Source organism: Sarcophilus harrisii, chromosome 2 (genome assembly GCF_902635505.1).
Source record: "Sarcophilus harrisii chromosome 2, mSarHar1.11, whole genome shotgun sequence".
Taxonomy (NCBI): Eukaryota; Metazoa; Chordata; class Mammalia; order Dasyuromorphia; family Dasyuridae; genus Sarcophilus; species Sarcophilus harrisii.
This window is the reverse complement of record NC_045427.1, coordinates 594,495,865-594,640,043: the sequence shown is the minus strand read 5'-3', so window position 1 is coordinate 594,640,043 and position 144,179 is coordinate 594,495,865. Positions and strand designations below refer to the sequence as shown.

The 144,179-nt window shown below is 34.4% G+C and overlaps 1 protein-coding gene across 3 annotated transcripts; it reads right to left on the bottom strand.

Annotated features, from left to right (window-relative positions):
* Positions 1–36,439: 36,439 nt before the first annotated feature.
* Positions 36,440–137,485, bottom strand: ERCC6 (ERCC excision repair 6, chromatin remodeling factor). Of its 3 annotated transcripts, none has more exons than XM_031956272.1 (21): positions 137,428–137,485; positions 135,154–135,590; positions 125,025–125,145; positions 122,303–122,411; positions 114,391–115,096; positions 92,097–92,225; positions 87,774–87,932; positions 82,012–82,147; positions 70,552–70,722; positions 68,362–68,538; positions 65,739–65,855; positions 62,829–62,924; positions 56,668–56,886; positions 56,075–56,185; positions 55,794–55,913; positions 55,173–55,267; positions 49,608–49,753; positions 48,853–49,518; positions 46,606–46,810; positions 44,702–44,780; positions 36,440–43,527 (listed from the first exon to the last, which is right to left on the bottom strand). In XM_031956272.1, the coding sequence occupies exons 2-21, from the start codon at positions 135,576–135,578 to the stop codon at positions 43,117–43,119; spliced, it is 4,398 nt and encodes a 1,465-aa protein (XP_031812132.1). In that variant the 5' UTR covers positions 135,579–135,590; positions 137,428–137,485; the 3' UTR covers positions 36,440–43,116. The 3 variants fall into 3 exon arrangements, with proteins under 3 accessions (XP_031812132.1, XP_031812134.1, XP_031812133.1); XM_031956274.1 differs by having other exon boundaries at positions 46,606–46,807; XM_031956273.1 differs by lacking the exon at positions 137,428–137,485 and adding an exon at positions 137,126–137,198.
* Between the last annotated feature and the right edge of the window lie 6,694 nt (positions 137,486–144,179).

Sequence of the window (144,179 nt, the reverse complement as noted above, 5' to 3'; positions counted from 1 at the left end):
TGCAAAATGCGTAAAGAATCAGCAGGGCTCCAAAAAAGAAACAAGAAGATTCCTTAACTTTACTACAGAGACTGAAGATTCATGAGTGTGATGCATTGTATATATTTGCAGACTTTTTTTGATGTATTAAATAATTATGCTTATTTTTTCTTCTTCTTTTTCCTTTTTTTATCTTTTTAAAAACATTTGTTTTTTTTAATAGTTTTTAAAAACTATTTGTTATTGGGATGGTTCTCTATGAATGCTGAGAGAAATCAAAGTAATATTTTTTTAAATGACAACTTTCTCTTTTTAAAGAAAGAGAAAGTAATTTGTGAAATATATAATCTACTTAAAAGTAGTATGAAATGAAAACTCCTGTTTAATATATAACTCTATTTGTATTTCTTTATGTATTTATGTTATGCTTTTATTTATTTGGGGAAGGGGTTTCAGTTGAGGTGTTTTTTTTTTTTAATTTAATGGAATAAGAGACAGTATTATAGGAATCTCTTTGGGGTAAGAGTTGAACTAAATGGCCTCTGAGATATTTCATAATTCTACATTTCTATAATTCTGTAAGTAGAATTTAGTCAAGAAGGTATAAGAAAGGTTTTGTGATAATTAAATTGAAGGAAAGTTCAGCAGCTCAATAGCTCACACAAAGAGAAATAATGAAAACAAGCCTTGCACCAGAAGAATAATTTGTATTATTACAAATCTCTTAAAGACTTCAAAACTCTGACAAACATGAACAACCATGATTCCAGAGAACTGAAAATGAAGCATTCTACTCATCTTCCAACAGAGAGATGATAGATTAATACACTAGCTAGGTGGCACAGTGGATGGAGCACTAGATTTAAAGACAAAAACTTGAGTTTAAATCCACTTTGGGCATTGTGTGACAAAGGGCAACTCACTTAATCTCTGTCTGCCTCAGTTTCCTCACATACAAAATAAGGTAATAATACTATTCATCTTACAGTGTTCTTGTGATATAAGATAATATTTGTAAAGCAAAGATCTTTCCATGCTATGGAAATTCTAGCCATTATTATATGCAAAATGAGATATATATATTTTGAATGTGATAACTAGAATTTTTTATGCTTAAGTGTATATATATTACAAGTGTTTTTTTCTTCTTTAATAAAGGTGGGGAGATGAGCGGGAAACAAAACAAATGTTTTTAATTTTAAAAAATATTTATTAAAAAAATTCTTGTTCCTAAGAATATATGGAAACTGTATGGAATGCTGGGAAGAACCACTGGGAAAGAGTTTCTTGAAGAACATTCACTGAGAAGTGATAAAAGATAAGGAGACCAGAGGAAGCCCCTTCTTGGACACACTTCCCCAATGACATCCACTACCCCTGGTGAGCATTAGGCCCATTGGATACAGCAGTCCAAATGCAAGCATTTTACAGTTATTGAAAGAACACAGTGATCACTAAGACAAATAAATACAGATAACATAAGACATAAGAGCTGTCAGGGAAAATATAACTTCAGAGAAATCATCTTACAACTGGAGTTTATTAAACTTTCCATCTCTTGTTCTCTCCAAGGTCGGAACTAAGGTAGGTGAGACAGAGGGTCTTTGTGCTGGAGGTGAAAGGGTCGAGAGAGATTTCTTAGGTCTCCAAGTTCTAAATCAGATGTGACAGGAACAGTCTCAATATCCAAGCTGTGGCTTATACAGAAAAATGGCATTACTAGAATGGAAAGTGAATAAACTAAGGCTTTCAGCAAAGTCTTAATTAAGCAGGATCCTCAAGAATTGTGTTTTCATTAGAATTTTCTGAGTAACTGATACCTAAGCCAAAAAAAAACCCTCTTTTTATTTCAGCCCTCATTACTGAAAACTTTTCTAAAGCTTATCAGTTCATTTCCTTTTGCTAACTTTAAAAAGTGTTTATTGAGCACCTATTATTGAGCATCCAATACAGAGCACAATGTTAGGCATTGGAGGATGCAAAAATTAATTAAATTACTCTCGAATATAAGCTAATAGAGGTATATGACTCATATACTAATAATTACACAACCAAAATGTTATATGATCATTGCATGAGAAATGCAAAGTAAATGCTATAAGAGGTCTCACAGGGGAAGGATCTTAACAGATCCTGGAGATCAGAGAAGTCTTCTTGGAGGAGAAGGGAGATTTTAACAGGTGAAGGTGGGAGAGTATTTCAAGAGTAGAAAGGGAGTAGAAGGGAAGGTAGAAAGTAGAAAGTAGAAAGGGAGTAGAAAGGGAAGTTTAGAGGGAAAACCACACAGAGTACGTATGAGGTATGGCAAGTGGTCCAGTTTGGCTGAAATGTGGAGAGAGTGGGTCCAAGTATAAGCTTGAAAGATTAGAAAGATAGAGTGTTGACACATTATGAAGAACCTTGAATACTAGATGGAGTCTGAAGTCTATTTAACAGATAATAGGGAACCATGAAAGGCTCTTGAACAGAAGAATAACATGATCAGATCTTTGCATAAGAAAAATTTAACTGCATATAGATATATACAAATGCAAGTGCTGTTTGTCCCATGGAATATTACCTTCTTAAGAGCAGGTATCAATTTATTTTTGTGTGTGTTTGCATCCTCAGGGCCTAGCACAGCAATTTATACATAATAGGTGCTTATTAAGTGTTTGTTGCTTGATTGATAGATCTAAGGATACATAATTTTATCACTGGGGAAGCTCAGTAGGCAATGGATAGAGCAGAGCCAGGAAGCCTCATCTTCCTGAGTTCAAATCTGGCTTCAGACACTTCCTAGCTGTATAAGCCTGGGCAAGTAACTAAACCATATTTCTTTTAATTTCCTCATCTGTAAAAATGAGCCAGAGAAGGAAATGGCAAAGCACTTCAATATTCTTGCCAAGGATACCCCAAATGGGGTACACACTGAAACAGCTAAACAAAAATAATTTTATCAGTGTGAGCACTTCCTCCATTAGGAAAAATCAAAAGGATTCCAATTCCTCTAAACCCTAGTAGAGCATTTTCCTGAGTTGATTGAATAATCATAGAATTTAAAGCTTTAACAGACAGCTTCCTCATTTTTCAGCTCCAGAAGGACTGACTTTCCCAAGATTACGTAAGAGCAAATAAAAGTCAGATTTGAACTTTGGTTCTCTTATGCCCAATCTAATATTCTCCATTGCAACACTGTGCTTTTTATTGCTTTCTTCTGTGTTTGTTTGGGGGTTTTTTATGGGGGGAGGTTGTTTTTAAACTGATTTGTTTTATTTACTATGGCAGAGTGATTAAAGAGTCGACTTTGCTATCTAAAAGACCTGACTTTAAGTCTTGTCTCTGACACCCACTGGACATATAGCCCCAAACCATTGTATAAGCACTACTCCAAACCCTTCTCTAAGACTCTAAGTTTCAAATAAAATGCCATCTTACATTGGGGGAGGAATTTCCTACCTGAATCTTCCCTACACATATCACTGTGGGTCTAGTTCACTTTCACTATAAAAACTTTTCACAGTTAGCTATTTTACCTTTCATTTTGCTTGTCTAGATTTCTGTTCTACATAACTATTTAACTTTTATGGCACCAATATCAACCTTATTCCCAATAACTTCTTCTATTTCAGAGATAAAAATGTTTCTTTTATCTGCAATTGAATTGCCGTAACTATGATGGATATGTATTTTATATGGCTTTTTTCCAGTTTGGTTGGTTGGTTGGTTGGTTGTTTTTTTACATCTAAATATATAATTCAGTTGAAATTGAAAATGGTATATTGTTCAAGATATGGATTTAAATTTATTTTTGCCAGATGGTTAACAATTTTTCATTACTCTATTTATTAAATAATGAATCCTTTAAAAATCCAAGTCACTTTTTCAAATGAAAACTATTCCCCTTCTAGCATTAAAGCATGCATTTTCCCCTCTTAATTTGAATGAACTTAATCAAATAAATAGAAGCTTTTCTCCAAAAAAAACCTAACTCAAAGAATTGGACTTTTGATTAAGAGGTAAGAAGGAGATATCATTTTGAAACATGATGATAACTGGGAAAGGTCAGGTTGGGTTGGAAGCAAATCTTGGGTGGCATTAGATAAATTATACTCTGAACTCCTATTAGAATTGGGTGCAACATATGTGATGGATTGCATATTACTTGCTTTTTCAATGGGTGGGAGAAGAGTGAAAGAAGGGAGAGAATTCAGAACTGAAAATTTTAAAATTAATGTTAAAAAATAGAATCGTGTGAGCCCCTTGATTAAAGGGGCTGAGTTTTGCCCCCCTTTTATATCCCTATATAAAAGCTCTAACTAAATGTTTGCCAATAAATTTAGGAGGTAAAGAGAGAGTGCAGAACCCTAAAATAAAGGAGCCTAAGAGGACAAACAGGGAACATTCTGACACTGAAGATAACTTTCCTGCTGCCCCTAGGTTTCTATCAAACCCTGCTCTAAATTATTTCTTTTTGTCTAACTAGCTCCTCCAACCAATTCCCCTAGGCCCTCTTACTTTCTACTCTTTCTTCTTGTTCATGCTGACATCTGTTGCTTTGGAGTCTTAAAGTTCATTTCTCATTTGACATAGAATCCCAAAGCACAGAAAAAACCACAGTTGGTGATATTTAAGGTTTAGGAACGACCAAGAACAGACTCCCTTCACTACTATGCATCTGGAAGTTTGTATACCAGGCTGCTGGATTGAGCTTTCAGAGACTTGGACTTGAGGCTATTGATGACATCACTTGAGGGGAAGTTTACAGCAAAAGAATAGATGAAGTGTCAAGACTATGAGCTACTTAAAGAAATATAAAAAATACTAATGGTTCCACAGGCTCCTCGCAATCTGAAAGCACTTTTTAACCATTGTGGGGAAAACAGAGATTGCTGGTGGGGAATGGTCCAAATCCCACAGATAATTTTTAAAAACGTTGAATGTAAATGTAAAATGTAAAAAAACCACGTACTCTGTTCTTTTAAAATCTGTATTTTCTACACTTGACTTGCTGTTTTACACATACAAAACATTTACTAAGCACCTATTTGGTGAAAGATAAGAGGTGGCCATGGGACAATGGAGAGAGGTTTAGCTTTGGAGTTAAGAAAGTCTGAGTTCAAATCCTGCCTCTGAAGAAATAGCACTAGGAAAAAAAATCAACCAAGAGTTTAGTGTCCCTAGGCACTAAGTTGTTTGTCCTTCATTCTAGTTAGGGAGGAATGCCATAACATATAAATGAGTTGGAATTGAGTGAGGGAGGACTGTGCAAAGTCACCAGGTTAACTTTCTCCTCCAGAGCCATGTGGGCCAGATATAGATCAGCATGACTAGAGATGGCTCTGGGTGAAGCAGGAGACTTTGGTCTTGTTAAGCTAAGGTGTATCCTTAGGGTCTCAGTTTGCCTGAGACAATACCAATTCAGAGTTTAAGGCTAAGTAATAAATGAGGCAAAGATAGAGAGAATCCCCTTCCACTGATGAAATCACAGATGCCAATTAAATACAAAACTAAGAGGATACTTGCTTTTAAAGAGGTTTTATTCTTCCCAAAAGTATCTAATCAGGAGTTGTAGAAACAAAATTTGCAGAATTTCACTTTCTTTTCTTCCTTATTTCTAATGGGAAAATGAACCCCTCCTTCCCTCAAGATGCCATCTGGATCAAGTCTCTCATTTCATACTTGAGGAAATTAGGACCTTGAGAAATAAAGTGACTTGCCCTGGAGGGCAAAAATGGCATTTGAACTCAAATCATCCAGTTTCAAATCCAGCATTCTTTTTTTCTGGGCTAATCTATCTTCTTACTCTATATTCCCAAAAGGAGAAAATGGAGAAACCAAGGAATAAACAGTGAATTTCTGGTTTCTTCCTTTTACCTTTCCCCTTAAATTCAAATCTAAGGTCAATATTTGGAAGTGGTTTTTGTCTGACCTCAGTTATCTGTAAAGATCCTGGGTCAGAACCACAAGAAATTTTTATCAATTATCATTGGCACTCATCTCCTTTCCATTGGAAGGTGTTTGTTTTCATGGCATCTATTTTCATCTTCCAGGGAGGGATCGATCTGTATATTTTATTATGTCAATTGCTTTCCCAGCAGTTCTACTTTGGTAGCCATTTTATCCATTCTATTTATTGGCTATGCCCATCATTTCTCAACCTCCTGGGCATTTGTAATTATAACAGAAAAGTTTTGCCCCCTTAGGACTGACAGTGAATCAAAAAGGATATAAAAACAAGAACCAGCCATCCACACATACCTACATTACTCTCCATATAAGCCAATAATGAATGCTAATAGTTTGCAGGTAGGTGCCACTATAGTGGATAGAGAATAGGATCTGGAGTCAGAAAAGCAAATACAAAGTATTTGTACAAATGAGTATAAATAGGGCCTCAGATACTTACTAGCTGTATCTTTCAGCCCTATTTGTCTCAGTTTCCTCATCTATAAAATGAGCTAGAGAAGGAAATGGCAAATCACTCCAATATCTTTGCCAAGAAAACCCCAAAAGCCAGAAGAGATTGAAAACGACCAAACAATAACAGTTTACAAATGGGAGTTTCATATTTTGTGTCAAAGGCAGAAAGATTTGTGAACTGTTGAAAGTAAGAAAAGATCTATTCTCTCTATTAATAAAATAAAATTTTAATGATTTTATTAATCCTCACATGTATGGCAAATTAGAATAGCTGATTGTCCTTGGAAGAATGAAATATTTTTATATGTGCATTTGTTGGGTTTGTTCCCTTTTTAAATAGTATTTTATTTTCCAAATACGTGCAAAGATAGTTTTCAATATTCATCTCTACAGAAATATCATTTTCAAGAATTTAGTTGAATCCATGGATATTTCTTCCTGTTTTTTCTGATAAGAGGGATCCTTGTATCCCCGGAGGCCATTAAAAGTTGATACAATTACCATAGTAAAGAAAGAAATACAACTCTTATCAAAACCCTTATCTGTGTATGACCAATCAATTCCAGAAAACAGATGGTTATTGTCTTTGTTCATGAAAAGGACCAAAAAGACATCATTATGTTAGAGTCAATTTAGTGTATCTAACTGTGACTGATCAGACCAATATGCTCTGTCACAAATTGTACACAAATAGTCCCTATGAACAATTGGGGTAGATTCTCTTACTTTGTACATCTTACAATTCTTCTGAACTAATTCAATTCTATTTTGCTCATAGAGCCCAGCCCCTTCTCTGATGAGGGCACGCCATGCTGGGTGGTCCTGTGCCAGTATCTCCCATGTCATACAATCAATTCTAAAGGTCTTAAGAGAGTGTCCCTTTATCACTTTTTATAATCACCTTGTGAGTGAACTCCCTGTGGGAATTCTCCATAAAATAGTCTTTTTGGCAAGTATTCCTTTGTAATTGGAACAATGCGATCAGCCCAAAGGAATTGTCTGCAATAGATCTTGAATGCTTACTGGTTTAGATTGAGAAAGGACCTCAGTGTCTGGTGCCTTATCCTGCCAGGTGATCTTCAGAATTTTCCTAAGGCAATCCAAATGGAAGTGATTCAGTTTCCTGGAATGGGCTGGGAGATCGTCCAGGTTTCAGAGGTATACAACTAGGAAGCACAGCACCTCCTGTGTTCTGTGACCTCCAGGTTAGTAGTCAACTACCTCTCCTCTCACACTTCCTTTTGGAGCCTCCTAAATATTGAGCTAACTGGGGCAATGCATGTGTCAGCCTCATTATTAATATGTGCAACCCTGGAAAGTTACTTCCAAGGAAAGTGAATGTATCAGGGCATTGAAAACCTCTTCATTTGCTGTAACCAATGGATCTGCGTATGGATGGTGTGTTAGCGGCCGATGAAGGACCTTTGTTTTCTTGGTGTTAATTGTTAGACCCAATTGAGCACAAGCAGCAGAGAAGCAATCCATAATTTGTTGCATCTCAGCTTCGGAGGCTGCACTGAGTGCACAATCATCTGCAACAAATTCATGTACAATACTCCCTCTTCTTTAGTTTTGGCTTGCAGCCTTTTCAAGTGGAAGAATTTACCACCAGTAGCTGACTTTGTTTTTCCTCATGGAAAGTATTTGACAATATGGCTGAAAACATCATGCTAGAAAGCACGGGAGCAAACACATAGCCTTGTTTTCATTCCATTGGTGACTGGGAAAACTCAAGAGCATTGTCCATTGCCCAGAAGCTGAGCAAGCAGGCCATGATGAAATTGATAAATACCCTCATGTAAGGAGAAATTGACACATACCCTCATCTGCAAGTAGAAAATGAGATTTATTTTATCAAACATGAATCATCTGCAAAAAAATTTAAAGTGTAATACTAGCTTTCTTGGTTACCTAATGCAGCACACAGCACGTATTTTATGGTATGCATTTAAAAACATTGTTCTGAGAATGGGCCATAATCTTTATCAGACTACTAAAGGTTGAAAATTTAGGCTTGATATCAGAGAATACTTTTTGTATTTTTTCTTTTAAAAATTTATTTTATTTTATTTCACACAAAAAGGTTAAGATTTCCTGAACTAGTTTGTCTCCTAAAGCACACAATATTTTATATCCTCAGTTTTTCCCAAATTTTCCCAAATTTCTCCTCTCTAGATCCTTAGATCTACTTCATTAGTTAAAAGCTCTGCAAAACAATTATGCAATTTTCCTTTGAGGGCTTGTTTTCTTTTCTTTCATATCATCTCAAAAACTTGGAAGGGAGGAAGGAAGGAAGGAAGGAAGGAAGGAAGGAAGGAAGGAAGGAAGGAAGGAAGGAAGGAATAAAAGAAAGAAGGAAAAAGAGAGGAAAAAAGGGAGGAAGGAAAGAGAGGAAAACAAATGAATGAACAAAACAGATTTATAATGAGAATTATATATAATGGCTATAATCGGCATATATAATGGGCATTCATATTATTTATTAGTTGAACTAAATAAGGAAAAGGAATAAGCATTTGTATAGTGCCTATCATGTTTCAGGTACAGTGCTAATAGGCATACAAATATTATCTTATTTAATAAATGGACACTGAGGTCTCTTCTAACTTTTAGAAGTCTGTGATTACCTTTTAAACATTTGCAAGTCCATTACTGCCGATGATTTGAAAAACATGTATCCACAAAGGTGTATCAATAACATCAATAAGATGCTGCCTTCTGAAGGCATAGGTATATAGGTACTCAGTGAACACTTGGTTAGTGGGTATCATCCATTCTCGAAGAGGACCAAAAGGACATTACTATGTTAGAGTTGAATTACAGTGTCCAACTGTCGCTGATCAGACCAAAACAAGCTCAGAATGCTCTGCCACAGGTTGGACACAAATAATCCCTATGAACATTTGGGATGGATTCTCTAACTTTGCACATCTTACATTTCTTCTAAGCTATTTCAATTCTGTTTAGCTCATAGAGCCCAGAAACTTCTCCAATGAGAGCACTTCATGCTGGGTGGTCCTGTGCCGGTTATCTCCCATGTCTTAAATCAATTCTAATGTTCTTAAGGGAGACCATGAGGGTGTCCTTTTGAAGCAGGAATGTCAGTAAGACCAAAAAACCCTCACCAGGCCTTTCCTCAAGATGTTCTTAAGAAGGAATAAACACTTTCTAAGACAGAGACTTCACACCAGCTTCAGAAAAACAGAACATATGTTGACAAACTAGAGCTTTGGGGCCAAGTCTCTTTGGAAAATGAGATTTGACATGAAAATGATTTTTTCATAGCCCTGCACCACATCTAGATCTATGGACCTCGATTTGGAGCAGATTGATAAGGGAATAAGCATTTATTAAGTGCCTACTATATACCAGGCATTCTGCAAATATTTTCTTATTTGAGGTCATCTCAAATATCTTATCTGATCCTCACAACAACCCATTCAGGTAGGTGATATTATTGTCCTCATTTTATAGTAGAAGGAAACTAAAGCAGGCAGAGGTTGAATGATTTGCCCAGGATTATACAGCTAGTATATATCTGAAGCTGCATTTAAACTCAGGTCTTCTCAACTCCAAGTCTATCATTTTATCCACTGTACTACCTATCTGCTTCTATCATATATGTATCTATACATATATGTGTGTGTGTTGTGTTTATGAATGCATATGTTCATATTGTAGAAATATATTAATAAGCAAATATGTATATATATATCCAATCATATGTCATATGTTTGTAATGTATATGATATATAAATTTATAAATATAATTGTATTTATATCAAATAAATATACTATATTCATGTATATATAAACTAATGTATGTTTATAATATATATAGAAATATATGTAGGTAGATAAACATGGTCCATTTATTAAATGACTATTATAAACCAGTGTACCAGACATCAAGTTAAGTACTGGGAATACAAATACAAGTAAGCAAATTAGCCCTTAGAAACTTTTAAGTTCCTCCAAAATTCTACAGGCTGGGAAGCAGCCAGCACCTGGCTCCTCAGAAAACCCCAAAGAGACCTCTACAGGTTGAGGAAATACCTTTTGCCCTTCCTTGTTCCAGTTGTCCAGCACTGGACAGAGTCAAAGCAACTCAGAGGACAAGAATTAGATTTAATCTTCATTTTGCATATTACCCCTGACCTGTTTTAGCAAAAACATTCACTTATTTAGTATTTAAGTCCTCTTATTCTCTCTAGTAAACTCAGGTCTCAGGAAAATTAACTCAGGACCTTTTTTCAGGCATTTAAAATAAAAGGCGTTCACTCATAATGAGGCATCAGAGCAATGAAGAAATTTGAAAATCCATGAAAATAAGACAGGATTTCACTCATGTCTAGCCTCCCCTGCTCATCCTTTCTCTTTTCCTTTCTAAAAATCCCTGTAGGGTTATAAGGTTTAAGGACAAGGAAGTCGCTTAACTTTTCATCAAATATAAAATCCTCTGGCTTGGTCCTCCCCACCCTTTCAGCCTTCTTACACTTTGTGTTCTTCCACATACTCTACAATCCAGCCAACACTAACCTTTTGACGCTGTGACCTTTTGCTGACTCTCTCCCATTCCTGGAATGATCTGTCTCCTCATCTCTACTTCTGGCTTGTGACTTCCTTTCTTCAAAATTGACCTCAAATTCCACCTTTTACAAGAAGATTTTCTCAATCCTCCTGCAGGCACCTATTCACAATCCCTTCCCTCTGAGATTTCCTTCTATTTACACAGCGTATATCTCATAGATACATAGTTGTTTGAATATTTTCTCCTCCATCAGATTGTAAACTCCTTGAAGGCAACTTTGTATTTCTTGTGCTTAACACATAATAATCACTTAACAAGAACAGCTACACAGTGCTATAGGACATAGAGTATTGTCATCCTCATCTTCCTGAGTTCAAATCTACCCTCAGACATTTACTAGCAGAGTGATCCTGGGTAGGTCACTTAACTCTATTTGTCTCATTTGTAAAATGAGTTGGAAAAGGAAATAGCAAACCCCTCCATGTCTTTACCAAGAAAATCCCAAATGGGAGTGAGAAGAGTGGGACACAATTGAAAACAATCACACACCAACAAAAGCAAAAATGATAACACAATAACAGACTCTCTACGAATTATAGAAGAATATAATAACTATATTTTCCATTCAGATCACCATTTGCAATTTCCAAAATACTTTCCTGTGCATTTTGTCACTTGATCCCCACAATCTTGTGATGCAGAGAATCACAATGTTCCTTTTATAGTGGAGAAAAATGAGATTTAGAAGTAGTAGAAATGTAAACTTTGTGTCTTCTGGTAAAGAACTCCCAGTAGTATTGCCATTGTCCATATGGATTCTCCCATTTTCCTTCTGAGTCATTAGCTGGAATGACTCAAAAAGTTGACTTTCATTATTGGCAGCTGCAGCTATCAGCCACCATATCTTTATACTGTTTGAGGACTACATTGTTAAAATCATCATAATACAAGAGATTGATGGAATTGAGTTTTCTAGGGACACAAGAGGGCCTAGAGACATTTGGATCTAGCTTGAAGCGAACTACAAAGGACAAGAAACATGCATGATTGGAGGCCTCTGCCCCATGGCCCAAGGGAAATAAGCATTTTCCCCTGCAGTAGTTGGCTTGGTATCCTTTAGGTGAAATGACCCATTTTGACCATCCTATTTTCTCAAAATCAACATAGAGAGGAGCCTTCTGGCAGCCTTTTGGAATAGATTCATTTTTAGCGATGCTTCTGGTCTTCCGGATACCATGACTAACATTGAGGTTCGGAGGGAACTCAGGAAGTCCAAGAGACTCCAAATAGCTGGAATTCATCTGTCCATCCAACCGAAACACTGCCAAAAAGACCACAAGGAATTACTTAGCTTCTTGAAACTGAAGAGGCAAAAGACAAAGAGAGCTTTTCATGATAACTATGGTCTTCTGCTCATACATTTTCTTAGCTCCCATGGACTATCCCCATTTTTCTGGACTCAGTTTTAGCCTTGACACTTCCATCTTAAATCTCTTAGTCCATTTCCACTCCCCTCACTGCATCCTACTTTCTTTCTGAAGATTCCTTGGGAAATAGGGTTAGTTCTAAAAGCTTACAATGAAGACATGTTGGAAAAGAAGAAATTGGTTTGTAACTGTCTACTCCAGTCATTGTTCAGATACTGTCAGTTTCTTCAAAAACCTTGACTAGAGGGTAAAATAACAAAATCAGCTAGACCAACAGTTTTTAACATGGGATCTATGAACTTGTTTTATTAATATTTTAATGACTATATTTAAATATTATTGACTTTTTTGTAATTCTATATATTTCATTTTGCTAATTTTAAAATGCTGTCTTGAGAAAGGGCGTTAGGTTTTATCAGAACTACAAAAGAGATCCATGATTTCGAATAATGTTCTTTTTCTTTTTCTCACCAATCTTTTTCCTGTACCATCTCAAAACACGATGCACTGTGCCTCCCCAATAAGCATTTCAGGGAAAGTGTTCTCATGAAAATTATAACATTTGTTTTCTTGCTAAGCTTTGTGCCAATGTGAACCCAGGCATAAATTCTGCACCAAATATAATTTGTTATTTAAATAAACCAATCATTCAATAAGTATTGTTAAGTGCCAACTGTGCATTAAGTACCTTAGTAGGCACTGCAAATTCCAATATAAAGGATATGACAATATCCACTTTTAAGAAGTGTATATACTAATAAAGTCTTAGAAGTTGTTATAGGAGTTCACAGAATATTTTCTGAATTTTTTCTCCCTAGCTAAGATGCTGCTCCTGACCTAAGATCAAACACACAGGAACTTTTGTGTTATTTTTCCACAAATATGGATGAATTTGTGTTCTTCCCTCCATATATCCTTGCACAGATTCTCTTATGGTCAGTGACCTATAATTTTTTAAATGGCTGATTAAGGTTTAGGGTGTGGATTTTGACAATGGAGCACAACAGTTAACTTAGAAATACAGCTCCCAGGCTTGGCTCAGAGTTGTCCAACAGGATGGAACCTAGCTAACTCAGCACATCTACTACAAGATACTATTGTCATTCTAGCTCTCCCACTTTTATTTTTCAGTCTCTTTTCCACATCCAACTTCCCTGACTTCTCCAATTTAAGTTTCTCTAACATCTCCTCCATTGAGGATGGGCAAGAAGTATTGTTTCACCATCCCCAGAAAATGGTAAGATTTGACATGGTAAGACAATGTGTCTGGTATAAGAATGGGTTGAGGGACTAGTGTTACTGACTGACGGACAGTACATGGGTTTCATGAGTACTTGGTGGGGGTCAAATGGCAAACACTACTGAGAAAGCCAACAAAAAGACCTTCAAGGGAATCCTTACTCATTGGGGGCGCCATGTATCCATTTCTGAGAGGTCCCTGGTCTTCATTTTGAGTGAAAAGAACAAGTAAAGAATTTCTGTTCTCATTGTTCTTCCACTTCCGGTCAGTTCTATGGTAATTATAATTCAAGGGCGGGCCGACATTCTGCGTGGTGAGTACCAAAAAGCTTCTGTGAGACAGATTCCCACGAATCCAATCATTTACCTAACGACAAAGCAAATACAGCACATTGTTCACATACTGTCAGTTTCTTCAAAAAGCTTGACTAGAGGGTAAAGTAACAAAATCAGCTAGACCAACAGTTTTTAACATGGGATCTATGAACTTATTTTGTTAATATTTTGATGACTATATTTCAATATTATTGATTTTTTTGTAATTCTATATATTTCATTTTGTTGATTTTAAAATATTGTCTTGAGAAAGGGTTTTAGGTTTTATCAGAACTACAAAAGAGATCCATGATTTCGAATAATGTTCTTTTTCTTTTTCTCACCAATCTTTTTCCTGTACCATCTCAAAACATGATGCACGAGAGGCATAACTGGAGAAGTAGACAGCAATTTACTGGGTTCAAATCTTGTCTGTGACCTATGAGTGAACATGGGCAACTCACTGAACCCATCAGCTCACCAGGGAACTTTTAAGATTACAAGCGGCAAGTGACTTGCATTCCTACATAAGTGGAAGGGGATTGTGCATCAGAAATTCTCTCATGCTAATGAAATCAAAGGTCTAGCACCATCACAGAATAAATAAATGAATATATCCATAAAGATACTCAGAGTGCTCTATCATTCAATAACCCAATGCTAACCTGAGAAGTGACAATATTCTGTTTTTCCCTTGTATTTATGAATCCTAGACATTCTTATTCCATTGTTTTAGAATAGCCTTATTTCTGAGCTCCTAACTATAATTTAAAAGTTTATTCTTTTTCTGCTTACCGTCTGGGTGACATCAAACACCAACCAGCCTTCTGATCTCAGAGACAGATTCCTGGATTTAAGGAGACTACCTCGCTCAGCCTCTGGTGTGGAACCTAAAAGCTCATGGACTTCCACCTGGGAACACAAAAAGTAGACCAATAACTATGTGATAATTATCACCACTCTGTACTCAGAAATGACATGTGTATGTACATGCATGCACGGGCACAGAAATGCTCTCAAAGATTCTTGTTAGAATTTTGAATTAAAATAATCCTGTCATTCTAGGACTTTTTCCTATTATAACTTTAAGACACCAAGAAATTATCTAATTGGTTTGAAGGACTAGGGTTCTTTTTCTTCTTTGAAGCAGATTACTTTTCCTTTAGTAACTTATAACTATAATTAGTCATCTAAATTCTGACAAACCCCAATCTAATATCTGTCTCTTGGCTCCAAGTTCTATTTACATGACACTACCTATCTTTCTCTAATGCTAAGCAACAATACACTGAACAAGTCAGAAAAGTTCTATAGAATAGCACATAAACTTCTTTTTAAAATATCTTCATACTATGAAAATCCAAAAAAGAGGATGCAAGATGTAAAAAGCTGGCCATGGAGTCAGGAATACCAGTGTTCAAGGCCTACATCAGGCACATATACTGACCATTGACAAATCACTTAATCTCAGCACACCAAGTATTCATTAAGATGTGTGCGTCACTCTAATCAGGAAATGTTTTCCATGACTACACATGTATAGCCTATATCAAATTGCTTGCCTTCTCAATGAGAGAGAGTAGGGAAGGAAGAAGGGAGAAAATTTGGAAGTCAAAGTTTTAAAAACAAATGCTAAAATTTTTTTTACATGCAATGGGGGAAAATCAATACTAAATAAGTTGTAAAAGAAAAAAATTAAGTTACAAATTGTCCTATATTAGGGGAAGGAATTTCTATCCTGATTAAATTCTATCCTGGATTAAATCCAATTTTCCTCCTGACACCCTTCCCAGAATCCCTTCTCCCAATTATATTCATTGTAGTTATGACCATCATCAACCAATAGTCTACTTGTTTGTAGATTCTACAGATACACTTATGAGCATTTGACATAATTGAACTTTTTATCAGATCAAAAAATTAGTTCTATCTCTATGATTTGGGTGTTGCTAGTAATGTTTTCTGATGAGCTAAAATGAGACTAACAATTTCAAATACTTGTAACATCAATCATCATATCACATAACTGATAGTAGACATAATAGAAGGAAGGTTGAATTTGGAATCCAAGAACTTGGCTCCCCTATTTATTATTCATGTTAACTTGGGTAAGTGGCTTGGTCCCTCCCACCAGAATCTCAATTTCTTCATCCATAAAATAAATCTATGTTTGACTAGAAACTTTAAGACCCTTTCCAATTCTAGTTTTAATCTAATAATTAGATACTAGTACTTACTCTATTATAATGAAGAGACTTGTCTTCATTCAGGAACTTTTGTGATTGTCTGAATTTAAATACATGGAGTTCAGCTCTTAATATCTTTTCATATTTGCCAACAGAAGAGAGGTTGAAGAAAAAATGAGAATGATTGATATGCACTGCAAAAGATCAGTGAAGGAAAGCCATATTAATGAGTATCCCCTGAACAGTGATCAACTTGTTTATGGAATTTCCAGCAGTCATTGGTGTGTTGAGGGGCATCACGCCAATGAATGTCAAGATTCCAGTACAGGAAAAAGAAATATACAGGCCACCATGTTCAAAGAACCATGAGTAAAGTAATAGTGGATTGTCAACAGAAACAGTGACATGGTTAAAGTGGGGTGAAAGAAATTGATTTTGAGTACCTTGGTGATATCTATTATTCCCTGAGATTTTATTTATTTACTTGTCAGATACTTAAAACCTCGATTTTCCTCAATCTCCCACATCTCCCCTCCCCCCAGCTAAGAATCTCTAACCTTATAAAGAAGATGAAGGCTGCTAGTTATAAGCATGCTTTTCCCCTTCCTTTTGATCTCAAAACTCCTAGACATCCTCAACTCTCTCCTCCTTTTTCCAGTTTCTGACAGTGTGGCAACACTTTCTGAAAAGCTAGCTCCTTTTACTTATGCCCTTAAATCCTTCCCTTCCCCAGTTCTCCAGAAAATTGATTTTTCAGCTGGCCCCACCCTGTATAAAATGTTCAGCCTCTCCTTATCTATTAATTCCTTTCCTACTACCATCAAACCTGCCTAGGTCTATTTCTTCCTTTAAAAAAAAAAAAAAAAAAAAAAAAACTTCACTTTCTCCTATTGTCTTTTTTTTTTAAGTTATTAGTTTTCAGCATTTACCTTTAAAGATTTTGGTTTCTATTTTTTCTCCATCCCTCTCTCCCCTCCCAAGATGGCAATCAATCTGATATAGATTATACATACACAATTATATCAAACATAAACAGATTTCCATATTAGTCATGTTGTGAAAGAAGAATCAGAACAAAAGGGGAAAAGAGAAAGGAAAAAAAAAACAATAAAAAAATGAAAATAGCATGCTTCAATCTGTATTCAGATTTCATAGTTCTTTCTCGGGATATGGATAGCATTTTCCATCACGGGTCTTTTGGAATTGTCTTGGATCACTGTATTGCTGAGAAGAGCTAAATCCATCGTAGCCGATCATCACACAATCTTGTTACTGTGTACAATGTTCTCTTGGTTCTGCTCACTCCACTCAGCATCAGTTCATCTAAGACTTTCCAGGATTTTCTGAAATCAACTTCCTCATCATTTCTTATAGAACAATAATATTCCATTACTTTCATATACCTTAACTTAGCCATTTCCCAACTGATGAACAATCCACCAATTTCTAGGTCCTTGCCATTACAAAAAGGACTGCTATAAATATTTTTGCACTCATGGGTCCTTTTCCATTTTTTTAATCATTTCTTTGGGATACAGACCTTTGCTGGATCAAAGGATATAAACAGTTTCATAGCCCTTTGGGCAGAATTCCAAATTGCTCTCCAGAATGATTGACTCAATTCACAGCTTCACTAACAATGCATTAGTAGTTTTTCCACATCCTCTCTGATCCTATCATTATCTAAAGCAAGTGACCTAGAGCTTTGCTCCCTTTCTTATATCCCCACTATCCTTCCAAATGGACATATAAATGCACTTGTCTCCCAATCATTTCATGACCTAAGTGGCAAAGGGCACAGAGGATAGGGCCTGTAATCAGGCTTAAATTCCAAACTAGCCTCAGCCACTTTGCAGCTCTATAGTCCTAACCATCACTTAATCCCTGTCACCTTGGTTTCCCCAACTAAAAAATGGGTAGAACAATAACACCTTTGTTTAATGTTGAGGATAAAGAAGATAATGCTTGTAAAGTACTTAGCAACCAGGTACAAAGTTGTTCGGTCTTCAATCACATCTAACTCTTCGTGATTGCATGGACCACAGGACATCAATACTGTCCATGGGGTTTTCTTAACAAAGATACTGGAGCAGTTTGCCATTTTCTTCTCTAATGGATTAAGGCAACAGAGAAATTTGTAGAGTCACATAGCTAATAGTCACATAGTGTCACTAATAAATGCTTGGGTTTTTTTTTTTTTTTCTTTTCTTCCTTCCTTCCTCTTCTTTTCCTCATCCCATTTTTTCTTTCTTCCCCTGCTCTTTTCTCCCTTTTTCTTCTTCTTCTTCTCTCTTTCTCTCGCTCTCTCTCTCACTCTCTCTCTCTCTTCCTCTCTCCTTCCCCTGTTCAAGGCTTTCCAGAGTAAATGTTTTTTTAAATACTATCACTTAATAAATGCTTATTTTTTCTTTTTTTCCTTCCTTTCTTTCCTTCCTCCCCTGTTTTTCCCTTCTTCCCCTGCTCCTTCCTCACTTCCTTCCTCCTTCCCGCATTCCTCCCTCCCTAGAATTCAATTATATAATCTAACAGTAACAATGGCTAGTATTTATATAATGCTTTAAGATTTGCAAAGTATTTTATAAGTATTGTCTCATTTTATTCTCACAATAATTCTGGGAGGGAGATAAGAAAACTGAGTGAGAGAGTAGTTTGCCCCAAATCCCACAGTAGTCAGTGTTTGAGACTGCAGGTCCCTGCAGTTGATTTGATTTATATCGAGGTCTTCCTGCCTTTCGGTGGAGTTCTATTCCAATGAACCCTCTGGTTTGCCTAGCAAGATGGTAGATCCTTTTAAATGAGCCAAGGAGAAAGAGCTAGGAAAATGTGAAATCGAATCCCATTTAATACCCCCAAGTCTAAATCAGATTCTGCACACTCACCTTTCTCCTCAAAACTTCTCACCATGTTTCCTATCAAGATGCCTTCGGTCTTGCTAATACCACTGGGGTAAGCCACCCGACGGAATAAATTGGTCATGAATGTGGGGGGTCTCCGGGGAGTTCCAGATTTGTGGTCCAATTCTTCCATATTAAAGAGACGCTCCATCTCATCGATTAACATTTTCATCTTCCAACTCCTATGTGGTGTGGAGAGGATCCCTGAGCAGCAAAGGAGGAACAGGAGGCTCTTCCAAAGCAAGGCTACCCCCATTGTGCCCGGAGGGCAGAGCCCACATAGAGGAGAAAGCCAGAGAGGCTTGTGCAGGCAACTGAATGCCTCCAGTAGGGTTTTATTAAGCCCCCGAGCAGCCCCAGGGCAAGGAGTGGATGTTTGTGGCTGTTAAATGCCTCCAATCGGGCATTTCCCATTACATTCACATTACAAGGGCCAGATTAGATTCCCCCCAGATTAAGGATCTGGACAAACTGCAAACTGATCACAATCACGTATTTCTCAAAAGGCCAAAGAAAAGAATTCTTGGATCCTGGCCAGTCTGAGAAGGGAGAGTGCACATTTTGCTTTCATTTCCTGAACCAAGATGCTCTAGGGGAAGATGACACTCTGCTGTCTGAGAGCCAGAACCCCAAGAGTTTGTACTGTTATTTCATGGATTCTTATAGGAAATGGAAAAAGGAGAGCTCTAGGAACTATGAAGTGACTAAGATCTTAGTTAGTGGCGAATGGTTGATGGGACTGCATTCAGATCATTTTTAGATAGAAAAGACAAAAAGTCTTTTCTGTTGGCTGATAGATGGCCAGCAGTAGTCTAGTAAAACGGGCTGGATTTGGAGTCAGAAGAAGCTCCTATTTGCTGCTTTACTCCCTCTTGCTTGGGGGCTCTTCAAAGTTTTTTCTTTCTCTATGTCAGTGGACTTGATTGATCCCATTATGAGCTTTCCATTTACTGAAATAATTCATATATTACGCCAAATCTAGATGCTTCCACCTTAGTGACTCTCAGCACCAAGTACGAGACATTGACTCTACTTTATGAAAGTATCATCATATCCTTGGCCCAGAGATTATACTCCTAGGACTATACACATTTGGTTCATATGTACAAATATCTTAGTAGTTTCAGCATTATTTGTGAGAACAAAAAAATAGAGGACAAATGTCCGAACAGTGAGGGAAAGATGAACAAATTCTGATATAGGATATATTGGAATCTTTTGCACTATGCTATTAAGATTTAGAGAAAATAGAAGACTTGTATAAAGTAGAGAAGAGGGAAGAAAGCATGAACAAAAGAATAATATACATTGCCAAACCATAAAAATTCAGTTAACTTGAATGGATATGAAAATTCTAACCAAATATTTCCTGGCATGTAGTTTCTTGATGGGGAAGGATTTTATAGAGTTACAAGGGAAGGAGTGGGAGAAAGATGAGGGAAGAAATGATATTGTAACAAAACAAAAAATATCAATCAATTAAAAAGAAAAAAGTACATAAAAGGGTTTTCTTCTTCTTCTTCGTTTTAATAATTATAACTTTTTATTGACAGAACCCATGCCTGGGTAATTTTTTTTACAACATTATTCTTTGTATTCACTTCCGTTTCGACTTTTCCCCTCCCTCCCTTCCTCCACCCCCTCCCCCAGATGGCAAGCAGTCCTATACATGTTAAATATGTCACAGTATATCCTAGATACAATATATGTGTGCAGAACCAAACAGTTCTCTTGTTGCACAAGAAGAATTGGATTCAGAAGGTAAAAATAACCCGGGGGGAAAAAATGCAAGCAGTTTACATCCATTTCCCAGTATTCTTTCTTTGGGTGTAGCTGCTTCTGTTCATCATTGATCAAATGAAACTGAATTAGGTCTCTTTTTCAAAGAAATCCACTTCCATCAGATTACATCTTCATACAGTATCGTTGTTGAAGTATATAATGATCTCTTGGTTCTGCTCATTTCACTTAGCATCAGTTCATGTAATTCTCTCCAAGCTTCTCTGTATTCATCCTGCTGGTCATTTCTTACAGAACAATAATATTCCATAACATTCATATACTACAATTTACCCAACCATTCTCCAATTGATGGGCATCCATTCATTTTCCAGTTTCTGGCCACTATAAACAGGGCTGCCACAAACATTTTGGCACATACAGGTCCCTTTCCCTTCTTCAGTATCTCTTTGGGGTATAAGCCCAGTAGAGACACTGCTGGATCAAAGGTTATGCACAGTTTGAGAACTTTTGGGGCATAATTCCAGATTGCTCTCCAGAATGGTTGGATTCATTCACAACTCCACCAACAATGAATGCATCAGTGTCCCAGTTTTCCCACATCCCCTCCAACGTTCATCCTTATTTTTTCCTGTCATCTTAGCCAATCTGACAGGTGTGTAGTGGTCTCCGAGTTGTCTTAATTTGTATTTCTCTGATCAGTAGTGATCAACACTCTTTCATATGAGTGGAATAGTTTCAATTTCATCATCTGAAAATTGTCTGTTCATATCCTTTGACCATTTATCAATTGGAGAATGGCTTGATTTCTTATAAATTAGAGTCAATTCTCTATATATTTTGGAAATGAGGCCTTTATCAGAACCTTTAACTGTGAAAATGTTTTCCCAGTTTGTTGCTTCCCTTCTAATCTTGTTTGCATTAGTTTTATTTGTACAAAAGCTTTTTAATTCGATATAATCAAAATTTCTATTTTGTGATCAATAAGGATTTCTAGTTCATCTTTGGTTACAAATTCCTTCCTTCTCCACAAGTCTGAGAGGTAAACTATCCTATGTTCCTCTAATTTATTTATAATCTCATTCTCACAAAAGGGTTTTTTAACCCTTTTTGTTTGTATTATGAACTTCTTTGGCAGTTTGGTGATACCTACAGGTCCCTTCTCAAAATAATACTTTTAAGTGCATAAAATAAAATAGGATTGAAAAAAATTATACTGAAAATAAGTTATAAAAAAATCTAATCAAAATTTTGGACCCTAGGTTGAAAGAGCCTACTTAGAATTTGGAAAATAGGGAGAGAAAAAAGGAATAATCCATTTTTAAACTTATACTATATGACAGGCACTGTGCAAAATGCTTTACAAATATCTCATATGATCCTTGCAACTTCAAGGAGATATTATTCTCATTTTACTGTTAAAGAAACTGAGGCAAGCAGAATAACCCCTATGATAGGGTCTGAAGTGGAAATGTCTTCTGGGGCAGATCTTTTTGACACTAGACTCAGCTCTCTGTCCACTACGCCACCAGTATATAAGCACCCATATAATTAAATCATCCTCCAAGGTCTTGTTTTCTAACTGCCATGACTTTTTCCACTGCAATTCTACATAGCTAGAAAGTTCTTCCCTCCTTCTTCACCTGCTAAATCACTGCCCATTCTTTCAGATCCAGCCCAACATCCATGAATCTTCTCTGATCTCCCCATCAGTAATGAGCTGTTGGCCCTCAGACTAAATTTAGCAATTTGTTTGCATCAATCTGATGCACTGAACACATTTTATTTTGCAACAAGCATTGGATAGGAAATTAGTAAACCTTGAAGATGTAACACAGACTAATTAGGCTAAAGGAAAACCTTCAGTTCACTGAAACTATGAAAACAGGGACAGATTTGATTACCAGGGTCTAATGGAATGTAATGGAAAAGGAAGAGGAAGAGACAGGGCCATTAACTGGGTTTCAAGAAATGACCATCTCAAATGCAGTTCTAGCTTCCAGGATTTCATGGGATTTAGTGAAGGCCATGTGCAGAAAAGTGGTGAGAAACGAGTCACAGATTTGGAAGAACCAAAGCAGAGAGCATTCAGTACCTTATCACAGCAGAGACAAAATAAATCTCTATTAGTTTAATGAGCAAAATTGATTTGAGGAAGGGTGAGATTGGGGAAAAGAACTGTAGGAAGAAAGCAGGGGCCATAATCAAGTGCTATTTCTGTAGCTTCTTATATTGAAAGTTGAAAGGAACTTTAAAATTATCTAATCTAATCCTCTGATTTTAGCTACTCTATAGGGACATTTATTATCTAGTTCATCCCAGGAGGAAAAGAAGCCGAGAGAACTTCAGTGAATTTCTGAAGATTAGAGTTGGGAAGTTGTCTCCCTAGAATTCAAACCCAATTCTTCTGACTCCATACCTAATGCTATTGTTATCATACTATTTCCAGAAAAAAATGATCTGTCTCTCCTTTCCTCTTCCTCCCTGTCTCTCTTCCTCCCCCCTACCTCCCTCTCTCTCCTTTTTTCTCCCTCTTTCTCTTTCCTTTTCCCTCTCCCTTGCTTCTCTTCTCTCATCCTCCCTCCATTTTTCTCTTTCTTACTTATTTAGGGAAGGGCGAGAGATACAGAATGAATACAAATGGAAGAAGTTGATGCCAAAGGGAAATCTGATATTTTTCCCTTCACCTAGGAAGCCCAAGGGAAGAGTACCATCTGATAAGAATGCATGGTTCCTGGGTGAGGCCTAGAAGCAGCTTTTAGGATAAAATGATTGTAATGTTTTACAATCTAAACCTGGATTGGGAACTGAGATCTTCCTGCCTAAATCAAAGGACACTCAAAAAGTGTGTGAAGTGAAGTGAAAGATAGATTCTGAGAACAGGTATGATAGACTGGGAAGAACACTGCTTTTAGAATAAAAAGGCCCAAATTTAAATTCTGGGTCTGCTACATGCAGCTAGGTGGTGCTGTAGATAGAGCATAAAGTCTAGAATCAGGAAGACCTGAATTCAAATCTGGTGTCAAATATTTACTAGCTGGGTGATCCTGGTCAAGTCATTTAGCCCTGTCTGCCTCAGTTTCCACATCTATAAAATGAGCTGATGAAGAAAATGGCCAACCACTCCAGTATCTTTACCAATAAAACCACAAACAGGGTCACAAAGAGTCAGACACAATTGAACAATAACAACTTATTACCTTCCTGACTTTGGACAAACATAACAATAGTTACATATATATGTATATATATACATATTTATACATATATGTGTTATATAGATATACATGTATATATATTTATACAGATATATGTTATATAAATATATATGTATATGTATTTATACATATATGTGTGTGTATATAGATACATATAATGCATGTAAAGCACTTTCATATTTATGAAGAGTTTTATAAACATTATCTCCTTTAATCCTTGAAACATTCCAGTGTGGTAAGTACTTTTGATATTCTTAAATTCAATTAACAGATGAGGAAATTGAGACACCAAACAGTTAAGGGACTTACCTTACAAAGTTATTAAGCGCTAGAAGCAAGACTTCAGTATTCGAGTCTGTAATCTTGAAGCTGTACCACAATGCTTCTCATATTAATTTCTTTGGGTCTCAGTTTTCTCTTGTTTGAATAGAGGTGATTAGAATAAATGATGTCTAATTCCTTTCTAGAACTTGTGATCCAATAATCCTTGGACTTCTCAAATGTAACCCAATAATTTGCAGGTGGGTTGGGTTTAATGAATATATAATGAATGAATATTTTTTGGAGTCATCCTAGGCAACTTTCAAAAGAGGAGGCAAGGGTCAGTTTCTGAATAACTTACTCTTGGCCATCAGCAAAAGCAGCTTTTCTGAGTGCCTTTTTATGCCTTTTCAAGGGTAAAGAGAAGACATGTACTCAATTTCTTTCAAAGCAGTAGTACAGGAAAAGTTCTGTTCCCTTTGTACAAAAGATATCTAGATAAGGATTTCCTGATCTGAGATGGAGGAGATGGGCATAAGGTCAGTTGTCCATGTGCCCAAAAGTACACAGATCTCTCTGAAAATGGTTTCATGCTTAAGAAGGGCTATAGTCACTTGTCACAAAAATCTCAGGGCTGGAAGGGAGCTCACAGGTCACTGAGGCTTAAGCTTTCCATAGACACTAATTCTGTCATATCACACTTGACAAGTGAGGGTCCAGCACTTGATTGAAGGTCATCAGTGAGGAAGAACTGACAAGCGCATTCCACTTTGGAATATTTAGAATTGCTAGGATGGTGTTTCTTACCTTAAGTCTAGATCTGCTCTTTCAAACAACTTACACCCAATTCTTTTGGATGTGCCCTTTGAAGCTAAGTAAGATAAGGGTGATCCTTTTTCCTTATGATAGGAATCATGTTCTTCCCATGGCCTTGTTTTATTCAATCATTATCAGTGAATAACAAAGCATTTAAGTGATCACTAGGAGCCAGGCATTGTGCTAAATACTAAAATTGCAAAGAAAGGCAATATTAGGTACCTGTTCTCAAGGACCTTAATGTTCTTTTTTTAATTTTTAATAATAGCTTTTATATTTTCAAAATACATGCAAAGATAGTTTTCAACATTCACCCTTGCAAAATCTTGTGTACAAATTTTTCTTCTCCCTTCCCCTACCCTCTTCCTCTAGCTAGTAAGTAATCCCATATGGGTTAGACATGTGCAATTCTTCTATACATATTTCTACAATTATGCTGAACAGAAAAAATCAGATCAAAAAGGGGGAAAAAAAAGAAAACAAAGGAAGCAAATAACAATAACAAAAAGATGAAAATACTATGTTGGAAAATACTATGTTGTGATCCACACTCAGTCCCTACAGTTCCTTGCCACTACAAAAAGGGCTGCCACAAACATTTCTGCACATGTGGGTCCTTTTCCCTTTTTTATGATTTCTTTGAGATACAAGCCCAGTAGAAACACTGCTAGATCAAAAAGGTATGCACAGTTTGTAGCCCTTTGGGCATAGTTCCAAATTGCTCTCCAGAATGGTTGGATCAGTTCACAATTTCACCAACAATGTATTAGTGTCCCAGTTCTCCCCTCCAACATTTAAGGAACTCATGTTCCAATAAAGGAAGACAACATGCAAAAAAACTATTTATATGCAAAATATATTCAGTATAAAGTAGTCCCAGAGGAAAGATAGGGAGTAGGGTGAGAGGGTGTGGAGAACTAGAAAAGCCTCTTACATTAACTGGAATTTGATTTGAGTCTTGAAGGAAATCAGGAAAGTCTAGAGGCAGAGATAAGGACAGAGAGTATGTCCCATGACAAGGGACAGTTAGTGCAAATGCAAGGAAAAGGAAAAAAAGATCAGTAAAACAGTCAAAAGATAATTGGATCACAGGACTTAGTAGAGACTTGAAGACATTGATGGTTAATGTCCATGACCCGGGTAAGATAGCAAAGGAGGTGAAAAAGAAGTAACCAGAAGGGGAGGAAAAGAATCAGGGGAATCCAGGAGAGGGTCAACATCAAAGCATCAAAGGTCAAAGAGAGGTTGAGGAGAATGAGAATTGAGAAAAGATCACAGTGATAACTCTCTGAAAGAGTTGTAATCAAATGATGATATCAAAAGTCAGATGGTCAAGGATTTAGAAAATGACTTTCTTTGAGGCATTTAACCAAGAAAGGGAGGAGGCTGTCCCCTCACTTCTGCCTTTTAGCAGCTTTATCTAGTAGAAATGAATCCATTCCAGGGTGGAAAAGTGGGAAAAGGTTCTGAAAGACCGTTAAGTTGTAAGTCTGTCGAGTCATCCTTTCTAATCAAGCTCACATCTGTTAGGTAAGAATGTCATTGAAGGGATTCTTGTCTTGATTACGAGATTAGACTAGAAGGGATTCTTAATATTTTTGTGTCATGAACACACTGTAGGTTGGATGTAACCTGTGGATCTTCTTGGAATAATATTTTTAAACCAAACTGTATTGTAAAGGAAAGTGATTACATTGAAAGATAGTTACCAAAATATAATTCACCATTGTGTAATGCCTTCATTTTCTCATTAAAATTTTCTGTCTTGAAAAAAATATCAACAAGATTTGTTAATTAATTGATTATAAGGATAAGGAACAATGAGAATATAATAAGAATAAGAAGAGAATATAATAAGAATATAATATAAATATAAGAACTCCGAATGAGTTCTGGGAGATCAAAACTCTTAGTCTCTCTAAGATCAACCTGGATTATGGAACTTAGGTTGAGAATTCCAAAAGTAGATGAACCATAATGTCCCTTTCAATGCTAAAATTCTGTGCATTTCAGTTTTATAAAAATCCAGATTCCAATGAAGCCAACCTCATTTCCTCAGGTGACTCAGGTGATTTTGACCTTTCTCCAATAATTCCTGTCTTTAATTAAATATTAATTTCTCCCTGGAAAGGGAGGCAGAGAACTATTAAAGAAGATCTGTATATACATTTATATATGTGTGAATATATATATAGTCAGATCACTCACATATTCAGGCATTTTTACATTTTTGTTTTTCTTTCTCAGAAAATGTTAAATGCATTTGCTTTTGGGTGTATTTTTGAGACAGTGAGGTAGTTCATGGTAAGAGTGCTGGGCCCAGAATCAGGAATGTCTGAGTTCAAGTTCAACCTCAAGACACTTGCTGTGTGGACTCTGCTCGATTCATTTTCTCTCTGCCTTCCTTTGATTTCCTCATTTATCAAATAAGGATATTAAGAGCCTCACATTTAAGAGGATCAAATGAGATAATTTTTGTAAAAGCATTTGCAAATCTTAAAGTATTGTTATTATTATTCATTACTAAGTGCAAAGTAAACTCAGTCTGGGGTGAGTAGAGGGAGTATTTTTTTCCCCAAAATGACTGATACAAAACCAAAAGCAACCTTGTAAAATTTATTTTTATTTGAAAAAAAAAAAAAAAGAAGTGGTATGGGACCAAACTTAGTTGTGTGAAAAAGAGATGTATCTGATATATGCTATAAAGGGAAAATTGACAAGACTTGTTAATTAATTGGTTATAAGGATAAGGAAAAATAATAATATTATAATAATAAATATAAGAAGAATTATAAGAACTCCTAATGAGTTCTGGGACCAAAACTCTTAAGAGTCTCTCTAAGGTCAATTATTAAACAATTTAAAAATAATTAAAATAGCTCACATTTATCAAGCCCTATAATCAATGATTTATTAACACTTCCCTTTCAACAATCTGTATGACCATGACCAAATTCCTTAATGTCCCTGAGCCTTGATTTCCTTAGCTATAAAATGACCTGAAAAAAAACAGAACAAAAATAAGTAGTAGAGATTTGCTATCCAGTATATAAGAAGATAATAAGAAAGCCTCCAGCTACTCAACAAACAAGTCACCTGGCCCAGATGAATGTATGTTTATTTTTTTTAAACTTTATTTTCAATAAACAAGCACTTACTTTTCTTCCCCACTAGTGCCATCACTATCAATGGAAAATGATAAAAAAAAAAAAAAGTAAAATAAAATTCTCATTGACTTATTCTGGATCATTATCATCAGTTCTCTGGAATCATGCATGGTTGATACTTGCATTGACTGGTATTCTCAAGGTTTTCAAGGCTGTTTTCTTTTTTAATTTTGATGTCATTTTATTTTTCTTGGTCCTGCTTGCTACACTCCACATCAGTTCATACAGATCTTCCCAGGTTTCTCTTAACCCATCAATTTCATCATTTCTTATTGGAAAACAATATTCCATACCATTCATATGTCAGTCAGGGGTCCTCAAACTTTTTAAATAGGGGGCCAGTTCACTGTCCCTCAGACTGTTGGAGAGCCGGACTATAGTAAAAACAAAAACTTTGTTTTGTGGGCCTTTAAATAAAGAAACTTCATAGCCCTGGGTGAGGGGGATAAATGTCCTCAGCTGCTGCATCTGGCCCACGGCCGTAGTTTGAGGACCCCTGCCATAACTTATTCAGACATTCTCCAACTGCTGGATACCTCTTTGGTTTCCGGTTGCTCTAAATCTTTTTGTATAGATGAGTGCTTTTCTACCTTCTTTGCTCCTTTTTTGGGGGAAAGAGGAAGAGATAAAGGCCCAGTAGCAATATGACTAAATCAAGAGGTATGTAGAATTTAATAACGCTTGGATCAAAGCTTCAAACTGTTTAACAGCATGGCTGGACCAATACTGTGTGATCCTAGGCAAGACACTTAACCTCTGTTTGTCTCAGTTGAGAACTGAAAAATGAGGACAGTAACAATACCAGGTTGTTGTGAAAATAATATTTGTAAAGTGCTTAGCATAATGTCTGGCATATAGTAGGTACTATATACATGTTTATTCCTTTCCCCTTACATAAATTAGGGTTACAGAACTGGCCCAAGAATGCTCAGAACAATATTCAGGAGCTAAGATTTCTAAAATTCTAAATTCAGAGTTAATTCCATAATATCATTAGCTGTAGAAGATTTCAGATTTCACAAAAGGGTTCCAGCCATTATATAGCAAGAGGGCATATAAACCTCCTGTGGGGTCCTGGGATCTTATATCAGGATTTGTTATTTCTATTTTATGCATGTTCCAATGCTTAAACACAATGACTGGCACAAAGAACGAGCTTAACAAATGTGTGCTGACTGACTGACTCATCCCCAAGTATTATTAACAATCCCTATGCTCTGAACAGAGGTAAGATTTGATTGGGAGTCAGAGAAAATGAGAGGTGTTTTCAATTCTATTTCTACTTCATTCCCCAATCCAACTCCAATTCTTTAAAAAAAAAAAAAAAAACATTTTATCAAATTTATAGCTTAGAACTTTGGATGACACAATAGTAAGATAGATGAGACTGGATATGGAGATATTTTGGAGATAAAATTTTAAGTTTTAGTCCCAGCTAAAAAGCCAGCTTCTCCAAGAACTTTTTCCCAAGTCCCATTAATGCCAGTGCCATCCTTTTGTAGATTACTTCCACTTTATCCAGACATAGCTTGTTTGTACATAGATTATATATTGTTTTTCTCATTAGATGCTGAGCTTCTTCAGTGGAGAGCCTGTTTTGTTTTAATTTGCTGTAGTTTTTGCCTTTGCATCCTTAATTAGTTACCATGGTGACTATTATTTTTCAATCACTTCAGGTTTTAGTTCTGTCCAAATCTTCATGAATCCATTTGGGGTTTTCTAGACAGAGACAATGGACTGATTTCCCATTTCCATTTTCAGCTCATTTTACAGATGAGGAAACTGAGGTAAACAGGGTGAAATGTGTCAAGGGTCACACAACTGGTAAGTATCTGAGGCCAGATTTACTTTCATGATTGTGATGGAATACTATTGTGCTATAAAAAATGATGAGCAGGATAGTTTAAAAAAAACCTGGGAAGACTTAGAGTGAAATAAGCAGAACATTATGCTCGATGACAGAGTACAATGAACAACTGTGGGAGATTTAATCAAGACAAGGATCCAAGACAATCAAGAAAGACAATCAAGGAACCCACGATTAAAAAATAAATGTTATCCACCACCAGAGAAAGAACTGATGAACTGATTATGAATTGAGGCATACTTTATTATTCACTTTTTTTTTTGCAATATGGTTTATGTGGAAATAAGTTTTACATGACTCCACATATACAATTGATATCATGTTGCTTATCCCCTCAACGAGTGGGAAAAGGGCTAGAAAAAGGGACAGAATTTCACTCAAAAATTTTAGTGAATTTTAATAATAAATATATTTTTAAAGGATGTTTTTCATGCCCTATATCACCACTTAAAATATCCCTCGTACTCACATACTCACATATTCAAAATACTGCTTCACTTCACCCCTACATCTCTCATTAGTAGAACAGAAAATGGAATATAGCTTCCAGGTGAGAATCTGCCCAATGTGAATGAAGGAAAATGATTGTCTTTGAAGAGGGGAAAAGCTAGAGATTTTCTGAATCTTTGGTTTTGAATTAAACTTGCTTTATATCCCTAGTTTTTAAATTAACAGGCTAACCTATCCACACCCTGGAGGCTAATGCAGAACTACTTAAGTATTCATCTTAATGAACTTAATGAAGTAATTTTCCCTACTACCTTTTCCCAAAACCACTAAGCCAATTTGAACTATGATTCTTGAATGACTACACTAGCATCCCAAATTCAGGTTATGTAAGATAGATATATACTTAAATGGGTAATAAATAGGAAAGGAATCAGAGGAGGAACAGAACAATTCTTTTCTTCTTTTTAGGAGAACTGCCAGCTACTGAATAAATTGGGAGAAGAATTTTTTATTAAACACATTCTATGTGCCGAACATTTTAAACATAATATTTAATTTGATCCTGATGACAACTTTGTGAGCTAGTGTTGTTACCATCCCTATTTTACAGATGAGAAGCTGAGACACACATTAAGTTAAGTGACTTGCCCAAGATCTCATAAGTAGAAAGTACCTGATGTTGGTAAACTTAGGTCTATCCTGACACAAAGTCTAGAACTTTAGCCAGTTCTCCAGTGGAGGGAAACAGTGGTTAAAAGACTGGGTTTGGGGAGATTTCTCTAACTGCTCACTTAGCATCTAGGCCCATCTTTCCACAGGATCTCCTTCTTATATTCTGCCTGGTTTTGTCCTCTGGAGCCAAAAAGAATTCTAATTCTTTTCCCATATGACTGTTTTCAGATATATTAAGAAAGCTACAATTCTCTCTTGAAAGTGAACATCCTGAATTTTGTCAAACAATCTTCATATGCCACAGACTAGAGGCCCTTGACCATCTTACCTGGCCTGTTGCAGATGCTCCCCAGGTTATCTAGATCCTTTCTAAAATGGAGACCCCAGCACTGAGTCCACTCTGCCCACTCTTGTCTGACTGGGGCAGGAAGAGGACTCCTATCCCATGACCCTCTTCAAGAACAAAGGGCAAACAACAACAACCAACTTCTAGTCATGCTCATTTCTTTTGATTACTATTGAACTCTTGGCACTGCTACTTTGTTATTTCTCCTTTTTATGAATTTCATAAATTCCCAATCAGATTAAAATCCCCTCAAAGTCAAGGATAAATAAATATACATATTTATATGTATATTTATACATATGTATGTGTGTATATATTTATATGTATGTTTATATATATGTTGTATATTTGTATATAGGTGTGTGTGTGTATATATATGTGTGTGTGTATGTGTATATATAGAGTGTGTATGTGTGTGTAAGTGTATCTACAGAGACCCCCGGAACAAGGTCTAGGGGTTAGGAATATAGGCAATTGCTTACATAAAAAATAGGGCATGAAATGAACACTTTTTATATAACCCTTTATTATAGCAGTGGATGAAGTTCTAAACTTTGCCATGTCATACAGAGTTTTACACACAGTGTCTAACACAGAGTAGATGCTGAATAAATATTTGTGATCCTGATGTCATTAGTGAGATCTCACTTAGAATCCTTCCTCAGGCACTTATAGCTGTCACTTAATCTCTCTAAGTCTCTCTTTCTGTATCTGCAAATGAGGGTAATAAATAGCCTCACAAAGCTGTTATCAAACAGATGATATTTAAAATGTTTAGCAAACTTTACAGCATTATATAAATATTATTTATGCCACAAAATCTTTTTTTTTTTTTTTGAGACTTTCATTTAGTGGTATATGGTTTGGTCCATTCTCAGAAGAATAAATAATGAGAGCTTCTACAAAGTTATAGAAATAACTTTTCTTTCTGAGGAAAGGAAGGCATCCTTGATTTTATCTAAAATGGCACAAAGTTGCTTTTAACTGGCCTCAGGCTGGTATGGCTATGCCATTGTTTTAATTTAATACTGGACAACTTGGATGGTAGAGACAGCTGGTTGACTTAAGTTTCCCCAGCAGGGAGTACAGTTCTCTTATCTTCCCTTCCTCTCCCCACAAAACAAACCAAAATAAGACAAAAAGAAGATGGCAGCCCTTCTAACTCCAGATTGAGTACACACTTTGGCCACTTGCTAAATGAAAAATGATTGAGTGGCCATCCCTTCTTGTTTTGGTTATCAACCATTTTTGGATTGACTCTTGAATCATAAGGGATCAGCCAGGAGGTGCTGGTTCTGAGTTCTCAGTTCTTTGAGAAGTGCTCCAAATCAGTCTTTTGTACACAATACTTGGTCCATTATAGCACTTAATAAATGTTTATCCACTGACTGACACTATTAGAATTGTAGAATGTTAGAGATAGAAGGACCTTATTGAACTATCTAGTACCCTTCTCATTTATATATGAGAAGGTTGAAACTCAGAGAAGTAAAGATACTTGAAAGAAGCCAGACAGGTTATAAATGATGAAGCTAAGTTTTAAATTCAAACACTGATTCTAAATGCAACATTCTATTAATCACTAAGTGAAATGAATTGAATTGGAATAGAGAAAATTGATTCCTCTATTATAAGCAAAACTAGAGCATGAATTTCTAATTCAATATTTTATATGCTTTAAAAAGAAAGAGAAAGCCCCAAAGTGATACCTGAATTTCATATTAAAACACGTTCTAATTACCTTTACTTGTAATATTTGCCTGACTGCAGTGAGGGATCACTCCAGTTAAAAAGAGCTAAAATGTTTTCCTGGATTGAATAAAGGCTGCTTAAGGCAGAAAGAGGGTTAGGAAAGCTGTCTTGCTCCTACTTGAAATGCTGTGACTTGGACAAGATTCTCATGCCCATTAAATAAGCAACTGGGTAATGGAGTTCTACTTAAAATCAGCAGGAGACAGTTATATCTTCAGCCTCTAGAGCTTTAATGGAAGTTTATCTTAAATCCACTGATTTAACACAAAATGAGACTCAAGCCAAGGAATTCAGTTTCACCAAGAATATCATGTCCATAGAGCCTTGGTTTCTATAAGAATAGGAGGTCTATGAAAAAAGAAACACCAACAAATGTTGATGCTGGTGATATTTTCCCTATAAATATTCAATATGAAATTATAGATATCAAATGATTTTATATGCAACCCTTGTATAGTCTTAATTTCCTTATTTTGCCAATATAATTTGAGACAGTGACAGATACCTTTGTGGGAAATTAGGGAAATAAAGTAAGAAGAGATACAAGAGAAGATGATTAATAAGAGGAGAGTTAACTGCTACTCAGGTCATTTGAGGGATATGATGGTGAGCCTGGGGGGAGAAAAGATAATAGCTATCTTCAAGTATATAATATAAAAGAGGTATTCAACTTCTGCTACTTGGACCTAGAGGATTCAAGCTAGCGATGTGAGGAAGGGAAAGGGAAAGAGGAGGTTGGAGGTAAGAGAAGGGAAGATGCATTTATGTAGCACTTAATATGTGCCAGTCACAATGCTAAGTGCTTTACAAATATTATCCCACTTGATCCTTACAATAATCCTGCAAGTTAAATTGCAATTCTCCCTATTTTACAGTTGAGGAAACTGAGACAAACAGGGTTGATTGACTTGCTTAGGGTCACAGAGCTAGAAAGTATTTGTCTGTATTTGAACTCAGGTGTTCTTGACTGCAGAGGGGGCCCTCTCTCCATGCACCACTTACCTGCCAAGATGGAAAGAGGCAGTTTTAAATTTGAGCTAATAAGGAAAAACTTTCCAACCATTGTAACTATACTAAAGTAGAATGGCCTCCTTTCAGAAGGCTAGTCTAAGATTACTCATATTTATATGTTGCTATAAGGTTTGCAAAGTAGTTTCCCTGTTCTCTCATTTTATTCTTACAACAACCTGTGCTGTGATCATCCCCGTTTCACATGTGAGAAGATAAATGATAAATGAGGCAGGTAGAACTCAAGTCTTCCTGACTCCACGCTCAGACTTTACCCCAGTGGTCAGAGGTGTTGGGACAGCGGCTGCTCTCTGGGGAACACGGAGCCAGACGACACAAAACCACAGAGAAAGGCCCCATGCAAGCGTTCTTACAGTTTGGAGTTTGACACCACCAGGAGGCACTGCCTTAAAAAAAAGCTCTTATTGCCATGGAGAATCAACAGCTTCTGAGCTGCCCTATTGTTTTTTGGGGGTAGCAGGGGGTGCCATACGGTATATAGCACCAAGTCTGGAGTTAGGAAGACTCATCAACCCGGATTCAAATCTGGCCTCAGGCACTTCCAGGCTGTGTGACCCTGGTCAAGTCATTTCACCCTGTAATCAAGCTAAAGAAGGGAATGGCAAACCCCTCCAGTATCATTGCCAAGACAACTCCAAATGGAGTCATGAATAGTTGAACATGACTGAAAAATTAATGACCACCACCATATTGTTTCTGTTCTAGACCCATGTGGGAGTCTGAGTAAGATCCAGTTTCTCACTTTGTGGTCATTTCTGCATACCTCCACCAATATTCTATTCCACTCCAATCCACATTGTACTGATGTGCCTATCTGAGCACAAATGCTTGCAATGGGGATTAAAAAACAATGGAAAAAGAGTTTCTACCCTCAAGGTAAACACATACATACTAGGAGATTGCTCTGTTATTTCCTGAGTGTAATCTTGGGCTTTCAAAGGTCACATCTAAGTACAAATTCTGGCAGGTGCTAATAAGCCAGAGATCTGAATGTTGGCTGAGAAAGGGATTCTGGGTCTGTTTTCTGAAAACCACCCCAAGTTCAGAACATGTACAGCTTGAAAACTATCTACTAGACATAATTTTTGTTTTTTCTATGTGAAGATCACCTGTGAAGAATTGGGGATTGTGCCAGCGATATAGCTCTCAAACATATGAAATTGTGGATTCTTGATTTATTATTAAATCTAATTACTAATTTTCTAATTATTAAGTAATAATTAGAACAAAAACTAGTTTTCTTTGAAGGAATTCAAGAAGGTATCTTTAGCTTGTTACCTGAATAGCTGATTTAAGACCCCTCACTTCCTATGATTCTTCTTTCCTTCGAAAATAACAAAAAAATTATTGTCAACATAGACAGCCTGCTTTCAAAGATATTATAACACATAGAGAAAAGTTTCTTTTATAGTAATTTTCTACTTATCACAGAGTCAAACCATCTCAGATCATATATTCTGATTTGATTGGGTCAACCAAAATATATGAGGAAGGACTTTCTAAATTTTGTTAAGTTTTCAAGACCTAAGCATAACAACTGTTAGGGAAGTTTTTATAATACTAACCATTCCTTAAACTTTCCTCCAATGCATTTTATTGAAAAATTATCATCTTTCTTATTCTCTAAATTAACATCAATTTTCATTAAAGCACAACTCTCTTTTAAAAAGATACAAACATACCTCAAAAGAGAATGTAGATAATGCTATTTTGGCCTTAAAAGTTTTTTTATTTAAAAAATAATTATTAATTCAATAACTGTTGGAGGGGAGGAAGGGACCTAATTCCCAAATTATAGTGGAAGTTTTGATAAATCCACCACTTTGGTAATAGACTTCTTGACTTTTATCCTGAATCTAGTAATACTTCTATTTAGGATACCAGGCTTGTGTAGAGATTAGGACTTCTTTTATTATTCTGTTGGGTGTTTAGACTAAAGAAAATATTGATACAAATAAATTTGAGTTTGTTGTATTACATTTCTCCTCTCCTCCAGAGCTGATGATTAAAACATTTACTAGTAGCTTGTAGATATTACCCATTAGAGTTGGGAATATCACCAATTTGTTACTTGACATTTGAAACATAGCAGAAGTCTACCTAAACTTATTTACTGGGTTGTATTGGGTGGGGTTTTTTTTGTTTTTGTTTTTTTTTTATTAAACCTGTGTCGAATAGCTCAATTGATTAGATCAGTAGTTTCACATCTTCTCTCCATAATACACCTACATTGTTCCTGGGATACACCAGCTATCTTTAGGTCTAGATCCCCAAACATACATATTTCTATACACACTGCAAAGATGCCAATATTTTCTCCATCAGAATCCCAGTTTTTCCCAACTCCTTACCTCCATGATGTACCTAAATTCCTCCATGTTGTCTTTGGGAAACAATCTGGAGTAGAGCAACCAAAGTCATAAGTTTGCCCAAAAAAAAAAAGGTAACCCTACCTCTAATCAACTAATGTAATCAATGTGTACCATTGATTATAAGAGGGAAAGGAATGGAGTGTGAACAGCTCAACATAAACTATCAACACTAGTGAGCTAGTGGAAGAACTGAAAACCATTGATGGTTACTAGTATCATCTCTTGATAAAGGAGATTCTCGCCCCCAATTCATTGCTTTAAGGGGGAAAAATCCTATTGGGCATGAAGCCAATAAACTGATTCATCTTGAGATAGAATAGTTCTGCAACATTATCTGAAAACTAATCAACCGTACTTTTCAGGATCATGATAAGCACAAGTCTATAGATGAAGGTCAGTTAAAGCTGTATATGTTTAAAAAAAATTGGTTTATCTTAATTATACTGACCAGTAATGAATGTACAGAGGATCAATTGAAATAAACTACACACAGATGTGTATATCTATACCTATGCATATCAGAGAAGTTTGTAAAAAAAAAAAAAAAAAAAAAGTTGTGATTAATTTACATGGATCTACAGCAAAATGTGTGACTCAGGAAAAAACTCAGTCAAAAACAGGCAATCCAATGAGATTCAGAAGTACAAAAACCAAAAAGAGGAAATTGCCCTTAAAAATTGGAAGTTAAATCATGAGATAAGTAGAGAAGGAAAATTTTTTTTTAATTCTAAGACAACAATTAGGTTAAAACATATACACTAATATAAGCTAGGAGAATCAAAACAGGATAAATTGAAAGTTGAAGTGTACCTTTTTCCTTTTACCATTTTAAAACAAATCTTTTTGTTCTTTGGTCTTAGAATCTTTCCTTCCTTGGATATGCTTTTGCTTCACGGTTTTCTAATCTAAGACCTCCCCATGCACTGAAAATTTGGTTTAGAAAACAAAACAAATATTTCAAGTGCTAATTTTCAAGACCAAAGAACTAAACAAACATAGCCTCAGTTAAGAGGTCAGATCAGACTTTATCCAAGGATTGCACAGCCTGCCCATAAAGGTATCTATCATTTTCTACTCTGGCAGATCATCAAGTTTTTTAAAGTAGGGCAAGATAAACCTACAATTCTCAAGTGGTTTTCTTGACAAACAAAATACTTCATTTTTATATTTTTATGCAATTATTTCAAGATTACTTTTAAAGTATGTGATGCCACTTTTGTATAGGAATTGAGAAATAATGTTAAGAAATGGTAATGGCAATGCAATCTTGTGTTTATACTAACATGTGAAATACATATTTTTTATTATAGGCTGCACTTTGCAGACTAAGGGGCACAAGGTTTCAAAATTAATAGGAAAAACAAAATGATGATAGCCAAAGTTCAAAGTTATTATTAAATCTAATTACTAATTTTCTAATTATGAAGTAATAATTAGAACAAAAACTAGTTTTCTTTGAAGGAATTCAAGAAGGTATCTTTAGCTTGTTACCTGAATAGCTGATTTAAGACCCCTCACTTCCTATGATTCTTCTTTCCTTCGAAAATAACAAAATTTTTTCCTAAAATATTTCCTAAAGACTTGATAAAAATACTATAGTATCTCTTTTCTCTTTCAAACAAACCATAATAAACTTAAATATTCTACACTGAAAGAATGAGGAGAGGAAATTGTGAATTTTTTTCCTTCATTTGCCTCAAGACTAAATTAGAGTTAAGAATTTACTAAAATAAATATTCAAATCTGCAAATAAAGACTTTTATTCTCTCTTGAAATCAGCAGCATATACAAAAAGGCAATCTGCAAAATTAATGGGTTTAGAGTTCAGTTATAAAACATGCATACCAACATATTTTCTACAGTGAAGTTTGAATTTAATGTGTAAGTAATTGGCACCATAGAATATGGCTGCTTGTGTGAATCACAAAGATGTAGTGATTTCTGTCTGTCCTGTTTTGTGAGAGATTTTATCTGTTATAGCAAAGTTGCCTAGCTAATCTTAATGTTAGAATAATCTTTTTATATATCATTCCTTTGTGTGAATGCTGTCACATTTTAAGCTCTCTGAGCACACCAACTTTGTCTTATCTTTGTATTTTCAGCACATAGGATACAATAGGTACTCAATATACATTAAGTGAATCAATTCGAGAGCTTGTGATGTCTCTTCTGGCTTGTTTTGGGTAGGAACTGCTCTATGAAAACCCTCTACTCTCCCCCTTAACAGAACAGAAAAGTTCAATAACCAGAAACCAGTAGTTTTTAACAGATCATTTATATTATTGTCCCTCAAAAAAAAAACAAAAAAAAAAACCACACGGAAAAAAAGTTCTTTAGCAAACAGGCATCAATTTAGAAACTGGTGGCTATTTATGTCTGGTCAGTAAGGATTATCCTGAATAAATACAATTTTAAGATCAAATCCTATTAGCATTCATTAGCAAAAAGTACATCCTAGTCTTCTGTATACATTACATCTGAACTCTTTTTTTTAGACTTAAAACACATATTCCTATACTTCTGGACCAACTTTGCAGCTATTTGTAAATATTCAGCTCCCATCAGTTTATTCAGTCACAATACTGAATGTACGATATTCTTGATTTGTATTTTTCCTTCTCCTCTTAAATTTTTATTGATTTCAAAGGAAAAGCTGCATAGTAGGAGATGGCATGGAAAAGTTAGAGAGGGTAAAGCTACAAAGACTAAAAAGCACAATGTCTGAAAAACTGAAAAAGACAATGACATAAATAGAAAATAAGTTTCTACTTAAGTAAAATATAATATATTCTTAAAAGAACTGTTTTGCATCTAAAAATGGAAAATATGTATTAATGGCTTTAAACTATTACAAAATAAAGGAATAATTTTATAGGTTATTTTCCCAAGAAATCAATAAGCATTTATTAAGTACCTATTATGTACTAGATACCATGCTAGGTCCTCTTAGAGCACAAAGAAAAAATGAAATAGTATCTGTCCTCAAGGAATTTACATTCTAAGGGTGAAATAACATGCACAGTGATAAGCAAATACAAAATATATGTAACATAAATACAAACTAATTTCAGGCAAGGAAATAATAAGCAATAGAGAGGCTTAAGAAAGGTCTTCTTTAGGAAAGGGGCAGTGTTAAGTTCTTCATCTGAGAAAGAAATTAGGGATTCTAAGAGGCTGAGATGAAAGGGGAATGCATTCAAGGAACAGATGTCAGCCTGGGGAAAAGCAGAAGAGATGGCATGTCTTGGGTAAGGAATAGCAAAGAAGTGTTAAGCTGGACTATAATAGACTGTATAAAGGTAAATAATGTGTGGAAAGTACAGAAAAGAGCTGTAAGTTAGATTGTAAAGAGTTTGAATTCCAAAAAAGGACTCTATATTTGATCATCAAGGCAATAGGAAGCCACTGTAGCTTTTTGATGGGGGAATGGTCCTGATCAGACCAGTGTTGTAGGGTTATCACTTTGGTAGCTATAAAGAGATTGGATTAGATTTGAGGCAAGGAGAGCAACTAGGAGACTACTGCAGTAAGACTAGGCAGGAAGTGAGAAAGGTCCAAATTAATGTTCTGACCCCATGAGGAAAAAGAAGAGGATGGATGTGAAAGATATTACAGAGAATAATCAACAAAACTCAGCAACTGACTGGCTATATTAGGTGAAGGACAGTGAAGGGCCAAGAATGACTCCAATAATGGCTAGAATCTTATCCCTCCATAGAAATAAGGAAGTTAGAGAGAAAAGTTGGTTTTAGCAGAAAAATAATGAATGTTGTTGAACACATTAAGATCACAAAAAGATAAAATATGTCCAGGACAGCTGCAGGATGTACTCTAATTGAAAGGGTGGAATAGGGATGATGATGAACTCACAAACAGGACTAAGAAAGATCAGACAAGTACAAAGAGAGAAAAGAGGATCTGGGTGGAATAACATTCAATAGATCCAAAAGCTGAATAGTACTAAGAAAAAGGGCCATCCAATTTGGTAATTAAGAAAGCATTAGAAACCCAGGAGAGAACAATTTCAGTTGAGAAATGAAGTCCAAAGGCAGACTGCAAAGAGTCTACAAAGAGTGAGAATGGGAGTAGAAGCAAGAAGAGGAAAAGGGGTCATGGGACAATGGTGTAAGGGCTGTATAAGGGCTGCATGAGATATGAGAAGGCCTTGATGCGTCCACAGGTCACACAAGAGGAGCCAGTAGATGAGGAGAGACAATGGAGTATCTCTTACTCATGTGTGTGACTGACCTTTGGGTTCCTGTAAAATGAAAAGGTTGACTTCAATGGCGTAATCTACTAAGTTGGCAAAAGGGGATGCCTATGAGGGCATCTGTGGAGAAGCTGAGCGAGGAGATCCAGGTCCCAAGAGGAGGGGCTGGCCTTGGTGAGGCAAAGGACAGCAGTGTCTTCATCAGAATGTAAAAAAATGGAGAGGAAGAAGATGTGTCAAAGACTATTAAGAGGAAAGTAAAAGGAGCTCAAATAAACAGCTCTTTTGTCAGCAAGGTAGGAGGTACAGTCCTTGTGTAAGGTTTCAGAAGGAAAGGAGATGATGTGAAAGACTTGAGGAAAAAAAGAGGTTTGAAACAGCTGCCACAAAGAAAGCGACAGTGAGTCAATTAAGGAAGAGTAAAAGGGATGTTCTGGATCAGTGAGAGCCAAACTGAGATGGATAATACAAATAAATCTGCATTGGAGCGGGTTGACATAAGTTGCAAGATTTCCTCCAGCCCGTGAACAGAAGTCAAAAAAGAGACAGTAGTGGTAAACCCAAGGTTTGAGTCTGACAAATCATGAGTGGCAACAGGGCAAGGGATCTGAGAATAAAAGACAATGTCAAGTTTAAATTATTTGCTACACACAGGGTCAAGGTTGAGAAAGGAGAAAATGAAGCATTTGAATACCATTAGTAAACATGCTTAGTACAATAAGTGAATAAAAATATACAATAATAAAATATGTAGCAAAATCTATATACATTTCATTGCTGGATTTTCAGAAGAAAACAAAAATCAAGAGATTTCACCAAAGTACAAACTTTCTATTATGAAATACTACCAAATATACATTCAGCACCTTTCATCTTTATTAAGCCCTTTAATTTTTGAGGCATTGTTGCCATGTTTATAGATAGCTAAACTGACAATTTAGTGACTTGCACAAAGTCAAAGTAGATCAGTAGAAGAAGAGAAATGAGAATTTTACCTCTCAGTTAATGATAAAGAATTGACAACATTTTTAATTAGAAGAAAAGGCTATGGTTTTACTCGGGTTTACTGTAAAAAACAGGAAAGCAATGAGCTTAAGAAGACAATTTGCATGTTTGGGGAAGGAAAAAAAAACATTCACAGCTATTATATTTGCCCTGAATATTTTTGTTTTACAGAAATATTCCAAGTATCAGGAAGATAAGGCTTATAAACTTTATTAGGTTCGCCTAAACCCTAGTTTAACTACTTAAGGTTTTAGGACTTTCCAACCCTAGTTCAAAGAGTCACTTGGCAATGTTTTTGTCTGAAGCAAATGCATTATAAATGTAGTTTCTGATAACTTTCTTCTAGCTCTTTGTAGGAACTATAATGTGTTATCTATAGTTTTCATTCTATAGTACTAAAAATACTTCATAATTTAAGGGGAAAACAATAATAGCAATTCACAAAACTAGTAATAAAATGGTTTGGGGAGAAAATTACTTTTCTTGATGATAAATTTAAAAAATACTTTAAAACTAAATATCAAAATAATTATTACTATAACATATTAGTAATCTAATTTGTGAAATAAGACTCATCAAATGTGACAAAAGGTTTTTGGACCAATAAAAATAACATAATATTCTTGTCACCATACTTCATGAATTTTATAAATAATAAACTATGATGTTTTCCCTGATATTCTTTCATGAAAGCTCACAAAACATACAGAACAAAGGAACTTCAAAATATAAGTGTTAGATCCCTGAAGGCAAACATGGATCTTACAAATATGCAAAGGATATATATCAGATCCTAGTGTGAGAACTTCCTACACCAATTTACTTCAGTAAAGCTCAATTTCACTTAGTAGAAAAGTTCCTGGAAGTGGTCACCTGAGGAACATGGAAGTGAAGTGATTGATCCTGGGGCTCTGACAGTAAATAAAGGCCAGAGGCAGGATGAAACCACAATTTTTCCTGATTTCAATTATACCATGCTGCCTCTCTGCGTCACAATTCTTATTGCAATTTTCAAAAAATATTTTTTAATCAGCATCATAACTCTTAGCCAGCATCATAACAATAGTTTCAAAAATTGGATAAGAAGTTCTTTCTTAAAGCTGCAGTTATGAGGTAGATTCAATATAAAATAAATATAAAGCGGTTTGTGTTTATATCATTTTCTCAAATTCTATACAACATATATGTTAAATAAGACTCATCCACAAATTTCAATGATAAAAGATTCTTGGGCTTGGTCAGCAGAACTCGGGCTTCAGCTTCCACACACCTTCACCATTCACACCTCGATGAAACGTGCAAAGATTTCTCAGAAGTTCTCGAAACACACACGATTGTGATGTAGATAACTTGGATTCAAATTCCCGCAGAATCTCTTGTGTGCTTGCCTGTCCATCAACGCGGGCCTGGAAAGCTATGAAGTTCCTCATTTCTACCAAAAGGTCATCATGCTCTGTTACAGTGGATAATGGAACAGAAGCCTGCTGAAGGTTCACATTTTCATTTTCTGTTCTCTGTGATAAAGTAAGATGGTTTCTAGTTCTCATGCTAGCTAATAGCGATGATGAAGCTAAAGCACCAGATGAAGATTCTCCATCTTCTGTTTTCCCACTAAAATGAGTTCGAGTGGCATTTTTTAAACCAGTATCCTAAAGAGATTTTTAAATAAAGTTAAAATCTGAAAGCAACTAAACCAGTTAAACCAGAACATTTTAAATTTAATTCAAAATCCAAAAGAGAGGCCAGAAGAAAAATAAAATTACTCTTTAAACCAAAGTCTACCTACATTCCTAAGCATTATTATGAAATTGGAGTCAAATCCAGATGATAGTAGAATTTTTAAATTTAGTTTAACAGAACGACCATGTGCCCAAACTATATCTTAAGTACTAAATTTTGGAATCCTGGAGTGTCTGTACATTAAGCCTGAAAATTATCACTACTAATAAAGTTAGAATGGTCAAAACACATTAGGTGCTATAGCAACAAAGAAAAACCTTCTGGGAAGCCTTTGACCAACTTCTCACTGTTAATTATATTCAATACATCACCTGTTTTTTCCCCTTGAGGCAGTTGGGGTTAAGTGACTTGCCCAGGGTCACACAGCTAGGAAGTGTTAAGTGTCTGAGATCACATTTGAACTCAGGTCTTCCTGACTTCAGGGCTGGTGCTCTATCCACTGCACTACCTAGCTGCCCCTTCAATATATCACTTTTAATAACTTTGGGGGGTTCTATCATCTTGTATGAAGTTGGGGAACAACCAATATTTTACAATGATACATTGTTCTGGCAAAATAATTAAGTTCTCTTATCAGTATTGTTCTAAAAATAGGCCATATACCTAAAATGAGATCTCACTTAAGTGGAAAAAAATACATATCCACTCAGTGAAAAAAAAACAAAACAATTAAGTTTACTTGGTGATTTTATGCAAATAAAAGACTAGAAAAAAGGGAGGTCTACATGTAGATAATTCCTCATTTGAGGTGATTGAGGACAGAGAGGAAAAACAAAAATTGAATATAAATCTCTATTTTCTAAGCTATCTTTGGGGTTTGGGAACTTCAATTTTTAAATTATGAGGATGCTTGCTCAACTTATCTTTCACAGAACTGACAGAAGTACTTGAGTGAATAGCACTCTAGGAACAGTAACAAATTTAATAATTTAAAGATCAAGTGATTTCTGACGCTCACATGAAAAAGTTCTGTAAACTGCAAAGATCACACATTTGAAGGATGTACCAGCCCCCCAAATAACCACGTGAAACATGTTCACTCATACCCCATCAAGCCCCACAGAGGTACATAGGGTTCATTACCTGACCCTTCTCTTTTGTAGGCTTTGAAGAAGGCTGAGGAGCAGGCAAACTAGGATTCCTTTTCTGCCCAAATCTACTCCTAAACAAGAGAAACATTTGCATTTAGTGTACTGGAGCCAAAATATCCAAACACCCCCCTCTCAAGATTTCTTTTGGGGAATTTTCAGTTTCCTGTGGAGTTGAGGAAGGGTGGGGAAAAATCCCATGCCTTGTTTCTCAGGTGGCCTTCCTTAGAGAGCCATCTTCTGCTTTACAGTGATATAAAATGTCCACAATCAAATAGGGGTTACTAAAATAAATCTAAATCCTGATGGCATCTACCTTCGACACCTGCTCTGACATTTTAGCTTGGGTATGCTCCTCTCACAGAGCACACTATCTCATCAAAGAACCAACCAGCATTTATTAAAGGCTTACAATGTGCATGTGGGGCACTGCCAAGTGACACAAAAAATCTGAGAGGCTAATGCTAGAGCTACAGTCCTAGGTATCTTTTCACAGAAGTTATAACTGCACCCATGGGAGATCACCAACCAATATGGATTAGGAGAAAGAAAGAGAAGGTCTAGCACAAAGTCTTAAGGGACCATCACTGAGCATGGCATGGATCAGGACACAGCCAAGGAAATTTTGCACTGACCAGACAAGAAGGAGGCCAGAAAGCGTCACTAATGCCCAGAGAGGAGAGAGTACTTAGGAGAAAGCAGGTAAGGGTGCCAAATGTTACCCAGAAACCAAGAAGGATTAGGACTGAATGAAGGCCATTAGATTATTGTCAGTGATTAAGAGATCGCTGATATCTATGAGAATGTTACAGAAACCAAATTGCAGAGGTTTAGAAGAAAGTGAAAAAGAAGTAAAATCACTGCCTGTAGATTCTCCAGGAATTCAAGCTGAAAAGAGGAAAGATCTAAAAGGAAAAGTAAGGGGCATGGCAGGCCCGAGACTGGGAGCCATGTGTTTGTAGGCTGCAAGGAAAGAGCCAGCAGACAAAACTTGGAAACAGGAGATCAATTCTGCGAAAGAGAAAAAGAATCAGAAAGAAGGGTAGATGTAGAAAGGCTGGCCTTCACAAGTAGAAGGGCCATCTCTTATTTAGAGACCTAAGTGGAGCGTGTCAGAGGAATATGAGATAAGGTCTAAAAGAGGGTCCTCTCTGCCTATTTCCTCATTTTTTTCTGTGAAATGAGGTAAAGTCCTTAACTGAGAGGGAAAGGGGAAGAGATGGCATTAGAGGCAGGGAATCAATTAGGGAGAGGAGGAATATTGCCCTGCTGCAATGAAAGTTCAGTTTACATTAAAACAACTGATTATTGTAAATTGGTTAATATTCTTACAAAATTTTAATTCATTATGCTCTAACTCCTGTCATTCATTTTTATTGAAGAAGTATCTTTTTTAATAATAGTTTCTAAACTGAGGAAAGAAAATAAGCAGCATAATGGAATGAGCTTCCTATCTACTCCAACTCTAAAATGTAAGTTGGAGGAAAAATGAGTATTTGTAACTCTACTTCTCAATATCACTCAAACCAGTCTAATAACAGACTTTTATGGTCAACTCTGTTTAGAAGACACAATTTTAGGAGTAGCAATTTCCATATTTAGGGTTTACATACAGTGACATGAGATGATCATGAATTATCTTTCCAATAAGAATGCGATATTTGGAATTGTTTCTAGTATTTAACAGGTTTGGAGATTACTGAGCCATGAAAATGAAGAAGCAACATAGTACAGTAGAAAAAACACTAAATATGGAATCAGAGGATTCAGGTTCGAATCCTGCCTCTCTTACTTAATGAACCTCTTTAGGTCTGTTTTCTCATATGTAAGGGAAGGAATTCTATTAGAAAGTTCCCAAATCTATGACCTGAGCAATCTGTGGGTAGTAAGATCTCTTACTTTCCTCCAGCCGGTGCACCTGACAGACCATTACTGCCCGTCCATGTGGGCACCCCAGAGACAGCACTCAAACAACGCTGACGAGACATCTTCAGTGCTTTCAATGCTTCCTGGGCTACTCGATTTGCCTCTGCTTCCACTAACACGTAATCCGGACTGGAAGCCTCCATAATAGCATCATGTTTCATGACACTGTGAACTCCTACTAGTGAGACAAATCAAAACAGCAAATTGAAATAAGACCCCATGCCTGTACATTTGCTAGTTATGGTACTATCCATTCATTTTCAAAAGAAAGGTAAAGATCATGTGCTTGAAAATTTTTTTTTAAATTCCCACTGGATACATTTGAGAAATCCTTTTTAAAAAATCTGGAAAGTCCTCCATGAACTCAAGCAAAGTGAAATGTATTGTATACAAAGTAACAGCAATTTTCTAGGATGACCAGCTATAAAGGACTTTGCTTTTCCCAGTAGTACAATCATCCACAACTATACTGAAGGACTTATGATGAAAAATCTTATACATATCCAAAGAAGGAGTTGATTGTGTCTGAACATAGACTGAAACTTTCTTTCTCTCTTTTTTTAAACTTAATTTTTCTTGAGGGTTTTTATTTTCATTAGGATAAGAGATTTGTTTTCTTTCACAACTTGACTTCTATGGAAATGTTTTACATAATTTCACATGTGGTTTCTTAATTGTGGATGGAGATAAGGGATAGAACCTTTAGAACTCAAAAATTTAAAAAAAAACAAATGTAAAAATAAATTTGTTTTAAATGTAATGGAAAAATATTAAATAAGTAATTTTTTTAAAAAAAGAAATTCTTTTAAAATGAATTTTGAATCTCTTGCTTTTATATAACATTATTTCCCAACATATACTGTTCTCATCCAAAGAGCCATCTCTTTTAATAAACAATAAAAAATAGAATGAAAAAAAAATTCAGCAAAACTAACACATCAAATATGTTCAATAGTATATACAATATCCCACAATTCTTCAGGAGTATTTGGGTGATTATAATTATACTTCATTCACATTTGTTTGTTATTTTTCCCCATTGCTGTGGTCATTGTGTAATATTTTCTCCTGATTTTTACTTCATTATGCATCAAATTTATTTGTCCTTAGTATATATAGCACATTTAAATAGTGTCTGCCTCCAGAGAAAGGTGAACATTTAACATTTAGCCTGTTTTAATAGTTTTATTCATTAAATTAAGGAAATTAAATCATTTGATTTTTAAAATTTAGCAACTATATCTTATTTTTAAAATGCAAACTTATCATATCAAATTTTGAGACTTCCAGCAAACTTAGTATACATACTTAAGATTTAGTTCATTACAATGAAATTTAATAATTTCTTAAAGATATATGAAACAGTTCTGAGGAATGTTCTAAGATTAGCTATTGAAGAATATACAGTCTTATTTGAATTATTATATTTGTTTTTTAGTTAGATTTTTCAGTTTTTCCTTTTTTCTATAAAATCAGGAAATCTACTATCAAATCTAACTCTTACCAGTATGACAAAATTCATTTCCTTTATCTCAAATGTTCTTTGTAGTCTTCTGTTTCTAATCTGCCTTAGACTGGGTGATCTATTTGTAACCTGCTTTGAACTGGGAAATCAGTGACCCAAGCTTGTTATAAAACTGTGTCTAAAGTTACAGTAAATAGGTTATGAGTGAAGGCCCAAGGGCCTTCATCAAAGACCATTTACTTATATTTGGAATTTTAGCTATGTTCTGGATACCTGAAGCTGGCAAATAAGTGAAAAAACAATGAATAATTAAGTCTAAAATTTTAAATCATAATCATTGGTAGGTTACAAATTTAAAAAAAAACATTAAAAGCTGAATCATTTAAAATTAATTTCTTAGATTAGGTATAACATGCAAATTAATTGGTTACTATTTTTTCACACAGCATCATAACCATTTAGAGTCGTGGTTATCTTTGTGAACAGTTTATTGCAATGAACTAAAATCCAATTTTTAAAAACTTCCATTTCCTCCAAGGTTTTAAGAAAATATTAAAGGTAATTTTCTTTTTCTTTTTTTAAAATTTGAAGACTACAACTATTTTCAAGGACAGAAAGAACTAAAGTACAGGAGGGGAAATGTTCTGGGGTTAGGGTCTGCACAATGCTTTCTGCTCCAAGGTTATATAATTGAAGAAATTGCTTCCATTTCCTGATTCTGGCACCCTTATGGAAAACCCAAAGAAAAAGATTACCTGATCTTTTGAAAAGCTTTTCCAGAACGTAATCGTCATGCTTTTGCTCATTTTCCTCTTTCTCCTCATCATGCTTCTGGTACTGTTTCTGTTTAACAAGGTGTGGGATGCGTGTTCCTTCAAACTTGGCATCTTTGGAATGTTTGGCTGTATGAGAGTTCTGCTTCTGTCCTTTGTGCTTTAGAGTGTCCTTTCCTTCCACAAAATGATGTTTTGTTTTTGACTTGTGTTTACAGAACCGGTTCTCAGTCTGCTCACTCTCAATGCTGCCATCTGGTTTGGCCTGCAAGCTTTTCGTCTCACAAGGAAGCTGCTTTGTATCTAAACCTTCATCTCCAGTAGAACTGAAACTTTCAGTGAAACTCAAGGAATTTAATTTTTCCTCATTCCCTAAAATTGTTACAGTCTTTGATGGTTCATCTGATATGGAAAATGTATTTGTAAAAGCACATTTATCTTGTGTGTGCACATTATCATCTGTTTCTTTTTCCTTGCATTTTCCTTGAGATAAATCTGCAGTGGATTCAGACATGTTGGCATCAGATAAAGTGCTGCATTCTGAAGAAACATCTGCTTGGTTCACATCTTCTCTATCAGCAACAGGAAAGGAGTTATGAAATTTTCTTTTTGAATGATGTTTAGGTGCTTGAACATCGGAACCAGTTCCTAATTTATGGAATTAAAAAAAGGAAAAAAATCCTTATATTGAAGGAATTCGGATTATACTACTTTTAAGTGATTATTTTATACAATACCTGCAAAAATAGCACTAGTTTCAGTGCCTTGAGATTCATCAGGACTACTGAGAGTAAACAGCTCATAAAGATCATTGGACTTGAAAAAACGTCTTTGTTTGGGATCTTTCAGTATTCTGTTTGTCAAAAACTGCTTGAAGATTTGCCTAAAAATAGAGGGAAAATTTTGGTATAAAATAATATTAAGCTATACTTGAGAGCACAATTCTTAAAATGCAATAGAAGTCTATAATAATTTTACCCAACAGAGTTCTAAAGCAGTAGGTGAGAGTTGTTAAATAATTACATTATTAACCATTACAATCAATTAACAATAAGAATTTTTACTATAACAATTACATTAACATTAACAGATAAATGATATTCCATATTATTTACATTCTAAATATAAAAAAATTTCAGCTATAATGAAAAAAGTTTTTCAAATTCAAAGAATTTTTGAATTCTAAGTAGCACATTTTCAAAACATGAGGAGTCACTATAAAGGAATGCAGTAGGTGTCTAATGTTCATTATTTCTTTACTGATTCAGAACCATACTTAATATAAGAGGCCCAGAAGGATCCTCGAGTGTTCTGCTTTCTTTCTTTGTTCATTTTCTAAAACTTTGAGTTCCAAATTCTCTTTCCCTTCTGTCCCTCCCCTACCTGGTGACAAAGCAAGCAACCACTATTCTTAGGAAGTCATGCAAAATATATATCCATATTAGCCGTGTTAAAAAAAAAAAATAAAGAATGTGAAAAAATATGCTTCAATACCATACCCAAGACTTTATAAATTCTACATTAGGAAGTAGATAGCATTTTTCATCATGAGTTCTTGGAATTCTTTTGGATGCGTTCATTGATTAGAACAGCTAAGTCTTTAAGATGATCGTCATTATAATATTGCTATTATTGCATACAATGTTCTCTCCTGGTTCTACTCACTTCACTGTGGATCAGTTCATAGAAGTCTTCCCAGATTTTTCTGAAATCATCTCACCTTTTTGTTTCTTACAGTACAAAAGTATTTTATCATAATTATATACTATAAATTGTTCAGCCATTATTATGGGTTATTAATTATCTCTATGAGAATGATGCATAGATCTATGTATCCAACCAAACTATTTTGTATTTGCACTTATTTTCTTCATATTTATAATATATATATATATAATTATGTATGTGTATTTATGTATATCCTATAAATAATTATTTATATATTTGTTATCTTCCCCATTTGAATACGATCATCACTGAAAGCTCATCTATTTCCGTTTTTGTATTTGTATCCCCATTCTACTCTCTCATCATTCTACTCTTCTCTACCTATTGCTCATCTGGTCTACCCAGGGAAGAAGAGAAAGCCATTGCACCTTGCATCCTCCATCTGCCAGCTTAAGGATACACCAGCATAAGTGTCTTTCCCATTCCTTCTTTTTCAGCTAAACATTGTTACCTAATGATGCTGCTAATCTCTATCTGAACTCACGCCTCAGTGATTAACAACACTGCTCCCTCCTACCAAATGCTCCTCATCCCAGTGTTTCAGAACCCCTACGATGCAAATTTTTTTCTCTGTCCCCTATCACTCACTTATTCTCATACCCCTCCACTTATGCCCTATAAATTCCACTTTAAAGCTGGTCATCCCTTCCATTGTGCTCTCTAAGAAGTTCTACAGATAACCAACTTATTTTTTTTCAAACCATTTATTTACACATCCTACTGCTGATACAGTTTTCCAATCCCAGCCCAATCATTTCTCTCTCCTCCTCAATAAACTCCAGTGGCTCCCAAATAGCTCCAATTACAAAGACCCAGTGCTGTTTGGCATTCAAAGCTCTTTATAACTTAGTCTCCTCCTACCTTCCTTACACCTTCCTCCCCAATAGGTACTCCTTAATCAAGTGACATTGGCCTTTTTTGGCTGTTCCCCAAACAGAGATACTCAGTCTCTTAGCTCCAAGCATTTCCTCTAGCTGTGCACCATGCTTGGTGCTCTTGATCCTCTGCTCTGACTACTGACCTCTTTGGCTTCCTTTAAGTTCCAAATAAAATCCCATCTTTTACAGTAACAGTCCTTTTGAATTCTGACCCCTCTATTATTTCCTATTTCTCCTGTACATAGATTGCTCCGCATGTATCTGTTTGCATATTACTTCCTCTCATTGGACTGCAAACTCCTAGAGGGCAAAGCCTGTTTTCTTTTGCCTCCTTCCTATCCCCTGCACTCAGCCCAGTGCCTGGCACCCAGTAAGGCTAAATAAATACTTATTGATTGACTGATGACCCTGCAGCCTTTGACAATGCTGACAATCTTCTTTTCCTTGGCAGTTCTTCTCTAGGGCTTCATGACTCCGCTCTCTCCAGGTTCTCCTCTTATCTGTCTGACTATTCTTTCTCAGTATCATTTGCTGGATCTTTATGCAAGTCAGACTTGTGGACCATGGATATCTCTCTGACCCCTTTTCGGTTCTTCCTCAAAAGCCATTATGCTCGGCAATTTCATCAACTCATATGGGTTTAAATATTTTATGCTGAACTATAGCCTAGAACTATTCATCCATTCCTAACATCGTACCTAATCTCCAATCTTGCATCTCCTACTGCCTATTGTTCATCTCAAACTGAATATTCTGCAGACATTTTAAATTCAACAAGTCCAAAATTGAAGTCATCATCTTTCCCCTTAATTTTCCTAGGGCTACATGGGCACCCCCATTCTCCCAGTCACCCAGCTGACTCCTCTCTCCCAAGACTAGGTCTCTTGCCAATGTCTGTTCATTGAACCTCTGTAATATTAAGCTCCCTGCTGCCACCACTTGGTTACAGGCTGCCATCATACAAATGTCTCATGACCAGACCCTGCCCAATGTCTCTTACCACTGCAGCCTATTCTCTACTCAACTCTCAAACTGGCCTTCCTCAAGCACACCTCTGATCACCTTACCACCCACTTCCAATGAATAAACTCCAGAGGCTCCCTATCACTTCCAGAATCCATACAAAACCTGTTTGGCTTTTGAAGCCTTTCGAATGCCTTCTGAGTTCTTCCACATAGAGAGGCTTTGCCCTATAGGAGTTTGCAGTCCAATGAAAGTAGGTAATATGAAAACAGATACACGCAAAGCAAGCTATGACAGGAGAAATAGGAAATAATAGAGGGGCCGGAATTCAAAAGGACTGTTCCTGTAGAAGATGGGATTTTAGTTGGAACTTAAAGGAAGTCAAAGAGGTCATTAGTCAGAACAGAGGATCAAGAGCACCAATTACTCTCTGCCTTTCCCCCAAGTATTCTGCCAAACTGTGACACAGGTCCCCTTGCCATTCAATGCACAAGACACACCGTCTCCCAACCAGGCCATTTTAACTGGCTGTCTCACACACTTAGAATTTTGCCCTGTCTCCTTCTTCCACCTCCTAGCCTCCTGGCTTCCTTTAAATCCCAGCTAAAATCTCATTTTCTACAAACAGTCTTTCTTTCTTGATTCTACTAAGTGCTAGTGAATTCCCTCCATGATTACTTCTAATTTATGCCTTATATAGTTTCTTTGGTCATAGATGTTTCAATGTTGTCTCCTCCATTAAGCTCCTTGAAAAAGGGAACTATTTTCTGCTTCTTTTTTTTTTTTTTGGGGGGGGGGGGAAGGGCGGAATCCGTATACAGTGCTTGGCACATAGATAGTATTTATTAAATAATTGTTATTTATCCATAAATCTGTAAATATAATCATTTTAAAAGTTTTACAATTTTGCAATGGCAAGTTAGCCTATTATCTTCTAGTTTAATTCTGTCCCAACTTGCTGTACATTTTTACTGTCCAGTCAAAATATAAATATATCTCATTTCCCTATCCAGCTGCTTATTATGTAATATGGATACTAGTCTTCAAGTAGTTAGCCGCAACTCTTTTGAATGGTTATAGAGTTGTGGATCTACCTACCATATTCCAGAGCTTGACTGCAAACAGTACAGAGTGCCACATTCAAGATTAGCAGGAGAAAGTCACTATCCATATAGAATTTCTTTTAAACTTGGACTCCAAACTTGATCTTCTCTATCTTAACGGAAAATATTGTCTCACTAGTTACACCTAATTCATTTATTTATGTTTGACCTGATAGGCCTAAAGGTTAAACAAAATTATTTCTGTTGTTATATTTTCCAAAAAAATCACAATAATTTTGATGTATGGATAAAAGCTCCTTTGGAGGATGAAATTTTGTTATATCAAGTAAATTATTTTTTATAATCAGTACATAGTAAATATAATGAGATCTTATGTATATTTTCTATATTCTTCAGTCTATACAGCAATTGAATAATACTTGCATAAACTTGCCCGTTCTCCAGCATACCTGCCACTGACAATGTTCTCAACTTATGTGTAGATAATTCTCATAAAAACCTTATGTAGATGGAAAGGTAAGCTTATAAACCAGTAGTTAATGGTCTTATTTTGGTCATTTTTTTGGTTATTAAAACTAGAGTGTTGATTTTTTTTTTCTTGAGACCTTTGGTAACTTGTTCTCTTTAAGATACTTTGTGAACTAAAACTTCACTATTCTCACAATTGTGTCACCTCAAACTACAAATATCCTCTATGTTCAACTTGTTCTAATTCAGCTGCTTTTCTTATCTTTGTTTTCTTTAGTGCCATTCCTGAATTTGTTATGATGATAATGTGTGATAGCTCTACTGAACTTGACAATGAAAAAAGTTATGAAAACTTTTAAAGATTTTTTCCATTTTTCTTCTGTTTATTATTCTTCATTTTCCATTCTTTAACTATATACACATACAACTTCCTAAAACCTTAAAGACATAACAACTATTCCAATAAAGTGGAATGACATTAAGATAACAACCTGTTCCCCTTATCCATTTAAATTTTATCTAAGCTATGAATTGGCACAGCCATTGGAAAGCATTTTGAAAAACAAACTGAAATGTTAAAATGACCCTAGAAATCCCACTAAGACACCAAAAGACACCTCAGGTAGATCAAAGTCAGAAGAGTCCTTTCTGTTATTTATAGTAAATCTCATCGTGATAGCAAAGAACTAGAAACAAAGTAGGTTCCCATAAATTAGCAAATGCCTGAGCAAAGTGAACTATATGGATTTAATGGCATATTTTTGTGTCATAAGAAACGACTGTGAAGATATAGGGGAAAAAAAAAACAAAAGACAGTGTTTGCACAGGGAACAAAACCAAGGGAAAATTATAACAATGAAAATGGAAAGAATAAAAAGTAAAGGAATGAGGTGTAATTATAATGAGAAGAGCTGAAAACTTCATTGCAGAGGTAGGGGATCATGAATATAGAATAACACATACACACAGTCAGTTAATATACTAGTCTTGCTGCCTTTTTTTTTTCTTTCTCTTTTAAAATTTTTGTTACAATGTCAGGTTTGCCAGGGGAGGGATATATTCAAAAATTAATGTAACAAAAAAGCATTAGTTTTTAAAATTATGCTTCAAAGTTTTGGCAGATATGTTTTTGGTTTGATTCCAAATATAACCAATTAAATTAGAAAACATCAGTGAGAAAATGATTGTTGATTTTGCTGACCTGTGATAAATCTTTTCTTCAATGGTACCTGCAGTCAGGAGCCTATAAACAGTCACTTGTTTCTTCTGGCCTATTCTCCAAGCACGCTCTCGAGCCTATAAAGACAATATTTCATTTCAACTGAAGCTTAAGTCAAAGACAATAAGTAGTGTCCTTCCTTTCACTCTAAAGTTAAAACAACATTTGAGAGAAATACATAGACCTAACTGTCACAAATAAAGACAGGCAACTTATAAAACCAAAACTGTTACATTATGACCTAAAACATGCAGTTCAGCAATTCAAAATTTTATCAAGCATATTCCAATATTTAAAATATAGCAGATATAAAGAAATCGTACATTAATGATAAATTTATTTGATTATATGATTCAGGCAGAAAATATTTTCCTAAAAATATATTAATTGTGTATAGCTCCCAAATTTCAGGAAATATTGCTATCCTCAAAGCTCAAATATAGTTACTAGTACTCTACACTGAAGCAATCCAGTGGATAGAGTTAAGTATAATTAAATTATAAAAACACATACAGAAATATGAGCAGATACAAGTAATATCATATTTCTTATAAAGTTAACATAAAAATAAGCTCCTTATCTTTAACTTTTAACATAACAAACCTGCGTGTCTGTGCTGGGATTCCAATCAGGGTCATAGATAATAACTCTGTTTGCTCCTGTCAAGTTGACTCCTATTCCACCCACGCGAGTGGTAAGAAGAAAGACAAATATGGAAGTGTCCTGTAGGTAAGAGATAAATTTAATTTAATATTTAAATTTAAAGTTAGTCACAAATGTTAAATCTACTTTTTTTTTTTTTTACACTAGTTAATATCCTGCAGAATTCTGGCAATATATACTGTAGCAACTGTGTTCTATTTTACTGACTGATAAGATCTCACCTCATTGTATCTCGTGATAAGAGGCTGTCTTGAAGCTATTGTAGTAGTTCCATCCATCTTGAGATAGGAATATTCTCGTGCTCTAAGAAATACTTCAAGTAGATGTAGCATCTGTAAGGGTATTAATGAAATAATATACAATAAATGCTTGTAGATATCTATGCATCTTATATCTTCCACTCAGAAGTTGCAAGGTAGACAAATAACTTGTACAAGTAAGACTTGTACTGTGTTAAGAGAGGCTTATTGCATCGCTTTCAAAAAAGTTTGTTGATATTTTTAATTCTTACATCAACCCTTAATTTCCAAATATACTCTTCCACCCCTCTATTATTTACTAAATCAGAACTCACAATAGACAATAATAAAAATAAGCATTCCATATCCATAAATCCTCTACCATCATAAAGAAGAGAGATAGTTATGCCCCCAGATATATAAAACAAAAGCATTCTTTCACTAATTATTTATTCTAGCCAGTTTAATAAAGAAAATTACATTTATTTTGGATGATCACCTCCCTTCTAGAATTGTATTCACAGAAGTTAATCTTTAAGAATCATGAGTTTCTGATTTAGACCTTGCATACTCACCTGTCTTGACTGAGAAAACAATAACACTCGATGACCTTGCTTGTGCCATATTTTTAGCAAAGATTCAACCACTATCATTTTTCCAGAGCGTTTCCAGTACCCAAACTGGTCAGCTTCCTCTAATTCATCATCTGGAATACCTTTTATAATCTTGGGACCTCCAGAGAAGAGATCAGGGTGGTTGCATATTTTTCGTAATGCTACAAGTCCTGAAAAAACCTGAAAAAGAAATAAAATTCTCAAAGCAATACACTTTCTCATACTAGTGTTTTACAAGAAGCAAAAGCAGATAAGATATTAATATGCAGGAAATATTAAACACATTTCTCAGCATCAGCAGTCACTCTTCTCAACTCATGTACTTTTTCTTTATAAACAATACCTAGTTTCTGTTACAAATTTTGTCAGATTTTATCTGCTGCTGCTTAATAGAGCCCCATTTTATTTCTGTGGTATCTTTATTCAGTTTACTGATGCTTGAGCATGCTATCTAGTGGTAAATGAGGGAAACTGCATCCTGTTTTCTAAAAGGGCCCTTGTAAAAGACAATGGAATTGTTTTTTAATACTTTTGCTTATCCCAACTGGGAGTGGAAGAGTATTAAGTTCAGAATTCCTTGGATATATTTAAGAGACTTGGACCATGAAAATCATTTCCCTCCCCTACTCCCCCAAAATCCAATATGGCAAAATAAAATGTACAGACAAAGCAATATAGTACAGCAGGAAGTACAAGAGTCTAGAAATCAGGAGATCTCGGCTCGTGTTCCAACTCTGTCACTGGCTCATTGTATGACTGTAGGAAAGTCATTTAATCTATAAGGTAAGGAAGCTGGGCTAAATGATTTCTAGGTGCTTCCTGCCATGAAAAGTTCTATACTTTATGTTTAATGTATAGTTAACACATTAATTTTATGGCAATAACAAAACGATTCTTTGTGTGCTATTTATAACTTATAGTACATTAAGGGCAATGTCTTTCTTTGTCTCCCTCTCCCCAGCTGTCTCTCTGTGTGTTTTCTCTTTCTTATACAAAACAGGAATGAGGCTGACCTGGATGCCTTCTGAAATCCCTTTCTAAATCAAGACTTTTATGATCTATTACATAGTTTTGGAAGAACAATTTTATAACTTGAGAGTTAAAGGCATTCTGAAAAATTGATTATTTGGTTTATGATCTGCTGTTAATGTTTATAATACTTTGTGACAAAAATCACTTACAATGTGAAAGTCTGTTTTATTAAACAATGTAGAAGAAACAAGTTCTGCCTGTAACACCTGTATATACTAAATGTGTTGATACTGGCATTCAAGGCCCTAAATTATCTGGCTCTAGTCTTATCTCACACTCCTCCCCTTAATATGTTCTACTTTCTACACAAAATAGACTCCTCTCTATCCTTTGTTCATATACTGTCCTTTCTCACTTCCGTGAATTTGCTTAAACCATACACCATTTCTATTATGGATTGAAATATAATAATCCCTTTTGTAACTGGGGATACAAAGCTGAGGAAGAGGGGAAGACATGAATGAATAACTGTGATACAAGGGACAGGGAAAAAGAAGGCAAGGACGAGGTCTAGGTCTAAGTAAAATAAGAGCAGCAACAGAAGAAGGAAGTGATTAATTTCTAGAGTTATCGGGCCAGTCTTAATTGAGGAACTGTGAAAGATTTCAACAGATAAAGAATTACAATTACATAAAAATGGAAAGATGGGAGGATTTTAATGACATTTCCAAAATAAATACAACTTATAGTACATTAATAATAATAAAGGGCTTTGATTAATTTATGTTATTTAACCTATATAGGGAACTGAAACCAAAAATGTAATTCCTACTCCCTCAGTCCAGGATATTCCTTATAAGCAAAAAAAAAAAAAAATGTATTAAGGGATGGGATCTTTATTTCGTAATCTTTATTGAATATAGCAGACAACATTACTGAAAAATTTATTGAGAAGAGAAAGAAAATAATCACTACATGGAACTTTCTTTACTCAAGACACGAAGTCCTCTAGCTCCATAATCCTGTTTACCACAACACCATCTGAGGAAGGAAGTCAGATTGAAAGGAGTCTTCACATTTTCCTATTGTCATCCAGTGTTTCTTGAAGACTAAAATAGAAGCATGGCCAAAGTGGATAAAGAGGCTGAGGTTCAGAATCAAAGGGTCTGGCTCAATCCTACTTGTAGGCTCAAAACCTACTTTCTTAGCTGACTTTGGGTCAAATCAGATCCATTTCCTTTCTAAAATTGAAGGGGTCCTTTTAAGTCCCTTCCAACTGTAAATCTATGATCCTAAAAACAGGTGAAAGCAGTTGTAGGATTCAATGTTTAAAAATTAATTTCAAAGTCTGGTAATTAATTTCTTTTTCCTCATTAGAAAAAAATAGGTGTAAAAGAATCTAAGGTATGGCAAAAGAGGCAAAATCCCTGCTTTGAATATGCTTATTGTGCCAGGTGAAAAGATAAACCAAAACTGTCAGATGATTTGTCAGATACCTCTAACCCTGGATATGTATCGTTATTTGAGCAAAAACCCTCTTAATATAGGAATTAGACTTTTCTGTCCCATCCCTTAAATATTTTGGATTTTATTGCAATGCAAAAATAATTTCATGCAAAATTCACTTTTACACTAATTTATACTAATTAGTACAGAAAGAACTTAAAACTTGTAGTTATTATACTTAAGCTTCAAAATTCATTAATTCCATCTACTGTGCCACCATAAGAACAAAGAGAACTGCTATCCAACAGTTTAAACATGAATCATCTCCAATATCTCAAAAAATCTAGCAGTATTTGTGACTGAAATGATGAAGGTGCTGCCTATAGACTTTTTTCTTTTTTAACAGATATTCCTAAATTTAAAAGATTTCTCACCTATATGCCAACTGAGACCAAACACTCCCTAAATTGAAATAACCAAAATATAAGGATACCAGATTTTTCACCATAGCATCAAATACAATCTAGCAGAACATTTTAAGCTAAATCTGAATTCTAATGATACTTCTCTGATAATGGAACTTAACTAATAAATGGCTAAGGCATTAATAAATCACCAATGAGAATTTCTTCAGAATACTAGGGTTCAAAATAAGAATGTACAACTAGAAAGACATAGACATATATAAGATATTTCAGAAAATAAACAACAAATATGCAAATTATTTAGATATTTTTCTATTCTAACCAATGAATACTAAATAGAAACTAAGATAAGAACTACAAGATGGTAGCATTAAAACTTAAGAAATACAGACATGTTAAATCTAATTTTTGACAATTTGTTTTCCAGTATTCCCAGTAATGCTTGTCAAATAGAAAGTTTTTCCCCCTTGTAATTTATTTCCTTACGTATATCAAAGATTACCTTTTTAAGTTTAATTTTTATAGTTCATCATCTAATCTTATTTTTCTATTTTTAAACCCACACAAAAATATTTTGATCAATTATCTAAAAATGCTTGTTCTCTACTTTTTAAAAAAATATACTCCTTGATATTTTAGATCATTTCCCCCCCACCCCAAATAAGCAATATTTTGTCTCATCCAGTAAATGAACTATTTTAATATTTTTATTGGTATGTCCCTTAATTTATAAATTAATTTTATGTATTATCATTGTTTTAGTATGTTAAAGCCATAAGCACTTAACTAGCCCTCTAATTATAAAAATTCTTTATTTCTTTAAGGAGCATTTTGCAATATCATCTGTATATATCTCAAGTATATTTTGGTTGATTAACATAGAAATTTTATAAATTTTGTATTTATTATAGTTGTATTTCCCTTTCTATTTTTCCTCCTGGGTTTTTGCTTTATATATTATTGAATTTTGAGAGAGAGAGAGAGCCTGAAAGAAAGAAAGAAAAAGAGAGAGAGAGAGAAAGAGAAAGAAAGAAAGAAAGAAAGAAAGAAAGAAAGAAAGAAAGAAAGAAAGAAAGAAAGAAAGAAAGAAAGAGAAAGAGAGAGAGAGAGAGAGAAAGGAAAGAAAGAAAGAAAGAAAGAAAGAAAGAAAGAAAGAAAGAAAGAAAGAACGAAAGAACGAAAGAAAGAACGAACATGGGGTATTAAGGGCAAGAAGTTACCTTCTTTGTTCTCTTTTCTACTTCCTATCCAATCTTTTGATTTCCTCTCCTCTTTGTCTCCTGGCATCCTTTAAGTCTCAACTGGAATCCCAACTGTGGCAAAAAGCCTTTTTCAACTTTCCTTCATCTTAGCACCTTCTCTCTAAGACTATCTTTAATTTATCCTTTCTTATTTGTACATATCTGTTTGCAAATTGTCTCCCCCAAAACATTGTGAGGTCCTTGAGAGTAAGGACTTCATTTTTTTGCCTTTTTTCAGTATCTTTAGCAATAAGATACAATCAGGAGTTGGCTCACATTACTCACTGATAGCTGACTGGCTCTAAGAGTTACTAGAAAAATGATTCCGTCTTTTCTTCTAAGAACCACAGAAGAGGACTGGCAACAAAAAGGTGCCCCATAGAGACAACAAGCCTTTTGTCATCAGGACTCCTATGCTATCAAGAGATCTTTTAAAATGCCCTTCTCTCAAGGAGAAAGTTATCTGAGGAGACTAAGGAAAAAACAGATTAAATAATGTAAAAATTACTTGTAGCTCCAGAAAACTACTGATGTTAAATAAGTATTACAATTCATATTTTGAGAAGCAAGAGCCCAAAGAAACTAACTTATTTAAAAAATTAAAATCTAACAGGAGACTGAGCAAGGGCCAGAATTAATATCTAAGTGTACATACTACATGGTCTTTTACACTCATGTATAACAGGATAAATAGCAGTACTGAAAATCAACAAGAGTTTAACTGCCATTATTTTTACTTTTTTTTCGAATATTATTCCTTATATGTACTAATACTAAAGTTTACAATTCTGTTTTCCTTGCTACTGGTTAATAAAAAGCATCTGCTTTACCAATTGCTACAATACATTTATCACTGGAAGATAACACAGTGGTTTAAACTGTGATGTTTTCCACCAAACCAATTATCATTGGATTCATTCTAGTAAAAGAACCCACATTATTATGGAATGAGTACAGAAAAGGTACAAAGTATTAACTGTTGCTTTACTTATGGCAGGTGCTTTTAGGGGAGGGAGTGGGGGGGTAAGAGGTGAAAAATTGGAACAAGAGGTTTGGCAATTGTTAATGCTGTAAAGTTACCCATGCATATATCCTGTAAATAAAAGGCTATTAAAAAAAAAAAATTTGGAACTCAAAATCTTGCAAAAATTAATGCTAAAAATTTCTTGACATGTAACTGGGGAAAAATAAAATACCCTTTTAAAAAAAAGAGTAGTCAGCAGTAACAGACATATAATAAAGTTAATTAGCAATTTAAAAAAGTAATCCATTTGTTGAATTTTTAGCAAATTATAATTTTATTTCAGGGGACAAATATAAATTGAAAGCTATTTTTTGTGGCATCAGAAAGCTAAATATCTTTATTGAAAACTAACTGATCTTAAAGGTAGAGAATGGTATTTTGAATTTTTTTTTTAGGTGCTTGTCTATAGGAACTGGTCCATGTTCTGTTGCTAATAGATTTCATTGTTTTTATAAACCTCCAGTCCATTTTGTTCATATTAAAGCCTATTCTTACTAATCAAAAAAAAAAAAAAAAAAAAAAAAAAAAAAAAAACTTATGGCAGGTGCTATTTCTAGTTAAAACTGGCACTGAGTTTATTCAGAAAAGAAACTAAGGCAAAATCCCTGTTGTGATTTCTCTTCTCTAAAAATTGATACTCTAGTCCCACTGTGTTAGTTTTGGCTGAGTTTATGATTGTATCAGTCAAGCTATTATAATAAACTCATTACTATTTAAAGTGCTTTGGGATTATGTTAAGTATGAAAGGTGTTATAGGAAACCAAATTCCATTTTACCTCATATCATTTTTATAACAGGATTCTCCTGAGAAGAGAAATCTATTAATCTCTGAGTCCTGAATTTTGTGTTACTATTGAGAGAAGAATGACTTAATAATAGCAAGACTAGAGCAAATATTGCTAAATTCTTTTTACATGTGGGGCACAATTTGGACTCCCTTTGGATGCTAGAAATCAGTTGGTTTTTTTCTCTTGGGCCATTCACTACTTTGATGGTGTGATTTCTTCATCTAACCTGCATTTCTCCATTAAGAATACTGTAGACTTCTTTGGAATCTATGAAGTTTTGATATACTTTACGTTGTTCATCTGTCAAGCGGCAAAATAAGACCTAAAAAAAAAAAAACAACAAAGAATAAATACAAATGAAAACTTTCAAATTGTCAAAGGAAAATGAAATTTAAAAAACCGAGGGAGATTGCATTGGTGTAAGCAAAAATGTTTACAATTAAAAAAAAAAAAGATAACTTTAAAAGAACTATTATTAACAATTTCCAAAATGTGATTGTTTTAGCTGCTTAGAAATGACTCTGAGGTACCACTACACCCTCTCAGATTGGCTAAGATGACAGGAAAAGATGTGGGAAAACTGGGCCACTAATACATTTGTTGGTGGAGTTATGAAATGATCCAACCATTCTAGAGAGCAATATGGAACTATGCTCAAAGGGTGTCAAAATGTGCTTACCCTTTGATCCAGCACATGCCACTATTGGGTCTGTATCTCAAGGAAATCATAAAGGAGGGGAAAGGGCCCACATATGCAAAAATATTTGTAGCAGCTCTTTTTGTGGGAGCAAGAACTAGAAAATAAGTAGATGCCCATCAACTGAGGAATGGCTGAACAAGCTGTGGTATATGAAGTTAACGGAATATTATTGTTCTATAAGAAATGATGAACAAGCTAATTTTAGAAAGGCCTGGAAAGATTTACATGAACTGATGCTGAATGAAATAATAGAATCAGGAATACGTTGTACACACTAATGGCAAGAATGTGCAATGATCAACTATAAAAAGCTTGATTCTTCTCAGTGTTTCAGTGATCCAAAGTAATCCCAAAAAACTATGGACAGAAAATGCCTTCTGCATCCAAAAAAGATCTAAGGAGACTGAATGTAGAACCAACACATTCACTTCTTTTTTGTTTTTTTTATCTCTCCCATAATTTTCCCCTTTTGCTCTGATTTTTCTCTCCCAATATCATTCATAAAGCAATGTGTATTAAAAATAAACTTAGTACAAAAAAAGAAATATCTTTAAATTTTAATAATTGATTTATAGATTTTAATTGTGTTAATTTTATAAAATTGCATTCAATTAGATAACAGAAGTAGACAATTTTTTTAAAAAATTAGGCTGCCAAGACTGTACACTAGACCAGGAAAAAAGCTACACATGCTTAAATAGTTGACAAATAAAGCTGATAGCAGCAACTTTCACAAATTTTGGGGATGTCTCTTAAAATCACTTATTTCAAAAACTCTAAGAATATCAATATTTTTAATGTAAATATAATATAAATGATGTTTAAAATCTTAGGCCTTCTTCAAAATCTCAATTCAAGCTTTATTAGTAATTCTGATTATCCCAATCCCTACTAATTTCACCTTTCTTGGGACAAACATATGATGTTTCTCCACCATATAGCAGAACAATTTTACACTCTTCAATTATTTTACATTTGTATGATGTATATTAATTCCCTCAATTAGATTCTAAGATCTTTGAGGCCAAGGAATCATTTCTTTTTCTTCATACTTTTTAACTGTAATTTCTCCTCTTTTCCTCTCCAGTTTCTTCTGATAACCTTAAGCTCCCATTCCTTATTAGATCTCCCATCTTTTTTCTTCTCAACTCTTTTTTTTTCCTCATCTATTATTTTATTTTCAGCTTTTCTTGACATTTTCTACCCTTTCTACACAGTATTCTGTTCTTGCTACTTTCAAAAGCACATTTGTTTATTGTTGTATTTGTGTCTATACAAACACTATTACAGGATTTAGTTTCTTTGAGAAAAGAGCCACAGTTCTTGAACCTATTTGTGACTGTCTATCTTTATTGCCCCATCCTTCATCTTGCAGAGTAGCTTGGAGGAGGAAGCTTTAGATTATAGAATCTAGTTTTCTAAAATCTAGTTTGGGGACTTAAAATCATGTGATTTTTGTAGGAGGAAGAAAAACTAACAGAAACTCTTTGGGGCAAAGGGACAGGGGATGCCAACAAGGACTACCAGCTGGTTATGACTACCAGGCTACTCTTCTGGCTACAGAAGAAGGAAGAAGTAAGACAAACCTAAGCATAATGAGCTGTAAACACAAACGTTTATATAACTAGTTTTAAAATATCCAAAACTGGAATAGCCCTTTTTACTTCAACCTAAAACTTCCAAAAAGAATCTCTAACACATATAGCTATTTATCTTCTAATAATTCTTCATGTCATCTTTTCATGCTTTATTATCCTGTCCAGGACGCTAACAAAAGATGTTTTCTTCTCCAAATTTATTTGAGCTTAAAATATCTTTTCTTACATCCTTTTTGGCTTTTCATCTGATTTGTTGTTCTTAGAGAAACATCTCTTGGCCAGCTCCAGCTTTCCTGTTCAGTCATTTATTTTTAAGTTCTAACCCTCCTCTCCAAGTAGAACAATCTAATTCCTTTCCTTTACCATTTTCTGCCTCCAAGTATATTCTGAAAAAGCCACAAGCCATCAAGGAGTGTGCTTTCACTTTCTGATGTCAGCCTTTCCTCATGTCCCACAAGTTTTCCTCCTTTACTTCAACCCTCTTACTTTTACATTTTTCTTGAAGTTATTTCACCCCTCTCAGTTCTGGTTTGTTTACTTTGGTAAAGAATGAGTTTACTGAATATACCAATTGCTAATTTTCCCAGCAACTTCTTTCAAGGGTACAAAATTTTAAATACTCTTCATAGTTAATTTTCAATTTTGTACAGATAAATATTCATCTGGAAAACAGCGAACTCCATGACATATGCTTGAGATATAAGAATGAGCTATTTAAAGTGATCAAAGGCTAAACTATTTAGTAACATGTATTCATATTACAGTTGAATGAAACATGCATATTTGACTTAGGAATGTTTTATTTTAAAAAATGCTATAATATTTCAACCTTACAAACCTGTTCATTTTTATCTGGCAAAGAAAGGCTCATTTTTACATCTGACTTCATTCTACGCAGCAGGTATGGGTTTATGGTATCTCGTAAAACACATGCACATTTATAAGCAGTTTTAACCTTTAATGAAGAAAAATGGAAAGAAATTATTATTGTATATAACGTAAGTAATATCACAACTCAAAAAATTGTTTTCAATAAAAATGATTAAGTCAACAATTCTAGAAAACTTATATAATTATAAAATGGCACAATGGTCCCCTGGTCCCCCTCACCAGACTTTCTCAAATTTAGGATGATGTGCAAATTAATATGTATGAAGTCTTTTATTTAATTAACCACAAATACATGGAAATAATGGCATCATTTATGCTTTATTATATTTTTGCATTTTACAAAAAGATTCTAAATCAAAGTTTTATATGGTTATAAAAGAAGTATTACTGGGGGAAAACTCCTTTTAAATTAATCTTTGCAACCTGTAAATAAAAGGCTATTAAATAAAAAAATTAATTAATTAATCTTTGCACATAATTTTATAATTGATCAAAAGCTAAAATACAACTGTCAATCTCCAAGATTGAAGATCAAAAGCTAACTCTAGTAGCAGGCTGTAGCCAGGGGAGTTACCCAGACAAGAAGGAAAGATTACTGCCCACCTGAGACTGAAAATAAGTTCAAGAAAATCCCTGTGATCAGAGAGACAAAAGGCTACTCTGACCTTAAAGAGAGCATATGGTTCTATAATGGATCACAGCTACATTAGACAGGTATTAAATATAGATAATGGCTTAAAAAACACATAACCCAGAGAAAACCCCACCCACTCTTAATTCACTTAAAGCAAGGAATTCAATAAATTATTGATATATTTTTTAAAAATCTAAATTGGCTTTCTAGTTTAGTAAATTACTAGTCAGTGGAAGAGAAAGAATCTCAACTGGAATTCAAGTATCTGAAACTTGGCTTTACAATTCAAGATAATGGAAAACCTTCAAAGTAAACATGGAAAAAAAATCATATAAAAGAAAATATTTATAAAGCAATTCCAAGAAAAGTTCATACAAGTCCTTTACTACTTATCCTATTTTTTAACTAGGGAAAAAATAACTAATGCCAAAGTTTCCAAACTAATAGGGAATCTATATTTTTGTCTCTTCATTCAATATATCATTTGTTTGTTGATGAGAATTTTATGCTAAAAAATAAGTCTCAATATGTCTTAGTTGCTGTAAACAATACGTCAGTCATGATAGCGAAGACTTCTGTAAATTTAGTTTCTTTTAGTTTCTCCAGATATATAAAGCATAAATGATAAATAAATATGATTTCAATTATATTTTCTATGTGATGTAGTATTAAGAGCACTAGACAAAAAAACAGATGAACTTTGTTTCAGTCCACTCAACAGAACCTTGAACAGATCATTAAGCTTCTGTGACTAAGTTCCTTTATCTGTCAAATAAGAGCCTAATTAACAAGATGTTCTCTCGAGTTTTTTCTAGATCTAAAATTCTATAACTCTGTGCCTTCTTTAAAAAGTTGTTGATGGTGCATCAAGAACTCATAAAACAAGTTCTCAAAGATGAACTACTTATTTTAAAAACCAGACCTGAAAATACTGGAATTATATTTTTTTAATTATTCAAATAGTTCTGCTAGTTCTCTAACCAGAAGTCTTTATTCCACTTTTTTTGGGGGGGAGGCATATGATCCTCTTCCCATTTCTGTTCCTTTTCAATATTTGATGAGACCATTAAGGATAATTCAGTTTCCATTAAGGAAAAACAGGTGTTCTCCAAGAAAGGAATACAGTAAAGAGAAGCAACACAGAGTCAGGAAGTCCAGAGTTCAAATCCCATCTCTGACACATTCTAGCTATGGGAACCTGGGCAAAGGCATTAAACCCATAAATTCCCCTCAGCAAATCTCTAAAATTATGAAATGTCAAAAAAGCACCAATCTGCACTTGTTGAGGAAGTTTCTCTTCAGGAATTCTCCAAGGCCAATGAAACAGACAAGTCCCTATCTGTTGTGCTCCCCATATGGAGAGTCAGCCTCGAGTAGGGAAATAATACTAGTAATTAGAGATATCCTGAAATATCCCACTAAGATATTAAAAAGTCTTGAGTTCAAGTACTGCTTCCAATACATGTACTGACTGTTCAGTGCCCAGTCACTCTTTGACCCCTTATTGACAAATGAGTTGTAGATCTCAATGATGGAAATATAAGTGACTGAGACTTTCCTACACTGCCAAAGTAACAAATCCAATGCCTCTCTTGACAATCCCAATTCACTCCACTTCTCAACCAAATATTATTATTTTAGGTTTTCTTTTTCTTAATATTTAAATGGAGTTTTAAATACTCATTTTGAATTAAAAAACCTATGATGCTAAAAAATTTTCACTATTTTTATCTAATGCCAATTCAAAGGCTTAATTTTATCTTATCCCTCCTCTGATTATTTAAAGTGGCAAAATCCAATTTTAAATATTAAAATGTTTGACTGCAAAATACCAAAATAAAGCAAATTAGAATATATGCTTCCCACCAACAAGAAAAACTACCTTCTTCAACTTAGCAGCTAAAAACTATAAATATTTGTTAGCCAAATAACTTACCTGTACAGGAGAAGCATTTGAATACCCTCCCATGGTAATTGGAACAGAAAATTGTTCCATGAACACTGGCAATGTCCCCAATTTTCCCGGGAAGACAAAGTCAAAGAGAGACCATAGTTCTTTGAGGTTATTTTGCATAGGAGAGCCAGACAAGATAATCCGATGAGGAGTACGAAACTGTTTTTTTTTTTTTTTAAAAGACAAAAATAGTTGAATTAAAGAAAATATAATTTCATTTTCATAAAGTTATGTTTTAATATACACCCAGATAATTTCCCCCAAAATATTTCCACATACTAAATCTGTGCCACTGAATATCAACTTGGGTCTTTCTGCTACTTATTTAAAGATTTTCAAATTAACAAAAAGGTAAGAAAATAAAAAGGATAAGGCTCTCATTTTAGCTCTAATAATTATAATAATTTAAGCTAAATGAAATTCAAAGTTAGACTGGAAACTGAGTGGATGCCCATCAGTTGGGGAATGGCTGAACAATATAGTATGTAAATGTTAGGGAATATTATTGTTCTATAAGAAATGATGAGCAGACTGATCTCAGAAAAGCACAGGAAGACTTGCATGAACTGATGCTAAGTGAAATGAGCAGATCAAGATCATCATACACAGCAACAAGATTATGTGATAACTAATTGTGATAGACTTGACTCTTTTCAACAATGATATGATTCAAGGAAACTCCAAAAAACTAGGGATGGACAGAACCATCTGCATCCAAAGAGAGAATTATGGAGACTAAATATGGATGAAAGTATAGTATTTTCGCCTTTTTTGGGCTTTTCTGGTTTGTGTTTTTTTTTTTTTTTCTTTCTTGTGTTTTTTTCTTTTTGATCTAATTTTTCTTTGGTCATATTTTCAATATGACAAATGTGGAAATATATATGTATATATATATATTTGTTGTTTGGGGGAGGCTGAGGCAATTGGGTTAAGTGACTTGCCCAGGGTCACACAGCTAGGAAGTGCTAAGTGTCTGAGGCCAGATTTGAATTCAGGTCTTCCTGACTTCTGGGCTGGTGCTCTATCCATTACACAACCTAATTGCCCCTCAAATGTGGAAATATATTTGGAAGAATTGCACTTGTTTACCTATACTGGATTAATTGATCTCTAGGAGAAAGGAGAGGAAGAAAAATTTAGAACACAAGGTTTTATAAGGGTGAATATTGAAAACTATCTTTGCATTTTGAAAAACAAAAAGCTTTTACCAAAAAAGGAGTCTGAAAGTTAGATTTGCTCATTCTACAACTGAAGAGCAAATATAGTAATAATATGTTTTTTTTTTTAAATTTAAACATATCCAGCATTTTCTTTTCTTTCTTTCTTTCTTTTTTTTTTTTTTTTTTTGCTGAGGCAGTTGGGGTTAAGTGACTTGCCCAGGGTCACACAGCTAGAAAGTGTCAAGTGTCTGAGGTCACATTTGAACTCAGGTCCTCCTGACTTCAGGGCTGGTACTCCATCTACTGCACCACTTAGCTGCCCCAATATCCAGCATTTTCAAGTCGTTATACAAAGATAAATAGAAAAATCTTTAGTGAGTCAGATCTAACTTATCACCAATAACTTACAAAATAAGTGACAGAGTAAGTGTATATATTTATGCGTGTGTGTGTGTGTGTATAATTGTAGCAAATGTGAATAAGAGCCTGAGAGTCTTACTAAATGCACAAAAAATTAAAACTACAAAAAAGCCTTTTGAGGGAGTACATGCTCCCTGAATTTATGTCAAGAAATCACAAAGGATGAGAAGATTTGAGCATACTCTGGTCTATACAAATGACATAAGTACCTAATCCACATGTATAATTTTGTAAAATCAATAAAGCATTTGAAGTATAATATGAAAGTATAGGAAAGATTATGCTGTCTGGCAGAACATCAGCCAAAGTTGATGAGTTTTTGAATGAATTTTAATGCATCCCCATGCCTGAAGTCAGGAAAACCTGAATTCAAATCCAGTCTCATACTTGCTAGCTATGTGATCTTGGATAAGTCACTTAACTCTATTTGCCTCAGTTTCCTCATTTATAAAATTAACTGAAAAAGGAAATGGTTTACCACTTCAGTATCTTTGCCAGGAAAACTTCAAATGGGGTGACAAAGAGTTGGACAGGTCTGAAACAATGAACAATAAATGTGAAATACCTTTTATTCCATTTTAAAGGGCTATACCTGTTTGCAAGCAAGTGTAACTGCAGCATTTGGGTTTCGGATTTTGTGTCCCTCATCCAGGATCACATAATGCCAGTCATGATTATTAATACTATCTTGCATCAGTCGAATGTAGGAATATGAAGTAATCAAAATTCCATGACATCTTGCAATTTCTCGAATAAGTGTCACCTAAAATAGCAATAAAACGTTCCTGTAAATTTATTAGCAGGAGCTACATTAAGCAAGAATGGTCTTTCATCCTAAAAGATTCCAAAACACTTCATGAATGTGCATATAGTGTATTACTTATGTGTTTATTAGCAGGGACAATTTATTCAGTACTTATTTTATCACAGAACCAACATTGCTCCATGGATCAACAATTAAAATGAGATTAATACAACCATAAAAATCTCAAGATAAGCGATAGAAAACTTTTCACATGCTATCAGAAAAGTTTCCAACTCTTCAAAATGTTCTTTGCTTTTAACCTTATTGCACTTAAGGAAACAATGCCAGGCAAAAGGGAATTATTAAAAAATAACAGCAAGTTTCCAGAAAGACTTCAAAGACCCCAAATGGTCAGAAGAGGAAAATTATATCAAGTCACTTCAATTCAAGAAATATGATCAGCTGGGCTCAGTCCTGCACTAAAACTTGCCCCCAAATTTGCCATCTTTTCTATTTTATGGTTTTTCCCACTCCAATCCCCAACTCTCAAGGGAAAAGGTAGAAGGTAAAAATTACCTAAGCAGAGCTCCCAAAATAACAATTATACTTCAATTATACTTCCTCGCACAAGTGTAGGATGTATTTTTAGTTCTGATTCCCTACATTCGGTTCAGACCGGTTTATATCTTTTGGATATAAATTTACACAGTTCAAAGTCAAGTTCATCTGTCTGTGGTAGAAAACAATGTATGTTAACACAAAAGATACTTATATCATTCAAGCAACAAACATTTATTAGGTGCCTACTATGTGCCAGGAATGTAAAGGTAAAAATGAAATAGCCCCTGTCCTCAAAGAACTTACATTTTATCAGGGAAGACAACATATAAAACACGAGTATACACAAAAGAGATGAAGGCTAGTAGAGGGAAGAGAGACAAAAGAAGTTCTAGAAGTGGGAAATGATAACTAGGAAAGGCCTCTTGCAGGTCAGAAAGAGGCCAGAGAAACTAAGAGATGAAGGAGAAAAGAGAATTATCAGTAAAAAGGCAGGTTTGTAAGGTTAAAGGAATGGGAAACAGTCCAATTGAGCTCTAATGTAGAGATCTCATAGGGCAAGAAAGTATAAGAACATTGAAGAAGGGCCAGGAAGGAGTTGAGTTATAAAGAGCTTTTTAAAAAACAGAAATTTTTATTGATATCTCATTAACACTTAAATTTCCTCCTCTATCCTCTTCTTCCCCTTCCCAGAAAGTGATCCCACATGACAGATTTTTTTTTTTTAAGAAAAAATATTAAGAGAAAGATGAGGGGGAAAAAAATCTGAAAATATATGCTATGCTCTATTTCCATGACATTCCTATTTTTGAAAAGCAGTGGGTATCTTCCAAAATCCCAACTTTGAAGTCATGCTTTTTTCCCTGTAATTTTCTAATATTCATTTCTTTTTATTCTCTTTAACATTTTTTATTCTGAATTCAAAATTCTATCCCTCCCACAAACCTCTTCCCAAACCACTGAGAAGGAAAACAATGAAACCCTTATAATGTATGTGAAGCATGCAAAATTTATTTCCATATTAATCATGTTTTATCCCCCACCCCCAATGAAAAAGCAAGAAAATAAAATTTAATATGCTTCAATATGCACCTAGAGTTCATCTGTTTTCTCCCTAGAGATAGACAGCATTCTTCATCAGGCATCTCTTGGAATTCTCTTGGATCATTCATTACAAATCAGAGTAGCTAAGTCTTTCACAGTTCATCATATTCACAATATTGCTGTTACTATTTACAATGACCTGGTTCTACTTACTTCACTGTGCATGAATTCATATAGGTCTTTTCTTATCATTTTTTACAATTAGTAGTATTCTCTCACAATCATATATTACAACCTATTCAACTGAGTTGAATTCCCCAACTGAGAAACATCTCTTCAATTTTCAATCCATTGCCACCATAAAAAGAGCTGCTATAAATATTTTTTAACATACAAGTAGGTTCTTTCCTTCCTTGTCTTTTGATCTCTTTAAGATACATTAGTGGTATTACTGGGTCAGAGAGCATGTACAGTTTGATAGTCCTTCGGGTAAAGTTCTAAATTATTCTCCAGAATGGCTGGACCAGTTCACAATTCCAAAAGTGCCTTAGTGCCTGTTTTCCCACATCTGCTCCCATTTCATTTTCCTTTTCTGTCATGTTAGCCATTCTCATAGGTGTGGACAGATATATGAGTGGAGAGAATAGGAATGGATACAACAGATACTATGGAGGAAAAACCAAATCTTGCCCTTTCTATTTTCATAATCCTTCCTTGTAAAACTCCTTTTTTCTTCATACTGGTATAAGTCTCCAGTTCAGTCCTTCATCATTTCTCAATCAGACTATCACACAGCCTGCTAATTAGTCTCCTTCCTTTAGGTTTCTTTCTCTCCATTCCTTTACCAGCAACCAGTATTTCAGACTTATTTTTTAGATTTCTAACAATTTGTGACACCTCACAATAACAATTGTCATTTTCAGTAGACAGATGAGAAAAGTGATACAGTGAAGTTCTAAGACTGATTTAAGATCATAAAATAAAACCAAAAGATTATTGTTTGTTTGTCTTATATTAAATGGACAAAATATATAATTTAACTTCATAGTATCCTTTTTAAAATATTTTTACATTGGTATTCCCAATTATCTCCCTCATTCCCATTTCTCCCTCATCAAAGAACTCACAACACAGACCAAAAAAGCCCAGCTTTTAGTACATCCAACAACTTCTTTAATTTCCAGAAGGCAAAGGAATGCGCTAGGTTGCTCACCAACTCTTAATTTCTCAATCCAGACTTTCATGGTTTTTGGTTCATTTCTACCAAAGCATTTGGAAAGAGACAATGGTTCTTATAAATCATTAAATTATGGCAGGTTTGGGCAATTGGGTAGATGAAACATAAGGAAAATAGAGGGCTTCCATATGAAATTTTCTATCTACAACATTTCCAAACTGATGAAATAGCAATGTATGTGTATCCAAAGCTACAAGATGAATATTTCTTAAACTGCTTTCATGATTCAAATAATGTAAGAGATTAAATCAGAATTCAGATATACACATACAAGTAATACCGGGAAATGGTGTTGCTTCTCAATAGGTTCATAATCATTCACTCATTTCTAGATAACTTTATAATAAATTCCTCAGCATTGGCTTTTGAGAAATATGTATTTTCCCATTATAATCACAAGGAAATCCAACAAATAAGCAAAACTAAATTGACATTTCCTTCCCTTCCCTTTCTTACCATTCCTAAAAAGCAAGATAAACATTGCTCTTAGTTAAAACACTGCCTCTAAGGGCCTTAACTACATTTTGGAGTGGAAACACATCACATTTCACCTGATTCAATATCAGTATTCTCCAATAGTATGGAATTACAGTCTCAACAATAGTATACTGCCATAGACATCTCTATCCAAACACTTAAGACAAATCATCTCGGGCGATTTCAAATTAAAAGCTTGTAAAATATGTAACCTCTCCTAGTTTTTGCAATTAATAGGGTACGTCTGCAATTAGCCTGACTTACTGAATGCAGTACCGTTGTCATTAAAAGATGTCTTGTGAAAGCGCTGCTGTTATTATGGAGGCTCAGGAGACCAATCCCTCCTAGAGGGCAAACAGTGGACTGGTAGAAAACAACAGCCATAAATCACATTGTCAGGTAGCAGAGAGAACAGGAGTGAAACATCGGCACATGAAGGCCATTCACTGTAAACACAGCACAGCAGCTTCCCAGTCAGGATTTACTGAACCTGTAATTAATTAAAATTTCCTTCAAGCTAAATCTTTAATAAACAAGGATTTGTGCTGACAATGAAGAAAAAAGTCTCCAGAAACACAATTTTAACAATATAATTCACAAAAATATAAACACACCATTTCCCATTTATCTTATCAGGTGTACATTTACTCTTATCTAAAGTAACATAAGACAAGCAACACTACACTATACTATCATTAGTTGGCATGGAATATGTTTATTTTGTTTTGTTTTAATGCTTAGCTTATTTTAGGGAATGAGACTCTTGGATGTGAATTTGCTCACTTTTAGCCTACTTTCATTATAAGGTTCTAAAAAACTATATCTTTTATGTTCTAGTACCTCAATCTGTAACAAAAACATGGTAATACCTTAAAACAGTCATTAATAGTTGACTGTATTCCACTGATTTTAAGTTCAAATAGTTTTAAATTTCAATGACAATTGTTATTTACAAATGTTTGACATTAAAATCCTTATAAAGCACTAAAAATATCTTGTCAACTTTTTCTTAATAAAAATGGCTTTTTTCATCAATATTTTTACTCATAATTAACCATTAAAACAAAGTCATCTATAAATTAAAATTGACATCCTTTGTTCCTACTTCTCTATGTATAAAGAGTTTCAGAAAATTACTTTGTTTTATTGAGGTTAAAAAGAGCATTTTTTCTAATATAACTTCAGTTATATACAGTGTCAACTCAATTAGTAGAGCAGAACATAAATGGAGATAATACAAAATAAAAACACAACAGTAAAACAATTTAGGATCTACTGGAATTCTGAAAAGAGTATGGGGATGAATTTAGATATTTCTTGTTTCTCTGATACTTGCCCACTACATAGTCTCTTTTATAAGTCTTCATGATGAACAAGAGAGCAACAATTTAGATTAAGAAATGAAATAGAATCTGTTTAATGAAAAAAAAAACATATTATTTTGTATAAAAGAAACCTTTGTAGAGAACTTTCCTTTAGTCTCTTTCCCAATCCTATATGTTACAACCAGCTAAATAATATCAAGCTGAAACAATGAGAGAGAAAATAATAAGATGTTTGTATGCATAAGTAGAAAGCTCAAGTGAGTAGTGTGACCAAGTAAAGACAGTTACTGGGTCATAGGTTTGGTCAGCAACACATAGTAGTTAGAAATAAATGAAATATAATGATAATTTATAAAGGAAAAATAAATGCACTCAAATACATTTTACATATAAAGTATATGAAAATTTATACAATACACATATGTATATAGATATATATCTACATATACTTAGATTAAAAAACAGCACAAGAGATTTACATGCCAGTAAAAGAAAGGAAAAGAATAATATGATTATGTCCCTGCCCCTAACATGAAAAAAAAATCAGAAATTTACTGCATTTCTAAATGGATTATGGGTTGTCAAAAAGGATATGATTTTAATACTACTGATTTTGAAAGAAGCCATGCATAAATGTGTATATGAAACACTGCTTTCACATGTGCAAATGCTACATGGATCTGCTTTACTTCTTTGAATAAATGGGCCTCATTTATGTGCAAATAATCAGCAGTTCAATTCAAAAGGCTAAGTCAATATTTTGGAATAAAACAATGGCAAAGAGATTGCAAAAGAAAAATGCGTAAATTCAACTTAAAAATAAAAATTTCTAAAATAGCTATGTTTAGGATGATATTGTTAGAAAAATATAAATGACAAATCCTTATAGCATCTTTTCTGGATATTCTCTCTCTTCTCCCTAAGTTTTTGTGACACTACTGAATAATGATTCTCTTCCTCAGAAATTTGTGACCAAAGACAAACTAGAGACCATTATTGATCACAAAATAGAAAATTTTGATTACATCAAATTAAAAAGCTTTTGGACAAACAAAACTAATGCAAACAAGATTAGAAGAGAAGCAACAAACTGGGAAAACATCTTCACAGTTAAAGGTTCTGATAAAGGCCTCATTTCCAAAATATATAGAGAATTGACTCTAATTTATAAGAAACCAAGCCATTCTCCAATTGATAAATGGTCAAAGGATATGAACAGATAATTTTCAGATGATGAAATTGAAACTATTTCCACTCATATGAAAGAGTGTTCCAAATCACTATTAATCAGAGAAATGCAAATTAAGACAACTCTGAGATACCACTACACACCTGTCAGATTCGCTAAGATGACAGGAAAAAATAACGACAAATGTTGGAGGGGATGCAGGAAAACTGGGACACTGATGCATTGTTGTTGGAGTTGTGAACGAATCCAACCATTCTGGAAAGCAATCTGGAATTATACCCAAAAAGTTATCAAACTGTGCATATCCTTTGACCCAGCAGTGCTACTACTGGGCTTATACCCTAAGGAGATACTAAAGAAGGGAAAGGGACCTGTATGTGCCAAAATGTTTGTGGCTGCCCTGTTTGTAGTGGCTAGAAACTGGAAAATGAATGGATGCCCTTCAATTGGAGAATAGTTGAGTAAATTGTAGTATATGAATGTTATGGAATATTATTGTTCTGTAAGAAATGACCAGCAGGATGAATACAGAGAGGCTTAGAGAGATTTACATGAACTCATGCTAAGTGAAATGAGCTGAACCAGGAGATCATTATATACTTCAACAATGATACTGTATGAAGATGTATTCTGATGGAAGTGGATTTCTTTGACAAAGAGACCTAATTCAGTTTCAATTGATCAATGATGGACAGAAGCAGCTACACCTAAAGAAAGAACACTGGGAAATGAATGTAAACTGTTTGCATTTTTGTTTTTCTTCCCAGGTTATTTTAACTTCTGAATCCAATTCTCCCTGTGCAACAAGAGAACTGTTTGGTTCTGCACACATATATTATATCTAGGATATACTGTGACATATTCAACATATATAGGACTGCTTGCCATCTAGGGGAGGGGGTGGAGGGAGAGAGGGGAAAAATTGGAACAGAAGTGAGTGCAAGTGATAATGTAAAAAATTATCCTGGCATGGGTTCTGTCAATAAAAAGTTATAATAATAATAATAATAATAATAATAATGATTCTCTTCTTCTAACCAACTCATCAGTAACCTTTTGCAAGATCATCATCCAAATCTTTGCTCCTAATTCATGGGTATACCCTATGAATGAGTCTTGACCCCTTCTCTCTCTAAACTATCTCTCTGAATATCATCAGTCTCATGAATTCCAATATTATCTATATATAAGTGACTCTAAATACACATATTCAGCCTTCACTTCACCTGGCCATATGAAATCTCTAACTGCCTGCCATTGGTTTTGAATAATGTATCACAGACACTTCAAAATCAATTTATCCTAAGCAGAAACTGTCTTGGTCTTTCAATCACCTATAAGTGCTCCATTTCCATGCTAATAAACTCTGAAATTTTCCTTATTTAAACAAAATCTATTGTCACCACATATGTACCTCTACCTTACAATTCCAAACTGTGTGCTCTATTCTCACCACAACCTCCAAGTCCTCCATCTTTTAATTCTTTTCTAGGTCATGCCCTAAAATGATTACACCAGTGATGTCAAATTCAAATAGAAAAATAGACCATTAAACCGTTTATAAGGAACCCTATGAGTACATAGTGACCTAAAACACCACATATTAATATCATATTTTATTGCATTTTCATTTTTTGTTGTTAAATATTTTCCATTTACATTTTAATTTGATTTGGACCTTACTCGAGAGTGTTGTTGCCTGTGGACCAAGTACTTGACATATCTAGAATACCCTTTTCTCCCTTCCTCATCTCAACTCCCTTGGTGAAACCAGTTCAATTCTGCACTGTCATCTCCTGGCCCCTTATCCTGTTACCTATGTTGAGCCTGTCTTGAATTACTCTAACCAACTACTATCTTCACTCCTAAGCACATGCTGCTGGAGAAAATAATCATAAAACAGTGTTGATGGGGTCCACTATAAGCTTATAAGTCACAAAATCTTTACTGGGCTCTCCTCGCACCAAAACATTTCCTTTACACCTTTGATTAATTCAATATACCATCCACCACAGCTTATTATTCAAACCTTTTCACCCCAATTCATACCACCCAGAGCTGCCCACTCTTTCTCAGCTGCAAATCTTAGGACTACATGGAGGTCATTTGTTGAGAGCTCCCTTTTGGTCCCTTACTCATTCCACATCACAGAGGTGTCTTCCATCACTTTCTCCTTATTCCATCTCACACAAAGAGGTAGCCCTTCTCCTTGTCAAGATAAGCTCTGCCTACATGCATTTTATTCCATCTCCTCCTGTAGACTGCCCCCTCTATTACTCCCTCGCTCTCAAAAATCCTCTTTCTCTGTCTATTGGTTCTCTAGTGCTTAGAAACATGCTTATTTTGCCTACCCCATTCCCCGCAAACCTCATCTGATCTGTCTATCCTTACCAGTGTCCTACATCTCTCTTCCCTTTTTGTGGCTAACCTCCCTAAAAAGATCATCTGTAAATGATGAGTACACTTCCTTTCTTCTCTCTCCCAAACTCTCTGTACTTTGGCTTCCAAGCTTATTATTCAGCTTAAATTGCTCTTTTCAATGTTACCACCTGCCAACTTAATGGACTCTTCCCAGTCCTCATTTTTCTTGATTAATCTGTGGCCTCTGACACTGCTGAGGACCTTGTCTTTTTTAACATTCCTCTAGGTTTTGGGGATACTGCTCTCTCCTGCCTCTCCTTTTCCCTTATCTGACTGCTCCTTCTGTCTTCTTTGCTGAATCTTCAAACTGCATCTGCTAAAACCGAATATACAGCCAAGACTATGCTCCATTCTCTACTTCCTCCATATTATTTTATTTGGTGAACTCATTAGCTCTCATGGATTTAATAATGCATTCTCAGAACTATTTGTCTAACTCTAATCTCTCTCCCATTCTCCTGCCTCCTATCTCTGGCTGCCTATTAGACATCTTAAACTAAATGTTCCATAGACATCTAATATAGTTACATCAACATGTCTAAAATGAAATGTATTACCTTTTTCCCCCAAACTTTCCCTCTTCCTAATCTCCCAATTATTGTTGAGATTACCACCATCCACCCAAGATGAAAGAAAGAAAAGAAGAGGAAGGGTTAGGGAAAGAAGCTGAGAAGTCCCACAGACACAAAAAATTGTCCAAAATACTTTCAAGTGAATTTTAAAAAGAACTGAGTTTTTTGGTATTTTTTTTAAACAAACCTCATTTCCATTTTGAAACTAAATTAATTCTATTAATAAAGTAAATATCAATAAGGCAAATGTAATAGAGGAAAAAGTTAACAAAACTTAGTGAAAATACTGGATTTTATTGATATATTTCTCAATATGGCAAAATGTTAAAGGATTTTTTTCACTGAATAGCGCCCACTCAAGAATTTATAAATTCATATAGGTGTACTTAATGCAAAAAAAAAAAAAAAAACTTCATAAAGAGCACATATTCTAGAAATAATGTTACTTGAAAATGTTTAATTACATACCCATTTTTATTAAATTAAGACTTATTTGTAATCCAATACTTTTTTAATGATAGCTATTTTAAAAAACCATAAATGGGTACACTCGAACCAAAGGACTAGACAGTTCAGCTTTCAAAGGACAAAATGCAATTAAAAAACAAGAATATAATAGAGCCAGTGCTCTATTTATCATAATTCTCAATGTAGTAGATTGATTTTTTTTTCAATAACTGAACAAAGGTGTTTATTGCAGACATTTCCATCAACAAAGTACATAGTATCTTATTCAAATGCTATTTCTGGAGTCCCGATTTTGTTAACAAAAGCAAATTTAATAATTCAAAAAGCATTTTTAATGTACTTGTGTACAAGATACTAGGTATAAAAAGTTAAAAATTAGGTAGTTCCCAAAATTAAGAAATTCATATCCTATTTGAATTATAATACATCTACATAGATCAATACAAAGAAATCTCAGTAGGGTGTAAGGAAGCACTAACAATAGGAGTTAATTAGAGGAAGTGACATCTGAGCTAATCACTGAAGGAAGGTGGGAGTTAGAAGAGGTGAAGGTTAGGAGTGAAAGCATATCAGGCATGAAGGGCAATATGTTAAAAGGCACAGATAAGATAGAATGCTATGTACAAGAGGTCAGCAAGTAGGCCAGTCTAGTGGAGTATGCAGTGTTGGAGGGAGTATATATAATGTGAAATTATTACAGAATCAGATAAGCTAATGCAAGATGGCAAAGGATTTTAAATGGTAAGCAAAAAAGAGTTGTCTTTTATGCTGGAGGTAGCAAGAAGCCACTGAAGATTCTTCCTCAGAAAGCTACATGGTCAAACCTGTGCTTTTAGGAAGATCATTTTGGCTATGCAGAGGAAGATGCAAAGGAGAGGGGAGATTCTGGGACCAGGAAGACCAATTACACAACTATTAATAATTGCTCAAACAAAAGATGACAAGAGATCGGAACTGTTACAGTGCAGGTAGAATGAAGATGGTGATGGGTAAGAGAGCTACTATAGAAGGAAAACGAATAAAACATTACAATCAATTAGATGGGAGGATGGGGACAAAACAATGAAAGTTACAGGTGGGGGACTAGAAGGATTGGGGTATCCTCTCCAGAAACAAAGAAGACAGAAGAAAGGTCAAATTTAAAGAAAAAGATAAATTCTATTTTTATTATGTTGAATTCAAGTTCCCTTTATGATACTCAGGTGGAGCTATCTACTAGGTAGTTGATAGGCAATTTAAATTAATAAGAGAGATGAGTGTGGCATTGATTTGGGTTTAATCTTCCCACAATGATACTTCAACCCAAGGGAGATAATGATAGCACCAAGAGAAAAAGATAAGAAAGTGAAAGGGGGAAAAAAGATTTTCCAAAACAAAGCCTTGAGGGTAAAATCAGACTTAGGGCTGAAAGATGGATGACGCTGCAGCAAAGTGTACAGAAGAATACTTGGACGGGGAGAGCAGGAGAGTGCAACATAATGTAATTCATAGAAGAATGAAGGAATGATAGAGGAACTAAGTTCTTACTATATATTAGATATAGCAGGCACTAAGCACTAGGGATGCAAAAAAAGAAAGGAAGGCAGTTTCTGTCATCAAGGAGGAAATATTTTGTTGAAATTAAGTGTAACTCATTAGACACTGTGAGCTCCTGGAGAGCAGGGATTATCTTATGTTTTTTTGTCTTTGTTTTTTGCATCCCCATCACTTAGCAAAGTAGGCACTTAATAAATGCTGAGTAAATGAATGACTTTAAATCAAGCCAGCCACTGCATCACTCAACTAGCTCACTGGTTTCAATAGACACATTAAAAATATCCCCCAAAAGTATTGATGCCAATAACAAGGTCAATTTTAAGACAATTTTAAAATATCAGTTTCTCTAAGGATCATAATATAGAAATATAAAATACAATAGTAAAAATTTAGAATATATATTTATTTAAAAGCATATAAATGAAAGAAAAGTCAGAAGTAAAATCAAAGGATTTAAAATGATACTAATATCAATATTACCTTTTTGTTTGCATATGATCCAGTTTCATGTAAAATTGCAACTCTAAATGGAGGCCACCAAGTGTGAAATTCTCTCACCCACTGATGCATCACTGTTGTTGGACACACAATTACAGTTGGACCCAATCCCTCAAATCTGTAATAAAAACATTTGATCAGAAAACACTGCTGTGAAATAAAGCAACAGAAATTAGGTATTTAATTAAAAACAAACCTAACAGGTTAAGTAAAAAAAAAAAAAAACATTGGCCATGGAAATTGATTGTAACTTTCTTTAATGAAAAACAAAAAATCTACTGGTTCATCCTTATGTGAGGAAAGGGAAATATCAACAATTCCCATAACTGAACAATTAATAGATATAGGTATCAATATAGAACCTAAAATGAATAAAGCTCTTTTTTAAAGTTTCTATGGTATAGAACTATCTTATTTAGACATAAAATATGTGTTATAATGAGTAAAAATACAAACAAATAAAAAATACTTGACAAAAACTTTTTTTCTTATTTCATTACATAAATGCAACAATGGTTCAGTCGTTTTTCAATTTTGTCTGACTTTCCATGACCCCATTTGGGGTTTTCTTGGCAGATCCTGTAATTTGCCATTCCCTTTTCCATCTCAGTTGGCAGATGAAGAAACTAAGGCAGACAGGGTGAAGTAACTTGCTCAGGGTCACACAGCTAGTGAGTGTCTGAGGCCAGATTTGAAGATGAGCCTTACTGATTGCAGGCCCAAAGCTCTTCCCGCTACTCCATCTAGCTGCATAAAATGATAGTGGGGATTTATCAAAGTACTTTAAATCTCACAAAGTATCTTTACACACAGGATTTCATTTGATCTTCACATCACCCCTGAAAAGAAGGTACTACTATGATTATTGCATTATTATCCCTAGATGAGAAAATTAAGTTTCAAGGGGCAAAATGGTCATAGAGATCCTGTGAGAGAATGGATTCAAATATTCTCCTGACCCTAAATCCAGCATCTCTTTCTATACTACACTGCCACTGACAAATAATATGGTAGACTCTAAATAATTGTATTTTCTAGATGCCTGAAATTTACTGCCTTCAACAATAATTCAGGAAACAATAAGTGCTTATAACTTGCACATTATTTTGTTAGACACTTGGGACACACAGTTCCTTTCCTCAAGTACCTTACATTCCACTAAAAAGATTCAATTTTTATATGTAACTTCTGTACATGTAACAAAGTAACTTGTGGAGACCTTTGGGACTCAGGAGAGATCTGTAGGAAATGGCATCTGAACTAGACCTCGAATGAAGCTAAGGATACTAAGCACTCTACAGAGAGCTTAGAGGCAAAATGTGAGGAGACGGCATTCCAAGAACAGAAGCATATTGTAAAAAGGCATAGAGAGGAAAGAGCAGATTTGCAACAACCCAATAAGTCTAAACAAGGGTTAAAAAAAAAGATCCAGGATGATGATCATTTGTTAATAATAACATATCTACAAAAATTTTCCTTAACAAGGGGAATTTGCCTTACAGATATGGTAGAGATAGCCTTTGAAAAATGTATGGAAACAGAAAATCAAGTTTAAGAACAACTAGTATTCCAAAAATACATAAAAAGCAGATATGTGAAATAAGACTGCAAAAATAGGGAGAGCAGATTGAAAAGAACTTTAAGTGCCATGAGGAAGAGGATATTTTATTATAGCAATAAGGAAATCAAACCTGCCTTCAGAAGATTATTTCTCAACTGTTGTGGAGGACATAGTGAAATACAAGAGAATGAGAAGAGAGATCAAAAAATGACCAGTGAAAAATGAGGAGTTGGGTAATAAGTGATGAAGCTAGAGCAGCTGGACAGAGCAATGGGGAGAAGCCTGGGGTCAGAAGGAGCCTCAGACACTTGACACTTCCTGGTTGTGTGATCCTGGGAATAAGGCCCTTAACCCCAACCAGAGGTTGGGGTCTTTGTCACCAGGAACAACGCAGCAGCAGAGATGCAGGTCTGGACCAGCAGCATGGTGGCCATATGAGAAGAGGGAAGGGGATGGTCATGACAGCTAAGTGAGGCAGACTCAGCCACTGCCAGAGGTGTGGGATGAAGAAGAGGGGGAAGACAAGGATGGCGACCAGGACTGGGTTGGGGGAACATGATGCTTTTGAGCATGCTGAGATGGAAATGACCCATCAGACAGGCAAGGGAGTGTAATGGGCTGAGGTTTGAGTTGATGCACTGAGGTCCCAAGCACGTGAGGCTAAATAGTAATTGGACTATACTCTATTAATATACATGATTGGATAAAGAATGGTCCCTGCCCACTCTCCGTGCAAATCCTGATGTGTTGTATAGGAAATGACGATTTTGGTGGGTGGAGGCAGAGAGAGAGACAGGAAGAGAAGCTGGGAGAGATTGGCCTGGGTTCCATGCTTGTAGCTGCTGGTCGTGTGGCTGTTGGTCTAGCTAGCTTCTTGACTCAGCTGTACACATTGCTATCGCCGATTCCCTTCGACCTCCGATCTTTCTTCACTGAGAATAAAGATTGACGATTTTCCCCTAACCTGAATTCCTGACTCCGGGTGATTTTAAAATACGCGGTCTTCACAAGGGAGGGGGAGGGAGCTCTGGGTTGAGGGTGATGAAGCCCTGGCAGGCTGCCCGCTCAGAAGCAGAGAAGAGGGCCCTCAAGAGAATCCTGAGGAAGGCAAGGATGTGACAAAAAGTGAAAAAATATGCTGTTCCTCACTCAAAAGAGAAGTTTTCTCCTCACAAAACAAATGGCTGCAGATTAGATGAATCCACTGGAGTTGACTGCTCAGCCAGTGCCATTGTCATAGGCCCTTGTGGATCACATGACAATGCAAAAGTGGTAGGGGAGAGAGTCAGGGGTGCTACCACCACCCACTTGCACGGGTACTTCTGTAGTGAGAGGAGGGATGCGAACAGTTATCTTTCATATGGTTCTGGGGACAGCGGTTCTCTCCCACCAACCTTGCTAGGTCTACATTGGATTCCAGCAAAAGATGATCTGTTCAGCTCTCCTCTCCCAAACAATGATGAAGTGTAACATGACTAATGTCGATTCAATTCCTCAAAAGTTCCCTGAAATTTAAAACCTACTTTCAAATAAACACATGCACACTTTTGAGGCTTTAAACCAATCTTTTTATGTCTAGATTCTATAATTAAAAAACTATGAATGATCTCTCAGCTTTTAGAATGTCAATTAAAAACCTCTAGTAAAGGATCTCCAGCTTTGGATTATTACTTTTTCTGTCCTCTCAGTATTATGAGAAAACTGAGATATTGTAATTGAGCCCCATTAAGATGAAGTAGCTGGACCCTGGAACAGTAAGAGAGGCCACTAATAAGCACATGCTATAAAATGAGCCCCCATTTCCAATTACTAACATCAACACGCTAAAAGATAAAAGAATTATCTCAATACATTTTGGTGACTTGCAACAATTCTGATCAGATTTTTGCCTAGTCTTTTAAAAAATTAATTTGAGGAGTTAAGTCATGTATTCAAATCATAGTAATGCTCCTACCAGAAATGATCTGAAAGTGCGTCAAAAATCTGGGCTACTGTATTAGGGAAAAAAATTTACTAAGTGACATCCAATAGTCTGAAACAGTTAATACCAATTTGAGAAGTGAACTATTTACTTCCTAACTGTAATTAACTTCAGATCAAATATTTTTGTATTATTACCACTCCAGAAGCCCCAAAAGAAAACATATAACTCATTTAAAAAAGAGAACATGCTGACTGGCAAAAAAGTTTTTTATTTTTTTGTTTTGTTTTACTGTACATAGTAGGTTTCTCCTTTCTGACACAATATTTCTTTTTTTTTAAGACCACCAATTGCTGAGGCTCACTTTTTTTCCAAATCATACTAAAGATGAGATATATGTAACTTTTTTTTATTTCACTGGATTTGTTACCTTTAGTATATAAAAATACATACAAGGAAATATGCATTAGCTTTTTGATATCCTATGAAGTAGAACTTAGCAATACCATTATACTTAGTTTCTTTTTCTTTAGATCATGAACATGAAGTAGTTATCCAGCATCACAGGACAAAGGCAGGTATAAATTATTTTTCTTTTGTAATTTTCCATGGCAACATGGGCACATTTAAAGGGACTGTGCTCCTGAGTATATCTCCATTCATAAATAGCCCAGTTGTTTGGGTGATATATAACCACATTCACTGAAGCCATTTCCACCGATACTATTTTAATAAAGATGATCTGGGCTATAATCCAATATGCCATGCTATTTCATTATGGAACAGAGGATATGAGCATTGATAGTTAATTGATTACAGCTGCTGCTCATTATTAGTACTGACTTCAGCTACTGATAGAATTGCTTCTACTCAAGAGAAAACATGTTTTAATTTTTATATCCAAACAGCACTGTAGGGAAGACTTTAGGTTTCTTAGGCCCATCAGATCAGATCCATACAAGTTCTTTAATGTTGGAAGAAAAAAAGAAAAATTCAAAAATCACTATATGGAGTGTTTACAGAGATTGTTATCAAAAAAGTCTCACTGAAGTAAGTATACAAGCCAGTGGAGGTACTAATTCTGAATAAAACATGCATTGTATAATGCTAAATTACTGTCAGTTATGGAAGAGAAGGCACCAAACACCAAATTTTCGGTAGTTTATAAACAGTCCTTTCAATTTCTTCCCCCATTGGTTTTATGTGAAATGCAAATTTATGTCTAAACTTCAAAGGAAATCCACTTTATATCAGTCAAATATAGATACTTTTTTACTCATATGAGAAGCCAATTACTAAAAAAAGTGATCTTTAGATTACCGAGTTTCATAATGGAATGTTTTATTACAATTTAATCTATCACCACTTTTGTCTATATTAGCTATCTTTCAATTATATTTTTAAAAACAAATTCTTCATGGCCTCTTTATTAGATTATAAAAATAGTCTATTTCAGTACATAGGATAATAGTTACTTGATTTCTATATTCTATCCAAATGAACATAATTCCTCTTAAATAATATTGATCACCTATTATCGGATTCTCTTGAGATGAGCTTTTAAAGTGTCAATTTTCATGCAATTCTTTAAAGATAAAAATAAAATTAAAATAAGAATATTCTTCGTTATTAGGATTTACCCAGCAGAATAGATAATAGAAGTAGAAGGAGTAAAAGATAACCAGATAAATAGCAGCTTTCCAAAGAAAACAGACCAACAAATATTGTTATATTGCACACTAGTCATAAAAGAAACTCTGGATAGCTGCTTCCAATTTCCTAATCCAAATCTCCAACTTTCCCCATGAATAGACTTTATACTTCCTGTAGTGCACACCTGGTGTTTTGCCAGAACAAATATTTTAATGTAAAATTTAATAAATGGAACTAAAGGTATTATATCTAATTTAAAATTCCATATTGTGTAAACTATTGATATTAATGTAATTGAGTTTGTAAACAATCCATTTGTGGAAGCTAACCTTAGACACTGTATTGACCCAAAATATCTAGTGGGGCTCATCTGCAAAATGAAGCATCAATGCCTGGAATTCATTAAAAGTGTTACATGTTTAATTTCTCCTGCCCTACAGCTCCATTGTCTCGTAAAAATTTTCCTTTGATGTCCCCCACTAAAAGAATTAAAGGAATATTGTAATTGAAATGTCATCAATAATTCACAAGACCCTCCTCCACCAGCAATACATCTGATGAAATATTAATTGAGCTCCACAGACTGACAGTCTGCAGAGGAGCACTTGCCTGTAATTTGAACCACGAGTCCTGATCTTGCTGTAGCTCAGACCTGCCAAGAAGGCAATTATCTGGATGGTCTTGCCCAATCCCATTTCATCTCCCAGAATTCCTCCTGCCTGCTGGCAGTGCAATTCCCACAGCCACCTAACACCTGTCTGCTGGTACCTACAACAACATGCACCAACAAGAAAAAAGAAAAAGGCAAATGTTTGATAATACTGATCATAACAGAAAGTACTCATGAATTAATCATTTGGCAAGATTCTAGTACCAGTTACAGAAACATGTTGGATATGTTTTACATGAGTGCTGTATTTATAAGGTCATATATTATTGATGCACTTACCCATAATATGTCACAAATTTGTTCTTTACAGAATACTAAAACATTTCTAATTAAACTGACAGACATGATAATTAGGAACTACTTTCATTTTTTTTTTTTAATGTTAGGCCTAACTTGGTGAATTACCTGCTAAGAGATGAAGCTTATTATCACTATCTAACTTCAAGATATTTTTTTAATATGGAAAGTTACATAAAAATTTTAAATAAGGAAACAATATTCTTATTTTCTCTCAGACTAATAAAAGACCAAGATAGGCTATATTGATAATGCTTATTTGCCATATATTCAATTAGAAATTCAGTTAAGTGAAATATTTTTCAATAAGAAAAATTAAAATGAAAATTATTAATAATTTAGAGTATTAGATAGGGTTTCAACAAATGGAATATGGTAAATAATTATCAGGAGTAAATTTATTCTGACACTATTATCAGGCTTAGAAGAGAACAGAGAAGATAATTTAAAGACCTGCAATAATTTTAAATGAAAAGTTAGCACTATATGAAGTCAAAACCTTGAAGATTAATTTGGTGAAAGGCCTTTTATGTTTAAAAGCAAGATTTTATTAAGTATATTACAGAATGCAACAGTATCACAAATTCTGGCTCTTTTTTAGAGTTTGGTACAGGTAATATAGGAAAAAGAAATATGTTCTGTGGTGAAAGGATATGGTCTATTTTCCTCTGCAAATACTGAATAAATATAAAAAAATACAAAAAACAAAATTAAGAAAAAGTTGAAAGTAAAAACAAATTCTAAAAATAAATCCATTAAAACAAAAAGGTTAATAAGCTTTTTTAGACCTACGGGCAAAATAACTGAACATTTCTTTATAAATAGGAATTTCCTACTTTCTACAGTTTTTGCTATTCACTACCATTGTTCCTGCTTGAAATCTGACATTAAACTTAAGTCTGAATCAGTTTTAATTTATGTCATATTCCTGTCAATGAAATTTATCATGAACTTTTATTTCCCTTTCTATTTTAGATTTAAGTAACAAAATTCTGATAGCAGCATTGTGACTATGAAATAAGGCTTTAATTAGAAAAACTACTTCTCATTAAGTTTCTTGGCAAAAAAACAAGTTACTTGGGGTGGCAAGTAACCTGATAAACATAATTAGATTTCACAATAAAAACAGTAAAATCAAAATAGATAACAATTTAGAGAGAATATATATAAAAAATCTCCTCAGAAAACAAAAAACAAATTTCATTTAATGTATATTAGGCTATCTACAAGACCAAAAAAATCAAAATCATAACAAATTACACATCAATTGACTGCCCAAATTTTTTTTAAAAACATATGTCAAAAATAAGGCAAACAAACCATCATGATTCTACCACTGTGCGATCTCAGACATTACTTAACTTCCTCAAGTTTCAGTCTCATCTATAAAGTTTCAGTCTCATCTATAGAATAGAATGATGAAGTCAGACCATCTAATTTCTACTTCTATCTATATGTTTTATTTTATCAGGAAAACTAAAACACCTGATCTGGCTGGCTGTGCTTGAAATGAACGTTAAAAAAATTTAACATTTTACTGAGCAACCATACTATATTGGGGCCCTTAACATACATCTTTATATACAGGAAAGAATATCATAAGGATGATGTGAAAGAACTGTTCTACAGTTTTAAAGGCAGGAGTAAGCTTAGACTACATAAAAGCAATTTCAGCTATTATTAATTAAAACTGTGAAACTGTAATACCCTTTATATCATGGCACATTGTTATGTGTTTCTGAAATGTACATAAAAGTACATTTTACAATCACTGCACAAAAAATGAAAGATATTTATAACACTAGAAAATAAGGCAAAAATATAGCAAGGGACTATTTTGATATTTGTCTTTGATTAGGTACTTAATTTGTGAATTTGTAGTAGATTCTACTATATCACAATGAGGGTTAATTATCTTTCACAAATTTCAATCACTGGAGGTCAACTATAAATTACTTGCATAACATATTCATGCTAACCTGGGATAAAGTATTTAATTTTAAAATAAGATATGTTTTTACTGGAGCTGGAAGGACAGTTAGAAGATGAAACTTTGACCTTTCAATGTTGAATCATATCAATAAATGACTACAGACCCAATTTTCAACACAAATCTTTAAAATTTAAATATATGGTTGAAATTATTAACTACTCTACTACACTAATTGTTGAAACATTTAGTAGAGGGATTATTCTACTCTGAACTCCTTTCCCCTGTGTATTGCACTATGCTCTGTTAATTTAATTCCAATACAGTAAAGTTGAATACAGTAAAAGTACATTTACAGTTTAAAATTCAATTAGCTTGGCTAAAACTTAATTATACAAGAGAAATGAGAAATTTATCAGCTTCATTAATTCTTTTCCCTGCTAGACAAAAAAATATAGAAGGTTTATTATGTTTATAAAATATTTAAAATTCCATATTTTCAGAAGTAAAACAGATTCAAGGACTATACAATTAAACTAATGAGAAAATATTTGTATTGACTACCACAGGAGCCACATTCTAACTTACTTAGAAAGTAAAATTAACTATGAACCATATTTTTAAAATATTGACGTTTAAATCAAAATAATCATTCACTTGATTCTTCTGATTTTATGACAGAGGACATTTAGGATTTTATGATAGAGGACATTACACAACTAGGGAACTACTATTTTCCATTAGTCAGGTTACTATGATTTTTTGTTGGTGGCAAATTTTTTTCTCTTGTTTTCTTTTAGGTTCTAATTTTATCAATACTACTTATTTGTACTTTGCTTTTGTTTTTAAATTATATTATTGGAGCTAAATTAAGAGAACATTTTAGAAGAGAAGACTAGTGCTGTCAACAAGTTATTCTTTTATCTTTCCACAGCTGACATTTTGAGGTCAATGAACAAGCCATTATCTCTCAAAAGTAAAAAATTCTTAGTTTAAGAATGCATTCATATTTAAAATTCTAGTTCTATTTCCTCCCCTAACAACTTCAGATACTTTTTTTGTTGAATGAGGGTAAAAGACTCATTCATCTTCTCTTTTTTCATACTCCCATTCCAAAACAACTACTCAGATCAAGAAGAAATAACAGACAATATGATTACAGATGTATGGAAATAAGGAGTGGAACTATATCAATGCCTATTAATAGTAAGCAGACATCTTGACAGAATGATTGTCAGTTAAATCTCCATGAAGAATTAATTTTTAAATTAATACAAATAAATATCCAAGAATTAAAGGTACAAATGTGTATAAAGAAATTAACTGCTTCAACTTTCAATCAAAGTACAACTAAAAAGGCTATCTAAAGTAGTTTGTTAAGAAAATTTCAGGGGGTGATGATAGTGAATATTTCTTTAGTATTTGCATTAATCATCTAAGAATTACAGTTGCAATAGAATTGGGGTCAATACCATTGTCCTATGTTCCTTGAGGCACAGTCGATCAAACTTTGGTCAATGAAATTTTAAGCAATTTCAGGCACCACCTTAATCCTAAAGACATGATCTCTCCTATTAGGAAAGTATTCCGATAAAGCTTTGAGAACCTCAAAGTATGGTTTCACATGCAGAAAATGATTTTTTAAATTTTATTTTAATACTAAATCCTTGAAAGGCTATAGCTACAAAGAAATTCAATTTAAGAAATTTGAGATTTAGTTCCTTGGAAATTCTAAATTACCAAGGGAAAAAACTTTTCACTGATAGCTGCTTCATATTGCCATTAGCTTCTGAACCAGATCTGTGCAAATTCATCAGCTAACAAACAAGTTCAATATTCACTTTAGTCAATTCATTATCATCTAATTTTAATGAACGGCATTTAGCATAAATTTAGATTTGACTGTATTTGCAACAAACTGCTATAAACGCCTTTGGAGACCACAGGTAACTACGATGGTATTCTTTCTTTAAATATTTATTTGTACATAATAGTCTGATGATACAATATAAAAAAAGAAGAATATAAAACATACTTAAAAAGCTTTTTGAACAAAAAACCTGGCATTCTAAAACCTTCTTCAAATTCAGCATCACTTTCCTCAGATTCTTCTTCAGCCTTTCTACGTTGCTCTTTGTCTTCCAGTCTCTGTTTATTCCACCTCCTACCATGCAAGGAGAAAAAATATGTTTCAATGAATGTAGTTACCAAAAATACATCTAAAGCCAGATGTATTTATACAATAATTATGTCAAGAAGTAAGTCATGAAAGAAGAAGCTTCAAAATTTCACAGTTGCCATCATTACCTAAAACACTGGATTCAGGGGAAAAAACAAAACAAATCTCTCTTTACACTCACTGCTTCTATCTCAAATCAATTCTTACCTTACCTTACCAGTATTTTCAATATGATTTCATTCAACTGGGAAAAATAATTCCTCCTATTTCAAGGATTAAATAGAAGAAATTCCTAAGACAAATTAATTAATTTAAAGTTTTTGTTTTGTTTTGTTTATACAAAATGTGAAGTGCTCCTACAAATAACATGGCCATAAAAACATATAATTATGCATCTCCAAAATATAAGCCACTATAACATTATAGTGCAAATATTTACTCTCTGCCACCAAAAAGTCATTTTAATCACGTTTGATCTGTGGTTTCTATTTCTGTATCTGGCCTACCTACACTATAAAACTTTAGGTACTATATTACTTTGTAAAGTAAATATATAATCAAAACAAATTAATTATAGGTTCATATACTGTTAAAACAACTGAGGAGACAAATATCTAATTTAGAAACACTACTTTCACCCAAAACTACTGAACTTAAATAAAAATAAGTTCCTTGAATAAAGTATTATTTTTTAAAACATTTTATAAACATTTTATTTCCATATCCAATTCATTTCTTTCACTGAATATCTCTTTCACTGAAACCAACTCTCCCCAAAATCTTTGCCTTATTCAGAGTGTCATTCCTTATAAAAAAAAAAGACCAAAGAAGAAAAAGATAGTTCAGAAAAATTTACCACCACATCTACCAAGACTGAAAGTATATTCCCATCCTCCCCTAAAATGCAGGGGAACTGCAAGAAGGAAAAAGTGTATTTTTTCATCTCTTTTCTAGAGTAAACTTAGTCTTTAAACTATGCAACATTCAGTTTTATTTTGTTTTTTTCCCAATTACAATGTATGACTACAATTGTAGTCATACATTGTTTTTTTAATGGGCTCTGCTTAACATTTTTGTACTTTTATATCTTCCTTTGCTTCCCTGTAGTCTTCCTATTCAATCCTTTCTTACAATGCAGTAATATTCCATGACACTAATTTAAACACAATTTGTTTGACCATTCTCCATTTAGATGTAATTTACTTTGTTTCTAGTTCTTTGCTGTTACAAAAAGTGCTGCCAAAAGTATTTTGGTATATATGAAACTTTTCTATCTTTGACTTCATTGGGGTATATGAAAGGCAGGGGATTCTTTCGGTCAAAATATGGACATTTTACTCCCTTTCTTAGCCTAATTTTAAAAAGTTTTTTTTAGAATGGCAAGATCAATTCACAGCTTACAATTAATTATTCCTCTTTTTGTGCCCTCTTTGCAAATTTGCCAAATTTAAGATGAACTCTCAGCAACTTAAATTTGTTATATTGTTAATAATTTTGCAGCACTCTTTTATATGGTTACTATTTTGCAATTCAGTTTAGAATTCTTCAACCACTCAGAATAAGATCAAATCAATATGAAATTTCAGAAAAAACATTGTATTGTTTACTCTTAAGAGGAAAATTGAAGGTACTAATAATTTAATATTATGAAACATGCAACATGCTTTTGCATGCTACAGTTATTTAGCAAAACAGCTTTTCTATTAATTTGACCACAGAAGCTACTTTTCAACTAAAAATTAAAAATTTTTGGATATTCACAAAACACTGAAGTTTTTTCTTTAATACATTTTTAAAGTCAAAAGCCCATTTCTTCAGCACATAACTGAAAAAAGGGTGAAAGCTTTTAGTCTCACCAAGTGAGGCTAGACTTATGACTAAAATAAAGGAATAGAAAATTGACCTTATTTTTGTAAAAACATATTTAATTAGAAAATAGGTAGAATACTAAAATCCACCCAATTGACAATGGGAGAACAAGACAGAATAGTTGGATGAAAATAAAGAAAGTGAAATTTAAATATATTTTTATGGAGACACACTATAAACTTCCCAACAGATGGAAAATATGAATGATGCTTTGCTAATACAGATTACAAAGCTCGAACAAAGGGAAAACATAAAGCTGACACAAAACGAACAGTAATGGAGACTTTAAATCAAGATGCTATCTCCTTAATGGATATTTCTGCTAAAAGCTGATCATTTCAAAAACTTTATGTGACAATTTAAGTTGTCCAAAATTAGCAAAAAAAAAAAAAATGGGAAAAGGGAAAAGCAAAAAAGAATAGAATTGCTATTTTAAAATTAATTTCAAGTCTAAAGAAAAAACTTCTCAGTTTTATGAATTAGGCATTTGTCCTTCCTAAAGTTTAAAATGAGAAGAAAAGAAAATGTTAGATATAGTGAAAATTAGTTAAAGACTTCTAAGTCTTTAAGAAATCAGGTTTCAAAAAATTCAACAACAAAAATCTATGTGCTGTCCAGTCTTGAAACAATACAAGTACAAGTTAATATAAAGGAAGACTCTAAGAAACAAAATTTTGTCTATGCAATCACAAATTTTTCCTAATGAGGAAGAAAAAAGAAGGCACATCATAAGAAAGCAATGGGCCAGTGGAGGAGTTTTTGATTAAGCTTAAATTCTTTTAAAGTCTGGTACAGAAGTTGGAGGGAAGTATACAATTAAAAATAAATCAAGGACCAAAAAAATAAAGAACAAAACTCCAAGAATCACACAGTTGAAGTTCAAAATTTGTTATGAAGTTATAAATGATGACAAAAAGTGCTTTTAAACTTTGTTCTGAGTAAGAAGAAACCGCATTCAAGATGAAGAGAGGTATAACATAATTGTTGATTCTGTTGTAACATTTTGTAAAAAATACAGATTTGTACAACTCTGTCTACATTTTCAGTGCCATAAGAATCAAAACTACCAAGGAATTACTTTATAGAGTTAGAAAAAAATTAGTAACAAAATTCACTCGGAAGGTCAAAAGGTCAAGAATTTCAAGGGAATTTTTTAAAAATGCAAACGAAGATGGCTTAACTATACTGGACTTAAAACTATATTACAAAACAGTGGTCATTAAAACCATTTGGTACTGGCTAAGAAATAGAATAGATTAAGTTCACAAGTCACAATAGTCAATTACTATAGTAATCTAGAGTTTGATAAACCCAAAGACTCCAGCTTCTGGGATAAAAACTCACTATTTGACTAAAATTGCTGGAAAACTGCAAAATAATATGGCAGAAATTAGACACTGACCAACACCTAACACCCTATCCAAGATAAGTCAAAATGGATTCATGATTTAGACATAGAGGTGATATAAGCAAAGTGGGGAAAAAAGGGAATAACTTCACCTCTCAGATCTGTGAAGAAGGAAGGAATTTATGGCCAAAGAAGAATTAGAGAATATTATGAAATGCAAAATAGATCATTTTTATTATATTAAATTTAAAAGGTTTTATACAAACAAAACTAATATAGCCATGGTTAGAAGGGAAGCAGAAAACGGTGGGGAAATTTTATATCTAAGGTTTCTAATAAAGGACTCATTAAGAATACAAGTATTCTCCAATTAATAAATGGTCAAAGGATATGAACAAAAAAATTTAGATGAAGAAATTAAAACCATTTCTAGTCATATGAAAAAATTTTCTAAATCATTAATGATAAATGTTAGAGGAGATGTGGGAAAACTGTTAAAGTAAAAAACACCGGAATCAAAATGAATGCCCAAAGGCTGAAAAACAGTTGAAAAAAACTTGTCAATTATGTAATGAAATATTATTGTACCACAGGAAAAAGTGAATATGAGGAAATCAGAGAAATTTGAGTAGACGTATATGAACTGAAATAGTTAGAAAAGCAAAATCAAAAGAAGATACGTTCATCATGAAAATAAACGAAGACATCAGTAGATAACCTTATAATTCAAATTAATGTCATGACCCATACTGATTACAATCGACTAATGGAAATGTCTTTTTCCAGAAGAATGTTGAATGATTATGGACAAGAACGCTACAAACAGTGCCAGACAAGGGCAATGTGCATATTTTGCCTATTTTTGCTACAAGGATCAACTCTATTTGGGAAATGACAGTCATATATAAGAAGGAAAACATTAGTAAACATTAAAAACAAAAATTCACCATAGTCATGTCTTCCAAGTGTTTTCTGTGTCTTATATTTTGCACAGCATACAGCATGGTCTGACATACAAGCCTGCCCTGGGGGAAATACACACATCAGAGGGAGAACACATCTAAATATACAAAGATAGTGAAGAAGCACCTGAATCCCAAGTCATAGTATCTTGTAATGACAGGTCATCCTGTTCTTTATACTTCCTCACATAGTATCAGCTTCTGCATAGCAATATCACAAGAGACAAAGTTGATATACTTTTCAGAACTATTTCCCTGTAGCTTTGTTGCTATGCTTACAAGACCATAAAGGAACTTATTTATTTATATCTTCTAGTTATCTGGCACATAACTCAAAAAAAAATTTGCTAGCTGATTTTAGGGGTTTTTTCCCTCCTTAATGTGGAATTAAGGCTCCTAGAACCTTTATTTCAGACAGCCAGGAAATTGGAAATAGCAGTGCTTACAAACCAGCATTGTCAGCCATCATTCAAAAAAACAAACCATGTGATAAGATGTGGCCTGGCAACAAAGGGCTCTTGCAAGTGCCATAACTACATCTACTGAAAACCTAGAAAATAAGTTCTTATCACCCAAGTCCTCAGCACTATCAAAACAGCTCAACATCAGAAACTGGTAAGATTTTATCAATGGAAATGACTTCAAATAAGAAGCATTACCATCTGCTTTGCCACTGTACTCTAAGAACACTGGGACCTTTGCATACAACTTGTAGCTAAAGCTTTCCAGGGCCTGTCTCTCTCATTTAGATGTGAGCTCCTTGAGAGCTGAGGCTGTCTTTACATCTCAGCATTTGGCACAGTTCTGAACACAATAAGTGTTTAATAAATGCTTTATTCATTCACTCCTTCATTCACAAAACACCATTCTGTAAATTATAAATTATTCCAAAACATCACTATACCAGTAAAATGACTGAGTACTGCAAACTAGATACTTACCTTAATTTTAGAATTCTGTAATAACAAGTTTCTACATATATAAAAGAACATAGTTTTATTCATAATTGTAAATGCATCTTTATATTAGAGAAAATAGGAACAGGGAGGCTCAGTGAGTTGTCTACATGCACAGAGAGAGCAGACACCAAAGCCAAGATCAGAATCCAGACTGTCTAATGGCCAAAAAAGTAGAAATGGAATTAGAAATGTCTCAATTAAGTTACTTTATCCAAGAAACAACAAAGGAGCAAATATAAAGAATCAGTAACATAAGCAGGCTGAGTTATATTTTGTTTAAATTAGGGGGAAAAACACACAAAAATATCTTCCCACCCTCGTGGTGAAAAAAAAAAAAAAATCACATAATAGTCACAGCTGCAACCAAATAAAACGAAGGAGGCATGTTGTTCATTGGCAGCTTTTCAAACTACACAGACTACTATCATATTCAGTCCACCCTCCAAATCTATTGGCATCCTTCTACAAGGAAACTTAGCAATAAAATTAAAATACTGATCAAGAAAGAAAATTCGGTATGAACAGTGAGCATATTCCCTAGTTTCCCCAAAATACTTAAAGCAAAGTTACTAGGCTCCTAACTGATTTCACAAAAAATAATTCATCACAAACAAGTAACTCTGACCAAGGGAAAAAATACTACCACATATAGCATAAACAGTTTAACTGCAGAAGTAGTCCCTTGCAATTGTATTGTATTGATACATTTTGTCCAATAGTTAAAAAGAGTAAAAGTAGTTGCTTCATTTTGCAGCAAATTTTCCACTATTTAGTACATATTCAAGAATACATAAGCATAACAAGGGGGGGAGACAAAGATGGCAAATTATATATATATATATATATATATATATATATATATATATATATATATATATACACACACACCAATGACAGTCCAACCATTTTCAAAGAGCACTTACAAAATGTGTACTGACAGTTTGCTAACCTATTTGGCTTTTAGTCTACCTTTTGTTATGTTCAATCCCTCCTTTTGGTTGAAAAAACAAAAAACAAAACCCTTAATAAGATGTATATCATTTTCCATTAAGGATCTCATGCAGAAAAGGCCAACTGCATCTACAAACTGGACATGACTAATTACAAAGAAAAGTTTGATTAGGGATTTTTTTTTCCCTATGGGAATGTTAATTTTTTAAAAGTGCTACTGCTCTAGCCTTCAAAATTTTGTTGGAGCAAGATATATGCAAACTGGAAATCTGCTTCCAATTAAGTGGTCATCTTGGTTAGAATCCTCCTCCCTTTGTTTTTCGATCACCCTTAAAGGAACATGTTCTTTTAAAAAAAAAATAAATAACTTATTTAATATGCTCATAATAGTCTCATAGTCAGAAGATTAGCAATTTAGTCATTTCTCTCCTACAATCTCAAAATGGTTGTCTGTTCACAGCCTCCCTTCCCCCAACAATATTAAAACTCAACTGAAGTCCTATCTTCAATAATAATTGTGTTTATAAATAACTTTTGTGTGCTCAAAGGCTATGCTTGTCCAGAGTAACTTCTAACATATTCAACCAAGCCAGAAAGGCTTCTGTTGTCATCATGACTTCTCCCCTCGTCCCAGCTAATCTAAAAAGGAATCACCAAAAAGGTGGCTATCAGTCACATCAGCCTGGACTCACTTTGTATGCACATATCAAGAGGTCATGGTTAGTGAAAATAATGCATCCAAGAATTAGTCATATTATTCAATTGTGCACTATAAGTTACATTTATATGTAAAATACAGCAATTCCAACCAAATGGAAATATGCAATGAAAAAATATTAAAACTAAGTCTTTAAAATTTGTTTTAACAGAAAAGGATAAGGCTACTTTGAATCTAGCCCCTTCTCCAGTTCTGAATCAATTTATCTAATTATTCTTAGTGTTGACTTCTATCCCTCCTTCCTATACAAATAGGATGATATACATTACCAAATATTTTATAATAATATAAGTAAACTAAGGTTGAATTTGTTACAAAATCACAAAGTACTTATAGAAAGCATAATTTTCTGTCTTTTCTTTGTAGCTAAGTTTTTTCTTTGTAATTTGGCATCACTCATTTTCATTCATATTATTTTTCAAGTTTGGAAGAAAATATTTCTACTTTTTTATGTTGGTAATTAAAATTCAAAGATGCATGGAAACAGTAAAGTTCTTAGTAGTTTTTAATCCATAAAGTAAATAGCAAAATGGACAATTATTTACATAAGAATTTTATCTTATATATGACAAAAGCTAAAGAGTAAGTGATCAAATTTCACTTTTGATTATATTTATTATGTATTATATACATATATATATGTTTAAATATATTCCTAGAAATATAGCTCCTTCTATTGTGCATATGGATAGGAGAGCAATAAAAATTAATTGTTAATTGCCCCCACAACTACTAGTAATATGTTAAACATGTTAATTTTTTATCCCTAAAAAAAATGAGGCTTAATCAAAGTATAAAGAAAACTCATCTTTTTTGAGAACAGATCATTAAAAGGTCTACATAACTAATGCTTATTTCATGATTCCTACTAGTAATATTAATGATGATATTTACTTGACAATTATTTTTCCAAATATATGATTCTCTTGAACTTCACATGATTTTCATAAAAACACATGTTTCAAATATTTTAAAGATCATGGGATCAGATTTAGAAGTGAAAAGAACTCTTAAAACCCATCTAGTCCAATCCCCTCATCATACAGAAAAGATATGAGGCCCAAAGGGATAAAAGGATTTACATTTATCCATTTTTGAGTAAGTCATTATGTCTTCCTAAGAGAGATGCTTTATACCTTCAATTAAACACTACTAAAATGAGATATTTATAAAGCCTCAATTCAGTGTCTAGCATATAGTAGATAATAAGTAAATGCTTATTTCATCTCCTCCACTAACCTATTCTGAAAGATTTCAAAGGTTTTAAGTGAAAAATTAAAATGAATGTGATTGGCAAGAAGTCTTCAAACCTATGCCAAGAATAAAGACCAATAGGTCAGAATTCATCAACAAATTAGTTCCCTCAAGGATAACTCAAGAAGAAATTAAGAATTTTGATTTATATTACTTTGTTTCTTCAAACAAATTTTCATTGATTTTTTAAATATAGCTAAATTTCTTGCTGTACCCTTTCTCTCATCTCAGAGACATCCTACATTACAAAGAATTTTTTTTAAGAGAAAAATAATCAGCCAAATAGTTAAGTTGCAAAGCTAAGATTTGAATTGAATTTCTCTGAATCCAATCTACTACTCTTAGTTACTACATCACATTTACTTCTGTTTTTAAAACTGTCTGGAATCCAATGTCAAATGTGAGAATTTGTCATATTTAACTTTTAGCATCATTTTATAAAATACTAATTTTAAAGTACTTTTTAAAACCTAAAATTCCCAAGCCACCCACTTTCTCTTAACCAAGACAGTTGCCTTTTAAAAGTAATTACCTCTTTTAATTATCAAAGCATACCATCTTTGTAAAGAGAAATTTGAAAATCTCAAATTAGATTCATCCTTCAATTATTTGCAACTTAATTTTCACCAAAAATGTAAACATTTTCAGAAAAAGTTAGTTTTAGATCTTCTCCCCTGCCTCTCTGAGATCTTGGATTTCATCCCTAGGATCCAATTTTCTGATTGGTAAGGCTTTACCTTGTATTGCTTAGAACTCTTCTCCATGCCTCTTCCAATCATACCACTTTCCAACTCCCCTTTATGTAATGGATTCCCCTATTAGAATGTAAGGTCTTTGAGGGTAGTTGCTATCTACCTTGCCTGGATCTGCTTCCCCAATTCTTAGCCCAATATCTGGCACATAAAGTATTTATTAAGGGTTTACTATCTATATACTCATTAAGAAATTAATACAAGATTAATCAATACATAACAATCATTAACAACCCACAGAAAAATTATGTGCTTCCTTATATATAAAAGTGCAAAAATATCAAGTAATATATTTAAATAATAAATCAACAAAAACACAGTCTTCAAAGTATCAATGAGTTCACATAATATGACCTTATTGTATGTAGCTTTACTTTCATGTTGTTAAAAATCACTGACCCAAGAGCAGTTTAAATCTGTGCTAGTTGTGAAAAAAAACTATACATCATGCGTTAAATCATTCTTAATATAGTATATTACATTTAGATAGCAAGCTCATTTTCCACTTATTGCAATACCCAAGAAAGAAATCCTACAACAAACAGCATAGTAACGAGTACAATTTGATTTTTTAAAACTACATTCAGGCATCAAGCTGGGTATTTAATATAGTTTGAGTTTCTGTAATGTCATATGTTTTCTATTTCAGACAGCTAAGAATTCCTTAAAGATGATTCTAATTTACTAAATTGAGATACTCAGTGTTTTATTTTTCTTATCTGCCTTTTTATGGTCTATCTGGGTAGGTTTAATTGGTATATACTAGCAGATGAAATACACACAGTTAGTAGCATAGACCTTACATAGTAAATTAAGACTGATGTGGACAATTATGCACTTGAGCTTAGAATGAAAGGTGTGTTCATCAAGTGAACCAGAATCAGTCTTCATTTGTATCTTAGCTTTGTCAACCTGCTCTCTAGGAAAATATCTTTAAGGGAATATCTGACTCCTTTTTTTCTACTTTTAAAATACACTTCCCTAAAAGCAAAAAATATTAAGGTAATAGAATTTCTTTAGGAAAAACGAATTTTATCAACTGGTGACACAGAAAAGTACCACCTTTTTAATTTGTTTGTATCTTTTTGGCTAAATTTAGTCTTGGAAAATCTGCTCTATCTAAGTTTCTCAACCACTTTTAAAATGAGTAGGGAAGTCAGGAATTACAAAATTAAATTGAGTCTTTGATTTAAAAAAAGACAATCACATTGACTGTGGCAAATATAATCTCCTAAATTCAAATAAACTGGCTAGTTTCTTCATTATCCTATTACATTCACTTATCATATGAAGACTGCTAAACATAAACATTTTAAAGATTTCATTAAAATCATATGATTATACAATACAGGATATTAATCTTAATGATTAATATTAATCCCGATAACTCAAAAAGCGAATTAGGTAGTTTCCAAATGCAAAATGAAGTTTACATAAAGATGTTGCCACTGATAGTTTTGTGAACTTTCTTTAGAGTTAAATAACTTGGCAGAGTTCATATTTTAACTTCTCTTTGTCAATGAAGAATTACAGACTTATAATAAAGTAAAATTAATGCAGACAATTAGAAGTTTTAAAAAATATTATGGATATAATGAGGGGGTGTCAAAGCTACCCACAAAACTGTTTAATTTTCAGTATATTTACACTTCAGAAATCAGCAATCATTTCAAATCTGGACTTAGTTTATTGTATTATTGTCTAGATTTAAATAAAATGTATTAATAATAATACAATTAAACTTAAATGAATATAATTTTCCCTCCCTACACCCACCATCCAAACCCTGATATTAAACATTTGCCAGCATACTCCTCTCTATATTGCTTAAACCTTAAACTTAATAGAAAGCTCAGGAAATGAAGTTATCACCGGAATGGAGGTCTAATGACCATAGGATAACAATAACAACAATTCTAATAATAGACACATATACATAGTGCTTTAAGATTTGCAGAATATGTCAATTTTCTCATTTAAGCCTCATAAGCACCCTGGATACAATAATGTAATAGAATTTTACAAAGGGATTGTTTTTGAGTCATAACTGATTTTTCATGACCCCCCATTTGGATTTTCCTTGGCAAAGCTACTGAAGTGGTTTGCCATTTCCTTCTACAGCTCCTTCTGTAGATGAGAAAACTGAGACACAGGATTAAGTGACCTACCTAGGGTTACACAACTAACAAGGATCTGAGGCCACATTTAAACTCAGGAAGATAACTGTTCCTGACTCCAGGCCCAACACTGTCTCCACTGACTCACCTAGCTTCCCCTAATGCTTGATTAAACTATTATTTTTTATTAGAAGAAAAGCTTTCAGTCTTATATTGCCATCACTATGGCAGACCTTTGATAATCTCTGAATCTGTTCTTTTCTACCCTAATCATGGTAATTTTGAGCCCTATCAAGCCTTATTTCTGAACTATGATAGATAGCTGTGTTCAAGAATCTCAAGGAGTTGCAGGATACAAAGTAAATCCACATAAATCATCAGCATTTTTATACATCATTAACAAAATCCAACAGCAAGAGATACAAAGAGAAATTCCATTTAAAATAACTGCTGATAGTATAAAATATTTGGGAATCTATCTGACAAGGGAAAGTCAGGAACTATATGAGCAAAACTACAAAATACTTTCTACACAAATAAAGTCAGATCTAAATAATTGGAAAAATATTAAGTGCTCCTAGATAGGTTAAGCGAAGATAAATAAAGATGACAATACTACCTATCTATTCATCTGGAAGAACAAAAGGTCAAGAATTTCAAGGGAACTAATGAAAAAAAAATCAAATGAAGGTAGCCTAGCTGTACCTGATCTAAAACTATATTACAAAGCAGTGGTCACCAAAACCATTTGATATTGGCTAAGAAATAGATTAGTTGATCAGTGGAATAGGTTAGATTCACAGGACAAAATAGTCAATAACTATAGCAATCTAATGTTTGACAAATCCAAAGACCCCAGCTTTTGGGATAAGAATTCATTATTTAACAAAAACTGCTGGGAATATTGGAAATTACTATGGCAGAAACTAGGCATTGACCCACACTTAACACAGTACACCAAGATATGATCAAAATGTGTTCATGATCTAGGCATAAAGAATGAGATAATAAATAAATTAGAGGAACATAGCATAGTTTACCTCTCAGACCTGTGGAAGAGGAAGGAATTTGTAACCAAAAAAGAACTAGAGGTCATTATTGATCACAAAACGGAAAATTTCGATTATATTAAGTTAAAAAGCTTTTGTACAAACAAAACTAATGTGGACAGGATTAGGAGGGAAGCAATAAACTGGGAAAACATTTTTATAGCTAAATGTTCTAATAAAGGCCTCATCTCTAAAATATATAATTGACTCTAATTTATAAGATATCAAGCCATTCTCCAATTGATAGTCAAAAGATATGAACAGACAATTTTCAGATGATGAAATTGAAACTATTTCTAGTTTTCATATGAAAAGGTGCTCCAAATAATTATTGATCAGAGAAATGCAAATTAAGACAACTCTGAGATACCACTACACATCTCTCAAATTGGCTAAGATGACAGGAAAAGATAATGACAAATGTTGGAGGGGATGTGGGAAAACTGGGACACTGATACATTGTTGGTGGTGGTGAACAGATACAGCCATTCTGGAGATCAATTTGGAACCATACTCAAAAAGTTATCAAACTGTGCATACCCTTTGATCCAGAAGTCTTACTACTAGGCTAATATCCCAGAGAGTTATTAAAGAAAGGAAAGGAATCCGTATGTGCAAAAAATGTTTGTGGCAGCCCTTTCTGTAGCGGCTAGAAACTGGAAACTGAGTGGATGCCCATCAATTGGAAAATGGCTGAGTAAATTGTGATATATGAATGTTATGAAATATTATTGTTCTGTAAGAAATGACCAGCAGGATGAATACAGAGAGGCTTGGAGAGACTTAATGAACTGATGATAAGTGAAATGAGCAGAAGCAGGAGCTCATTATACACTTCAACAACAATAATATATGAGGATCAATTCTGATGGACATGGCTCTCTTCAGCAATAAGAGGATCCAAATCAGTTCCAATTGATCTGTAATGAACAGAACCAACTACACCCAGAAAAAGAAACCGGGAAATGAGTATGGACCATTGTTTGCAAGCATTTTTGTTTTTTCTTTTCAGGTTATTTTTACCTTCTTTCTAAATCTGATCTTTCTTCGTGTAGCAAAATAACTGTATAAATGTATACATATATTGTCTTTAACATATTTAACATGTATGGGACTACCTGCCATTTAGGAGATGGGGGGGAGGGAAGGAGGGGAAAAGTTGAAACAGAAGTTTTTGCAAGGGTCAATGTTGAAAAATTATCCATGCATATAAAAATGTAAAAAAAAAAATTTCAAGGGATATCACATGCAAAAGCAATGGATGGAAGCTACCAAGAGGCCAAGTCAGGTTGCTGGCAAAACAAACTTCACATCAATTGGACCAGCCCCAAAGTGATATGGGTTGCCATGGAAGTCTTCAAGCAGAAGCTGGATGACTACTACTAGTTGAGTATGTAACAATGAGGATTCCTTTCATATGTACTAGGCCACTAAAATCCCTTCCAATTTTCAAATTATGTGTATCCATGACTATTATAACAGCCTGCAAATTACTCTACCTGCTTCTCAAGTCACCTAGCTATATGAAATCACATGAATCTCTTTCAACTACCTTTTTTATTTATTATTTCACACAAACACAAAGAAAGAAAAAAGAAACTTTCAGTGGCTCCCCCATCACAAATGAATGAAACCCAAATTCCTTAGCTGGCATTCAAGGTCCTACACAGATTCTGATTTACTCCATCTCCCATATGAACCCTACATTCCAGCCAAACTGTACTGACTTAAATCACTCCTCTTTGATCTATAAAATTATTCAGAGAGGGAGGGAGAAAACTCTTAAACACAAAGTTTTACAAAAATAAATGATGAAAACTATCTTTACATATATTTGGAAAAATAAAATACTGTTTTAAAAAAGTAACTGATTTAAAAAAAAAAAAGAAGAAGTTAAAAACAATCTGCTTCAATCTGTATTCAAAAAAGTTCACCAGTTCTTCTGGAGGTCAACAGAATTTTTCATTGTTCTCTGAACACTCTCATGTTTTTGCTCATGTCAGTCCACTTCCCCATGCTTATCTGCTAAAATCCTATTTTTCCTCCAATACTCAAGCCAAATATTATCTCTCTAAAGATACTCTCATCAACCCAGCTGGAAGTAACCAATCCTCTATACTACTACTACTGCATTTAATTATGCCTCTCATAAGATAATTGTACTTTTACTGCCTTGTATAACCACACACACAAACACACACGCGCGCGCGCGCGCACGTGTGTGTGTGTGTGTGTCTATGTGTGTATCTAAAGTCAAAGAAATCAGTGACTGAGGGTGGGGGAGGCACAACACAGGAAGGAAATAATTCTAATATTGATACTCCAAACCAGGATCCTACAACTTCACACTCTTATCCATGACCCCCTAAAGAGTTCCTGACAGTCCTTCTCAGGAGGTTCAGAACTGAGGAGGATACACAGAGACACAAAATAGAAAAGCCTGTTGTGAGGCCAGAAGGGTCATTTAACACAGGAAGGCTTTTCTCAGGGACAGGTTACTGAATATAGCCAGACCTGTGTGATCTTGGGCAAGTCAATTACCAACTTCAAGATCTCAAGAAGTAGGGGGCTGTTGTACCTAGCTTTCAGCTCATCATTGCCAGAAGCTGCCTTAACAAATGATTTTCATAGGCCATAAGACATTCTGCACCTCTGGACTAAATGATCTCTGAGGTCCTTCCCAGCTCTAAATTTATGATCCTGTGATCCTTAAGCTACACTATCCAGTCTCAGAAAGCAGAAAAAGCCAGCCTCCAGGCAACTGTTCTTGCATGTAAATCACTTCAGCTTCCATGCTTGATTGTATCCACCTGAACTCAGACTATGATCTGAGTTCTGTACCAGAGACAATATCTGATTCAATTTGTGAAAATGATCTCTAAATATTCATTCTGATCACTGAGTAATAAATAGCTCACACCCAAACACTAGCTCCACTAGGCTACCAGATAATTTTCCCACTCCCACCTACTAAAACAAAGTAATCAATGAGTTAACATAATTTTGTGGACAATTAAGTCAAAAACTGTGATTATCGTTTGCTCACATTAAGCAATCAATAAATAATCACTGAATGAGGCTCTTGTCAGTACTCACCAATTCAAATATATACAAGAAAAGAGCTTAAAAAATAAATATTGTGAAATACAGAAAAACACTGTAAGATCAATAATGTCCTACAGTCTATCTACAGATATGTACATACGTTAATAAAATCCTATTTCTTAGCACTACATTTGCAAATGTTCTCAGATTCCCAGGGCATTGCCAAAAATATCTCAGTATCTCAGTCTCTCTCTCTTACTCTTCCTCCCCACCCCCCGCCCCCACCCTCATCCACCACACACAGAGAGTAAGTTTTCCTCTCATGAATGCTGACAAGCAGCTATGTGCTGAATTACTGCACCACCTAGTGATTACACCTAGAAACTGCACTTTGCCCAGAATCTGAGGACATGAAAAAAGATAATTTGTTCTTAAAAGCTACAATTCCTCTTTCCTCTTAACCCATAACTATCATTTCATACCTACCACTTCCTGCTTCCACAATCACAACAAAAAGAAAGGAATGTATGATGGCATACTTAAAGAACCCTAGAGAATCAACTAAAAAACTACTAGAAACAATATACAACTTTAGTAAAGTTGCAGGATACAAAATAAATCCACTAAATCATCAGCATTTTTATATATTACCAATAAAGTCCAGCAGCAAGAGATAGAAAAAGAACTTGCCTTCAATATAACTGTCAATAGTATAAAATATTTGGGAATCTATCTGCCAAGGGAAAGTCAGAAACTATGTGAACACAACTAGGAAACACTTTCCACACAAATACAGTCAGATCTAATCAGCTGGAAAAATATCAAGTGCTCATGGGTAGGCCAAAAGAATATAATAAAAATGACATTACCTAAATTAATCTACTTATTTAGTGCCATACCAATCAAACTCCCAAGAAAATATTTTAGAGACCTAGAAAAAATAGTAAAGTTCATCTGGAAGAATAAAAAGTCAAGAATTTCAGGGGAATTAATGAAAAAAATGCTAATGAAGGTGACCTAGCTGTGAAAGACCTAAAACTATATTATAAAGCAGCAGTCATCCAAACCATTTGGTACTGGCTAAGAAATAGAGTAGTCAATCAGTGTAATAGGTTAAGATCACAGGACAAAATAGGCGATAACTATAGCAATCTAGTATTTGACAAACCCAAAGACCCCAGCTTTTGGGAGAAGAACTCACTATTTGACAAAAACTGCTGGGGAAATTGGAAACTAGTATGGAAGAAATTAGGGCTCAACCCACACCTAACACCACATAGTACACAGAATCAGCAAGATTATGTGATGATCAGCTGTGACAGATTTAGCTCTTTTCAACAATGAGGTGACTTTTCAAGGCAATTTCAAATGAAATCTAAAGAGATTTGTGATTTAGACATAAAGAGCAATATTATAAGCAAATTAGAAGAACATGAGATAGTTTACCTCTCAGATCTCTGCAGAAGGAAAGAATTTGTGTGCAAAAAAGAACTGGAACTCATAAATCAACACTATGATCTATCTGATCATTTTGATTATATTAAGTTAACAAGTTTTGTACAAACAAAACTAATGCAGACAAGATCTAAAGGGAAGCAATAAATTGGGAAATCATTTTTTAACATCTAAGAGTTCTGATAAAAGGCCTTATGGAATGGACTCAAATTTATAAGAATCTAAGCCATTCTCCAATTGATAAATGGTTAAAGGATATGAACAATTTACAAATGAAGAAATTAAAACTATTTCTAATCATATAGGAAGGTACTCTAAATCACTACTGATCAGAGAAATGCAAACTTAGACAATTCTGAGGGACCACTACACCCCTCGCAGATTGACTAAGATGACAGAAAAAGACAAGTACGATTGTTAGAGGGAATGCAGGAAAATTGGGACACTGATAAGATTGATGTGGAATTGTGAATTGATCCAGCCATTCTGGAGAGCAATTTGGAACCATGCCCAAAGGGCTATCAAATTGTGCATGCCCTTTCATCCAGCTGTGTTTCTATTGGGCTTATCTCCCAAAATGATTTTAAAAGAAGAAAAGGGACCCACATGTGCAAAAATGTTTGTGGCAGTCCTTTTTATAGTGGCAAGAAACTGGAAACTGACGCCCATCAGTTGGAGAATGGCTGAATAAGTTATGGGATATGAATATTATAAAATGTTATTTTTCCATAAGAAATAATCAGAAGGATGATTTCAGAGAGGCCTGGAGAGACTTATACGAACTATGAGATGACTGATGCCAGTTCCAATGATTTTGTGATGAAGAGAGCCATCTACACCCAAAGAGAAGACTGTGGGGACTGAACATGGACCACAACAGACCATTCTCATTTTTTTGTTGTTGTTGTTCATTTGCATTTTGTTTTCTTACTCATTTACTTTTTTTTTTGATCTGATTTTTCTTGTACAAATTGGATTGTACAAATTCTTATACATATTGGATTTAACATAAATTTTAACATGTTTAATATATATTGGATTGTTTGCCATCTAGGGGAGGAGGTGGGGAAGGAGAAAATCTGAAACACAAGGGTCAATGTTGTCAATTATCCAAGTATATGTTTTGAAAATAATGGTTGATATGGGATAGTCTTAAAAGATTGGGTTAATCCCCATTCTCCAACACCAATATAAAAATAAAAAATAAAATGTGAACCTGTTGTATTACATAGATTGAAAAAACCAATCCCACTAGATATGCAAACATTTATGCATTTCTGTGGTCCAAGAATACATTCATCAATATATTTTGGGGGTTAGTGATAAATGGTCAATTAAAGCCATTTCTAGTTACATGAAAAAATGCTCTAAATCACTAATGATTATAGGCAAATGCAAATTGGGACAACTCTGAGGTACCACTTCACACCTCTCAGATTGGCTAAAATGACAAGAAAAGATAACAATAAATACTGGAGGATGTGGGAAAATGCAGACACTAATCATTGTTGGAGTTGTGAATTGATCCAACTATTTTAGAGGGCAATTTGGAACTATGCCCAAAGGGCTAATCAACCTGTGCATACTCTTTGATCCAGCAGTGTCTCTACTGGGTTTGTATCCCAAAGAGAACATAAAAGAAAGAAATGCACATATGTAAAAATGTTTGAAGCACCCCTTTTTGTGGTAACAAGGAAGTGGAAATTGAATGGATGTCTGTTAGTTGGGGAATAGCTGGATATGTAATGGACGTAATGAAAGAAATGATGAGTAGAGTGATTTCTATGTCTATAAATTATAGGTGAGCTACAGATATTTATTGTTGGAAGACATTTTCCAATATGGAGTTTCATACACCCATGAAACCACAAAAATTAAAAATATAAACATATTGGAGTAGTTCTGGCAATGATTCTGGTCACTGGTTGACTATATCAAGAAAAGTTTTCTGGAAAAGATAATCTTTGAACTCCAAATTACAGGAAGAAGCTATGGAATTAAGTACAAAGAAATCAAGTTTTGTCAAGTATTTGGAAAAGTCATGAAATAATAAAATCCCAAGAATGGGATGAGGCAATAGGGCAGAGAGAGAAGGGGCAATCTAAGCCTTGGAGCCATCATGTAGATGTGAAACAGCTGATTATGACATAGGAGACATCAAAGATTTGTTGTAAATGAATCTCAAGTTTTAGAGGCAGGATCACTTGCCACATTTATAGAGATGCCCTACCAAGTTTAAGGCAGAAAAAAAAGTGTAGTTAGAAACAGCCTGTTAAAAAAAGATTTGATACTTGTCAGAAAAAGAACACGCTAAGGTAGAAATACATTGAGGAGCCATCCATTTTGAATCCTTGCAGTTTAGAGTGGATAGTGTTAAGCAAAATAACCAAAAAAGGCTATAAAAACATTTCCCCACGGCTTGATGAAATAGGCTTTTTTGGATATATATTTTGAAATCTTATTTAAGAAAAAAACCTTATTTTCTGTGTTTCAAAATGCGTAGCTTTATACTGATCATTTATCACCAAACTATTGCTACGTTAAGTAATCCTAAAGGTCTTTTTTCTCACCTAAGGGAAAACTGCTATAATTTCAACCAGCTATTTGCATAAAAAACTGAAAAACTATATGGAACAAAGCATAAATAAAAGTGAATGATATTTCTAAAATGTTCTTAATACACTTCTCAATTCTGAATATTTTACTTTCTTATTGCATCTCCCAGACTGAAAAGTGTCTAGGGGTATTAGTGTAAACATTTCACTATGGACAGCTGCAGTTTAATAGCTACAATAACTATAGTTGTGAAATTTTAAGACAAGGAATGTTTTGGTGGCAGTTAGAGTTACAACTCTAGTTAACAACTTAGTATGTCCAAAATAGAACTCATTATATTTTCCTCTAGGCCCTCCCCTACTCCTATTTTTCTCCCCACCACCTTCCAGTTCCTCAGGCTCACAACCTAACAGTGTTCATTTTCTTTACCCCTAGGCCTTCCCCTACTCCCCTTTCTCCCCACCACCTTCCAGTTCCTCAGGCTCACAACCTAACAGTTTATTTTCTTTCCCCCTAGGCCCTCCCCTACTCCAACTTTTCTCCCCACCACCTTCCAATCCCCCAGGCTCACAACCTAATGGTGTTCCAAGACTCCTCTTTCTCACTCATTACTACATCCAATCTGTTCCCAAAGCTGTTGATTTTACCTTTACAGTACCTCTAAAACACACTTCCTTCTCTCCTCTGACTGGGCCCGCCACCCCTCCGGCATAGACCTTTATCACCTCACACCTAGACTACTGCAACAGCCTCCTGATGGGTCTGCTGCTTCAAGATTGTCCCCACTCCAATCTATTCTCCATTCAGCCTCTAAAGTGGTTTTCTTCAAGGAGGGGTCCAATTATGTCACCCACCCACCATCTCACTCCCACTACTCAATATACTTCAGTGTCTTCCTACTGCTTTCTAGGAGCAAATACAAAATCAGCTGTTTGACATTCAAAGCCCTTTTTGGCCTAACCCTTCCTACCTTTCTAGGCTTCTTAAACCTTACTCTTCAACATGTATTCCTCAATCTAATGACTCTGATCTCCCAGCTGTTCCACAAACAAGATACTTTATCTCTCCACTTTGGCTATCCCTGTGTCTGGAACACTTTCTTTCCTTTGCTCCAACTACTGACCTCTCAGGCTTCCCCTTAAGTTCCAACTAAAACCCCTTCCTCTTAAGCAAGAAACCTTCCCCATTCTTTCTTGATTCCAGAGCCTTTCTTCTGCTATTTACTATTTATACTGTAAATACCTTGCGCTTTGTCTATATCTGCAAATTGTTTTCCTCCTTAGATTGTAAACTGCTTGAGATCAGGGATTACATTTGTTTCTTTTTGTATCTTTTGTGTAATGCCTTACCACAGTGCAAGGCATACAGTAGGTGCTTAATAAATGTTTACTGGTTGATTTATATAGCATCTACTATACACAATGTTTTGTAGATATTTAAACGCTTGTTGAACTGAATCCAGTAGCTAGGGAGAGACTAAAGTTAAATGAGAAACAGAATTTTCAGCAGTGGAAAAGATAAGATAGTTCAAAGATAATAAGCAAAAAAGAAAAGAAAGAAAAAAAAGATAGGCTCCAAAGTTCAAATCAAAAGTTATTTTAAGGGCATTTTCAAATAAATAAAGAAATTATCCTATACTTGTTTTAAAATAGCAGTATTTAAATTTGACAGATGTCTTTAGTATCTTTAAATAACAGATCAGAAACATCAAAGTAATTAAGCAGAATCTTGAACTATAAAATGCCAAATAAAACTTGAAACCATGATTCATGTTAAATTTAGGTTATTATCATGATCATGATCATCATTACCATCGTTATTTAGCCAGGTCAAAGGTAAAGGAATGAGTAAGCATAATTAATTTTCCTTGCCTGAAAATTCGTTATTTACCACAGCTCTGATGTAACTTTAAAGTATTGAGTAAGCACACCAATATTCCATTTAACTTTATCTATACAAACTAAATTACTATGAAATCAAAGAAAGTTATTTCTTCTAGAAAAAATGAAAATTATAAAGAAAGAGAAATTCAATTATGTACCTTCTTTATTTTCTAAGTATATTTCCAGAATTAACAGTTCTTTATAATACTATATGTAACTTCCTTAAAATAAATTCTAATAGCACCTTACTTATTTGGATTTGTTGGAACATGAGAAACTCTATATAAGTAAATTTCTCAGATACCTGAAATCTACCTCTTTAAGTGCCATCAATATTTTATCCATTTTTTAATAATTTTTCCCCAAAATGAATATGTTTCTTTAACTTTTTCTTGATTTGATCCTTGTCCTTACCATCCTCAACTAAAAAATGAGAAAACTGGTAAGATGATCTCTAAGCATTCTTCAAGTTCTATGTCTGGGATCCTATGATCAAATGTAAAAGTCATTTTTCTTTCTCTTTCCTTGCTGTCAAGCTATTAAATGTCAATTTCTTCTATAGGAATGGGCCACCCCACAGATGTCCAACAAAATAAAATCAGAGTCTCAGACACGACATCCTACTTCTCAGATGTGTTCAAGATAACTGATGTTAACTGAGGTCTAGAATAATGCATAATAATTCCAAAAATTTGAAAGGAAAAGAATTTAAGTATTATGATTTCCATTTTTTCAGATGAGGAAATTAGGACACAAATATTAAATAACTTGCTCATCATTATGTAGCTAGTAAATAAACAGGATCCAGGATATAACTAAGTAATATCTATCTAGTTCTTCATTTTTTATAAACTTGAAGGATTCAATTTTCAAATACAGAAATAGAAAAAAGAAACAATGCATTATGAAACAATGTGGCATAATGAATACTGTTAGACTTGGATTCAGAAAGAATCCTGCTTCTGATATTAACTTCAATAATAATGGCAAAACGCTTAACTTCACTGCAGCTGTTTCCTCATTTGTAAAACAGAGCTAATAAAACCTGTAAATAATTATTCCACAGAGTTATGAGGCTCAACTGATGTATATAAATATAAAGCACTCTCCAAACCTTGAATACTATTAAAATTATTAGCTACCATTACTGTCATTGCTGATGCAAAAATTGGCTATACAATTTCAGTTTAACCACTAAATAACTCCTAAATAAGTTCAACTTAATGACTAACCTTAACCGTTGTTTATAATAATTTCCATCTCCATCATCCTGGCATCTCTTGATTTTGCCATTTTTTCCTATGGATTCTTCTCCAGAGCTAGGAAGATACTCATCATCAATTTCCTCTGTTGCAGTTTTATTCTGCTGCTTCCTCTGCTTGGAGACACATTTCAATGTATGATCCTGCCTACGTGTAGCATGGAGTGCCAGTTCTTCCTCTTCCTCCTCTTCTTCTTCCTCCTCAGGTATATACTCTGAATCTTCACTTTCACTTCCTTGATCATACTTGGCCTTCTTTGATTCCAGTGGTTTCTTTTCCTTTAGAAATTTTATTTTACCCTGGAACTGAACAGCCCTCCTTTGAAGTTTCTTAATATGCTTTTTCAAATGCTTATCTGTTTTCAACTGCTTCCCATTGGTCTTGTTCTTTTCTTTTTCATCTGAAGTTGGGATTGTATTTGAATCAACTGAAGTTTGAATTTTCTTCTTTTTTTTCTGTTTGCTTAGCTTCTTCCTCTCAAATGATAATTTTGCCTGATCCGCCAAATATTTTTCAAAGTCTGATGCTTCATTAAGCATTAATTTTCTAGGCTTTTTCTCTTGGTTCTGAGGGATTTGTGTACCAAAAGGGGTCATCTGGCCAGTCCGAATGAGCTCTTCCCATTCAGTTTCCTGAGCTGGCATGAGCATACTCCCAAGAGATGATGGCCCAGGCTCTGAAAAATTAGAGAAAACTCATTTGTGCCTAGTATAAAATGTCTTATGTCTGAATATTATTAGTATGGGTCTTGGGATGAGACAGAAAACAAAATCAAAGAAATAAAAGTTATCATTTATGGCAGAAAAAAAATCAATATACTCCCCCACATACTGACATTTTTATATACCTTGTATCCTTGTACATATAGAGTAAAACTTCACAAATTTCCTTATATTTTATGGGTGACATTTAAAATAGCCCTATTCACAATGTCTAAATACTGTTATCTTGAATATTAGAATAAGGGAAAAATTGTTATCGTGAACCTCTCCCCAAATATTATATTATATATATCACATACACCCTCATACTTTATTCTAATAATGATACTTTGATTCACATATGCCCAGGAAATAACAAAATCATAAATTTCTAAATCTCACAAAGAGTTTATACTATAGTCTGACCTAGTCAAATGAAAACTAAAATACTATATTCACATCCATACATCATGTATTAAGAAAAATGACACGTTAGACATTTTCTAGAGAGCAAATGAAGAAGGTGAAGGGATGTGAAATAATATCATTCAAATGCTGGGGATGTTTATCCTACAAAAGCAAGGATCCAATTGTTATCTTCAAATGTTTGAAAGGCTATCATAATGAAGAGTCGTAAAAATTGTTTAGTAGAGTATTTTAAGGCCAGAATGGGGAACAAATGATAGAAGCTACAAGGGGAAAGAAATTTAGTTCAACTTATAGATTAGTCTAAAAAATTAGATTCTGCTTAACCATAAAATCGTTGCATATTGAAATATTGAATTTAGTATCACTGACAAAAGTCAAACAAAAGCTACATGACTACTTCTCAGGTATACTACAGAACAGATTTATATATCATGTGGAAAGATAACTGAATCACAAAATCCCAGAGTTGGAAGTGACCTCAAGGGGCCATCTTATCCAACCTATACATCCAGAAGAATCCCTCTACTTCTATTTGAATAGTTCTAGTAAGTGAAAATCCACTACCATCAGAGGCTACCCATTCCACTTGCAGAGAGACAACCTTATTAGAAAGTTTTTATTTGTTTTAATCCTAAATTTGGCTCTTTGAAATTTAACACATTACTTCTAATTGTACTTTCTAAATCCAAGAAGTTTACTCTTTTTTCTACTTGACACTCCTTGAAATGCCTGAAAATAGCTATCATGTATTTGCATCTTCCAAGGGAACATAACTGTTTCCTTCAACTAATTTTCATGTGACATAGATTTTGAGATCTTACCCTGTCCTAAGTGCCTTCCTCTGTTCACCCTTTAGATTAACAATGTCCTTTCCAAAAATCTGACACAGAATGAATGCAATACTCCAGAGGAACAAGAAGGAGAAAATGGAATATTATATATATATAAGGAACAGCAAGCAGGGCAGTCTATATAAAGAGCATAGTGCATGAGAAGGAGTGATGAGTCTTAAAAATAGAATATTATTGTACTATAAAAATTGATGAGCTCAGTGATCTTTGGGGGAAAAAAATAGGAAAGACTAGCCTGAAATAATGAAAAGTAAAATGGAGAGAACCAAGAGATCATTGTATATAGTAACAGCAATGTTGTTTTAAGAATAATTTTGATCACATAAATTATTTTGGTTATTGTAAATACCAAACTAGCTACAAAGGGCATATAATGGAAGATGCTATCTGCATCCAAAGAAGGTATTGCTGAATAGAAGTATGTATATCATGGTTTTCTCTCTCTCTCTCTCTCTCTCTCACACACACACACACACACACACACACACACACACACCCCTAATCACAGCCATCTTTATGGCAGGAGGAGAAGGAAAAAAAAGGAAAAAAGGAAAAATAAATTTACATGATGACTTTATTATAAATTTAAAAGGTATAGCAAATAGTACATAATGGATTTGCAGTTTCATATGCAATCTTTTTTTAAAATTACACTATGTTATGGAAATGTTTGCTTTATCCAATAAATTAAAAATTAAATAAAAATTTTAAAATAAATAGGTAGAACTTTGAATATCAAAATTTTATTTTTTTACATTAAAGGCAAGAGGGATCTACTGAAGCATCTTAAACATAGGAATGACAAATTTGATGTATTTGAAAAAGGAAAGACTAAAAGCAGAGACCCATCAGCAAATAGTCCAAGTAAAAAGGAATAAAAGCCTAGCCTAGGGTAGTTTGGGTATAAAGACAAGATAAATTCAAAGGTTGTTGGCAGTTGGGGTAGATAGGAGAATGAAGAGAACAAAATCAAGGAAAGCTATTATACTGTATACCTGCGTGACTGAAAGAAATGATGATGACCTTAGCAGAAATGTGTAAATGAGGTAAAGAGATGGGTTTAAGGGGAAAGATAATGAATTTTGCTTTATATATATTGAATGAGATCCTTACGATACATCCAGGTGGAAGTATTCATCTGACATTTGGAAATAGGATCCTGGAGCTCAGGAATAAGGAGGAAAGATAAGGAGATCTGAAAATCATCTACACAAAGAATGTAACTATATATATGGCAGTTAATGTGATGGCCAAGAAAAAGAGTGTAGAGAAAAAAAGAGAAGCAGAGCTGTGTGGTTGGAACAATTCCCAAACATTAATCAACCCACAATGAAAATTAGGCTAGTTTTTCCTTAAAAGATATTGAAACCATCTTCAAGAATTAAATGGCTAGGGGGAAGGGAAGGAAAAGAAAGAATATTAAGTGCCTCCTATGGCCAAATACTGCACAAAGCATTTACAAATGTTATTCTATGTGATCCATATAATCACAATGTGAGGTAGTTGCTATTATAATTCCCAACTAGCAATTCCCAACTACTTGCTTGGGTTATGAAACCCAAGTTTTCCTGACTCTGTTTTTGTTTTGTTTTGTTTTTTTAAGGAATTTGCTTAGAAGAATTTGCTACTAGGCTTAGGCCCAAGACTTCATCATCCCCTGAGGAGATGTCCCTGGAGTCACCTGGAGAAGTTCCAGCCCATCCCAAATACTTGGTGGATGGACCACTCCAAGCAATTCAGAGGGAGAGGAGATTTAATCTAAACTGAATCACTTTTCTGTGTCTGCATTTCATATCCTTGTCAGATTTCCCTCCCTGCTATGAGGAAATAAATCTGTTTGTTAACTGAATGATTTACGGGCATCCTATTTCATTCCATCATTCCTAAGCTACCAGGAGGTGGGGATGAATCCAGTCCAAACCAAAATCTCTTTCTAAAGTGGTCCTTCTACCCCAGACCCAGTTTCTTTGTAAGTGAACTGGTCCAGAAGAAGATTTTTCCATGTGGATTCCTCAATTTTTTGAAGGAAGATTTCTTACAATTATTATTAAAGGAAATCATAAAATTATCACTCTTCTGGCAAAAGTTATAACATCTGTTAAAAATCACTACAATATCATAGCTCTCAGGCAAACTTAGGAACTGTTTCTGTAATTCCTCATTATTTCCTCTTGACACCATATTGGTCTACTATATACATCAAAAACAACATGGATTTCGTTTCTGCCTTCTTAACCCAAATCCTCTCTATATTTTTGATAATTTTGAGGAGGGTTGTTTGTTTGTTTGTTTGTTTTAAGGAATTCACTTAGAAGAATTTATTTATGTTCTCATCCCAATTTTGGTGAAGACTTCTCGTGTGGCCTTAATCAATTTGATGTTACCTAAGTTCCTCTTTGAGAGAAAGTAAGATAATACTTACTAATGCATTACAGGATATAAATATGGCTTATTTAATTTTTGAAAAAATTTTAATGATATATTTTATTACTTCATATGTATAGTTTTCAAGTTTCTTCATAAAAACAAAAATTTTAGTGCTATGGTCAAATAGTAATTGTTTCTTTACAGATATTCCAAAATTTGTTAATTTGTTCTTTTAAATACAGTTATAAGAAATCAGATACTCTTAGAAGAAAACTTCTTGTGTCAAATCAAGGACATTTAACAAAGACCAATGAGAAATAGATTCCTCTTTGTTATCTTCCTATTTCGTATCACTTAGTTTACAATACTGTGAAACATATTTGCTTTACTGGGAAACAATGTTTGTGTATACACACATAGACACACACATACATACATTCCTGTGCTAATGATTCCCTATTAATAATAATATTATAATTTATTTAATACAAGGATCTTTATATATTTACAAGTATGACCAAAATGGAACTGACATTATTCCTATAACATCGCAATTATCTTATAGATAGGAAAAATAAATCCTGGAAAAGTTACATGATACTAACAAAGGTAGAAGAAACCAAAGATATCAACTTCACATATATTGACTGCAAATATTTTTCAATCCACAATTTCTTGATATGGTTTAATGAAATCAGTCCTCTACCACAAACAACAGAGGTCTTTAAGAGAACTGTACACAGAACTCATTTTTAGTTTTCATGAAAAATATCCATTAATAAAATATCCTAGGGGACAGCTAGGTGGTGCAGTAGCTAGAGCACCAGCCCTGAAATCAGGAGGACCTGAGTTCAAATTTGACCTCAGGCAATTCTGAGCTGTGTAACCCTGGGCAAGTCACTTAACCCCAATTGCCTCAGCAAAGATAGAGAGATAGATAGATAGATGGATAAATAAAATATCCTAACATTTATTTCTCAGAATTTCATAGTTGGAAGGGATCCCAGAGGTCATCTGGTCTAACCCAAACCTAAAGATTTGTAGAAAAGGTTTTTCTGCAAAGGTATTTCTATAAAATCCTTCAAAAATGGTAATTTAGATTCCACATAAATAAAATACACATAGACTATACATAAAGTAGAGAATATACTACTTCCCAAACAACTGATTCAACTGTTAGGAAGAAATTTTTCTAATATTAAACCAAAATCTGCTTCTCTGAAAAGCCCACTCATTATTCCTTAGTTCTTTTTTTCCAGAGCAAACACAAGCCTAATTAATTACTCTTTGATCTAAAGGTCTTTCAAATATTTTAACATAATTCCCATCTCTCCTTTTCTTCCCCCTCCCCAAAAATATACCAAATTTTCTCTTCTCCTGGTTAAACATCACCAGTTCCCTTAACTAATTATTTATGGCAGAGTCTTCAATCCCCTTAACCCTCCTCTGGACATGCTTTAATTTACCATGTATTTGTTCTAAAACATAGAACTTAGATTGAATACAATACTCCAGAGTGATGCGGATTATAACAGGCCTACCACCTCTCTTATTCTTAACATTAAGTTTTTGTCTGCTATCACCAATTCATAATCAAGATTACAGTACTCTAAAACTCTTAGCTCTTTTTCAAATGGAATATTATTTAGTTATATCTTCTCCCCCCAGTCCTGTGCTTATGCAATAGACTTTTTAACTACAATATAAGATTTTACAGTTACCTTTATTAAATTTCATCTTAGATCTAGAACTAAAAATTATAAATGAAGATGTTGAAATAAATGGCCTCAGAATTCACTTCTAGCTCAGTATCTAAGATAACCATAAACACCCTCCATGGAGAATTTATTAGGAGCATTGAAGGTTCTGTAAATAGGTTTTCCATTGCTTGCCATTCTATTCTAATCTTCTCAAAGCTTAAAGATGCTATTACCGCCATGTTTGAACAGCCTTCTCAAGCTGGAAGATTCCTCTGTCCCTTCCTCTGCTTGGTCAGTTCTGAGAACTTCTATTCGAAGGAAACGCTCTAATTAGCTAAGTTCATTCCTTTCTTCTTTTCTCTATAGCCCCACCCTCACCCCACTTTGGATTTCATGACCTACCATGTGCTTCCCCTCTCAAAGCCCTCAACAAGGCACCCTCTTCTCCTACCTGTTTTCGCTCCCCAAACCTCTGTGAGCTTCAATCAGCAACCTAAGACTTTTATCTTGTTTGTGGAAGGTTGCAATCTACACAGATGGAAATAATGCCCAGGAGTATCCTAAGCTAAAAAAACAAAGACCTTTCTCATAGTGACTATCTTGTATCTCCATATTTAATGTAATTTAGGGATTAATTATAGACCTAAATATTAGTATGTCAAAAGAAAATATTAGAATATTAAAATAAAATCATGCTTAAATTTAGATTTCAGTCACTACCCATTCCAAAATAAAATGAATTTTAAAATGTCACATTTTAGAATCTGGCAGGACCACAAAAACAGGTGAATTTTAATACTAGAAACAAACTATCAGAAAAAGAAAGCACTGGACAGGGGCATGATGGAGTGATATCTCAAGTTTTAAAGATCATACCTAGTAATTGTTTTTCTACCCACCAAACCACTTTAAATAGTTATTTGTGGGATAGCTAGATAACCCAATGGATGAAGCACCAGTCCTAAAGTCAGAGGAATCTTAGTTCAAATCTGGCCTCAGACACTTAACACTTACTAGCTGTGTGACCCTGGGCAATTCACTTAATCCCAATCGCAAAAAAAAAAAAAAAAAAAAAAAAGTTATTTGAAAACATCAACAATTATTCTTTTGCCAAATTTTGGATAAAATAAGAAAAAACCCATACAAATAATTTCTTCTCAGAGAGTTCAAATGCTATGAATCATAAGTTTCTATTTCAAGTAGGATATAATAGTGGCTACTAAAATCAAAGAAAAATTATTGCAAAGTTGTATTATAGTTCCAGGATAAATAGGGACTAATAATGATTTAAAAAAATAAGATAACAGAACAATTTATATGTGCTTATACATTTCTTTATATAAAAGGATTTTTGTTGAATATGATCTACTTCCCATGAAATCATTAGAGTATTCTGACTATGGACTAATGATGCTATACTTAGACACTACAAAATTAAATCCACTTCCTTAAATTATTTGCAAGAAGGTATTAAGATTATTTTACCAAGCACAATGGCTAGTGTATCCAGTCTCTGAAGTACTGAGCAAGAATCTGATTTTCTCTCTTTAAAAAACTATATAATTTAATAGTCATGAGTGACTTTGCAAGTTAAGAGAATTTTTCTAAATTTATTTTGGCAATAGAATTTTCTCCAAAGCTCTCTCTTTTTTTTAAGTTGAGCTTCCCTTATAGCAAACTGCTGGATCCTCTCTCTGTAACCCAAGTCTCAAAATAACAGTATAACTAATCACACTGACAAAAACTCTAATTTTCCAGCTCAATTATCCTTATTATTTTTCTATGACAAAGGCAAAAGAAAAATAATAACAGAAAGAAACTTGTATTCTCTCACCTTCATCCTCTTCTAAATCTACAAGATTTGCTTCAATCTCTCTCTCTGCTCCACCAAGTATAGCTTGAAGACGTTTTTGTTTGGCTTTAATCTTCTTTAGTTGTTTTTCCTTGAATAACAAATATCCAAGTTAGAAAAAGTATCAGGGAAGTTTCTTTCTCTTAAATTCAAAATATTAACATAAATATCTATAAAAACTTTGAAAGTAGAACAAGAGGAACTTCCTGCACATATATTCTCAACTTCAGATTAGTACTCAACTTCAGATTAGTAGTAATTGTCTTAACTACTGATACTCAAAATATTTTATGCAAAATTATCATTCCTATGCAATAATCATCAAATTGACAAAATATGGTGATATGAAGCTTTAGCAAACTTGATACAGAATAGGTTTGAAAAGTATATTTTCACAATGCCAGTGTCTACTTCTCAAGTATAATTTCAACACTTACTCCAAGAGAGGCATGACAATTAAGTAATTAACCTGATGAAATGTACAGTTGTAATCTAATAGTAAAATATTTCTATAACACATACAAGCACACTGAAATCTTTCCACTATAAAAAGATCATCTAAGGAAGGACTGAAACCAGCTCTGGTGGATGGAGTAGCCATACTAACAAAAATAACCAATCCTTGAAGTACTAGTCTTCTCCCTAACATCTCCGTTTTTACCTCATCTGTCTATACTTGAGAACACAAGGCCCCACAATTGTACTTCCAACCTTGTACAGAGGTAACAAGCAGAGAGTCAGGGAAAAAATGATTTCATGGGTCTTCCTACCCCAAACCTTTGGGATATAGGCTTGAATCAAACTTGAAAAGAATAGCAATCCTGAGACTAATTTATACGTCTCAATCACTTATAATTTTCCTCTGTACATTACTGCCTCATAGTACTTGCTAGACCTCTGTTTCCCTCCCTCTCTCTCCCCTCTTCTCCCTCTCCCTCTTCCTCTCTCTTTCTGTCATTTCAAGAAGCCTCACTCACAACTTTGCATTCTACACAGAGAAATTACTGAAAGAAAAAATATATAAGGACTAAGTTGAATTGATTTTATAACTCTATTTGAATCACTGTTCTTCAGAAAGTAAAGCTGAAATTTTAAAGACTGAAAAAGTTCCTAGAATGGCAAGTAGCTCCAGGTCAACATAAATCTTCCCTCCCATATTAGCAGGTAAATAGTAGTAAAGTTATACTAGTAAAGAGGGGATAAATTTTTTTTATAATGTTACTGTACTATCTGTCACCCAGTGAAAGGACAGGTTCATGGATATAAGTAACTCCACTCCTTGTTGCTCTCTCGTCTAACAATATTTTCTACCAACCACTTGCAGGGGATATTTATGCCTAACAATTTTGGGACCCATTCAACCTTCATTTGTTTTCCTAAAATCAACACTATCTGCATGGGAGAACCACCTGATACATCTACTTAACTTCAACTATCACAAACTCTACTTCTAATCCTGATCCTTTCTCTCTGAACTGTTATCTCCCCTCCACAAACTACTTACTGTGAGTCTCACTTCACCCACCTAATTGACCACTTATTAGATACCTAAATCAGTCTACAACTTGATCATTTCTAACTGCTGTACTATCTCCTCCAGTCCAAGACAGTATCTTCACCATCTCTCCATACACTGGCTTTGTAAGCTGACAAGCAGCCACCTCTCTGATTTCCCATTTCTTCCCAGAACCTCATTCTACAATACCTTCTAAGAACCTCATAACTCACTGTGTCTAGATATTCTAGCTACCCCAGTAAATCAAAAGAAACTGGGTAAGTGATAGAAAATCAGAGATATATTAATAAGGTCAGTTCTGAGTGACAGAAAATGAGCAGGAGGGTAAGGTATGCTAGGGCTATGTTTGCATTGACAGAAGAAAAATAAAAGATTTGATGAATCTACCTCATTAATAATAAATCTGCTTTGAGAACAATAACTTGTCAGCCCCTTTTAGTATACAAAATGAAAAGGCAAAAAGATTTAGGCCCAAATGATACAGTGAATTTTTATGACGATATAGGTAATAGAAAACCTAAAAGTGTTTCATATCATATGAACTAATCAATAAGTGTTTATTAAGTACTTATTATGTACCATACCCTACGCTAGACATTGGAGCTACAATGTCTTGTAGCTCTTTCCTTCAAGAAAGCTATATTTTATGGGAAAAGACAAATACATATATAACTAAGTACAAAAAAACAAAGATGATGAGAGGAAGAGAGAGGAGTTATGGTAGATAGGGAATCAGAAAAGGTCCTGTGTAGAAGGCAAGAGATTCCATTAAATCTTGAAGGAAACTGGGAATGCTGAGACTCTCACACAAGATAAGAAAACAGGACATAATAGAGCAGGGGACAAAAGTATTGAGTAAAGGGAGAAAAAGGTCTCTGAATGTGAAAATGAGTAAGTCAGAAAGAATATACTAAAAGAAAAGTAAGTGGTTAAATCTAGGCTATCCATTCCAAACTAGTATATATAAACTCAGGGAAGAAATTCTGCTTCTGTGTATGTTCAATATATTAATGCAATGTTATGGATGAGAGTTAAATATCAGAATTTTTAAAAAATTTAAGCTAACTACAAAATGACTTCATTTGAAATATTGTATAGACTTTGGACAATATTCCATAAATGATTAAATCACTTCACATAGCATCCTTTTTTAATGCTAGAAAACAATAAAAGCTTTTCTCCAATCACCTTGTTACATTTCTGTCTCTTTACAGAATCTAGTTTTCTGTTGACATCTTTGTTGTTGACAGCTTGAGGACTAAGATGCTCAATAATCGTATTAATTTGCTTTAGAGATGTTGTACATGACCTGAAAAATAAGAAAAAAAAATTATTTTCTACTCTATTATAGCTATTTTTCAATTTTAATAACAGGAAGATGCCAAAAAACAATAATATTTCATAGTATATTGAATAGACAGAAAATGAATAATAAACTAGAAATCTTACTATTAGCTACAAAAATATCTGAAAGGATCACAGGCAGTCCAAACCTGGTAATTTTTATTTCTATGGCTTATTTTAATTTCAATATACAGTAAGAAACCATTAACTTATTACCATTTGTAAATCATATAAAAGGAATAGTCCATTATACTATTAGAAAGCAAGTATAAGTTTTAAATATTCATCATGGAAGATAATTGAATTTGAATTTTTTTTTTATTTTACTATTTTATTGGCCAACTCAAAACAACTATTTATTAGAGTACTGCATCTAAGCTATATGCAGTACAAAAGACCAGCATGTTGTAATCAGAGGTGTCAAACTCACTTATAGCCTAAACCAGATTAAAATATAATTGGGAAGGGTTAAATGAAATAAAAACACAACATAATATAGATAATGTTAATTTGTGGTCTTCTAAGTCAATATGCTGCCAAACCACCCTTGTTTCTATGAGTTTAACACTACAGGTACTTGGAATCAGAATGACTGGAATCAAATCCCACTTCTCCTAATTTTTACTGTGTGACCATGACCAAGCCACTTTCATTCTCAACCTAAGAAAACTCTCTAATCATTTCGTAAGTGACACATGAGCCCTGTATTAGTGGAAGAAATTCTCTTACTAAGAAAATCACAGAACTCTGAATAATCTAGAACATCTGAATAAAAATGAATAAAAACAGGCTACAATTTGACACTAATTTTTACTAATTCTTTCCTCAAATTTTTGTAGGTTCTATTTTGAGAAGAGAAATTCATTGTCCAATGTATGACAAATAGCCACCTAATTTTGTTTCTAAAATAACTGGAAATAATATTTTAATTTTCATAACAGACCCATGTAATTTTTATACTTGTATCTTTATGTAATATTTGTAACATATAAAAATTGTGATAAAAACATTAAAAAGCTTTTAGCTCAGATTCAAAATCTAATGAGAAAGAACCTTTAAGCTCATCTACTGCAATCCTTTCTAATACATGAATACTAATGTTAACATTTCTGATAAAGTGTCCATCCAGTCTCTAAATACTCAAACCGAATGATAGATAAATGCTTGTTGACTTACTAAACCTCAGTATCACTTAGGGAGTGGCTCATTTCATTGATGTTGTAGTTTTTCCTTTCTGTTACACAGAAACTTTATAATTACTATGTCTCCCCAAGATCTAGCCTTTTCCAAGCTAATTAGCCCCACTTCATTCAGCTGTTGCCCAGATGACAGAAATCTAGACATATAAATTTGAGCATTTAGCAAAAGAGAATGTTTGAAGAAGGCCTGGCAACAGAGAGTGAGTCAACTCAGAGTAGGGCCACAGAAGAAACTGGAAACTGAATGGATACCCTTCAATTGGAGAATAGCTGAATAAATTATGGTATATGAATGTTATGGAATATTATTGTTCTGTAAGAAACAACCAACAGGATGATTTCAGAAAGCCCTGGAGAGACTTACATGAACTGATGCTGAGTGAAATGAGCAAAACCAGGAGATCATTATACACGGCAACATCAATATTATATGAGGATTAATTCTTATGGATGTGGCTCTCTTCAACAATGAGGTGATTCAAACCAGTTCCAATTGTTGTCATGAAGAGAGCTATCTACCCCCAAAGAGAGGAGTCTAGGGACTGAGTGTGGATCACCACATAGCATTTTCACTCTTTTCGTTGTTGCTTCCTTGCATTTTATTCTGCTACTGCTTCTTTTTTTTTTTTTTTTTTAACTGGTTTGATTTCATTTTTCTTCTGCAGCACAAAATTGTATAACTATGTATGCATTTATTGGATTTAACATATATTTGTACCATGTTTAACATATATTGGACTACTTGCCATCTAGGGAAGGGCATGGGGAAGGGAGGGAAAATTGGAACACAAGTTTTGCAAGGGCTAATGTTAAATAATTCCCCACACATATGTTTTGGAAAATAAAAATACTTTTAAAAAAGAGAACCACAAAGAACCAGCAGCCCAGGTATAACCAAAAGTAGAAAGCAGGACTGAGTTTTGTTTAGTTTTGTTTTTTATAGTATTTTATTTTTCCAATTACTTGTAAAGATAGTTTTCTACATTCATTTTTTTCTCCTTCCTCCCTTACCCCCTTCCCAAGACAACAAGAAATCTGATATGGGTTGTACATTATACAAATCATTTGTGTTTTTTTAAAATAATAATAGCTTTTTGTTTTTCAAAACACATTCAAAGGTAGTTTTCAACATTCACCCTTGCAAAGCCTTGTATTCCAAATTTTTCTCTCTCCCGCCTCATTTCTCACTTCCCCTGAACAGCAAGTAATCCAATATAGATTAAACGTGTTCAATTCTTCTAAACATATTACCATATTTATTATACTGTGAAAGAAAAATCAGATTAAAAAAGGAAGAAATTAGAAAAAAAAAAAGTAAACAACAAAAACGGTGAATGAAAATACTATATTTTGATCCACACTCAATCCCCATAATTCTCTCTCTGGATGCAGATGGTTTTTTCCATCACATGTCTATTGGAATTGCCTTATTTATACAAATCATTTGGAATAAAAGAATACAACAGGGCAAAGAATCAAGTTTTGTGGCATGCCATAAGGGGCCTCCTTCTAAGTTGATAATAACTGATTAATTAATACACTCTGGATACAGTTGATCAACCAATTATGAATCAATCTAATTCAACTACAATCTAGCCCAAACTCCAATTTTTTCCATCTTGTCTACAAGGATATCAAAAGAAACTGTCTCAAATACCTTGCTGAAATATTTACCACTTCTAGGGACATGCAGGACAGAAAAGTGGTACACTGAACAGAGTTCTGGGCCTGGAGTCCCAGAAAGACTAATCTTTCGATATGAACAATTTTCAGATGATGAAATTGAAACTATTTCCACTCATATGAAAGAGTGTTCCAAATCGCTCTTGATCAAAGAAATGCAAATTAAGACAATTCTGAGATACTACTACATACCTATCAGATTGGCTAAGATGACAGGAAAAAATAATGATGAATGTTGGAGGGGATGAGGGAAAACTGGGACACTGATGCATTCATTGTTGGTGAAGTTGTGAACGAATCCAACCATTCTGGAGAGTAATCTGGAATTATGCCCAAAAAGTTGTCAAACTGTGCATACCTTTTGATCCAGCAATGCTACTACTAGGCTTATACCCCAAAGAGATACTAAAGAAGGGAAAGGGACTTGTATGTGCCAAAATGTTTGTGACAGCCCTGTTTGTAGTGGCCAGAAACCGGAAACCGAATGGATGCCCATCAATTGGAGAGTGGTTGGGTAAATTGTGGTATATGAATGTTATGGAATATTATTGTTCTGTAAGAAATGACCAGCAGGATGAATACAGAGAGGCTTGGAGAGACTTACATGAACTGATGCTAAGTGAAATGAACAGAACCAAGAGATCATTATATACTTCAACAATGATACTGTATGAGGACGTATTCTGATGGAAGTGGATTTCTTCAACAAAGAGAAGATCTGAATCAGTTTCAATGGATCAATGATGGACAGAAGCAGCTACACTCAAAGAACGAACACTGGGAAATGATGTAAACTGTTTGCATTTTTATTTTCTTCTCAGGTTATTTTTACCTTCTGAATCCAATTCTTCCAGTGCAACAAGAGAACTGTTCGGTTCTGCATACATATATTGTATCTAGGATATACTGTGACATATTTAACATGTATAGGACTGCTTGCCATCTAGGGGAGGGGGTGAAGGGAGGGAGGGGAAAAGTTGAAACAGAAATGAATGCAAGGGATAATGTTGTAAAAAATTACCCAGGCATGGGTTCTGTCGATAAAAAATAATAATAATTAATAAATAAATAAAAAGACTAATCTTTCCAAGTTCAAAGCTGGCCTCAGACACTAGTTGAGTGATCCCGGGAAGTCACTTCACCCCATTTCCTCATCTGTAAAATGAGCTGAAGAAGGAAATGGCAAAGCACTGCAGGTATCTCTGCTAAAAAAATCCCAAACAGAGTCACAGAGAGTCAGACACAACTAAACAGCTAGAGCCACTTGTCTCATCTACCAGTAATCATCCCCTCAAAAGAGTAGTTTTGTAAAACTTTTTTTTAATTCACCCATCCTGCCTCCCAAAGACCATAGCTTCTTTTTCTAACTGTTCCCAAACCATCTGTTTACTAATCTGTTTTACAATTTTGTTAACATTAATGTCATTGGTACTTTACATCTTTACAAGATCTACCTCTTTCCCTCTTTAAAAAAAAAAAAAAAAAAAGATATCAAGCTTTAAAAATATCTTATGCTTCACTTTTCCCAGAAATCTTACCTAAAAATTACCTCAGTACCTTGGAATAGAATTCATCCAAGTCAGGAGACATAAACTCATTTAGAACAGCTAAGTCATCTCTTATATCCTCACCAATCTTAAGTTTCATTTCCTTTTTACTGAGTTTGTTCTACATTTTCTGGTCCAAATGTCATTCATCTTAGCATAGCAGATATAAAATAATTCTATGTCCTGTTAACAATATACCATCTGTCCCAAGGAATGTATTCTGTCCCTTTCCTATTCTTGTTTCAAAGGAACCCAAAATAACAATCTTTATGGTATTTAACATTTTCTTATGAGTTTTAGTTCATCTTGAGCATTAACATTCAAATCTACCAAAGATCCAAGAAATTCTTCTGCATTATCACTGGTTCCATTTTTATACTTCTATTGTTTGTAAATGTCCTTTTTAGATATGAACTCAAAAAGTTCTCTGAACAAAGACTCTTTAAATGTCTTTACAATATGAATATTTGTGAAAATACAATCAGAATTTCATTTTTAAGAACACCTCTAATATGATCTTATTTGATCCTTCAAAAAATTTATCTATTATTCTTATTTTATAGAAGAGGAAACTGATGCTAAGAACTTAAGTGACTTGCCCAGTATCTCACAGCTAAAGAGTTTCGGAGGAAAGATTCAAATGCAGATCTTAAGACAATTCATGTCCTTTATCATTCTGCAACACTGTGTGCTCTACATGTCCATATGAATTTTCATTGAAAATCTAAGTCTTATGATGAAAATACAAATGAAACTTATGAGTTGAATGAGAGTTCTTGGGTAAGGAAGGGTTGAACAACTAGCTAAAAATGGAATACAGGGACCCTTTGTTGACATCTGGGTATAGCTGTCATTGACTGACAAGTCTATTGCTCATAAATGTTCTGGGTCACAGTTTCAGGGCAGAGAGAAGTGCTTGCAATTGGTTACAAGAGAGCACAAGAGAAGCACCTGCACTTGTGGCTACAAGAAAGTAGGGACCCTTCCTACATAAAGACCAAAACACAAAACAGGATCACACTACCATGGAAGCACTAAAAACTGAAAAAAATGAGCAAACAATAAAAAAAGCAGTTAAACATAAAAAGCTCCCACAATGGCAGAGAAGACCAAGACACAACTTCAAAAGAAAAGAAAATACTTGAGAATGGTACAAAAAATTATGAAAATTATCAAGGTGGTAAAAGCGGTACCAAAAATATTAATGTTAATTAAAATTGGCCTAATGATAAAAGTACAAAAATTAATTTTAAAAAGCAGAATTGGCCAAATAAGATGAGAAGTACAAAATCTCAATGAATAAAATAATTCTTTAAAAACTAGAAACTGGACAAAGGGAAATTAATTACTTCAATGGGCATCAAGAAACAATAAAACAAAATCAAAACAATTAAAAAATAAAAAAATAGGAAATAGGAAAAACATCATTGGAAAAACAATGGACCTGGAAATAGATCTAGGAGAGAGAATTTAAGAATGATTGGACTTGCCTGAAAGCCATAATAAAGATAAACAAACAAACAAAACAAAACAGATATAGTACAAGAAATTATATAGGAAAACTTCCCTGATACCTTAGATCCAGGGGATAAAATCAATCAAAAGTTGTGACCAACTGCAACTGACCACTTCCTAAAAGAGATCCTAAAATGTAAATTTTACCAGAAATAGTATGATTAAATTCCAAAATTCCCATGTCAAGATAAAAATACTGTAAATAGTCAAAAAGGAACAATTCAAATACCACAAAGCCAAGATTTAGAAGTTTCCAAATTAAAAAAAAAAAAAAAATGGAGGGCTTGGAGTTTGATATTCCAGGAGACAAAGGAGCTAGCATTACAACCAAGAATAATGGAGTATAGCAAAACTGAATACAGTCAAGGAGAGAAGGGAGGGTACTGAGAAATAGACACATAATGAAACAGAATTTTCAAGTAATCCTCATAAGGAGATCGGTACTGAACAGAAAATTTGACATTTAAACATAAGACACAAGCATGAGAAGATAAACATGAAATAGAAATTATAAAGGCCTCTATAAAGTTAAACTGTTTAATTTGTATATGGGAAAATAATACATGCAATTCCTAAAAACTTTATCATTACTAGGGTAGTTAAAAGTAGTCTGCATAGACAAGGGGCACACCAATTATGTTAGGATGGTTTCCAAAAAAAAAATTAAGGTTTAAAAATGAGAAATGGGGAATCAAGATGGTGAAGTAATGCCAAATTCTCCTTCAAATCTTTTCAAATTCTTTTAAATAATGACTGAACAAATTTTAGGATACAGAATCCACAAAAAGATGGAATGAAACAATCCTGCAACCAAAGATAACTTGGAAGGTCAGCAGGAGAGGTCTGTTGCACCAGGGTGGGCATCTAGTGCAGTCCTAGCACAGGCTGCTTCAGTACAGAGCTGGCCCTGGCCTACGCACCAGCAAAGTAAGGCCGGGCCTTGACGTCTCTGAATCAGCATCAGTACTGGCATTTTCCAACCTCTTAACCCAGAGACATAGAAGATGACTTGGAAGATCGGCCTCTCAGTAGGGTCTGTCTCACTAGGGTGAGAGGGCCTTGGGAAACATCACCCCAGAAGTGTGCCTTGGCAGCAGTGGCAGTGTCAGATGCCTGTAGGGATTTCTGAAAATAGCTACACAAAACCCCTGAAGGTTGAGACATAACACCTTCCACCCTGGAAATAAAGACATTCTTTACCAAGGAGTTAAAGCCAAGTAATAGATGGGGGAAATAAGCAATCAACAGAAAAAGATTCTGACCACAGAAAATTACTATGATGGTTAAGAAGATCAAAACAATACTTAGAAGAAGATAACTAAGTCAAAGTCTACATCCAAAGCCTCCAAGAAAAATAAAAATTGGTCTCAAGCCATGGAAGAGCTCAAAACGGATTTTGAAAATCAAATAAGAGAGGGAGAGAAAAAACTGCGAAGAGAAATCAGAGTGATGTAAAAGGAAATAAAAAAGCCAATGAGAAGAATGACTCAATAAGCAAAATAGGCCAAATGGGGAAGGAGACACAAAATTTCAATGAGGAAAATAATTCCTTAAAAATTATAATTTAACAAATGGTAGTTAATGACTTTATGAGAAATCAAGATACAATGAAATAAAAAAAAACAGAAAACAATGTAAATTACCTCATTAGAAAAACAACTGACCTGGAAAACAGATAAAAGATAATTTTAATATTATTGGTCTATCTGAAAGTCATGATGAAAAAAAGACATCCTCTTGCAAGAAATTACCAAGGAAAACTGTCCAAATATTCCAGAACCAGAGGCTAAAACAGAAATTGAAAGAATCCACAGATCACCGCCTGAAAAAGATCCCAAGAGGAAAACTCCCAGGAATATTGTAGCCAAATTCCAGAACTCCCAGGTCAAGGAGAAAATAGTGCAAGCATCCAAAAAGAAACAATTCAAGTAAGAGGACTCATAATAAAGATAACACAAGATTTAGCAGCTTCTACATTAAAGAAGTGGGGAGGAGTGGAATAAAACATTATGGAAAACAATGGAGCTAGGATTACAGTCAAAAATCACCTACTCCACAAAACTGAGTATAATACTTTAGGGGGAAAGGTAGACATTCAATGAAATATAGGAATTTCTAGCATTCATAATAAAAAAAAAAAAAACAGAGCTAAGTAGAAAATTTGATTTTCAAATACAGGATGGACTCAGGAGAAGCATAAGGAGGTAATCAGGAAAAGGAAATCAAAAGGAACTTAAGGTTTATCTGTTTACATTCCCACATGGGAGGATGATACTTATAACTCATAAGAACTTCCTCATTATTATGCCAATAGTAGTATATATAGACAGAGAGCACAAGTGTGAGCTGAATATTTAAGGATAATATCAAAAAAATAAAATAAAATAAAGAGCTGAGAGAAGGATATACTGGGAGAAAATGAAGGGGAGAGGTGAAATGGTATGAAATATCTGCCATAAGAGGCAAGAAAAAGCTTTTACAATGGAGGGGAAGAGAAGGAGGGGAGGGGGAGTGAGTGAACCTTACTCTCATGAGAACTGGCTTTAAGAGGAAATAACATACACATTCAACTTAGGTATAGAAAACTATCTTGTCCTGCAGAAAAGTAGGAGGGGAAGGGGATAAAGAGGAAGAATGATAGAAGAGAGGGCACATTCAACATAATAACTGTGGAAATATGTATATAGGAAATGTACATGTTTACCATTTATTGGATTACTTGCTGTCTAGGGAAGGGAGTGAGGGAAAGGGAAGAAGAAAAAAATTTTGGATCCCAAGGTTGTGCAAGGGTGAATGCTGATAACTGTCTGTGCATATGTTTTGAAATCAATAAACTTGGGGCAAAAAAGTTCAACAAGATTTGGAAAAAAAAAAAGAGAGAGAGAGAAAGCACACTGAGGGAGGAACTGATCAGAAGCAAAACACCTGTGAAAAGACAGGATAAATGGAGAGAGAGACAGGGAAGTTGGCAATAGTAACTGAAAACAATTTTGAAGCAAGTTTCTCTGAAGAAAGACTTTTTTTGCAAATGCATAGGGAATTGAGGTAATTTTTTTTTTTTTTTTTTGCTGAGGCAATTGGGGTTAAGTGACTTGTCTAGGGTCATACAGCTAAAAACTATTAAGTATCTGAAGCCAGATTTGAACTGTACTTTCTAGCTGCCCTATATACAGCCAATTGCCATTATGGCATTATTTCTAAAATACAGGTTTCAATTTTCATAATGCAGATTAAAATTCTAACTGCCTGATATTTAAGCAATTTTGTATGTTTATATTTTTCTAAAGACTTTTAAAAAAGATAGTCTGAAAGAACAATTACCTCTTAGGATAACAGAATCTAAAAGTTGAACATATATTTATTTAAATTGAAACTGAAAATGAAATATTTATTTAAAATGCAAAATGAATAATCTTGACTATATTATGCTACTTCTAAACTAAATACCATCTAGATTCAACAAGCTTTCTACCACACTTGTGGTCTACTTAATAATAAAATGCATCATTATTCTCCCCAGCTTAAACTTTTATGAAATAACTGGAAAAAACAAAGTTTCTTTTCCTCCAATTAAAAAAAAAAAAAAGACCATGGCAGATGATGATGATTGATGATTCTCAAAACAAAGTGCAAGGAAGTATAAAGAGGACTTGTATCTGATGACAGCCAAGGTACCAGGTTCAGCTCAGTCATATTTTAAGGGAGAGAGGCAGGGTTAAGATTCCTCAGTCTTCTCTTAGTAGCCTAAAACCCCTTCCACCATAGAGTCTATGATACTATGAATCAATCATTAAGTATTTAACACTGAAAACAAATTTGCAAGTCAAATAAAGAGGTTCAACAGAAAATTAATCAGTCATCATCCTAAGTTGTTCAGGAGAAAACTCAATAAAACTTAAAAATAATTAATAAATTCTATTTTAAATAGTAAATTTGAATCATCTCTATTTTCTAAAATGCTATGGCTTTTAAACTTTTTCACGCTATTCTTAAACAGAAACTCCCATATTAAAGACTGTATTAACTTACCTGAGATCATCTAACACTGAATGGTATTCTTTTTCTGCTTCAGCTAATTGAGCTGCCCTGTTAGCTTCATGAATTGCTTTATCTACTTGTTGAAGCACTCCTTGTTCTAACACATCTTGGTCATAGACATCAACTCCCAAATCTTTGAGTTCAACTGCTTGAGCACTGTATTCTACAGATTGAATTTGTTGTCTGTCTATGTGCAACACTGGCGGTCCTTTTCTTGGGACTTCAAACATACCAACCACTGAAGAAGTGGATGGGCTATTATTAAATACAGAAGGAGTGAAACTTTCTTCCATTTTATCAAGAGCTGCACTGTTTTCAGGACCAATGGCAGTTTCTTCAGCATTGTTGAAAGATGGGCTATTTAAATCTTTCTCTTGAGTTTGACCTGAGTGTTGAGTAGCTTCGTTTGGCATCATTTTACAGAATATCTGAAACAAGAAATTTGCAAGTTAAATATTTATTACAGTAAAGCTTGAATATTTTATCTTCCTTGTTACAGAAAGGAGAAACTTAGTTTTTTGAAAAGTCAAATAATAATTGTGTAATTAACCATTTTATAAAGTCAGGATTTTAAATCCACACAGATTTTCTTTAAAAGTTATACTGGGCTATGATTTTGAAACAAACAGACCAATAGCACACACTTTGAAAGTTGATCATCTAAAACAGGGCTTCTTAAACTTTTTCCACTCACAAACTCTTTTCATCTTGAGAAATGTTTAAGTGGCCCCAGGCATATAAAATAGGTATACAAATGAAACATTTACTGATAATAAATCATGTCACAACCCTCACATAAACTTATACAACCCCATTTGGATTCACAACCCACAATTTAAGAAGTTGGGATCTAAAATACTAAGTTACATTATAGTTTATAGTCTCAATAACAAAAGTCTACTTAGTTGACAAGAAAGTGGTCCATTTGAATCACTCAAATTGGCATTTGACTGTATTGTGCCATAAACAACATTCTAGATTTTAAAAATCAATATCTAAATCCAAAAAGGGATTTAAAAAAAAAAGTCTAGTAGCATTCTAATACTAACACCCCCATTTGCTGATCATCCATAAATGGATATATAATGAGAAACATGTTAAGACAGTAACAGAACAATGTATAAAAGCAGAAGGGAAAAGGATTCAAAAGACCTGAATTCTAGCCTTAACTCTTCGACCCTGAACAGGTTACTTAATTTCTATAAATCTTTTTTTTTTTTTTAACCTATAAAATGAAGGAATACTACTATTTGCCCTGTCTATCTTACCGCATGTTATGAGGGGGAGGAAAAAAAATACAGGATAGCAGTTTGTAAGCTGCATTCTACCAACAAAAGATATTATTCATCCCTAGAATCTGAGTGGCTAATTTCAGATGCTTTCAAAGCCACTACTGCCAAATAACACTTCAATATCTAAGGTTGCTAAATCTCATTAACAGAGACATCCTAACATAAAATAGAGACAAACTGGTGTACCCCAAGTGTCAGTGGGTGGTTTTTAGGAAACAACAAAGTTCAGCAATGCAGTACTTTTTAAATGAAACCAAGTTCAGTAATGCAGCTCTTTTCATAGAAAAGCATAAATTCCTAAAATGACAGAAAAGGAGCATTCTTAAATAGAGAAGGTGGCTTAATGTCCTCATTTTACTGAGGAGTAACCAGAATTAAGTGTCATAAGGTGGGAATAGACACGTGAATTTAATTTACATAAGCCCCGCCTTTCAATTGAATTTAAAACCATCCCCGAGGGAAGGGGGTTTCACCGGAGGGGCTACGGCATTTAAACTCCGGGCCAGGCAAATGTCAAAGTCCTCCCGCTGGCGGGCGCTCCGTTAACCACGGAGCGCTGTGGTTCATTAACTCTTACTCGACCCGCCCACTTCGGTCCAGAGCGTGCAGGAAGGACCGCACTGAGGGAGAGGGAGAGATGCTATCGTGTCGCGGGGGGCGGGGACAAGCACCGATCTCCGGGGGGGAGTCCTCCCCCCGCTGCGGAAGTTCAGATGTCACAGGGCTCGAGCGCTGTCCCGGGATTGGGCTCCCCCAGCCCGGAAGCGTCGGGGTGGGGGCTCCCGCCGCGTCTCCTCCCTCCTCCCGCAGCCGCAGGCCGGGAGTCTCAGCCTCCGGCCCCGGGCCGCGCCGGACAAAGGTCTGCGGCCGCGCCAGGCTTCCTCAGGGCTTGCCCGGGCAAACGCAGATCCTCGGCAGTCCGGACCCGGGGCGGGCGACCAGAAGCGGGGCCCCGGCCCGCGCGAACACTCACGAGAGCCCTGGAGACCCGGATACCGGAGCTGCCACGGCCCCCCCGCCACAGCCGCCACCCGCAGCTGTGCCTCAGGAAGCGGCCCGGACGCCGGAGGAGGCCACGCGCATGCGCGAGAGGCGGAGCGAAGGAAGCGCATCAGACCCTTCTGACCACGCATGCGCGTCCCCGCCGGGCGAGCCACCACCTCCTTTTCACGTGGGTGTGTGACGACGCTCGCAGGGGTGTGAATAACAAGCAGTCTCAGATGCTTGTTAGGTCTCCTCATGTGCAAAATGAGGACAATAATAACACCGAATTTCCAGGTGGTTGTGAGGACTATTTGTAAAGCGCCGGGCCCACAGCAGCTGCTAAATTAATGTTCGCTAGTACTATTAATAAGCAACAGAAATAACCGCAGTGTCTTGTGCAGCGATTTAGTCGCCTTAAACCCGATTTATTAAACACCTTCCAGACACGTTGTGGAAAGCTTTACATCTATTATCTCATTTGATCTCACAAAAAATCTGGAAGTTCTGTTATTATGCCCATTTTGCGGGAAATCAACCCAAATTGACTTGCCCAGGGTCACAATCTGGTGTCAATGTCTGAAGTCACTCAGACTTTGCTTGATTCCAGGACCATTCATTGCACCACCTCCAATGATCCTCATAGTAAAGGAAATATAAATGCTATTCCCCTTTCACAAATGAGGAAACTGAGGCAGAGAGTAATGAAGAGGCTCATCCATCATCTCACTGATAAGAAGCATCTATAGGAGTCTGCATCTGATCTTACCTAATTCCAGATTCAGAGCTTTGCATCTTGTCCCACTCAGACCTGAAGATAAATGACAGTGTTTTTCTGGATGAAAAATGTGCCTTTTCCTAAGAGGTTACATTTCCTACAGTCAATTTCCTACAGGGAATTTTTGATCAGGAGGAGTTGAGCTGAAGGGTTCCTTAAGGTTCTTTTAGTATTTCTAATGTCAGCTCTTTTAAGATTGTCTGATTGTGTCAATCCTATCTGACTCTTTGTGACTCCATTGTGGTTTTCTTGGCAAAGACATTGTCATGGTTTGCCCTTTCCTTTTCCAGTTCATTTTACAAATGAGGAAACTAAGGTAAACAGGGTGAAGTAACTTGCCCAGGATCATAGCACTGGTAAGGATCTGAGGTAAAATTTGAATTTAGGTCTTCTAAACTCCAAACCCAGCACTCAATGCATTGTACCATCTAGCTATTCAAAGCCTCTGAGAACATCTTCTTATTTTACAGATTTTGTCTGTCTGCAGTAATTTATGTGTTGTCTCTTATCAGAATGCGAGTTCCTCGAGGTCAGGTTTTGTTTTTGCCTTTCTCTTTACCTCCCACAGTATTTAATAAATGCTTAGTATTTATTTACTAGGTATATTTAATAAATGCTTATTGGTTGCCCAAGTAATCCATTATTGGATATTGCTTGAGAAAATCTGCATATTGTTATTTCTGTCATCCTCACCCTTAGTGTTATTTTCAATCTCTCCCTCACTACTTAATCATCATTTTATGCTGCCTATAGACATGTCCATATCACTTCTGTCCTAAAAAAAAAAAAAAAAAAAAAAAACTTAGAGTTATCCTGGCAGCATTGTCTGCCCTTCTTAGCTAAATTCCATGACTTCTCCCACTCAAATCTAAACCCTCAGCAATCTGACTAGATCTGACCTCATCATTAAACTGAAAATCCTTTATCCAGTCACCAATGCTTTCTCTCACTCTTTTAATGTATACAAAAATATATTTGTAGAGGACAGTCTTCAATAAGGATCACCCCAAGTTTTAGGCACCCCTCTTTATCCTCCAATCATTTGTACTCCTCCTGCCCTACAGATGCCTTCTGCCAGGTTCCACATTACTTTATGTAATTTATTCTTCTATTCTCCTGCCCTCCCTTAACAGAACCATAATAGCTGATTTAGAATTGTAAAGCACTTAGAAATTCTTATTCAAATCCTTTACTTTACATATGAGGAAATTGAGGTAGCCAATAAGTTGACAGAGTCCAGGGCTTCTGACCTTAAGTCTCCTGCTCATTCCACTCTGCCACTTTTCCCCAAAATCTCACCTTTCCTCTCCCAATTCGACCTCCTTCCATTCTCAACAGGTCCGAAATTTCTCCTTTTTCTTAATTCCTCCTTCCCCTCATTTTCCTTTTCTACCCCTTACTCCTAGTTTTGATTAAAGACACTACTCCTTTTCAGGATTATTATTCTGCCAATGTTTCTCAGAGATCAAAGACTTTCAGAGAGGCCCAATTCCAAATATGCCTGCATTATGAAGATAAAACATAGAACATATCTTAGAGAGGGAAGAAAACCCAAAAATCTCTTGACAACACAATGGCCTTTTCTGACACTTTATCCTTTTCAACATCTAGGCAAGTTTGGAAACAGTCAGTAACTCTCTTTGGAAAATTCTCTCCTTTTTAGGTCTTCAGGACTCTGAGCTCCTCTGATTCTTCTATATGTATGGCCATTTCCTCCTCAATACTATCTGTAAATGATTTCATGAATTCTATCATCCGTATTTATGATTCCTAGAACTATCTATCCAACCCAAAACTTTCTCCTTAGCCCTATTTCTCATATCATCAGCTACCTTGAAGACATTTCAAAATGGCAGACCTAGAGGTATCTCAAACACAACATGTTCAAAGTAGAATTCATTCTCTTTCCCACCTATTTTCCCTTTTTTAGAAGCTTATTTTAAATTACCTTTTCAATTGATAAACATTTATTTTTTATCAATCTATCCCATCCCCACTGGGGAGAAAAAAAAACCCACTACTTGGCATAGATTGTCATCACCTTACATCTGTACTATAACAATAGCTTTCTGGTTGTTCTTCCAACCTCAAGTCTTTATCCACTCTTATTAATTCTCCTCTCAGCTGCCAAAGTGATCAATTTAAAGTATAGGTCTGACCATGTTATTACCCCTCTCAATAAACCACTACCCAGCAGGACTAAATATAAAATTCTGTAATTGGCATTTAAAGCCTGGCACAACCTGGTCTTTCCTACCTTTTCAATCTTCTGATATTTTACTGCTTTCCACGAGGATCTCACTACATCGAGTTGCCTGCTGTTCCTTTCCCACAGTACTCCATCTCCCAGTTTAGTGATTTTGCCTGCCTCATGTCTGAAATTCTCTACCTCATCACCATCTCCTCATTTCTTTCCAGCATCAGATCAAATCCCACCTTTTATAGGAGACCTTTCCCAGTCCTTTCCTGTGAGCTCCTTCTTCCCTCTACAATGAATTTGTCATGTATGTATGTTATTATTGGAATGTTATCTCCCCATTGCAATATAAGCTTCTTGAGGGCAAGGATCATGTTTTTGCCCTTCTTTGTATTCCCAGGGCCTAATCCATAATAAGTGCTTAATAAATATTTCCTTACTTATTCTCTCCCTGAAAATACTCTCTATTCATGTATATGATCATCAGGATGATATATCATTAAGATTATATATGTAGAGGAGTAAGCATATAATATAAATCAGTGATTGTTGGTACCTCAATTTCCCTTTTTTGTTATTAATAATTATGAATAAATAAATGAGAGTCATTCCATATCTTCCCCTCCTTCAGATACCTTTCATATTGATCCCTCAGTCTCCTCACAATTATGTCTCTTCTAACATGGATATCCTTTACATACACTTGGTCCAATCTGTCTGTTTTTCCCACTTTGTTGCTTATAATCATTCATTCCTCCATTATAAACATATCAAGAACTGTGATTCTAGCTTCCAACTGTGGTAGCTCCATCAGAATAAAAAATATTTATTATCTGATGCTGAATGAAGTGAGCTGAAAATAAAGAGAATATTAAACACAGAAAGCAACATTGTGTGACAATCAAATATGATAGATATTGTTCTTCTCAGCAATGATTCAAGACAATTCCAACAGACTCATGATGAAAAGTGTCATCTACATCCAAAGAAAAAACCATGGAGTGTAAATGCAGATCAAAGAATACTATTTTCACTTTTGTTGTTATTTATTTCTGTCTGTGGTTTCCCCCTTTTGTTCTGATTTTTCTTTTATAACATGATTAATGTGGAAATATGTTTAACATAATTGTACATATATATTACTAATCAATTACTATCAAATTGCTTGCTGTCTTAGAGAGGAGGGAGAAAAAAGGGAGAGAGATTGAGAAAAATTTAAAACTCAAAATCTTATAGAAATGAATATTGAAAACTATCTTTACATTATTGAAAAAATAAAATACTATTAAGAATAAAAAAATGAAAAAAGAAAAAACAGAATTTATTATGACAACCTTTATAAGCCTCTTTCATTTTTCTTCTATTTGGTGTGTTCTTTCTATTTTTATCCCCAAATACCCTTCAGATGACTTTCTTTAATTAGATCACTTACCAAAATTTTAAAAAATTGTTTCATTAACAAGCATGATGATACATGCCTCTAATCCCTGATGCTGGAAGATTGAGGGTAGAGAATCTCTTGAATCCTGGATTTATGAACTTCAGTGAGTTAACTATTTGGGGTCCACACTAAATTCAGAATTAATATGGTGATCCCCTGTGAGGTGGAGTGAGGAAATAGTTGCCTAAGGAGGGTTGAACTCTCTCAGTCTAGAGAAAAAAGAATGTGATCTTTAAAAAAATTTTAGTAAACCGGTTTTATCCTTCTTATCTTTCTGCTTTATAGGGTAATGTTGCTCATAGTTATCCACAATTATTCTTTGTAAGTATTTGCAAATAACTTTATATCCTGAACTAATATTGCCTTTGTCCAAAATCTCTATTTAGTAAGTCAAATGTTTACTAACTAAGGCTCTTTCTGGGCTTCTTGATCTTTGATATTTTTGTAGCAATGTATTTCCAGTGGTTAAATATCTGTATAAAATTTTTCAATGAGGTATTTTCCACCAATACATCAAAAGCATTAGAGATTGTTATGTTCTCTGGTTCAGTTTCTTGGGGGTCTTTGAAGCAGCTTTCGTTTCAGTTCAGTAATCACCACAAGAGTAGCCAGGGGTTAAAATCCAAATCCTTTATTATCTCTTTGCCTGATGCTGGGCAGATTTCTGGAGAGCCTTTCAGTCTGGTCTTGGTCTTACTGGGGGAAATGCAGGAGGCCAGACCAGCCACCAGGAAGATCGAAGATCAAATTGAATTTCTCCCCTTGGTTCTGAGAGCTTAAGCTCTTACCTCCAGTCCTTTGTCTTCTCTGTCTCTGCCTCTGAGTGTTTTCTGAGTCCCAGTTTATATGCTTTACACTGAGTATAAACCAATCATTATATCACTAGGGTTTTCTGAGGCCCAGTTTCTCTGCCTCTGAGTGTTTTCTGAGTCCCAGTTTATATGCTTTACACTGAGTATAAACCAATCATATCACTAGGAGACCATTATTTGTTGTAAGATTAAATCAATCATACTATCCATGCTAAATTAGATAACCATTGTCTCATCAATTCCACTTAGTACCTTGTTTCAAGTTCCGGCCCATAACAGAAGATTCCTTGAATAACATAACAGGAATAACCCAATTAAATGACATAAACATTTGGTCAGGCATAAAACAGGGTGGTGCATTTTTATCAAAGGAGTTATAAATATGGTTACAGAGGTTCCAGGGCAGAGTCCATGTTGAAGAGAGATTCTCTATAGATTTGTGAATAAGCTTGTGTTCATTGCATCAAGCCATGGAACTCTATAGAGCTCTCTGGAAAAATATATAAGCTCTCAAAATATCTTGATCTCATTATCCATCTACACAGGAAACTAAATGGATAGACAATGCTCATTACCCTGATTGTGTCATTTGGATTAAAAATCTAAAGAGCTTATGTGTATATCTGGGACAGGTAAAACAAATGTAACAACAAGCTGGGCCACGAGTTGAAGAGGAGAAAGAAAGGAGGTGACAATTGAGATCCACAAAAAGGTAATGAGGAACCAATCCTATAAAGCATGAAAAGAAAAGACACCCCTATTAAGACCTGTGTGTGCTTCCCCCAGCCCTACTCTGAAACTCATGGAAAGAATATTCTGTGAATCAAAACTCCTAAACCTCAGAGGAAAATAAAATGAATAGTCTGCTTTTCTCTTAAGAAAAGAAATTTTCAAAATTCTCTTAATGATGACTCCAAATTTCTCATGAAAACAAAGACCTATTCTTATAATGTCAACCCAACATTGGTATTTCTAAATGGCAGCAAAGTATGAAAAAGAGGAACATGGTGGGTGAGTGAGCAAGCTACAACTTATAACCCATGAGGAATGTCAAAAAAAAGGATGATATCAATGAAATATATGGGTTATTCCTATGTCAAGAGATAATAGGGCCAGTCAATGGGCTCTCTTACAACATTAGGAGAAATCTAGGAATGTTGGAATTGGGATGTCTGGGATATTGGACATATACCTGTGATGAATTTATAAAGGCCATGAACAAAAATCATGCATAATGACTATAACTATGCAAGGGTTATAATATATATCACTGGAGGGAATTTTCAAGCTAGTGAGGTCACAGAATATCCAGAGAGCCTAGCACATATTAGATGCATATTAAGTGAATTAAAACTTACACTGACAGGCAACTCAACACTTCTTAAGCAACTCATTCTTCTCCTATAAGATTGGAAGTTTCTGCCTACATTTAGTTGAAATTTTTCCTTTTGAATCTTGCACCTTTGAGCCTCATTCTAATTTCTGGGAATAAACAGAATGAGTTGGCTCTCTTATC

Excerpts from the sequence above, each read along its gene's own strand:
- ERCC6 (XM_031956272.1), bottom strand. The coding sequence starts at position 135,578 with ATGATGCCAAACGAAGCTACTCAACACTCAGGTCAAACTCAAGAGAAA. Across the intron at positions 122,412-125,024 it reads AGAGACAGAAATGTAACAAG|GAAAAACAACTAAAGAAGAT; the intron begins GTGATTGGAGAA and ends TTGTTATTCAAG. Across the intron at positions 115,097-122,302 it reads AGATTTAGAAGAGGATGAAG|AGCCTGGGCCATCATCTCTT; the intron begins GTGAGAGAATAC and ends CTAATTTTTCAG.